Source organism: Pezoporus occidentalis, unplaced genomic scaffold, assembly GCF_034315485.1.
Source record: "Pezoporus occidentalis ecotype Australia unplaced genomic scaffold, CSIRO_AGI_Poc_V1 ctg117, whole genome shotgun sequence".
NCBI classification, from domain to species: Eukaryota; Metazoa; Chordata; class Aves; order Psittaciformes; family Psittacidae; genus Pezoporus; species Pezoporus occidentalis.
This window is the reverse complement of record NW_026912961.1, coordinates 664,412-808,590: the sequence shown is the minus strand read 5'-3', so window position 1 is coordinate 808,590 and position 144,179 is coordinate 664,412. Positions and strand designations below refer to the sequence as shown.

The 144,179-nt window shown below is 40.6% G+C and overlaps 1 protein-coding gene across 3 annotated transcripts; it reads left to right on the top strand.

Moving 5' to 3' along the window:
* The first annotated feature begins 38,753 nt into the window (after positions 1–38,753).
* On the top strand, positions 38,754–130,507 carry DAPK1 (death associated protein kinase 1). Of its 3 annotated transcripts, none has more exons than XM_062640161.1 (26): positions 38,754–38,771; positions 39,117–39,270; positions 84,202–84,423; positions 93,758–93,896; positions 95,787–95,916; positions 96,194–96,242; positions 96,387–96,413; positions 96,866–97,018; positions 97,168–97,213; positions 98,725–98,814; positions 100,059–100,151; positions 102,274–102,393; positions 103,294–103,392; positions 104,182–104,280; positions 105,421–105,519; positions 106,049–106,246; positions 107,235–107,432; positions 110,739–110,837; positions 115,350–115,427; positions 118,250–118,472; positions 120,967–121,155; positions 122,919–123,116; positions 125,370–125,508; positions 126,808–126,928; positions 128,232–128,420; positions 129,067–130,507. In XM_062640161.1, exons 2-26 carry the CDS (start codon positions 39,209–39,211, stop codon positions 130,297–130,299), a joined length of 4,293 nt encoding a protein of 1,430 aa, XP_062496145.1. In that variant the 5' UTR covers positions 38,754–38,771; positions 39,117–39,208; the 3' UTR covers positions 130,300–130,507. The 3 variants fall into 3 exon arrangements, with proteins under 3 accessions (XP_062496145.1, XP_062496152.1, XP_062496136.1); XM_062640168.1 differs by lacking the exon at positions 38,754–38,771 and adding an exon at positions 98,885–98,977 and having other exon boundaries at positions 38,962–39,270; XM_062640152.1 differs by lacking the exon at positions 38,754–38,771 and having other exon boundaries at positions 38,963–39,270.
* The last annotated feature ends 13,672 nt before the right edge of the window (positions 130,508–144,179 follow it).

The following is a 144,179-nucleotide window of genomic DNA, read 5'->3' as shown; positions in this document are numbered from 1 at the left end:
ATGCTGAAACTCAGTTCTTTTCCTCTTCTACAGACACTTTGAAGCTCAACACCTATGACTGATCGTACTTGTATAGATGGAGACAGGGGAACAGCTATGAACCGAGGGTCTAGTTCAAACAAAAGTCGTAATTCCCTCCAACACAGAAGGAACAGACATTAATAGGTGGTTCACTACACCCACATGGCTCTGTTCCCTAGGAAGCACACTTACTCTTTCCCTCTTCTTGGACCAAACTGTTTCCTTCTGTCTGCTGGCTTCTTCCCCTTGATTTTTTTGCTGCCACAGCTTGCCAAATATTTCTCTAATGCCTGTTTGCAACAAGAAAATCTTTCTGCCTGTTGCCTTAGATGGTGGTCCTATTGTTTTAGCTCTGTCCCTGTCATTGTGTAAAGTCCTGTAATTGTTCTTTTTGCTGAACTGGAAATACGAATGCTTAACATCTGCTGAAACCACATCTGTGATTATGAGCTGACATCACTCATTCTTAACACTGGCCAGAATCACAGTATATTTTGGGTTGGAAGGGACCATCAAAGGTCATCTAGTCCAATCCCCCATAATGAGCAGGGACATCCCCACCTATATCAGGTTACAAGAGGATGCTTTTACTTCAGACATGAAGAGAAAATGTTCGTGGGTAACTGAGTGTGAGCCTAGTCAGCTAGCACGAGTTCTGACTTGTCTGAGGACCAAGACAGGGCAAAACAGGGATCAGAAACCCTACCTGAGACTAGGCTTCTCCCGCTGTTGGTACAACTAGAACATGGTCTCAAAGAAAAATGTTAGCTAATAAAGTGTACTGGGCTATATTAAAAGTATAATAAATAGTATATTATTTTATTCTGATGAATACTTGATCAAAAAGATAATGTAAAATACTATATTTTGCACTTGAGTGCTTGTCTTCAGCTCAAGCAGTTCAGCACAGGTGATTACCACCAAAACCAGTGAATCTGATTGTGTTCCTTCTGCAGAATTCCCATGAAGTAAACCCTATGCGACTTAATTAGCACCCAGTAAAATGTCATATCTCCTCTACCCTGATTTGCATAAATTCTAGCTAAACAACTGTAAGATAATTACTGAATACAAATGAGCTAATAAGGGTGCTGCTTGGGAGCAGATGTCAGTGAAGATAAACACACATCTCTGCTGATATGTTTCTGGTAATGTCATGATATATTTGCTCCCTCATTCTGGTTTGCTGTGGTCAAATCACTGGACTTTTCAGTATTTTACCTTTACCTCAGATGTGTTAGCAGAGATCTGCTTTTGCATATTGAATACCAGTTGTGCCCTATGGTACATATCATGCTTTGGTAGACATTAGCTGCAGGGCCTCCATACTGAATAATGCTTCAGAAACTAAGATAATCTCATTCTGAATCACTGCTATAATCACTGACACTGCATGATAGGAGGGTGTACAGGTCTCCTCTTCCCTCTCCTGTGATGTGCCAATTCACAGCTGTAGGTCCTGACACTTGAGTGGGTGCCTCTAGCTAATGTGCAAGGATACTCCATTCACAAAAGTCCCCCAGCTGGTGGTAATTGAAGCTGCGTCTTGGATCTCATCATTGGTTGTGTTTTAGCTGAAAATCTGACATGGAGTTTTTTCCTCCATCTCCTTTTTCTATGTTTATGAATAGTCTGTTCATAGTATCAAAGTGTGGCAACATCTTCATCTTTTTCTTCTCTTTCCCCTCCGCGTCATGGAAGCTGATTCAAGGTAATTGCTTCCAAGTAACACAATGAGTGAGAGAATGTCTAATGTGACCATCATTAAAAGGAACATGCTTTTCCTTATTCCAAGAGGGAAACACAGAGCTATCTGTTAGCCTTGGGGAATTTAAACCATTTAAAATAAGGGTCAGTTTGGTGACTATGGAAACAGTAATTATTCTACCCTCTCATAAAAGGGTATATACCAGACTGTCGAGTTGGCTTGGTGACTGCATGCTAAGACTTACCATACTTCACTAATGAAAGCAGAACGGAATTGTAAGCCATATGTGGGGGGATGTACTTTAGAAGAGTATTTTCAAAGGACAGGTTATCTAATAAGTCAAGGGCAGCAATATTTTTGGTGCTATTTAATAGTACTGCTCATATAATAATCAGAACATGAATTCAGGAGTGACCACTCTTGCTTAAATGGTAAGGGAAGATGAGCATCTGATGTCCATGGGTTATCTGGATGTTTGGCACAGAAAGGGCTCTTGTTAATCATTGCAGATTATTGGATGTCCCTCATAAAAAGCTGTGCTTTCATGTGAGCATGGAAATATGGTGTAACATATTGATGCCTTATATTAAATCAAAAGCAATTAAGATTTTGTTCTTTTTCAGGTTAAAATAGAAACTGTGAATCTGTTAATTGCTTTTAATACTGGGGAAAAGATTTTCCATTTTTATGTAAAACCACGGAAGATTTCCAAAACATTTCAAGGGTGTGACAGTTCTGTTTCAGAACTCATTTTAATTTTCAAAACATAAAAACAACTTGTGAAGAGCTGGAAATACAAAAATGGTCTTTGCTACTCAATGCTAGTACTCCTATGGACAAGAAAAGATGGTCTGCAGCATGCAAAACTTAACCCTGAGACATCAACACAGAAATTGCAAAGGCCACGAGAGAGCTTTCTAGTCTGTGGTAATTCTTTTTTCCACATGTGGTATTAACTCTTTCAGACAGGTGAGTAGAATCCAAGGCCTCTCTCCCTTCTAAATTTTGATTTTAGCAAATGTAGCCTCACTTTAGGCCCTACGAAGTCAATCCACAATTAAATATCTAAACAATAGGCTTAACTTTCCAAGGCGTGGGTCATTCATACCTCCTTTTTCATGCCAGTGAAAGACACTCATCTCTTAAATAAGAGTCCAAAATATGTGGGAAGTTCAGCAGCTCTGTGGTACCCCGGAGAGTTGCGATCCAGCTAGGCTGCGCGCTGGATGAAGTCTGTCCCAGTCCTTGAGCAATGCTTGTTTAGACATCCTTCTTTGTTCTGGAAGAGTACAGATACTATGTGCTAGTGATGCTTCATTTGCTGTGAAGATAGTTGAGGTGGGTCTGTTCGAATAACCATTTTCATGTCTGTAGGAAAACAGGTTTTTGTTCTTCCCCTGCACTCTCTTTGTCAGGAATAAAAAGGCCAGTGGGTGGCAGAGCAGCACACCGCACGGCTGAGGCAGAAGGTCCCACGTGAAACGTGATTCTTAAATGGATGTGTGTGCTTGGGATTCAGATAAAATCGTACTTTGCACTAAGCATCCAGTATGTTTCATCGATATGCTGAACTTGCTGCCCTATTTTGAAGTAAACTAACATTTTTTAAATGAAACTAATGGTTTTAAAATAATTCCTTCCTTGTCTTACCTGCTTAATAAGACAAAAAGATAGGCATAATAGTAGGTTGCCTGAGAATCTAAGGTGGAAAAATACTGTAAGATACAGTTTAGGCTGCATCTTCTGAGGAGTTGTTGTATATAACGTAATGTGAAGCCCTTCACCAGGAGACTATGTAAGCAACAAGCCTTTGGTTTGTGTGCTGAGCAGAGGGGATTGAAGGTTTTCACAGATGTTTTCTGCCACTGGAGCATTAGATATTAAATTAAGCACTAATTTCCTTGAAAAATTCAGTTTTTGTGTTAAGCACTGAAAATACTAGGTTTTAGACACTCTCATCCATATACCTGCAGGAGGGTTATTTTTAGTGTAAATCCATATTTTTCATTGGTACAAAAAAAAATCCCTGCTCTAGTTTTGAACCTTAAAATATAAGAAATTCTTTCATATTTTTACCACAGGCAGCTGACTTTGCACCTCCAAGTTTCTCTGGAAAATATTAGCTTGATTCATAGTCTCTGTCTTTTTTTTTCATTCTCTTAAAGACTTTTAAGGTGTTCTTCCTTAAGGTGTTATTCTTTATCCTAAAATATGTGGTACCTGGTGAGGTGCTTTAGTAGCAGAGAGGAAATAGTTGAAAAGAAACACTGAACTGGATGTATGTAACAGTCTACAATGCTTTTTAATGGAGTGAGAAAAACCACCTTGCATTTCCACAAATGAAAAAATATCAATTAACTGAGAAGTCTTTTCTCTTTTGGAGGGAAATATTTTGGAGGGAAATCAGGAAGGAACAGAGCTACATTTCTGTTGGGTGAAGTTCTGACATTGACATGTACTCTTCAAAAATGCCTTCACAAGATGTTTCTGTGCAAAAATGCCCATGAAAAACAGCATTGTTACCTTACACTAGCCCTGTAGACAATTGCAGTATACAGACTGCAGCCCTCAAAGCAAGACTGCTCAGATGCAAGTGGAAAATGCTACAGAAATTCCATTTGTCAAAGTAAGCCATCAGTGAAAACATGGTTTAGTAAAACAATTTCAGTAATGCTAGGTGACTTTTACCTAAGGTTCATTTCTCAAGGTTGTTTCAGAAGGTATTAAATAAGGTTACTTGTTTTTTCTCTTCCAGTGTTGGAACATGTACATTTCCACTAATCTCTGCATTGAGAAGTCCACTTAAATTGTGCCATGCAAGTATCTATGCTATATACTTAGGTAAAACAGTAACAGGAAATTACAGTTTCACTGAAGTTCTGAAGAATTATCATGAAATCTGGAAACTGATTTTCCCTGGTTTTGATACAAACAAAACCATATATCAGAGAGGAATCAGCAAAATCATAAGAAAAAAAAAAAAGCTTATAAAACCCCTAGAGATAATAAGAGAAATGTGTATCTATAACATTACATATATTAATTACCTGAAAGCAAACTGGATCATATGAATTTGCCAGCTGCCTACAGTTAGAAATGCAATGACTCAACTCAGTGATCGCTCTGAAAGCAGAATCACGATGGGAGATCCTGTACAGAGTAATACATATTAATGCCAAAAAAAGGGGACAGTTTAGAAAACATGCTCTGATGTTCTTGTCTGGGCAGAAGTCTCATTATCATTCTGACTAACAAATCAAGTGTACTAAGGCATAGCTGATTCATTCCCATTTTAGAGATCCTTGCAGCAAAGTTGGTATTTTTAAACGAAAAATTCCGAAGTTTGTGTAGTTACAGCTGAACACAGCTAACTAGTCCAGTAACCTGGATCTTACTTGCTGAAATTGCCATGCTTTTCACTCTAAAGAAGTTTCAGTTAACAAACCAAGACTTTGACCTTTGATGTTTCACTTACATTAAAGATTCCTGTAAGGAGGATTCCTGTAAGCCCTGTAAGGAGGGAGACACAATTTATTGGTTAAAAACCTACATGGTCTGATCTGCAGTTCTGTTAAAGATTTTATGCCACCCACTTTCACAGTGTAACAGCACCATTAGCATACCTTACAATTAGGCACAGAAAGAAAGACTGTAACATGAAGCCAAAGAAAACAACAATGCTATCTAAAATACACATTTAATGAGGATCACAAGCCCTTTGAAGATGCTGACACAATAGAAACATGCCACTCCAGTAATCTCATAGCTTAAAAATTATTTGCATGTCATCAACCACCACTGCCAATGGCAAAGATGTGTTTCCATAACATTTCAGTTGTCCTTTTTTATGTTTTTATTGCCCATTGGCCATTTAAGGAGTCTTCGATGTAATATTGAACAAAAATAAACTTTGGCCCATATAATAAATAGCACGCTGCACTTTGTAAATATTGCACAAATATTCTTTGATTTAACACATACAGCAGACCTCAGAGTAAAGTAACTACTTGTATCATTTGCTCTTCAAGAACATGTAGAATCTGAGCAAGACATTTTAATTCTTAGGTGAGCACTTTAGTCTCCAGTTTGTAGATTTGTAGTTGTATATTCAATTTGTCCTCATCTGCAAGACAAATTCCCTGATTGAAGATAGGAGATTATTAAGCAACTGATGAAAGGAAGGCTTAAAAGCATGAATAGCAGCCTTTGTTATGTCACTCTGACCAACATACTAGAAGCTCCTGGTAATATAAATTTCAGTAGCATACCATAGCACCTGGCGTATTCCATTATATTTACAAGAGCCATCATTTTCCACAGTGAAGCAGGCAGGTGAAAATTTGTTTCAGAAAATAAGTTGACATTTTTCAATGCCTTTGGGGTCTGCTTCAGAATCCAACTGCAAGGATTATGCTAAATAGGCCCAGTAAAACCCTGAGAAATAGAACCCAAGATCAAACTCAGTGTTGATACAGAAGATTATGGCAACCCTGTATCAGTGATTCAATAAACTATGTATGTAGTTAAAACAAGACATTCCCTTATTTTGGTCCGTTGCTGATCTGTTTTCCCACTTGACTGGGACTGGTCTAACAGAACCTCATGAATGTATTCCTTTTTTACTAGCTTCTTCCCAGCTTTCTCTTTTTAGCCTAAGTTCTTCTGATATTTGAGTCTTTCACCATAAGATATGCCACATGCCTGGAAAGGAATTGTTACATAACAGCCCTTGTCGGGCCCTTTCTAGTGATGCCTATGTGAGCATAATTCCTAGTAGGCCTTGCATGGCTGCAGGGCAGAATGCGTTGAGGTCCTTTGTTGCCCTGGGGAACAGGCCCTATTGATGGTTTGCTGCATTTGTCAGCATCCATGGAACAGGAAAGAGGATGTGAGCCTGCAAGTTCTAGGATGATTGTGGACAAGGCAACAAATATTTTTATCATCTGCAACTTTCAAGAAATTAGCTGGTATTTGTGTGAGGTACAGGGAACCCTGTAAATTAAAAAAGGAAATGTCCTGGCAATGAAGACAGCATGTATGATGGATCCAGCTTCAGAAGTACAGAATACAGAACACAGGAAATACAGGAAATTGAGAAAAAGGAGAATGCATGATACTGGAGTCACAGTTTAGAGCAAGGCACAAGAGTGTAAGGGTATGGGGTCTGAGACCAAAAATCTAGTTTGGGAAGATGCAGCATATGTAGCTAGAGCTGATAGTGTTTGGTTTGGGTTTTTTTTGTTCCCACAAATAACTGTGCAAGTTACATGACTTAGCACGAAGGCTTGCTTGTCAGCAGTGAAGTAGCCCTTGTAAGGCTTTTGTTCCCATGAAATTTTGTCTAACCTTATCTCACTGTTGTGGCCAGTGACCCAGATCAGGAGGAGAGATGATAAGTGCAGCAGCATGAAGGCCTGTAAAATCACAGCTCTTTCATGAGAAAGTAATCTACAAAATGCAAAAATAGAACAGTAAAGTATAAGTAGAAAGTAAAGCAGTCCTTTAATCGATCTGGGTATGACTTCATGCTCAAGGCTACATGTTCAGCAGAAAAAACAATTTGTACCACGTAAAGCAGGAACACTTGCAATGAAAGCAAATTATATGTATGGCTTTCATCTCTCTGCAACATCAGACCTTTCTTGTGCTTATATCACTTTACTCTTCTGAATTACTTTCTGTCCAGCAGGTTTTTTTCCAGAGCAGATCTGTGATGATGATATTTTGTATTGACGTGTACAAAGAATTTAGTTTTTGAGATATTATATCTTGAAGGCAAAGCATACACAGTGCTGTTTTCTTCCACTTGCCTGCATTTTTTAGCAATGAATAAAATGCTGGGGGAGTGCAGTATAAGACTGGTAGGTCTTTAAAGAAAAAATCCCTAACCCAGTGAACACCTTAGTCCTTGCATCTGTCTATACTTAAATAATTGCTACTTGTGGTTGCAATTACACGTAGGAAAAAAGTCCTGTAGAATATTATGCAGAAAGATCCAGGTAACTACTGGAGCCTGTGACTCCATAAATAGGGTTCTTTTAAGCTGTCATGCCAAACCTCCTAGCTAAGAGGCAGGCAAATGTGTGCCTGAGCCAAGTGGTCACTTTAAAAGCAGAAAAGTTAAAACTGGGCCAGAATACAAAGTTAAATGGTGATAAGGCACAGCCATAGTTACTGTTGCCATGGTTTCTGCTCAACTGTCACTGCAAGTGCTCAGAAGGCTTTCACACCTCCAGGCATGCTGTGTCAGGATGGTCAGGAAATGCTACAACTCTTGGGACACTGCCAGCAGGAAGCCTCTGACACCTTGGTTTCTGCTTTTTGCCTCCCATCTTGTGAAATGACACATTTCCATAAGGCCTGCTGCTGTTGTTGATACCATTAGGGCAGAAAAACCACCATCCTTGGAAGTGCCATGTGATGTTTGACAATGTGGTTTGCCTTCTGTCATTGTTTTGTGTGCATCTTCTGTACTTTACAAAGTAGAGCTAAATGATTCCTACAGCAGTCTGCAGTAGCTTGTGACAGTGTACAACAGCCTCTGACGGAAGGATGGGATTAAAAATCAAGAGCAGACTTCAGGTAGTCTTCAGGATAAAAAGAAACACCAGTGTTTAATTAAATGTAAAAGTTTAAACCCTGCTTTGTGAGTTAGGTGACTGGGGACAGAGCTGAGTAAGGGTTACCTGTTCGAGCAGAGACCCACACAGGAACATCCACCCAACTCAAGCACTTGTAACAGGCTTCAGAAGCACATTGGAAAAGCTGACATGCATGTCCACATTTCCAGCAAGGCATGTGGGAAGCCAGGGGTCCAGCCTCATTTGTAGGCATTCCACACTAATCTCCCTGCACTGCCCTTCCCGTGGCTGAGGGAGGTGGAAACAGGTTGTGGCTCCTCTGTGGGACACCCCTTCTCTCTGATATGTGCATGAACTTTTTTTCTGGGACAAGTTCTAGGCCTGTCGATTCGTAATTTTGGCTTTCTGGCCTTCCAGAGGAAAGGCTGGAAGGTCTGAGGTGTTGCAAAGTTGTTCAGTTCCTTTGAGTTTTTAAGAAAAGGTTATTCTGATCTGCTGGGTTTTTTCCTGGAGTAAGCAGCTTCTGGCAATATTAGTAAAATGAATACATTTCCCTTCCCACATTTTACCAAGGTCTGACTTCAGAATACAACCTTGCTATAGGCAGATGCCTTCCAGAATGCAAGCTGCTAGCAAACACAAATTACAGCAATGGGAATCAGATGAGATTTTAGAGACAGGGTTCCCAAACTTTGATTCATGTGGGACTGCTTCCTGGATACTATGCAGAGTGGGCACCACATAGAGAATTAATTTGTAATACAGCACCTTTTATTTAATGGTATACTTCAGTAAAAATGTTCATTAGCAAGCCACATGTAAATGTGTCTTTGGATGCAAGTGAAATGCTGAGAAGTTTATGAGGAGAATTCAGGTGTGTAGGCAGATGTAGTTTACCCAGTCAGAACCTGTCCTGGCTTCAGCTGCAACAGTTTAGGGAGAACCCTATTGCTACTGCATCTCTAGAAATAGATGGGAAGGAGCTGCAGGTTCTCTTTCATTGCTACTTCTAAATCATGGAAGGAACAGTGGATCCTCTTCTCCTGTGATATTAGGATCCAAGAATGAGTAAATTCACTGCAAGGCAACTTGTTTTTTTAAAAATCACAACATGCCTACTCCAATTTTCCAGTCCTTTTTTGCTCAGTATAAGCAAACAGGATGGTAGCTGTAGAAGCAGGACATGGGACAGTGCTAAATACAGCAAGAATCTTGGAAGAGAAGGACAGCAATGGGAGGAGCACTGGTCCTGTCCTGTGCAATAATACACTACATTTGTCAGCATACATTGCTGGACCACTGGTGTTTGCATAGCTGCTGATATACTCCTCTTCTTGAACAAACCTGGCTCTTGGTCTTTCATGAAAGTAAAAAAAAAATGCCTCTGTCTGCGTTAATTATGTATCTTAAAATAAGCTGATCCCTTTGATTAGAGTACAGGATATTGTTTCCAGGAAGATAAAAATAAAATGTCTGGCCTATTTTAAAACTGAAGATTTATGATGACAAGTGAATACAAACAGCTCTAAGAGATCCCTAATGCACTATTGCTTTTTTTTAAAACACAACTCTGTAGGAAATTTACCATTTTAACAAAGAGAGACTGGTTTGCCTGACATCAGCTGAACTATCTATATTTACAGATCAAAGAATACCTCTTTTAGTGTTAAAAAGACACTTAATTTTTCATGCAAAGTTACCTCAACAGAAAAAGAAAATATTTTTGTACTTTTTTGCTCTCAAGCTGTGCTGAAAAATCTCTGTGGACAATATTTGAACCTAGGTAAAGTGCCACTGATATTCTAAAAAAAAATAGATATAAAAAGTATGCCTAAATGCTAGCTCAGATACAGTACTGTTCTGTTTCTAGTGTGACAATTAGAATGCCAGGATTAAAGCATTTACTTAATTTTGTAGGATTAGTGAGTATCAATGTAGAGTGTAAAACATACGAAACAGAAACAGCATTTGGCTGTGTAATTCCTTCTTACTCAAATATCCTTCTGAAAAAAGGGCTAATCAGTAACTCAGAAAATAATATCTATTGTTTATATGTAAATTAACTCAGCCTCAGACTCTTAGTTTTAGAAGCAGGTTTGACACAATTAATTGAATATTCACACTCCAAAGCAAGGACTTGTGGAGAGTTGAAGGAATGCATGTTAATGAACACTAATGGAATTCAAAGAACTTTCTCTGATAGAAACTGACAATCCTAGCATCTGTAATAGCAGGGTTATACACAGAGACAGAATTGCATGGCTGGTACTTTACAATAACCACCAAACTCAAGGTAACCTCCTTCTGGAGGAGAGGCCTGAAAGTGAAGAAAAGTGAGATGGTACTGGGTGTCTTTCTAGTAACCGTGATTTCAAAGAGAAGATTTAAGGTTGATGGTTGCACAGACTCTCTGCACTCCAAAAGAGAACATGTAGAAGGTTTATGGTCTACATTATTTTCTTCCCTCTAAGAAAGAGACAGTGCCCACAAGACTGATAGGGACCAAAGGACCAAAGGGCTCATTCTGTTCCTCATACTGGAAGTAGGCAGCTTATTTGGAGCAGACAGAAGGAGGCAGAGTGATTACAAAATACAGCAGGTCTAGATGGAAATAGCTCTTCCTTGGTTGAAAGAATACTTTAAAGCATGGGATGAGGAGTATTGCAGACCCCTGGGTTTTTGCATCTTTTTCACCTTTTAATGCATGGAGGTAACAGCACTGTTTTTGTAAAAGCAAATCTTCCGTCTCCAATGAGTTCTGATTCAGGCAAAATCTCAGAATCTTACGAAAAGAATTTCTGAATTCAAACAGTATAAAATAAATCTGTACTTATATGAGAATTTTCCAGTTTTTCATTAGGCTTATAAATGAAATGTTCTATTTACCAAATGTAGCAATTATAGGGCAATAATCAACCACTTAGTACAGAACAATCTGCCTGTGTCTTTACATTTCCTTTCTATTCATTGCTCTGACTTCTGTTCAGGAAAAAAGTGTAAAGCCTTTCTTATTTCAGGTGCCTATTTTCTTCAAATTAAATATTTATGTAATGAAATGCATAGATATACAGTATTTGAAAATTTGGTAAATAACATTTGTAAATAACTTGTGAATAACACTTGTAAATAACTTGTGAATAGCAATTGTAAATAGCACTCAGTATTTTTAGGAAGGTCCCAGGTAAGCACATTAATAACCGATAATAACTTGTCTAGGTTATTATATTAGTCTACTAAATAGTCATTCTGTCCTGACAGTAAGCAAACTATTACATGCATTTATTTTCAATATGCAAGAGTAATACTGAAATCATACCTGAATTGAATCCTGATTCACTGTGCTCTGTCATATTCGCCAGCCTTTGCTTTAGATTTTGGAAATGAATATTCAGCATGAAATAATCACACAAAAGTTGGCCACTTTATAATAGTCCAAGCACTGTTTTATAATCTTCACATCAATGGTACTATAGGAAATGGTTTGAACTTATATGTACTTTTTGTGTTATTTCTTGTACTTTGAGAAGAGCCAAACACCATTAACATGTACCCCTTCATAATCCTCCACAGCAAGCCAGAGATGAAAATAACATCAAATCACAGAATCATAGAATGGTTAGGGTTGGAAAAGACCTTAAGATCATCTAGTTCCAACCCCCCTGCCAGGGGCAGGGACACCTCACACTAAACCATGCCACCCAAGGCTTCGTCCAACCTGGTCTTGAACACTGCCAGGGATGGAGCATTCACAACTTCTTTGGGAAACCCATTCCAGTGCCTCACCAAACACTCTGCGTCTCCAAGACTGAACCTGAGGTTCATCTTGGACTTGTTCTGGCAATTTGTCCATGTACTTTGCTTTGTAGCTATTCTTTTTACGCTTGTTAAGTCTGCAGTGGGATCCACAGTTACCTGGCACTGCAGGGATCATTTGCTAAGAAAGCTTACACTTTCTGAGACCTGCTGAGCTAGTCAGCCTTCAACTGTAAGCAGCAAGGAGAAGCAAGACAGGCCAACCCAATATGGGTGATAAGCAAACTTCTACTTTATTTGTGGTGCACTTCACTTATATCCACGTGGTGTTTAGCCACGCCTACTAGTCAGAACAGTATTGGTTAGTTCTACGCAGCTTACTTCACATTCTCCTCCCACATCCGGTATCCGGTTACCTGTGAGGCCTACACCTTGCTTTGCTCGCACAAGGCCTCTAAGGACCCATGGCCTTGCTCTTGGAGCCATTCTGCAACAATTCCCCCCTTTTTCTTTTGTGCGGGCAAAACATTGTGGGTCGTTCTGTTCACTTGTTTTCACCATGAAACTATAAGCAAGTCTAACAACTACAGTGATTAAAATAGCAATGATACGTAAGCGCAGTCCTTCAAATAGCAGTGTTTTAAGCCAACCTGTAATGCCCCATGAGGACAACCATTTAGTTATCCCTAGGTCACTGCTCACTTGCAGTTGCTGGGTAAGCTGAGCCAGGGTTTTCAGCTGTGCGTGTATCAAATTAGAATGACCAGAAAGATTCCTACAACACATTCCATCAAACTCTTTACATCCATGTCCCTGCGCCAACAACAAAAGGTTCTGCAGTGTTGCATGTCTTACAGAGTCAACATCAAACAACAAATCAGAAATTGCCTTCGATGTAGCATTTGTCTGCTTAGCAAGCCAGCAGCCTAGCTTGTTTAACTGAGCCAAGGCCCCGGCCAAAGCACTTACAGTGATTTGGCATATTATGATTGGATACATGTCTTGAAGACCCTTAGTGACTAACATATAATTGGTTAAACACAGGTGTGAGAACTCAACCTTGAAAGCTTGCCAACAGTCCACAGTTCTCATTAACTTGGTGAATTCCAGCTTCTTATCTTGCTTGCTTAAGCTTCTTCGGGCCTCTCATGGCCTTGATGTATCTTTCAGGACTATTCAAAGTTTATGTACCAATTATGCATTCTCCCGTGAGAACACTGTCTCCACATCTCCCCCGTTTTGTTTTATCCAGTAAGAAGTCGCTACTACAGCAAGGGACACACACATTTACATTAGCAGAGTAACTATTACAGGGTGCGGCAGCATGTTGAAGATGCTGGTGGCAGCGAGGGACTAGCCAAAGAAATTTCTTACCAGTGGAATTCTCCCACCCTCTTAATTTGTTCCATTACCTGCTTTATAACACTACCATTGTATTAAAATCCTTCTAGCTTTTGCTTTAGCATTTTCTAGCAGCTACTGCAAATTGCCATACTCTAACATCTCTTTTACAAGTGACAAATCTATACAATACAAGGTGCAGTTTCTTATTAGCAACTAGCTAGTAAATACAGGTGGTTCTATACACAAAATCACAACCTCTAATAATAGCTACTTTACAAGCACACATATTCAGGATGTTACTTTTCAGTTGCCCCCAAATGATGTTTTGCAGTTATGTGTTCTTTCTCTTCCTCTATCTCATTCTGCTTGGGGTATTCACGGTCAGCTCCTGTAGCTGAGGCATCAGGTTTTTCCATTCGTCTGTCCAGCTCATGGCAAGGCTTGACAAACTTTGCAGGCAGTCGCTATGGACCTGTATGCAGGAGGACACAAATATACCCCCTCCTCCAGGTTATCAGTTCTTGAGAAGTAGACAGGTTAAACAGGTTAAATGCAGCATCATTACTCTCTCTCTCCCCCCCCCCACTTTTTTTTTTTTTTTTAATCCCTGCAAAAGCCAGCCTGCTGGGCAGCAGCTATAGGGGCCTGCCTGCTTCAGCAGCAACCATAAATACCCGCCGGCAACCGCACCTTTACATTAACCCTTTCATGCCCGAAATGTTAAACAGCTACCCGTTGAAAGCTTTTACATGAACCCAACAACAAGAAAAATACACAGAACACCATCTGCCCTCAGCACACACACACACACACACACACACTTATGGGATCCCACAAGCACACGCCGCACAACTACAATATTTGAAGCACAAAATCCAGACAATCATTACTCCCACTACAGTTCCACATACAGAATGTGGCACAAGGACCCCGTGGAGACTAATAGCAAACCAGCTCCGAGAAGCATCACTGCAGTGCGAGGTGGCAGGCTCAACCTTAGCGGGCGTCCCCGCAGAGGCTCTGCCTCCCCCACATCGTATGAGGCTTGGGCTTTTATACTGACCAAAATGCACACTCATTTCGGCACAGGTGGCCAGCCTGTGCTGGAAGAAGTGCCCAGCAGTATCTACAAAGGTCTCCAAGGGTTGATAGAAACCTGGACATACTTATATTTACCAACTTCTAGTACATGAGTATCACAGAGAAACTGTATGGGCTCCCCCTGTCAATTGCAAGAAAAAATCATAACATATACGGCTTGAGCATAAAGGGATTTTAACCCATACGTGGTCACTGCTTGTCAGGCCTCCTTTACTATTTTGAGATCAAGAGCTTCCCACTCTTTAGCCCCCTGCTGTGTAGTAAACACAGGATATGCAGAGATGCCCATTGCAGAAAGTTCCCCAGTAATGATCGCATCTTTGGTTAACCATTGTTACAGCTGAGCGTCTCCAGGGCCAGTGAGTCTGAGCAGAGACATCTGACCCGGAGACAAAGAGTCAGAGTCTGGAAGCAGAGAATATAAATCTGGCTCAGATTCAGGGGATTCGGGGGCTGATCCTGGGCCGAACACAGGGTCTCCGTTGCTCGCAGCTATGTCTTTCTTGTCAGATGTTTCTCGTTCGGTATGTAGCCATCTGCAGACCTGGCTCCTCCGTAACTGAGTTAAAAATTTCCACTCTAGGGCATAGTGGGTTGGAGAGGCTCGCAGTTCCTTTAAATCTCCTGCTAGCACATAATCTCTATTTTCTACTGCATGCTTCAAAATGGCACCCCAATCGATCCGGCGCCGAGGCACCACCCTCTTCCTTTCAGCTTCCTCGACATTCATCATGTGTATACCTTCTAATATACTTTCTCTGTCCTTTTCAAAGTCCCTACTTTCGGAACTGGGGTGGTGGGGGAGCAGGGGGTTACACCTCCTCCGCGGCACCTTCTGATGAAGAAGGAGGGGGAGAAAAGGAGGGGGGGGGAGGGGAAACCCTGTGCTCCCGCGAGTTGGGGGAAACGAGTTGTAATCTTCCCCCGGCTTCAACTGACCGGGGACGTCTGTTCCTAGTTTCTCCATTGCTACCGCGGCAGTTTTCTTTTACGCCTTGTATCTTTTTATACAGTTTATTACTTCTCTCCGTGGTTTACCGAGTTTCTTTGCCATTTTATCATCATTAAGCATTGAGTCAAATAGTTCATCACCAAACTTTCGCCACTCACTCTCCTCAAAAAACTGTATTAGGATCTACAAAAAATCCCTTAGCCTCCCCTACAGCCACTAGACCTGCTAGCTGCTTTAGAGTCTCAGGCTCAATTCCCCGCTTTTATAAAAAGCACTGTAATAAGTCCAGGGCTACCTCTCGGTCCATTTTCATGGCCGGCCTTTTCCGGATCGTCTTCTGGATCGTCCTGTAACCTTGGTCTCCGGATCGTCCTCCTGACGCAGCAGTGTCTGGTTCGCCCCAGCGGTGGACTCCTTTCGGTTAGTCCAAGCACCTGGGTCCGTCACGTCACCACAGCAGCATTGCCCACGCTTCCCGGCCGCTGCCACCGGCGCCGCTCACTCACTGTTCCAGGTCCCTGATACTCAGGGCCCTGTATTCCGGGTCCCCGTTAACCGGGGCCCTGTAATCCGGGTCCCTGCTAACCGGGGCCCTGTAATCCGGGTCCCTGCTAACCAGGGCCCTGTAATCCGGGTCCCCGTTAATTGGGGCCCTGTATTCCGGGTCCCCGTTAATTGGGGCCCTGTATTCCGGGTCCCCGGTAGCCGGGGCCCTGTAGTCCACATCCCTGTTCGGGCGCCATTTGTAAGCAGCGAGGAGAAGCAAGATATGCCAACCCAATATGGGTGATAAGCAAACTTCTACTTTATTTGTGGCGCACTTCGCTTATATCCGCGTGGTGTTTAGCCATGCCTACTAGTCAGAACAGTATTGGTTAGTTCTACACAGCTTCCTTCACATTCTCCTTCCACACCCGGTATCCGGCCTACACCTTGCTTTGCTCACACAAAGCCTCTAAGGATCCATGGCCTTGCTCTTGGAGCCATTCTGCAACATTCAACAGTTGCCAGATTTGAACTTGTGGAAGATGATTTTCTCTCTTGTCATTGACAGGACCTTTGAGGAATTTTAGTTACAGTTCTGTGCTTTGCTTCTTCGGCACTTGTGGGGCAACAAATGCTTTCCACTACACAACCAACTAGATGTCAGGCTTGGTGTTTGAGTCAGTCACTCCCATCCCTTCCCTGCAGGGAGGGTCAGGAGTGCCTGTTTGCAAGCATCAAGGAAACATGCAGGCCAAACTTTTAACAGGAGGCCTCAGTGACCTAGCAGTGTAGCTCTGCTGGCCAAGCTTAACCTTAGATGATCAAATGTACAATGACTTGCAAAGAGCAAGCTTTGTTCCACCTTCATTTGTGCCCTGAGCTACCAAACAAGAACTCATGCAGAGTTCTTTCAGAAACAGGGAACAGTTTTTCATAAAAGGCGTGCCTCAATATGTCAGATCTTAGAAAACAGTAAGTGAGCAGTTTACTTCTGCCTGCCTACGTAAAAGACCTGCACTTGGTGCTATGCTTTACATTCTTTCAGACCTATACAAGCACAGTGGGGTTTTTTCTCTTATCAAAGGAAGCACAAATTCAATACCAGGTTTTAAGCTGTGGGCTTTAAGCCATGACAATTTTTGAAACATACTGTGAACTGTAATAACAAAAAAGATAATGCCTTTTCCCCCTGCAAACCTGAGTTCAAATCTTTCCCTAGGCTACAAGCAAACACGAACATGGGCATCTGATCCTGTTTTTCCTCCTCTGCATACGTCACAGAGCTGTTGCAAACCAGAATGACTTGCAACTTCTATTAAGGGGACTAAATGCCAAAAAAGAAGGATAGTTTGTGAAGAGCAGGATGCAGCTGAGTGAAATGCCCTGGGGAAGGGAAAGTAAGTGGCCAAGGAGGGTGGAGTAGGAGGGATGTAGAAAGTAATTGTTTTTTCTGTCCCTTCCATAGTAAATGTTTAGTCCTTTCACCGGTGAATAACCAATTTCATATAGGTTGTATTTTTTTAATCCTTCAGTCAACATCTGAATGTGCTGGCAGTAAATACTGCAAACTGTTTTGGATTACAAAATTAGTTTCCTTTCAAATTATGCCTGGTAGCATTTAACTACTGCAGACATAAAGTCATGTGACCTCTCTGCATCTGGACACCAAAACAAACCTGTTAGTAATTTGCCTGACAGCATCAGTGCTTTGCCTTGATTCCTTATGTCCTTGGCAAACTGTAGGACTGGGAATCATGTCTGGCCATCCAGAAGCTCTGTATCCATCAAACTGGATGTATGCTGCTTCATAAGCAACTGTAGCCTTTTTAAAAAGGTCAGGGGAAAAAAGCTGCTGAATTCTGCATGCTACAATTTCTTTGACTCTTAGTTTCATGTTCTTGGAAGTTCTAAACTGGAGAAAATACATGTAACTGTTAGGCCTAATACTGAAACCTTTTCAGATTACCATCTCCCAGCTGATTTCAGTTATGCACTTGAAATATGTTGGAATCATAGAATCATAGGATAGTTAAGGTTGGAAAGGACCTTAAGATCATCTAGTTCCAAACCCCCTCCCATGGGCAGGGACACCTCACACTAAACCATCTCACCTAAGGCTTTGTCCAACCTGGTCTTGAACACTGCCAGGGATGGAGCATTCACAACCACCCTGGGCAATCAATTCCAGTGCCTCACCACCCTAACAAGAAAGAATTTCATCCTTATATCCTATCTAAACTTCCCCTGTTTAAGTTTTAACACATCATCCCTTGTCCTATCACTACAGTCCCTCATGAAGAGTCCCTCCCCAGCACCCTGATAGGCCCCCTTCAGATACTGGAAGGCTGCTATGAGATCTCCACGCAGCCTTCTCTTCTCCAGGCTGAACAGCCCCAACTTTCTCAGCCTGTCTTCATACGGGAGGTGCTCCAGTCCTCTGATCATCCTCGTGGCCCTCCTCTGGACTTGTTCCAACAGTTCCATGTCCTTTTTATGTTGAGGACACCAGCACTGTACACAATATTCCAAGTGAGGTCTCAGGAGATCAGAGTAGAGGGGCAGGATCACCTCCCTCAACCTGCTGGTCATGCTCCTTTTGATACAGCCCAGAATCTGGTTGGCTTTCTGGGCTGCAAGCGCACACTGCCGGGAACGTGGAACCCGGAAGAGCTAAATAGTTCTGATGCCATGCTCATTTTCGTTGGGAATCTCTCCTTCACTTGCTATTAGGCCTTCAGATTGTATTGCTGCCTTGCTGCATTTAACCTGGAAAAAATCATAAATAACTCTGACATAGAGCAAAGAAGCATCTAGAAATACTCAGATATATGTGGGGGTTTGGACAAACCTCTAAATAAACTTCATAGATACCACTGTCACTACAGTGTGGACAGCCAGTTGTGTTCTGGTTCCCTGTCTAATTTTCCATTACACTTCTCTGTAGGGAGAGGTGTAGGCACACCTGAGTCACAGATGATTTCCCCAAGAGGAAGCAAAACCATTGTTCCATACAGAGTTATCTATGCTTACACAATCGTACAACTTAATTATTTACCACAACGGCATTTCTAGTGATTAGCTTACTTACATGGATTCCCCTTCTCCAGCAGGATGGTGTTACACTGTGTATTGCAAGGTCTTCTGCCAGGGACATAGGACTTCTTGAGCTTGGATAGCGAGAGGCTAATAAATGCTCCACAGTTTCTTAGGGCTTCAGCTTCCTTTCCAGCTTCTCAGAAACAAATAGATATGTCTTGAAGCATCTCCATGGAAAACTATTCTGTTGCTCTTTCCCACTTCTCTGCTTCTTGCAGTACATAGTTTTCTTCTCAAGCTCTTTTCAGCACAGAAGGGTACAGTGCCATCCCCTGTGATTCTGTGAAGTTCAGATCTATCACAAGACAACAGAGTGTGGGAAGTTTGCTGTAAATAGAAAAGTACTGAGTTCTCTCCTGGTGAATAAGTGCAGTCGTAAAGTATTTGTCCCAAAACAACCACTAAGATTAGCTTTCACAGGAGGAAAGAACAGGGTGACTCACCATTGAAAGGCAAAGGTACTAATCAAAGGCAACTTTAGCAGTCCTGAAATGCAGCTTCCTCAGTGAGTGATGTGCTCTCCTGCTGGGAGAGAAGTATAGAGCCTAACATAATCTATGTCATTTGGAAGTGAACTGCATCTCCCAGTCCGAACTGTACGGAAAGAGGAAATACAATGCAAAAAGTGTAGTTTTGCTGAAGAGGGAAGGAAGAAGGTGTTGTGTGTTAGACCTAAGCTGTTTAACTAAGCTACCTGCAGTGGGTGTTCTGCCTGGCTTCTGAGTACCCTGAATCAAATGGTGAAAATCCTAACTACCAGGAGAAATGCTCGGTTCCAACAGCTCTGTGACCAGGCATCAGGGGTTTTTTAGCAGGCAACCTTCTCCTACAGGCTAAAAGAATTCCAGGTCTGGAGACGTGCAACAACCATAGTCTTACCCTCTTAAAGAAGGACCTTTCGAGCTCCATCCTTTCTGCTCTCTCACCCTACCTAAAAAATGAAAGCAGATACCTGTTTTGGTGAGGCAGGGCTTGTCAGCTCTTTTCACAATTGTTGAAGCAAGATTACTTCTGTTACGCCAGCCACTGTGTACTGTTAGCTACACTCTCTAGCAACACTTTCACAACAATCAAGAAGGGCAAATGTCTGAATTAGAAAGAACTGGTGCTCTTTTCCTTACAAAAGGTCTCTTGGGGCCTATATAAGAGACTCTGCTGAGGAACATGATGTCTAAAGGAGCCCAGAGTTTAATTCCAGCAACTACTCTTGTTACCATGTTCTTTTATCCAGTGTGTGTAGGAAGGTGCTCTCTCTTTTATGGTCTGCAAACTAGGACCATGTTGTGGAAACATCAGAAGTAATCTCTCAATCATGTTAGCTGTTGATCTTTTCTTGTGTTGGAGGCACCATCTTCATTTTTACATGAAGGATCACAGGAAAGCATGAAGCTGTATGTTGTGATTAATCTGTCAATTCTGAACTGAGATTGCTCTTTGTATCCTTTACAGCTATATTTGACACGTTTGTGAAGTTTTGAAGCCAACCTTATGAAGTTTAACCATGACAAGTGCACGGTGCTACACCTGGGTTGGAGCAATCCCCGGCACAGCTACAGGTTGGGCAGAGAAGAGATTCAGAGCAGCCCTGCAGAGAAGGTCTTGGGGGTGTTGGTCAATGAGAAAATGAACATGAGCCAGCTTGAGTGTGCGCTTGCAACCCAGAAAGCCAACCGTATCCTGGGCTGCATCAAAAGGAGCGTGACCAGCAGGTCAAGGGAGGTGATCCTGCCCCTCTACGCTGCTCTCATGAGATCTAACTTGGAGTACTGTGTGCAATTCTGGTGTCCTCAACATAAAAAGGACATGGAACTGTTGGAACAAATCCAGAGGAGGGCCACGAGGATGATCAGAGGACTGGAGCACCTCCTGTATGAAGACATGCTGAGAAAGTTGGGGCTATTCAGCCTGGAGAAGAGAAGGCCTATCAGGGTGCTGGGGAGGGACTCTTCATTAGGGATTGTAGTGACAGGACAAGGGATAGCAGGTTAAAACTTAACCAGGAGAAGTTTAGATGATTGGATATAAGGAAGAAGTTCTTTACTGTGAGGGTGGTGAGGCACTGGAATTGATTGCCCAGGGAGGTTGTGAATGCTCCATCCCTGGCAGTGTTCAAGGCCAGGTTGGACAGAGCCTTGGGTGACATGGTTTAGTGTGAGGTGTCCCTGCCCATGGGAGGGGGTTTGGAACTAGATGATCTTAAGGTCCTTTCCAACCTTAACTATTCTATGATTCTGTGATTCTATACTTGAGTCAAGAGATTCCCCAAAGCTCTTTTGCAGTCAAAATATATGGAAATCTGCCTTATTTGATGGATTTAGTTTTGTTACTGGCTTCCTGGATACTATCTACTTTGTTCATGAGGCAACATTTTTTCCATGGTCCCAGCTTGTTGAACATCACCATTATAAGCACCTGTTTGTCTGATTTACATGTATCTGTCAGTGGTGTTTCTCCTATGTTTCCCTTTGTATTCATAAAGAGCCACCTGCTACAGTGTGCCGTCAATTTGTGGTCAAGGACAGCAGCTCCATCTGAGGCAAATAGGTTTTCAAGAGCTGTAAACAGATTATGCTTATACAGTGACTGATGTCACTGTGTAGAAAAAATGAATGTCAGGGAGAAAAAAGGTCATGTATCTGGTACTGGCAAGCACTGCAAGGTCACTCAAATGAGCCCTGTTAACAGAGGAAATCAGAGATCATCACTGTCTTCTGGAAATAAAGACTGGAATAGCAGAATTAAAATAGGAAAGGGCACAACATGCTTTGTATTAGGATTTTCACAGCAAATCCAGACAGACGACCTTGTGTTCTTTCTGATTTTTAGGATCACTGAAAAGAGGAAGAGGATTGCTGTCCAGGGCTCTTGAGTTCCTTGATCCAAGATTTGATAGAAGGAAGTTTGCAACTGATGTCTAAGGCCAGAGGAAGGAAGCACAGTGTGGTACGGGGCTGCAGCTCTGCCCCTGGTCTATGGGATCAGGCAGTTTTCTAAGCCTCAGCTGCCTTGACAGAGCCCAGGTGCTGGGAAGTGGCTGAAGCAAAAGAGCCTTTACCAACCAAAAAGTAGGAGGGTGTGGGAAACCAAGCAAGGTGAAGAGAAATGAAGGGGATCAGCAAATGGAATGAAAGGGAGATAAGCACAAATACAGTATAGAAATAAAAGAACAAAGTTCAAAATAAATGAGAGTTTCACAGCATTAGGTTCCTGTAGATAGTGCACCTGTAATTTCAGAGTGAAGAAATCCCAGTGGAGTCAGGAAAGGCATACATTCCTCTCTGGAAGACTTCTGCCACCTCTACGATTTCTTCAAGATGCCCCTTGTTGGGAATCAAGAAAGGTAGTTCTGACTGTAAGGAACAGCGTACCTGCCACAGCTATATGCAGTATTTAACAAATATAACAGATGCCACAGATATAACAGGCACCCCCATGTAGGTGCATGAGCAAAGTGTTTATTTTATCAGTTTTCACACTGGGGTGAGGGTGAAAGAATTGCTAAAAAAACAGAGCTGTGACCACACCAGAGTGCTCGGCAGTAAAGTATGTTAATATTGCCCTGCAAGCAAAACACTCGGTTCAGGCACAATCACTGCATTACTCACATCTTTGGCCTCTCTGTTAACACCACAAATAAATGTGTGAAGTGTGGAGGTGGCATGTATGCTACGTAACACGGGGATTAATGTTTACCTTCCCATAGGCCAACCAGCTGGAAATCCTGGAAATGAGGTTAATGAATGCATATATGGAGGCACCACATATCTCTGCAAAACAATTCATAAGTGAATCTTTCTTGTATACTGGCAAGAACATTTACATTTCTTTTGGGGTTCTGTAGTGTGAGCTGAATTACTTTTTTTCACCTAGAATGATATTTTATGTGATAGAACAAGAGGTAATGGCCTTCTGAAAGAGGGTAGATTTAGATTAGAAAGAAGGAAGAAATTCTTACCTGTGAGAGTGCTGACCCATTGGAACAGGTTGACCAGAGAAGCTGTGGCTACTCCATCCCTGGCAATGTTCAAGGCCAGGTTGGACAGGGTCTTGAGCAACCTTTTCTGGTGAAAGGTGTCCCTGCCTATGGCAGTAGGGGTGGAACGGGATGATTGATAATGTGCCTTCCAACCCAAACTGTTCTTATGTCCCTTCCAACCCAAACCGTTCTATGATCTTCATCTTTACAGTTAATTTCTGAACTCCTGTCATTTAGCTCTACTGTCTGCAGTATCATATTTAGGTTATTGTCAAAGGGCTGGATTTTGAATCAAAATTACACGTCCAAGTTCCCAGCAACCACAAAATACTCTTAATCTGGAGGAGGATGAACAAGAATCTCTGAGTTTTTTTGGTATCTACAGCACCTTTTGTCTGGTAAGGTTATGAGCTTTTAAGTTAGCTTTGTCTTCCTTTACCATAGTATCTATTCCTTTACCATTATCTATATGATAATCAGCAACTTACACTTAAAAAGGCTCTACTGACTTATGGAATTTCATAAGATATTTAATGTAACACCCAAGAGAGTCACTCAGCTCCTATCTTTTATTTTACAAAACTCAGTATGTTTTTATTGCCCTAGAAAGAACTTCAGGAGTTTAATGGATGTTCTTTGTTTTCAGGCCAATACCATCTAAGTGCAGTGGCTTTAAGAAATGGTTATTTCCCATTTTGAACAAATGCATGAACTAATTCCTGTGACAGCAGAGAAAATAAAATTGGTAGAAATAATATGGCTAGCCTGTCTTGTTCTGCTTGGTCATAGTGATGATTCACTCTTTCTCTCTTCTTTCTTGTCCTGGGTTCAGCAGTAGCAGTCATGTTTCTCCTTCGTGGTAGCTGGTGCAGTGCTGTGTTTTGACTTCCAGCCTGGGAACAATGTTGGTGAAACCGATGTTTTCGGTTGTTGCTAAGTGATATTTACCCTGACCAAGGACTTTGTGAGGCTCATGCTCTGCCAGAGAGGAGGGGAAGCCGGGAGGAAGCAGAGACGGGGCGCCTGACCCGGGCTAGCCAAAGAGGTATTCCATACCACAGCACGTTATGCCGGGGGTGGGGGATAACTGGGAGTTACCCGGAAGGACGCGGGCTTCCAGGTGGGACTCGTTTCTTGGCCGGTGGTATTGTATTCTCTTCCCTTGTTATTTTCCCTTATCATTGTTGTCGTTGGTAGTAGCGGTGGTGATTTGTGTTGTACATTGGTTGCTGGACTGTTCTTGTCTCAACCCGTGGGAGTTGCACCCTTTCGATCCTCCTCCCAGTTCCTCCGGGAGCAGGGAAGGAGAGAGCCCCCAGCAGGGGGGGGAGGTCGATTGGTCTCAGCCCAGCACCACTCACTGGGAGTGAGTGAACAAGCTGTCTGGCTAGGGTTTAAACCACAACATTTTCCTCTCTGTTCAATACTTGGCACTATGGTAGATTATCTTTTCACAGCGAAACTGTTAACAAAAGCATTTCCTCTTTCACAGGAGCTTCAGGGCCAAATGGAAACAATAGCTTGACCAAAATTTTAAGGCCAAGCACTTACACTGCAGTTATCCTTCTACACAGTATTGCTTTCTGTGTTCCTACACAAGAGCAAATTGCAGCACCACCTTCTCTGTGTTTACCTGCCAAAGCAGATGGCAAATAAGCACCACATCAATCTCACTCCTTTGCTCACTTGGTTGGTGGACCTGGTTTGGAGCCAAACCCCTGTTTCCTGATCCTACTGCAACTGGCAGGAAGGGAGGAAGTGGAGCCTAGTGAGAATTGTGTGCACCTGAAGTTCCTTTCTCCAACTTGAGAACACAGCAGTAAGCATAAGCAAAACAAATCACTTGCTGTCAGGGTCTGAAGGAATTTACTTTCTCCTGAGGCAGCACCTTCTCAGTAGTGCAGGCAGCATGACCTGGTGAGCACAAAGAGGAAGGCCAGCCACACAGCACTGCTCTGTGTGAGCACAGTAACTCCTAAAATTGTTTTTCTTAGAAAAACATATTTGGGAAGGATTGTTTTAAGTGACATTTCCTTATTTTCTGTGCTATTGCAAAACAAAGCCTTTTTGTTATTAAAACTGCATAATTGTCAGCAAACTTAGTGGGTGCTAATGCCTGTACAGGCACCTAGAACAAAGTGGTTCCTAACACGGAGTACTCAGTACAAAAGGAGACAATCCTTCCCCTGTGACACACGCTGGAGATAGTGGCACCACTTCTGCAGTCCTTCTCTTCACTGAGGTGAAAAGTGAAAGGGCAGGCCCCATGCTGAGAGTGTTGTTTGCAGGGTTTTTTTATGAACAAGTCACAGAGAAACAAAGATTGTGATTCATGGAGGTTGCTATGATACCTGAATCACATAGACTCAGTGTCATTCACAGGAGTGCAATCCCTGAATGTACAGTAGAATTTCCTTCTGCAGCCAGCAGGCAGACACAACTGGAGCACTTACACCACTGTATGTATTAAAACTCACCAGGCTAATAATATGTTCTTTTGCTGACCCCTAAACAGCACTCAACACTGCAGTAATGTAGCTACACTATATAGGGTGGATTATATTGTTAATTTGGAGCTAAAAATAAGAATGAGCATCCCATTTCTCTTCTCCTTTCTACCAGGGTAAAGATGCAATGAATCCCCCTCCATTTGAAATGGTGAGGGGCAAGTGCAGCAGTGGTGGGCAAGTGCACCACCATAACAGCATTCAGGTTTTGGGTTGCCTTGTCATCCAAGAGGAATGACAGCTATGTAAGGCAAATTAAATTATAACTTTTTGTTGTATACAAGAAGTGGATGGTGCTTCCTAACCCTTCCTAACCTTGCTGCTGGTCTACTTCCAGTTCCAACAGCTCGAAAAACATTTATGAGAAATTCCTATGACGTTTAATAGGTAATTACAAGCTTTCTGTAAAATACTTAGAACAGCCTTGTGAGTGCTGCAGCACTCTCATGGGGATGTAACTCTCTATTCAAACCTATTAGCTGCTAAATTTCTATGTAATCTTACTGATTTCTTCCCTGTTTAATTCAATACGGCTTTTCCATAGGAAAAAAAAAACCTTTACTGCAGCCTACACAGATACAAGGCAAAGTAAATCTGTATTGTTTAACAGGCGGTAAATTGCTACTTTTCTGTTCTGTTATATATAAGGTGGGAAGTCTCTGCTGCATAAATTCCAAGCATTTGATGTGCAACAAAAATCAGTTCATACTAAACACAGCTTGCTTCAAAAATGTATCATTGTAAGTTCGGTTTAACTAACAGCAAACTAAAAGTACCTCAGTATTCACAGAGGTCTCTCCAATAAACATCAGCCTTAGAACACAGATGATAGATTCATGCCTGCCACAGAATTATTGCTTAGGGTAAAGTAATAGCACAGGTGAATTCTGCTTCCACTGCTTAGTATTAAAAAAAAACACCAAAACCAACTAACCAACCAAAAAAAAATAGAAAAACAAACAAAAAAAAACAAAACAAAAAAAAAAAACCAAAACCCCTAAAACAACCAAACAAAAAGTGAAGTTACTTTCCAAACAGGAAAAGTATGTTCATTTTAAGCTCCATTAGCAACACAAAAGAATAGAAGCTGACACCCTGCTGCCAATGGTGGCAGTGCCAGGGCTCCAGTTTACTTCAGAGGGGACAAGGCTTCTGCCAGAAGGCTGCCAGCAGGAAAATTCATAGTGCTTGTGTGAGAACAAGAAAAGCAAATAAAGCAGATGTCAGGCCAAAACGGTGCATGGGATTGCCCCTGTTCTTTATGCAGCAAGAGTTCCAAGACCAATTTCTGCTTCTTTGGTGTCATGAATATCTAATTGTCACTCTCCATCCAGATAAAAGTGCTGCAGTTTCTGTGAGCAGTAATTATGTGGTGAAAGCTTTCTCTGCTGGACAGAGTCCTTTGATTGCAAATTCATAATTTATAGGCAAGACACTTGAGGAGAGAAGCAAAAATTGGTCTCAGAAAATTTCTCAGCACCACTGCTCCTTACAGACAGTTCTGTCACATCTAAATATGCCCTAAGAAGACTTCCCTCTTTCCCCCATCTTCTTAACTCAGGACACCCAACATAAGTGAAGGTTTGTTTGCAGCCTCATCTCTGTTTTTTTTTTTTTCCTTCTGTCAGAATGGTTCTCTTTTGTTTCTTTCTTTTTTTAATTTTGAGTTTGGATTCTGTTTTGTGAAAACGAGTCATACAGAGAGAAATTGCTTTGTTTTATTCAATGCCTCTTGCTGTAAGCATGCTGCCTTTCTTCAGTAAATTTGACTATTGAAGTTACTGATGTTCCCAGAGGTTTTTACGCATGGAGCTCAGGGTTTCTCACAACAAGAGTTCTCTTTGGCAAGTTCCATGTCAGAAACAAGGTGTGAAAAAGTTCATTTTAATATCTTATGAAAAGCATGGAGATATGAAAAACATGTGATTAATATAATGAAAAAAAATATAATTATACCTGGTGTAGAGATAAAATAGTGTGTAATTGAAATGAACATCATGTCTGAGCAGAGAAACTGCAAATGTGATTACCATAATGCAAGTGTTAGGAAATGGGGTGGGATTAAGCCTAAAAGAACAAAATGAAGATGTCTTGAGGGGAAACAGGAGCAGATCTTGGGTACAGGCTAATCCTTGGCTCATCTAGCTAGCAATTTACAGTTCTAATTTAAACCCTGAAGAGGAAAAGAAACTCAGATCTGGTCAATATTCCTTGTACCAGCAGCTTGTCTCCAGTAGACTTAAACTGGTGATCCCAGGGGTCTGGAAGGCAATACAGGCACTGAGCCACACAGTATTCATCTGGCTCCTGGATTTCTTTTTTGGCCTTCTGACAAAAAGCCTTACTTCTCCTGTAGAGGGGCAATTAGCACTGCTCCTTCATTTAATGCTACTGCAGAGCTTAAACCTTTCTCACACAGTAAATGCAGAAGATTGCCTCCCCGAGCACCTATTCACCAGCCCAAGCCATTGCAGTTCCCAGAGTGAAACGCTGCTGGCAGAGTGTCTTGCAATGGCCATCAAAACCCACTTCAGTGGCTTTAAATAAAAGTAATTGTTTTCCTTAATTCTTTGTCTATATGGAATAGAAAATGTTGAGGACCAAATCCTGATTTCAGTTACATCTTGTTAAATCTGGAGGAGTAGTTTAATAGCTGTAAATGGAATGTAAACTCTAAGTGGCCTGTAGACTGAACATCAAGAACACCACAAGGGTTTTTGCTGTGACTTCCCTGCAACAGTCAATAACGCTAACACAACAATACTTTATTTAATTTAGGGGAAATGTCTATGAACCACAGACATTTACTCTTCTTTGCTTACAAATATATCAGTAATAATACAAATGAATGAATACAAAAAAAGAGGAGAAAAGGTTTGCTAATTTTTTTTTCTGCATTTGTGATACTTTTGTATTGAACCCTATTTTTCAGGGAAAAAAAAAAAAATCTGTTCTTTGTTGCCATAGCAATAGATTCCCAGGGTGAAATTATATCATACTGCCTTTCTTCTAGGTTTCTGCAATGTGCAATCACCACCCACTCTCCTTCATTACCATCAATAATCAGCAAACCATCCCCACCCCCAGCCTCTATTCATCTGCATGTTTTGGGGTGGAGGACATAATAGTTATTGTTTTGACAGGGGTAGAGAAGCTGAGGAAGCACGGGATGTGCTGTCTGAAATGTCTGCAGTCTGGTCCCCTCTGATGATGCCTGTGAGTGCCTGTCCATCCACAGTCCTGTACCTCTTCTGCACACCCACTGACTGCCAGTGTCAGCTCCACAACACTGCGTTATGATCAACTGGGAGGGGTGGGAGCAAGCACCTACACTAGCCTAGTATTGCCAAAGCAAAACCCTGATTTCCTGAGGTAAAATGCTATGGCATTAACGCAGTGTGCCACCTCGCTTCTGCACCACAACAACTTCAAAATTAGCACCTCCATAGCAGATCAACAGGCTGAGCACAGCTGGCAGAACATGTACCACGATCTGAAGGCTACAATAAAAAAAGCCCAAAACAAAACAAAATCCTGTCCTCCACGTAATGAAGCAATATACAATTACCACTCTCCTATTGAGTGTCTGAGTACTCTGTATGAGTATTTCTCCAAGGTGGATTCACACATGGTTTTTTAACACTAAATCCCCCAAATCAAAGGAAGAGTTTCAGTTAAACATTTAATTAATAGTAATTATGGACCCTTTTTTGAGTTATCCTAGTTCCATTAGTTTAGAGGACTGAGACAATTTATTATATCAATTTACACCATCTGAAGAACTAGCCCTGAATAACTTTTTGTCATTTAATATTACTGAATATCTTTCACTTTATTTGAAATAGAGACTAGGATTCCCTAGTGTTTCTTCATGTTCTCACTACTTAGCAGAAAAACAACACAATGCAGATTTACAATGCATTGAAGGGACATGAGCTTCTTCCCTCCTTCTCCTCCAGTCCCAATCCTTTCCCATTAGCACTGGTTTCACTCCAAAATCAGAGGTCCTGGTCATATGGCTGAGCCACCAACCTGCATACCTCCCTCACCTAGATTCAGGGCTGCCTCTCCCCCTGAGTAACATTCACCAGGTTTTCAATAATAATTTCTAGGTTTTAATCTGAAACTCTTAGTAAGTCTTTATTGTTCTTTCACACATCCTGACTACATTTTTATCCCACTGGACAGCTTGCAATTTTATTTTATTTTTTCTCCTAAATACCGGTATTCTTTTGCAGAATAAAAAATGCTTTTCTGAATAAAAATACGTTTCTACTTGGCTAATGAGAATGTACTGTAAAAGTGCTTTGCATTTAAGTATAATGCATTAGGTCTTTGCAAGAGCATAGCTGAAAGTCAAAAGAAAAAAAGAGCTGCATGAGAACTTTTTCTCCTTGCCTGTCAGTTTAATTCGCTGTTAAATATGGTTTCAGGTACAAGACATTGTTAATGCATGCCTTTGTTAATTCAGTCACAAGAAGGTTTGAGTGCTTACTTCCCATTTAGTAATTCTTTCTGGATACAATAATATGTTTTTAAGCAATATGCATGTAAGTGATGTACCATTTTTGTAATGTGATTGTGAATGAATCATGATGCTACTTTTATGCCAATAATACCAAAGTAACATTCTGTACTTTAATGATGGACAAACCCATGCCAGTCCCTTCCTCTTGATGTCAGGAGAGGAGTCTGGATGTGAAAAGCAGCCCATTTATTTAAGCACATAATTAAGAATGTCACCTTTCGATCTACAGAGTGCTGCGTTCTCGGATGCTCACCAAGCAGAGTGATTACAAACTCTCCAGCCTGTACCTAGGCAAACAGTGGTTTATTCCACCAGAATCAGACTTCACAATGCTATGTCTATCATCTAGACCTCTGGATCTGCTTTGCCAAGTCGCGGTTACAGATTTCTGCAAGAATTCTCTTTCCTAATGGGAAACTGTGACAGTGACTAATAAAAAATACATTGTTCCTGGCAATGACAGCAATACTTGTCACACCTGTTCTATTTGTAACTGATAAGCCTCTAGGGTATTTGGAGAAGGAAGATCTTTGACTCAGGATTTAAAATCCTACTGGGACAGTTGAGTGTGTACATATACATATGCTTTCACTCTGAAAATTGCACAGAAAGAAAATTATCACGAAATCATATAAAAAATCATCCATCCATCCTGGTAGCTGAACTCATTAAGCAACTTGTTTAGCTTTATCTGTGATACAATAATAAATCAGTTAAGGAGATACAATACTCAATTAATTAAAGGCATGCTGGGAGGGATTATTTCAGTTGAGGAAGATGGATTCTGCCCCCTTTTAATACACTCCACCTCATTGAGATGGGAGGTGCTTAATGGTGGCCCTCCACATCACAGCTGCTATTGTAGCCATCCCTAGCAAGGTGGAACATACGTAGTTTGCATTATTTGAACTAACGATGCAAAGAGGACAAATAAAGGGATTAGGAGGGCCGTGAAACCAAAATTCTGCAGGCGGTGGCTGGGCATAACAACCATTACTGTTTACACCTTGTGAACTTTGTGATAAACCTCAGAAACTGGCATTTTAATAGCACAGATTTTCCCTATACCACAGGCAACTTCAACTGACTGGATTACAGCACTTGAACAGCACACAGTATCTCTTAATCAGCCAGCCAAGATTAAATGTCACTTACACTAAAGAAGCCTCTTGTACTTTTTTCCATATTCCTACCTAGCTCTCTGCACAGCACACACACAAAAGCACTTTGCAGTGTGTCATACATAGTACCTGAGAAAATTAATCACATGCAGAGGAAACTCAGTGCAAACTTCAAATTTCTCTCCTCAGAAATTACAGCACAAATGATTCATTGCCTGCTGAACACGTAGGGAAGATAGGCAGAGGGAATGTATGGGCATGAAACATGCCAAACATGATTACTCTGTCTCCCAAACATCTAGATGACAACTCCATGGAGACATATTTGTTGTATATTCATGCTTAGGGATGTTTTGCTTTCAGAAATGCCCAAATACACTGAGCAAATGCTGCAAAACAGTCAAACAGACTTTTTTTTTGTATGTTAATGATTTCACACATAGGCATTTCACCAACAGCTGGAGAGTGCTTACTCTCTTCACACTCCCCTGTAGCTAGTCAGGGTGCCAGGCAGCTGGTAAATTCATCATACCCCATGATGTTTAAACTGCTGCCCCTGGTTCCCCAGGACTATGAGGAACCTGTATCATGTACTAAACCAACAAAAGAAATCTCCCACATTTTTACCTTTAAATATCGCTTGCTGTATCTGTCCTGGTTTAGCAGTAGTCAATTCTTGTGTTCTAAGCTATTCTACAACAAAAATATGTTTTAGGCACATTTTGCCAGTGCTAAGATAGTTTTGGATCAGCACAGTGTACTGATTTGAGATTCCCTTGGTAAATGCTCTTTAAGAACAAAAGATGCAATAATGCTAGCTGTAATAACAAGGTATTTAATGTGGACTCCACAGCAGTGTATCTGTCATGCCAGACCTACTGACACAGAAAAAAATCTGAGGCAGCAGTCAGAAACATTAATGACTTTACATCCAGATTTTCACAGTGCATCCTCAAAGGAAACACCATCACGTAGGTGTCTTGGCTCCTGGGAGCTGCCAGAGGCTGTCTTTGGGACTAACTGAAATAAGGAGTTAAGTGTTAGGATAGCACTTTTTTTTTCAGTCATCATCACTCACTTCAAGTGCAAGATTGTGCAAGTCAGACTAGTCCTACAGATGTTCTGTGTCCCCGGTTTAGTCATATTTAGCTAAAAAGAAAAAAAGGAAAGAATGCCAGCAATTAAGTACACATCCATGGCATTGGGGTTAAATCCTGTATCCAGCCTGCACTTCCAATGGCTTCTCTGTAAAATGATTACATTAAATACTACTTAGCATTTATTTCTAAGGATAAGGCTATGACCTCTGTATTACCATACTATGCCAAAGGAATTTGAACCCACAAATGGCTTTCCCAGGCAGTGAACCAAGGCCAAGTGTCAGCAAACAGATTTCCCTTCTAACAGATGACATCTGCAGGAAAGTGGTCTAAGAGGTCTTGCTGATTACAGCACCAAAAGCCACCATCACAAGCACTATCTCACCAACCTCCTCTGCCCTCCACATGGCTTTCCCTGAAGCTGGTTCTCATTCCTGGCAAGTGCAGTGAGTGTCTGTTCAGCACTGACGAGCATAATTGCTTAACAACACTCTCTGCTACAGAGGTGTAGCAAAGGATAATTAAAGCAATTGATGTTTACAAAGCATTTGGGGAGCACTGAATAAAAGTTGTTATATAAATTTAATAATCCTTATTAACATTTTTTATTTTATAGATATATTTTGATTTTCTACTGTTTGTCTTGTGACTGGGATTTTAGATCCTCCCTTAGAAAAAGAAGAAATAGGCATAAAGACAGGACAGCAAGTGCTACCTCATCCTGCCATCCATTATCTCTAGAAGCTTACTGAACAGAGTAAATGTGGTTTCATGGTATCATATACTACTGATAAGTCTGCTGAAGTTTTGCATTTCAAAGCTGAGAGATGGGAATTCTAGTGCATATTGTGCAAGAAGCTGATGCAAAGACCATTGTTTTATGATAGTATACGTTATAAATTATTATTATAAAACATGCATATCACAATATTGAGATGTCAGTCAAGTTCAAGGTTTATAGCACAATATACTGAACAATATAGCCTTCAATTTCCTTGTAAAATTCTTAAAGTACTTTGAGAATTACCAAGGACTTCCAGCAAAGTGCTTTTTTGATTTCTTGTTTCAAATGTAGGTTTGGAGTATTCCTTGGTCTGACTAAAGAAAATTTACCAAACATACTGCTACATATCTGGTGCATTTTGGTTTTGTAGGGAATCAAACTGAGCTCAGAATTAAAAAGCCAAAAGACCAAAGGACTTTCTCGCGCTGCTTTAAAATATGTATTTTGTCTCACAGAATGTTGTGTATATAGAATCATACAATCATAGAATAGTTTGGGTTGGACCTTAAGATCATCAAGTTCCAACCCCCTGCCATGGCCAGGGACACCTCACACTAAACCATGTCAACCAAAGCTCTCTCCAGCCTGGGCTTGAACACCGCCAGGGATGGAGCATTCACAACTTCCTTGGGCAACCCATTCCAGTGCCTCACCACCCTCACAGTAAAGAACTTCCTCCTTATATCCAATCTAAACTTCCTGCAACATAAGGATATATTATACTATTACAAGCAGCATTTTAACTAAATGTTGTAATCTTACATTTACCTTTCTGAAACTACATGTTAACAAAATCTTTGTCAAAATGTTTTGACTTGGAGTAAACCTTTTTCACAAAGAAATAGTCCTGCAAAGAATTTAATCGTTTGAAGCTTGTTTTCTATTAAATAAATATACAATACACAGAGACCAAATCTACATGGGAGAACAGTTACAGAAAATCAAAGTTTAACATAGGTAATTCCTATGTAGTTCTGATTGTTTGTTTAAGTCCTCAGGAAGTTCAGATTATCTGCTGTTCATTAGTCCAAGTCAGGCATTCAATTAATTGTCTTGCCAAGTAAAGTCTTCACTGGGGGATGTACATGATATGGGCTGTGATGAATAAACACATAAATCAGCAGATCCTAGATTTTCTAATTTTTCTTTGAGGAACTGACATAAATCCCTAAAGAATACAAGAGGCACTAATCTTGCTGTGCTTGGTGCTTTCAGAAGTGATGCTGATAATTTTTTATGAACTTGACTACTATGTGTCTTCTAAAACACAGCAATTTAATGAATTTTTAACAAAATGCCGTTTTGTTTATTGACTGAAATGCTAAGGAATTATTTTTTCCAGCAAAATTTATTCTGCACCACTGTTGAGTCTAGTTACAGTGCTAAAAGTCACTGTGAAGTTACAGATTCTACCTTGCCAGCCATTTCAGGAGTCTGTGAAAGGAACTGATGGATTTCAGCCTACTTTCTGAGGCATGGGAGCCCTAACACAAACGTCACTGGCACATCTGGAGCTCCTTTTATAAGAAAAATGCTTTGGGTTTACCAAATCTCAGTGGCTCTGTGACACTAACAGTCACCCATTCTGGTGCATCCCTGGTGTGTCTGATAAACACAGAAGAACAGCTTTCAGTGGCAGCAACTAGATTGCCTTGTGAAAAATTAAAATAGGTATGAAAAATCTATGGATCTGCACAATATAACCCAGGAAGCTGCTCTTACAGTCATGTCAAACATAAATGCCAATCTCTTAAAAAGAAAACTATACACAGAAGAAGTAATAGCCAGACTAAGCAATTTATGTCCTTTGTCATAATTAGTATCTTACATGGTTAGAAGAACCATCTTACCTGGATGACAGAAAAAAAATCAGTCAGTGATCTTGAAAAGATTTATCCTGAAATAGTACACTTAATATGCCTCCTTGTCTGTTAACTGTATGTAGAAATGGCTGTGTTGATTCAGTAGTAAAGTGGCTGAATAGGGCTATAAATCACTTGACTCGAAGAAATAATGTAGCTTTCCTTTCACTTACCGCTTGGCGATACAGATGCTTTCTGCAAAATCTGAATTCTTTGTAGTATTTTTTAAGAAACAGAACACTTGTTTTTCTACATAGCAAAATATATGTGAACCACTTGATGTAATAAGCTAGCAGGAACAAATCACTCCTTAAAAAAAAACAACAAATTTGTCGCTATTAATCTTGCTCTTGAACCTCTTTCACACTCAAATAGTCTTACTGACACCAGTATCGCTCCTAATTTACAACAGTGTAAGTAAGGAGTTAAACTCACTTTATTATTCCTGTTACATTACAATAAACAAAAAATACACATTGGCTTGAAATCACAGAACCATGAAATCATAGAGATGTTGCTGCTGAGTTTATTACGGTTGGATTTCATCCAATGTGCTATTAAACCTGTAAGCATAAATCACAATTGCAATGCCTGAATTACATTTGACAGCAATTTAAAATTATTTTTCCCATTTATTACACGTGCAATCTAGTATCACTCATGGAAGTTGAGCATTTTGAAAGCACAGCAGTGGGGCTGGGTTTTCACCTAGATTCAGTGTTCCCAGACTGCAAGATGAGTGCCACTCGGAACAGGCAAGCCCTTTCAAAGTCGGCTGCATGAAACACAACCTGCTGAGCATTTCTCTGAAGAAACAGGATTCCTGCTTCAGCTGGAAAACTTCTTTTTTGGTACCTGTGTATACTGAGGCATGGATGTGCTGCCATAGCTGTCTTCACTGGAGCGGAGAATGACTGCTCTTCATGCAAGTGACATGGTGACAAGTGCTGTTGCTACTGTCCCAAGAGTATTCAAACACAACTCCCAGGCCCACTGAGGGCCTGAACAACAAAATTCAGGCATCCCAGACCTCGACAGATAGGCAACAAGAGCAAGATTTCCCCCTTCAAGTAAGGTAGTTAATGAAGTAGACAGGAAAACCAGAACATTTTAGGTAATTCATTCTTCTGTTGATCCTGTGCATCTCAGTAATTATCTCAGTTATGGCCTGTTGATTCCAGTGTGTGCCTGCTCTCACTTGAATCAATACTGAAATTTCAGTTGCTTCAGTTAAAGCAGGCTGGGTCATAAGGAGTTCTACTGAATTGTGTCTTTGAGTAGCGCTTACAATGCAAAATACATACAAACTACAATGGATGTTGCTCTTACACAAGTTCAACACCATCATAGAAAACAAAACAAAGATAAGAGGGATCAAGTGGACCCTCAGCAAGTTTGCCAATAACACCAAGCTGTGTGGTGCAGTTGATAGGCTGGAGGGAAGGGATGCCATTCCGAGGGACCTGGACAAGCTCAAGAGATGGACCTGGACCTTATGAAGTTCAACAAGACCAAGTGCAAGGTCCTCACCTGGGTCAGGACAATCCCAGGCACAGCTACAGGTTGGGCAGAGAACGGACTGAGAGCAGCCCTGAGGAGAAGGGCTTGGGGGTATGTTTGATGAGAAACTCAAGTGTGAGCCAGCAGTGTGTGCCCACAGCCCAGAAAGCCAACTGTGCCCTGGGCTGCATCAAAAGGAGCTTGGCCAGCAGGTCGAAGGTGGTGATCCTGCCCCTCTACTCTGCCCTCACGAGACTCCATCTGCAGTACTGTGTTCAAATCTGGGCCCCCAACACAGAGAGATGTGGAGCTGTTGGAGTGAGGCCAGAGAAGAGCAGGAAAGACTGATCAGAGGGCTGGAGTACCTCTCCTATGAAGACAGCCTAGAGAGTTGGGCTTGTTCAGCCTGGAGAACAGAAGGCTCCAAGAACGCCTTAGAGCAGCCTTCCAGTCCAGTTCCTAAAGGAGGATGTTTTATAAGGGCATGTAGTGACAGGACAAAAGGGAATGGCTTTAAACTGAAAGAGGGTAGGTACAAGGAAGAAGTTCTTCCCTGTGAGGGTGGTGAGGCACTGGCACAGGTTACCCAGAGAAGCTGTGGGTGCCCCATCCCTGGCAGTGTTCAAGGCCAGGTTGGATGGGGCTTTGAGCAACCTGGTCTGGTGGAAGGTGTCCCTGCCTGTGGCAGAGCGGTTGGAACTAGATGAGCTTTCAGGTCCCTTCCAAGTCAAACCATTCTATGATTCTATGATCAAGCGAGGTTAGGGTGCCTCAGACTTCATGGGCTGGCTCCAGTGATTGTCCTCATTTCCAGCAAAGGAAGAATCTGTAAAACAAAATCCAACTTTTGAACCTGTAGCCAGTGTCTGTTAAAAACTTTGAGTTGTGTTGAAAATCCAACAATCTAAAGTGTGTGAGTCATGAGTGTGAAAACCTGTTAAGAGATAAACACATAGAAGATGATCTGAAGACAAGGCACAGCATCATGCCTGGCTGTAAACCACATTGTGAGGGGGCATAGTTCTGAACGCAGGGCCATTGATAGTGCTGCCATCCTTGAAGATGGCTTTATGTAACTTCACATCCAGCAATCCATTCAAATGCCCTCTTTCCATTTTACAGATGACTTCAGTGGAGGAGCAAAAATTTCTGATGCTTGCCCCAGGTCATGCCATGACTCAGAAAATGTCAGGGCTTCTGTTCTTATTGCCCTGTACCTGAAGAAATAGGCTCTCTTGACTCAAGTGTAATATTGTATGACTGCACTGAACTTCTTTTCACCTTTGATGAGCAATTTTTTCTGAGAGATCTCAAGAGTTCAGATGGAAGTTGAAAGCTGTTGAGTTACCTGACATCATGCACTCACTCGAGGCTGCACAACAGGGATGAGAGGAAAGAGCACCTCGGAAAACAACAGCTTGGCATGGTACCAATACACCACAGAAAACAACACGCGCTGGGAAAGCTGAACCTGAGGCAGCAGCAGCAGCACATGGGAAGACAGGAGACGTTAACAAATGCCAAATGCAAGGCGCAACACTCCGCAGAGACAACTGAATACACTTTGTATTAGAAAAAGCTCGCTGTCGTTTCCTGCTGGTAAGAGACTATCTGTACACGGTACTCCTTGCTTCCTTTGTGAGGAGCCGAGGCGCGCTACCGGTGCCCGGGGCTGCCCTGCTAAACTCTGCTCCCGCCGCTGCTGGAGGGCCTGGAGAGCCCTGCCGCAGGGGATGCAGTGCCACGGCACCGCCCCGCTCTGCCCTACGGGGACCGCGGCTGTGGCAGACCAGCGTGCAGGCGGTGGTCGCCGGAAGGCAGCGGCCGCCCGACCCCGGCTGACCCCGGCCCCGCTTCACCCTGCCCGGGGCGGAGGCGCGGCCTCCCAGCGGGGTGGAGGAGTCGGGAGTGAGGCGCGGGGCTGCGGCGGGCGCTGCTGGTGGGAGCACACACAATGGCCGCGCCGGGAGCCACCGTAGAGCCGTGCCGTGCCGCGCCGCGCCGGCTGGAGGCAGGGCCCGCGCTCGGTCTGGACCCGGTGCCACGGGCTCACGCGGGGGGGGAAGGCGCTGTATCGCGTCGGGCGGGGCGGGGCTCACCTGGCCATGCCGCCCGGGCGGCAGAGGGGGACAGGCCTCCGCGAGGGCCGGGGGGGCTGGTGCGGTGGAAGGCCTCCCATTGGCGCGCCGGCCGGGAGCGCTGGCACCGCCTCACGGGGCGCGGAGGGGCTGGGAAGCCGCGGCGGCAGCGGGTGAGGGGCGAGCGGGTTAGCGGGCGGCGGAGAAGGCGGGCGGCCGGCGGTGGGGAGGGGATTCCCCCCGCCTCACCCTCCTGCCCTTGCCCTGGGCTGGGTACAGTTAGGTACGGGGACGCCCGTGGGTTCCTGCCGCAGGTCCGGCGGCACATCCCAGTTGACCAGGCAACAGAGCCACTGAGGAATGCAGCCGGGCGCCGGTGGCTGGGCGGCGGTCCGGCTGCTGGAGGAGGGGCGGGGCTCCGGGCGCCGCTTTCTTCTCCCGCCGCCGGGGCAGGGGCAGGAGCCGGGGTAGGGGAGGTGTCCTCGGGCCCGCGGGTGCCGCTTCCTCCGGAGCGGGGCGGAGCGGGCGGGGGGCGGTGGCGGCGGCGGCCCCGGCGCCGGGAGGGACACCGCCCCGCCGCGGGCAGGGGAGTTCACCCAGAGCCGTGCTCTTCCGCAGGGCGCGTAGCTGAGCGCGGGGCGGCTCCGGCGGCTCCGGGGCGCTGGTGATGAGGGCGCGGAGCAGAGCGGGCTGAAGGCGAGGCGGCGATCATGACGGTGTTCAGGCAGGAGAACCTGGAGGAGCACTACGAGACGGGCGAGGACCTCGGCAGGTGGGTGCGGGCCGGTGCCGGCTTCGAGCAGGGGGAGCCGCTGCCGCTGAGCGCGGAGGGGCCAAGGCAGGCGCTGCTCAAGCCGCCTGAAAAGCCCCCGCGCCTCCTTTCAGTCCTGACGGGAGATGCCCCTTCTGAGAAAGGGGAGTGGGCTTTTAAGCTACAGCGCGTTTGCGCTTATAGTGGAGGTCTGATGTGGGTTTGGAGCCGGGCAGTTCTTCGGTGGTACCGTCTCTGCTTGGTGTCCGTCGGGGTGCTGTGCGGGGTCAGCTGCGAAACGTACGGCTGGCTGCTGCTAGCCCGGCGCGTAGCTGAAAACGTGGCGGGTTTGTAGCCCGGGAGTTGGTGGTGTGTGTGTAGTGAGGGGCTCCGTATCTATTGGTTTCGCTTTAATAAGACGATTAAAGAAGTGAGATAAATTGCTTTTCATCCGTGCGGTGGAGATCACTTTCTGGGTATCCCTGTTAAGCTGGAAGTCGGATGAGGGGATGTGAGCAGAGCGCTGCAGATAAAGCGTTGCCTGCCTGAGCTATGATGCTTGGGTGCTGTGTAGTGATCTCCTCTGAGTCCATGCTGTTAGTGATGCCTTGTTTTCTCAGTGCCTTCCGTGTTTAATTCAGTTTAACACTGAATTATGTTATGTGCAAGTCTCCTTTTCATCTTCCTTTCCCCTTCTTTCAGAGGGAATTCAGTGGTATTTTAGCGCATCAGTATGGCGGAATCCTTTTGTAGCGTTCATCTCGGCAATTTCAAAGCTGAGGATCAGTGTTTCATTACCACAGGGCAGTGGACATGACAACATGCAGATGATCATGTGTGTGCTTGTGTGTACCTTTCCAGTGAAGGGACAAGTTATAACAAATGTTGTAAACGAGATACTGGCATGGGCAGGAACTTAGAAATACAACATTGTTTCTTAAAAAAAAAACAGCCCTACCAAATAAACAAAAAACTCCTGCATTACTGGAAACTTCATTGGACTGTATTTAAAATAACCTTCACCCTACTTATGTACAAGTTTGTTGCTGTGACTTGTACAGGTACATGATAAATACATACTTTCATGTTGTGTTCTGGGTTGGCTTTTTGTACGTCTAGAATGACAGTCCATGTTAATACGTTAGTAGGACAGTGAAGTCATATTAACTTATTGGATGTCATGTTAGAAAGACATGTTATGCCATGCCACAGTTTAAGTTGTGAGGCCTAAATATTTTGTTAGGACACAAAAAATTGTTCGATTTAATTTCCGTTCTTCTTGGCAAGAATGCATGAAGTGTTCTGAAATTTAGTTTTAGGTGTCTGGACTCTTAAAAATAAAACTATGCTTGTGCTTACACAAATACAGGGTTTACTTTACAGAAGAAAATAAAGACACATCTAGAGATTGCCCTGTTTTCTTAAGGTTCTTCAGGGAGAAGATGATGTCGGTATTCTAGTTTAGAAGGTGTTAAGGTTTGTGTAACCTCTCTCATATTTATTTTAAAGTGTCAGTGCAGTGTTAGGTCCCCAGTACACATTTATAAAAGAGAGTAATTGCCTTAGGCCACTCACATAAGACATGCTTAAATACATGGGTATTTTTCCAGACACCCTTTGGAAGTCATGTTGGCTCCAGAACACAGCAGTGAAGACCAAGCATGTCATTTTTACAGAATGGGGAAGTGCAAGCACTGAGTAATATTATAAAGAAAAAAAAAAGTGTTTTTCAAGTTGGCAGAATACTAGGAGGAGTGTAGTAAAGAAATGGTATATTAATGTGGTCTGTTATAAACATGTTATTATGGTACTGAGGTTGTTCTTGTTCATCTCAGTGCTATATGAGGTTGGCATGCAGTTTAAACTTATAATATTTTAAGAATATTAAAGAACTTTAAACTCTTTTGTCTCTTCCTTGAAAAAAGTGAAGAAAACCGAGAACCTCATCAATTTTATATACTTTCGTGAGAAAAATGCCAGTGGGTGGTAAAACATCACAAAGTGTTTGACAGGGATTTTGTGTTAAAAGTGAAGTGTAGTTATTTAAAAGGGCCAAAGCTTTCACTCCAGAATCATTTATAAAAAAAAAAAAAAAAAAGAGATTATTTCACTGTGAGATGTTGCCATAAAACTGTAAGAGTAAGCAAATCTTAGGATAGTTGTATGGTTTACTTTAGTGGTGTTTTTAACTTCTTTTAAAGCTTAAATTTCTGTGGTTGGAGTACTGCCTTCTAAATCCCATGAGTTTCTAGTCCTCCTTTACCCCTTATGTAGGTTTCTCACCATTACTTTGCATACAAATGTAGTTGCAGTTGTCAACACTGAGGCTCAAAACTCAGAAAGCTGTGGATATTAAAAACACCTTTTACTTTAAAATTTCTTCTGTTCATCTGAGAGCCCACATCATGATTTAATACTTGAGCTAAGCAATGATGAAAGGTTCTATTTTGCAAAATCAGCCTTCCCCACCCCTTCTTAGGAAGAATTCCTTTATTTCCTCTTGCTTTGCTGCAGTCATGCAACAAACAAGGTGAATAAATGAACAGGTAAGTTTCTCTTGTCAGAGGTGTGTTTGAATGAATGGATCGTGAAATTCTAGGCCAACCTGCCTTCTGAGAAAGCTCAGCGAAGACGCATATACTCAGAAATTTTAATAATCTTCACTGTTTTCCCTTGTAAATTATTTAGCAATCTTTAGTACTTTGTAATACTTCTGACAGAAGTGAGAATAAAAAAATCATTTTAATAAGAGTGATCTAAAAAAGGTGTGTTGGTGAAAGCAAATGGGTTGTGTAAATGAAGTTTTTGATTGAAATGGGTAATGGAGGTTTGAATACTGCATAAGAACTAGAGTTGTTGGAAACAGGGAGAAGGGATAATGTGCCTGGGCTGAAAATGCACTTTCTAGTTTTCTGGCATTTCACAGTGCTTTTACAGAAAAGGGTAATAAATGGTTCCCATCCTTTTACCAAAATGTTTAAGTTTTATTCCATTCTTTTGGTTTGTTTTGATTTGTGCCTGGGGAGAATAAAGGAAAATAAAGGCACTTGAGATTGTAAATCCTGACAGGATCACCCTTACTTGTCTTGCCTGTACATGATTTCTTCTAACACATTTGTAAATGTTCAGGTTTGTTTGTCTTAAGCTTTTGTACCAGGGGAGTTTTGTGTGAGACTTGTGGATCAAATACTGTCTTTAGAGTAGAATGTATACAAAGACACTGCTCTTGGTCAGTGTTATGTTGCATTGTGTACACTTTTTTTGTCTTATAAATCTGGAGTGGTACCTGTTACTTGGCATTGTTCAGATGCAGGCTACCTCCGGATGTGTTGAGTAATTATCCAACCATGAAATGTCAAGTGGTGGTGGAGATTATCGTGAAAAGGCAAGAAATATACTCAAGCTGTTCATTTTAATTCTCCTGCAGTTGCAGGTGATGCGACCGTGCATCTCAAACATGCTGCTGCAGTGCTTTTACTCCATTCCACCCAAAAGACAGGAATTCAAGTTTATCAGTATTTAAAACCTGCACCACAAGTGCAGACTCACTCACAGGGAGCATGAGCATGAAGAGCTTAAATAGATCAAATAAATCAAAATACTAATTTTTTTTTTTTTTTTTTGTAATCCTCCTATGACTGGCCGTACTTGGGAGTTGCTACACACTGAGAGAAATGCAGCATTGCTTAAATAATTGTAGGGAGACATACCCAAACAAAGCTATGTTATCGATGACATACTGTGTCTTATTTATGTGAATTGAAGGGATTTAGACCTTGATCTTACAAGCAGCTCCCTCCTCCTTTAGCCCCACTACCCTGTTCAGGGTTTTTTTTTCTTTAAACTTCCACATGCTTCCTAAAAGAGTTGCAGATTATTGAAATACAGCTTTGGAATTGAAGAATGGTATTTGCATTGCACTGTGGTTTGCAATTTTTAGATTCTTGTTAATGCAAAACGTTGGGGGAGTTATCATACCCTTAAACTTCAAGCTTGTTTGGACCTGCTGGACTCACCAGGGAAACACCTACAACTTGTTGAATAAAAGCTGTGATGAATTTCAGCAGTTTTGGAAACTAGTCTGTTTCTGCTTGTAGCTCACTAAGCAGCCATGCTCACAGTAAAAAGCAGTAAGCTAACCCTGCTATCTAAGGTATCTAATCACCTTATCAGTTGTGAGAGAAAAATGCAAAGGATAACATGCTGAAGATGCTGATAAGAGAGACCAGGGAGCTATGCAAATGTGTATTTACAATCTGAAAATTGTTCTTTTACCTTCTTTTGAGTGTTGAGTGAAAAGAGAGGGTTTGTTTTTTGGTTTTTTTTTTTGTGGTTTGGTTTTCTTTTTTTTTCTCCCCCTAGATGCAGGAAACTGATTTCTGTAGTAAACAGGAACTATGTAGGCAGAATATATATATATATATATATATATATATATATATATGCATGCATGTATGTGGTTTTGGTTATTCACATATCAGTTTTCAAAAACACTGCTTTTTAGAACAGCAAAAAGGTATAAACATGAAAACAAAAATACTTGGATGGCAACTAGAATTTGTACTTCAGAGTGCTTTTCAGGCTTGACATTCTAAACTAATCTTGGTAAACTAGCCAACGTACTAAAATTGTGTGAGTATTGTCAAGCTCCATTGTCATATGTATAGGATGTGAAATTCCTTTGAGGTCATACTTCCTTTCAAAATGGTCACATTTGAAATCCATGCCAACCATCTTTAATAATGTTAGAATATAACATTTTTTCCTTGGAATTACCAGGTCAGGAAGTCATCTGGGGGGGAGGGGTGGGGTGAGGAAAGCACTGTGAAAGATGATCTGGTAAGGCTAAAAGTACTGCATGTAGGTAAGAAATTTTTAATTGTGATACACTGAAATTTCCAAGTTCTGTTTTTTTGTTTTTTTGTTTTTTTATTTTCTTGCTGTAATCTCATCTCCACTGCTCTATTAAGAGGCATGTGTTAACCTTCCCTCTTATACGGCGATGAAATGTCTAAGTACTGAATATGAATATGCAGAAGATGCAGGCCTCTGCAGTACTGTTTCCTATGTTATTTGTACATACACAGCAATAAATACTGCAAGCGTGGAAGGCGCTGCTTCTATAGCTATGTGTGTGTAAATTCTGGTAGAACACAATAATTAATTATAGTAAACTGAGTGGGTCTTATGAGTTTTTCAAAGGCCTTGCGAACAGCCCTGAAAGCATTAGCCACCAAGCCACTGTTTGAGCAGGAAGCCTGGTTGGTGTCTTTGCGTGCCTTTTTTTGGTTTTGAGTTGAAAATTTCAACATTTGGATTACAGTGAAGAACTCTTTCTGTGCTGTTTGTGAACCTTGTGAATGTTGTATTAGCCTTATTATGTCTCAGAGGAGAAGTTGGTTATTCTCTGCTTGTCTGCAAGTCTTGGCCCTGGTGGTTGCGTGGGTACTGAAAAAGAAGGTCTCTTAACTGGGAAGCGTGGTGGGAGGAACTGTTCTTCTATGTCTCAAGTCACTTTACCTCCCAGCCGTGCCTCAAAATGCCTCCTTTTCACAAATGCATAATAACCTGCAAGCTGCTGATTGCACAGGCTGCAAGAGGCTGTCACCATGCAGTGCCACTGATGGCAATTACTGCCACATAAAATGTGCTGAGAGGTTTGCTTCATGAAAAATCCAAGAGGTGCAGATGCTTTTTGGGTGTAACTGCTTGGTCTTGCTTAGTTTATTTCTCAGTCTGGGGGAGAATAATGCCTGCTTTGTATGCCTTTTAAAATGAAGTGTAATTAAAACTAGAGTTTGCTGATTATTCTGTGCCTTCAGTTTAAATGCACAAATCTTTGTAAATCTAGACTCATCAGGAAGTGGGTAAAAATGCTCATGTTTGATTACTCTTCTAACCAGATTTAGTGAGGCACAGTCAGTACTGGAGCTTCTTTGATAGGGATCTGCTGAAGCTTCCATTCTGTCTTTCTGTGCTTTGCTTTTTTGTCCTTCTGTGTTTTGGGGAGTGAAGGGGTTCGGTGTTTCTTTTTTCCTCCCCATTGTCTCCCTTTCCAGATGTTCCAGTATGTCATTTCCTCTGCTGGAGCTGTATGTACCAAACAGAAACTGACCCCTTTAGCTTAGGAAAAGGGAGGCTGAGGCCATCCTTTCATGAGAGCTGTGTGCCAAGCTCAGCCTGTGCTGTTATTGGCTGAAAGCAGTATTACTTTCCTCTGGTGTGTATTTTTGTGGGTTTCCTTTTTGTTTTGTTTGTTTTGATTTATGCAGTTGTGCCGTTAAAGGGGTGGGGGGAAGAAGCACCTTATATCTAATTTATGGCAGCAGTGAACACTGGGATCAGCTGAAAGCACTGTGAAGTCTCAGCCTGCATGGAATTGTGATTGCCTCCATAAATCTACCTCAAATTAAATAGGTAGCAGGGCCGAAGATATTCACTTTACCACAAAGGTGAAGAACATAAACCTGCAATAAGGAAGTTAAGCTAGAAATTAGAAGAATGATGAATGGTGCAGTGGTTCTAGAGTAGCCTTGACAAATGATTGTTGCAGTTGACAGAGATATTCAAAAGAGTATCAGTTTTTGTAGGAAATTGTATGTTTCCTGTGAGACCCACAGCTGTGCTTAATGGCTTAATGCCCTTCTGTTTTTCACTGGCTTGGTTAGCAAACCTGTGCAACTTGTTAGTAAGATTATACATTCCAAGGAAAAGGTGCCAGTCAAAGCAGTGGATCAGTAGTTTCTATTTCCTGGGTGGTAGTAACTTGCGTAGTTCTGTCTCAAATAGCTGTTGTCTCTCAAACTGTGTTTTGACAGCACTGGAGGAAGATAGGTGACATAAAGGAGGATCATCCACAAACCTAAAAACTGTTCATTGACTTACCATGCAGTATAGTAGATATACTATATATAACTTAACCATCACTAGTTCATGACAGATCTATGTGGAAGCTGAGAGAAGCCTGAACAAAGCCCAAAGATCTTCAAGCAAGCCTAAACTATTTTGTTGTTTGTCTTTGTTATGCAATGAATTTTGGACTAAATTCACACATAAATGGTGTGAAATCTAGGGGAACTGGATTCTCCGAAGGCCTGTGCCAAGGAGTCCGATACAGGTAATGCTGTTGAACTCTTGAGATGTCATTACCTAGAGGGTGCTACAGAGAGAGTGGAGCCTGCGTGTTTTGGTAAGTTTGGTGATGTTCCTGTTGGCTTTGGTGCACTTATGGAACAGGCTAATAGAAGAGATGAATTGTAGGCCACGTATCTCCCCATATCCTCATGCAATACCTTGCTACATCCTCCTTTGCATGCTACCCAGAGCTCTTGTACCTCCATTTCAAACAGATTGCTGCTTTTCTGTTCTAAAATGAAGAAGAAACGTGAAGGCACTGAAGCTGTGGGAAGAAGCCTCTTGAGAGAGCAGACTTAAGACTTTGGTACATTTAGCTTTGCACCACAAAGCTTGCAGTGGTGTGTTTTTTAAATACACTGGAAGAACAAAAATGCTTGAGGAAACAAAGAAAATTTAGAAACCAGGTTTACATTTAGAGTGTTCACAGATGAATCTGCAAGCTGGAAAGTGAGAGGCTGCTTGCTTCCAAGAGAGTGAACTTGTGGGACTTTGAAATGAAGACAGTGTGACCAGGGAAGCTAAATTGTGTCAAGATTGAGCTTGTAAAATTAAAGGAGAGGATTGCATGATGGTGTCCTGGGGAAGGAAGAAGCTTGATAAGGATACAGTCATTGTGGATATATTAGGTCAGTTTTACCCCTCTCTTTCAAGGTTTCCAGACACACTGTAGTCCTTGAGGATGTTATTCTTTTGTATTAAAGGTGTTATATTTTTAGTGTGTTGCAGTTTGGTGGGCTTTTCTGATTGTGGTACACATTAATGTTGGGGAGAATGTCTTGTATTATGTTCTTTTACCCAAATCCAAAATAGTTCACATGGTTTAGTTAGGATTGTTGTAAAACACTACATTGAGTAATCCACATGATGGTCTGCAATCTTATTTTTTTGGGTTTTACATTTTATTTCCTTCCCCTTCTTCCCTCCTGATTACACAAGCAAATGTCACAGACAGTTTTGGCTTCAAGAGGCATACTGTTGAGGAGGAAGCATCATTGCAGGGCTGCCCAGACCATGTGCATGCATTGACCACCATCAGCAAGGACCTCACAGTGGAGTGATATATCACTCTTTGTAAGAGTAAAGTCCCCAGTACCACCTGCCTGCAGGTGCAAGTAGCTTTGTTATGAAGATTAGATGAACTTACCTGTACTTACCTAAAAGAGAAACATCTCTTACTTACTGGGTGGTCAGAAACATAGGGGATATATGCAAAACTTGGGCGACTTCACAGTTAAGTGTAAATCATAACTGTGTGTGCAACCTGGTTGAAAGATACAGTTCAACTGAATTTTCTGCTGACCTGTACAGAGGAGTGAGCCTTTGGAAAGGAAAAAAAGAATGGCTTCATGCAGTACCATTCTGTTCGTGCGCTTCTTGCTTAAATAGAACGCTAAATTAGCCTGTGACTGGACTTGTGTACTGGAAATATTTGATTTCCGATATATCTTTATTTGTGAGCAATTCATACTGTGTTTCTAAGCTTTCACAAGTTACTTGAGGAGCCCTACTTTCAGTCTAGTACATAGATTGGCTTCTGGGCTTTGGTCCATTTCCTGTTTTCTCTCAAGTATGAGTAAGTCATTGTAAGAGTTGAACTGCTGGATGGGTGTGCCTGTAGAAATGTTCACTTTGAGAACCTATTCATGTGCCACAGGAACTGGTAGCAAAGGGACGTTTTCCCCAGGTCACACAGTCTGTTGAGGCTGTGGTGTTTCGGAGTTGTTACTCTTATGGGACAGAGAAAGTATGTTCATTTTCTGGAGTATTTGGTGGCTTATAACTCTTGTGATTATAGGGAAGCAGTGTGGGGACTCTCATCTCTTCTTTGTTTTCTAAAATTTTGAGTCTCATTGACTATTGCAAGGTTGAACTTCATTGCTGAGATGGTCCTTACTAATCCTGTATCTCTAAATGAAACTGAGAAAACAAATGCTTAAAATTTATAATTGTCTGTACTGTGTGTGGTGTGTGTTACTTGCTATTGTGCTTTGCCTAGTTATGTAGATATAACTAGGTGGAGTTAATTTTTATCTTAATTGATAATATTGTATTCTGTTCTGGCATGGTTTACAACTAAATCATTTTGCCAAGTTTAATGGAGATAGGGATCTTAAGTTTTTTTCTCTTTATCCACAAAGGAAAATAAAATTAGTGGGTATTATACGTGGGTCTGACAGCTTTGTGGCCAAAAACTCAACACTTTCAATAGCTTTATCAACAAAACTGGCAGTTTGTTATTTCCTAAGAAAACAAAGTTCACAGGAGTCTTAGATGGTAATAAATTTTATTTTTCTTCTGATACCTTATTTCTTGACTTTTGATTCCCTTATTGGGGCACTTGGCCCCTGTTACCTTTAATGAAGGGGATGCAGACGTAATCCTAGAGGTAGATATTTCATCTTGTCTCCGTGTGCTTTCTTCATCTTTTGAGGTGGGTTCTTTTGTGTGTGTGGTTTTTGTTTTGTTTGGTTTGTTTTCTTGTTTGAGAGAGGTGGGCTGTAGGGAGGGACTGTGGGTTTTTTTGGGGGGGTGTGATTTTTCTTTCTGTGTGTTGTCATTTTGGTGGGTTTTCTCTTTTTTTCTTTTTTTTTTTTCCTTTGTTTTGTTTGGGTTTTTTGTTGTTATCATTGTTGTGGTTTTACCCACCCCCTAAGCTTACACAGACTTCAGATATTTTGGTATGGGACCTAGGACTTTTTAGGTGTATTATCTGTCTGGCAGTATTTTCTTATCTTCATGAGCAGGGCCATCTGCGCAGAATTGCTGTTGATTCCCTGGGAAAGGAGAACACATCACGGGATGGCTTAGTTCCTTATGTCTCATCTTTTCCCATTGCTTTTTACTTGAAAGGGCCTTCTGATAGCATTTACTTCACATTCCTGCCTAAAAGAAGGATTGCTTTCCCTGCTTTTGTTGCTAGTTACAACATTAACTAGAGAACAAACCATTCCAGATTGTATCTTATAAAGCTGTCCCACTTCTGCTGTCCCTTTTGTTCCTTTAAAAAGAAACCTTTACATTACTGTCCCTCCTGAGAGTGTGTTGGTGCCTGCCCTACCTGCCTGCCAGCCTGCCTGAGTGTTTTTACAAGGTGGCTAAACCAGCCTAGTGTGGGGGGTCAGTGAATGGGAACGATCCTGTTCCTCACTTGCTGAGTTATGTTCTCCTGCTTCTTCTGTGCTGGTGCTGGCACCATCCTGAGCACAGTCTGGAAGCAGGAGAGAATTACAGATTGCTCTCCCTGAACTGGGTCACGGTGGGCACCACGGGAGTGTCAGTGCCAGCCACAGGCATAGCATGGCAGGAAAGCGTGCCAGAGGGATGGGGCAGCCTCTGTTTGTGATGGATGCTGGCTCAGTCTAATAACGCACACCATAAAGCTTGTGCCTCATGTGCTCTGTGTCAGTGTGTCACAGGTGTGGCTGGCTGAGACTGTGTGGAACAGCTGCTCTGAACCGCGAAGCAAAACTTGACTGTGTCAACCATGGGCAGCCATTGGTGACTGCATAGTCTGAGTATGTTTTCCTTCGCCAGCAGCCTGAGGGTGGCCGGGCAAGCCCTCCTTTGCACTGAGGTCAGAGGGGGCAACTTGGAGTATTGTTCTAAATTCCTGTGTTCTATGTTCTAAATTCCTAAGTGCCTGAGCTTGTCTGTGAGAAGGAGCAGTTGTGAATAAAGGCTGAAGAGCTAGGGAAGCAGGCAATTATTTGGCTCTAAATAGCAGCTCATAAAACCATAACGTACATGGACAGTTACTAAGGCACTTGGTATGAGGTTTGTGTATATGACACAAATATGCTTCATTTGTAATTCCATGTCTTCTTAAAAAGCTGCCTTCAGTCAAGGAAAAGGAGTATTTTCATCACTGGCTTAAATTTTTTGGCCTAAATGTTGTGTCTGTAGATTCTATTGCTTGTTGGTTTTCTTAAGGATTTAGCTAAAATCAAATTAATAATTGGAGGAGAAAACACAGAAATTTTCCCATGCAAAAAATTACTCTGCTGTCTTCTGTAGAGTGTAAGCTTGAGGTTGTATGTTTCTCATTGTGCTCTGGTACTGAAAGGTTAGTAAGAGACCTGTGGGTTTTACAGTGGTTCTTCGTATTTGATGGGAAGTAATGAAACACGGTGAAATGCGTTCCACACTTTTTAACTCCATTAATTTCTTGGAAAAGTCGAGTCATAACCTGTTTGGGACTTTGCAGTCTGTCCTACCTTCTGCTTTCAGATTTTACCCTTTTTTTAGCAAGTGTTTGGTGAGTGATCTGTACCCTATCACCATATTAAATGATTTTTCAAATATACTGAAAAAGCAACATCTTCTTACATCAGCATCATTTAATGTATCTAACAGGTGCAGCTGTGCTGACAGTGTCATGCATTTGTGTATTTTTATTTGTGGCCATTCAAAGTAGATAGCTTCAGAGTCCAGATCTGCAAAGAAATGCTGCCTAGAGGCACATTGTTATTGCTCATTAAGATCATAGGTCATGTGCTATAAAACAAGGAGGTTCTGAAAAGGTGAAATAAAGGGAAACTGCTCATTGTGATGAAAGAGTGGATGGCATAACTGAGATCTGGTAAGCGTTATCACTAGATTCTTCCTCCTCAAGCTGAAGGACAAACACGCACTGAAGGCATGCTTCAGAACTCATTGGTACAGAAGAGAAGCAGGAAATTCAAAAGCATTCTATTTATCAAATAGCAGCATCAACAGTCTTTAGCATCACCAGAATGAAGTTTGTTCTGCATGTGTATTTTAATATTCAGCCCAGGCTCCTGGTTTAAGAATTTCTGAGCAAGTCATGACTGAGCTTCTGTGCTCAGTTCTGAGTCAGATGTACATCATGTACTTCTTTTAACATATACATATAGCAAAACTAACCTCTTATTTAATATTAATAGCTAAGACAGTTTACAAAGTTCATGGAAAGTCCAAATGAGGTGGAAATTGAAGTACTAAAGAACAGTAGAAGCATTTAGAATCCATCTCTGGCTTTAAGTACTGGTACAGGATATTATGGCCTTTATTTATATTGATACATACTTAGTCATTGATCCTTCAGGTACCTGTGCATATGAACTCTTTTTTTTAATCCATAAATAGCAGTAAGGATAGGACTTTGCTTGAAAATCTATGCATTTTTCTGCATTATCTCACCTTTCTAGCTGTCCTGGGTTCAGCAGTAGCAGTCATGTTTCTCCTTCGTGGTAGCTGGTGCAGTGCTGTGTTTTGACTTCCAGCCTGGGAACAGTGCTGGTGATACCGATGTTTTTGGTTGTTGCTAAGTGATGTTTACCCTGACCAAGGACTTTGTGAGGCTCATGCTCTGCCAGGGAGGAGGGGAAGCCGGGAGGAAGCAGAGATGGGGCGCCTGACCCAGGCTAGCTGTCGTGGTTTAAACCCAGTCAGGTAACTTGTTCACTCACTCCCCCCCTTCTTGCCCTCCCCCTACTCCCGGAGGGACGGAGAGGAGAATCAAAAAGAATGCAACTCCCACGGGTTGAGATAAGAACAGTTTAGTAACTAAGGTATAACACAAATCACTGCTGCTACCACCAATGATAATAATGATAAAGGAAATAACAAGGGAAGAGAATACATCATCTCACCACCAGCCGACTGATAACTCGCCCCCCCCAGCCCGACCAAGCTCCGACCGATACCTCCTCCAACCTTGCAGTCTCCCAGCCCTTCCAGCTAACTCCCAGTTACATCCTGGGCATGACGTGCTGTGGTATGGAATACCTCTTTGGTCAGTTTGGGTCAGGTGTCCTGTCTCTACTTCCTCCTGGCTTCCCCTCCTCCCTGGCAGAGCATGAGGCTCACAAAGTCCTTGGCCAAACCTAAACATCACTATCAGCTCTGTTCCCAAGCTGAAAGTCAAAACACTGCACTGCACCAGCTACCAAGAAGGGGAAAAATGACTGCTACTGCTGAACCCAGGACACTAGCCAAGGAGGTATTCCATACCACAGCACGTCATGCCTGGGGTGGGGGGTAACTGGGAGTTACCCGGAAGGACACGGGCTTCCGGGTGGGACTCGTTTCTTGGCCGGTGGTATTGTATTCTCTTCCCTTGTTATTTTCTCTTATCATTGTTGTCATTGGTAGTGATTTGTGTTGTACATTAGTTACTAAACTGTTCTTATCTCAACCCATGGGAGTTGCATTCTTTTTGACTCTCCTCTCCGTCCCTCCAGAAGTAGGGGGAGGGCAAGAAGCGGGAGGAAGTGAGTAAACGAGTTGTCTGATTTGGTTTAAACCAGGACACTAGCTTTTTCCTTTTCATCATAGTTGTAATTATTATTTGAACTGTTAGGGGTTGGGCTAGATGACCTTTGAAGGTCTCTTCCAACTCAAACTATGCTGTGATTCTATGAACTGCTTACAAGTGCAAGTACTCTGCTTTTCATATGATAAGATAATTTCTGAAAAGACTTTAGCGGATGTACATATATTCAGACCAAATGGGTTTCAGCAAGCTCCAGCCCAAGCACCGTTAATAGGAAATGGCTGACGTCCAGCAGCCTTGGGAGTTTTACAGGCATACATATTCCCTTAGCTTATACATAATATATAACTACATCTCAGTACAGACTTCACGCTGGTATTTTAAACAACCATGTCTATGAGTAGACTTCTGTCTAAAACATTTTCTTGAGTACTTGCTTGGGCAAATAAGATCATACCTAGTTCTTCACATTCTGTAGACTGGTAATCACTTAAAGTGCTTGTGTTAAGGGACTTGAGACAAGGGACCTTCTCACATTTTTTGGTTTTTGCCTCTCCAGGTTTTACAAGAACGATATGTGCATGTTTTAGACTCACTTCACTTTCATACTGGTTGTGTACATCTTGTATTTGTCACATGGTATAACTGCTATACATTTAATGGAGTGTTTTGGTTTTACTTTCCCTGACTGCATTTTGACAAAGGGCCAGCTCCAAAGTCTTCTAGAACAGATCATAGAATCATGGAATAGTTAGGGTTGGAAAGGACCTTAAGATCATCTAGTTCCTACTCCCCTGCCATGGACAGGGACACCTCACACTAAACTATCTCACCCAAGGCTTCGTCCAGCCTGGCCTTGAACACCACCAGGGATGGAGCATTCACAACCTCCCTGGGCAACCCATTCCAGTGCCTCACCACCCTAACAGGAAAGAATTTTCTCCTTATATCCAATCTAAACTTCCCCTGTTTAAGTACTACTTTGTCTGTTTTACAGTTTTGGCAATGTACATGTCAAAGATCAGTGACTTGGAAGTGTTCATTGAGAGAGAACCACACAATACCAAGATTCAGTCAGTGTGACTGTACTTGCATTCTGTGAACTGTAGAGTACAAGTGAGAGAGACAGTAAGAATGTGAAAGCGTAGTTTAGCACTGCTATGTCAGTCATCTATATGTCATCTCCAAGTAACAGAGGAGCTGACAAGGAGAGGTGCCATGCTTGACCTTGTGTTCACCAACAGGGAGGGGCTGGTTGGAAATGTGACACTCCAGGACAGCCTTGGGTGCAGCGATCATGAGATGGTCGAATTTGAGATCCTCAGGACAGTGAGAAGTGTGCAGCAAGCTCACTGCCCTGGACTACAAGAGAGCAGACTTTGGCCTCTTCAGGAACCTGCTTAGGAAGGTTCCATGGGATATAGCACTAGAGGGCAGGGGGGCCCAAGACTGTTGGTTGATATTCAAGGATCACCTGCTACAAGCTCAGGAGTGTTGCATCCCGACTAGAAGGAAATGGGACAGGAAGCCCAGGAGGCCTCCATGGATGGATAAGGAATTGCTGAGGAAACTTTGAAGGAAAAAAGAGGCTTATAAAAGGTGGAAGCAAGGACAGGTGGCCTGGGAAGAATACAGGGATGTTGTCAGGGAAGGTAGGGACCAGGTTAGGAAAGCTAAGGCCCACTCTAGAATTAAACTTGGCTAGGGATGTGAAAGGTAACAGGAAGAGATTCTATAGGTACGATGCAAATAAGACAGACTAGTGACAACTTGGGCCCCCTCAGGAAGCTCTCAGGAGAACTGGCTACCCTGGATTTGGAGAAGGCTGAGGTTCTGAATGACTTCTTTGCCTCAGTCTTCACTGGCAAAGGCTCTGACCACACCACCCAAGTCTTGGAAGGCAGACGCAGGGACTGTGAGAATGAAGACCTTGGGCTCACTGTAGGAGAGGATCTGGTTTGAGACCATCTTAAGAACCTGAACGTGCACAAGTCCATGAGACCTGATGAAGTCCATCCATGGGTCCTGAAGGAGCTGGCAAATGAGCCACTGTCCATCATATTTGAAAAATCATGGCAATCAGGTGAAGTTCCCGATGACTGGAAAAAGGGAAATAAAACCCCCATTTTCAAGAAGGGGAAAATGGATGACTCAGGGAATTACAGACCAGTCAGTCTTACCTCTGTGCCTGACAAAATCTTGGAGCAGATTCTCCTGGAAGGCATGCTAAGGCACATGAAAAACAACAAGGTGCTTGGTGTCAGCCAGCATGGCTTCACTAAGGGGGAATCCTGCCTGATCAATGTGATGGCCTTCTATCGTGGGGCTACAGAACTGATGGACAGGGGTAGAGCAGTTGATGTCATCTACCTGGACTTGTGCAAAGCGTTCGACACTGTCCCCCATGACATCCTTGTCTCTAAATTGGAGAGACATCAATTTGATAGGTGGATCACGCAGTGGATAAAGAAGTGGCTGGATGGCCTCATGCAAAGAGTTGTGGTCAATGGCTCAGTGTCCAGCTGGAGACGAGTAACGAGTGGTGTCCCTCAGGGATTGGTGTTGGGACCAGTCTTGTTCAACATCTTTGTCGCTGACATGGACAGTGGGATTGAGTGCGCCCTCAGCAAGGTTGCCGATGACACCAAGCTGTGTGGTTCGATTGATACCCTGGAGGGAAGGAATGCCATCCAGAGGGACCTTGACACACTTGTGAGGTGGGCTGATGCCAACCTTATGAAGTTTAACCATGACAAGTGCAAAGTCCTGCACTTGGGTCAGAGCAATCCCAGGCACAGCTACAGGTTGGGCAGAGAAGAGATTCAGAGCAGCCCTGCAGAGAAGGACTTGGGGGTGTTGATGAGAAAATGGCAGTGTGCTCTCACAGCCCAGAAAGCCAAGTGTATCCTGGGCCGCATCAAAAGGAGCGTGACCAGCAGGTCAAAGGAGGTGATCCTGCCCCTCTACTCTGCTCTCCTGAGACCTCACTTGGAGCATTATGTGCAGTTCTGGTGTCCTCAACATAAAAAGGACATGGAACTGTTGGAACAAGTCCAGAGAAGGGACATGAGGATGATCAGAGGACTGGAGCACCTCCTGTATGAAGACAGGCTGAGGAAGTTGGGGCTGTTCAGCCTGGAGAAGAGAAGGCTGCATGGAGACCTCATAGCAGCCTTCCAGTATCTGAAGGGGGCCTATCAGGGTGCTGGGGATGGACTCTTCGTTAGGGACTGTAGTGATAGGACAAGGGATGACGTGTTAAAACTTAAACAGGGGAAGTTTAGATTGGATATAAGGAAGAAGTTCTTTACTGTAAGGGTGATGAGGCTTTGGAATGGGTTGCTGGAGGAAGTTGTGAATGCTCCATCCCTGGCGGTGTTCAAGGCCAGGTTGGATAGAGCCCTGGGTGGCATGGTTTAGTGTGAGGTGTCCCTGCCCATGGCGGGGGGGGGTGGAATTAAATGATCTTAAGGTCCTTTCCAACCCTAATTGTTCCATTATTCTACTAGGAAGCTATGAGCTCTTGGAGATTAGCAGTATGACTTAGTCTCATTTAAAGTAATAGTAAGAAAGGGATTGAACATATGTCAAAGAATGCTTAAAAACTAGCTTTAAAATTTCCAAACTGTATGTATAATACTTGTGTACTTTGGCCATCTTAAGTTGAACTCTATTAGATGAAATTTAAAAGTGAAAACTAATTGTATGGTAAAATAAATTCTCAAGAAGGAACCACTGATACTCAACTTACTCAAACCGTAAAGGGTTAATATTTATGGACTAGGCTAAGCCTGGCAGATAATGAATTGAGCTGTCTTTTATACATCCTGTGCTCAGCAATTTAGATAACAGGAAATATTTAACTAGGAGTAGAATATTTGCCTGTGTAAGCAAGATAGAACAAAGAATCTTGGCCCTGTTGAGCAAACACAGGTAAACACTGATAAAAGAGGAACGACATGGAATATTGTTCCTAGTTTATGTCTGCATGAGCAAGGTACAACAAATATGACCAAATAAGGAAGCTCTACTTGGGGTGAAATAAAGAAAAATACCTAGAAAAATAACAATGGGGGTCGTCAAAAACCGCCCTCCGACTCTAATAAAAAGACTGCCAGACTGGCAGATATTCATGAGTTCCAAGGAATTATTTAAATATGCATGACTTTCACAGGAAATGTGATGAATATGCATGTATTGCTGTCATTTAATACTTGCTTTTGAGAACACCAAGCAGGCGTGTTTGGTGGAGGGATCCCCCATGTCTCCAGCACTGCTATAAGGAATGCCTGTTTTCTAAGATTTCAATACAAGTCTTGGCGAGTTATATTTGATGAGTTTTATGGTATCATTTTGGTGACCCAGATGGGACCCTGCTTCTAGACCTCGATGGATTCTGGGATCATGGAACCTCCAGGCGGCACTGAGGATTTTCTTGGGGAGAGCCCTGATCCCTGGACCTGAGAGCTCGAAGTAAGAACCCTGATAAGTACAAAAGGCCTTCTTTTAGGCAACCCCATCCGCTTAATACTGCACAGTTGTTGGGTATTTTGGGTTTTGTGTAAGCTCCTGGGTTAGAGTCCTACTTGATTTGGTAATCTGGGGTTAGAGTCCCCAAAAGAAGGGAGATTCAAGTCCTCCTCGTATTGTGTAGGTTTTGAGTTCCCAAGGTATTATTACATGTTCTTGTTTTGGTAAGTTGTTTTGTTAATTTTGGCTATTTGAATTATTTGTTGAAGTTGGTATGGGTAACAAAAGTTTGAATTCAGGTGGTAAAGAGGTCACAATTAGGATGTATTTTAACTCATTGGAGACAAATTGTTGGTCCCCCAGGAGGGGTTGTGACTCTGGAAAATTTAATCGAATATTGTAATCAATCTATATAAATTAGGTGATGGAGAGAAATAACCTTTTAGTGGAACACTGGATTACAATACTTTGTTACAGTTAATGCTGTTTTTTAAATGAGAGGGAAAGTGGGATGAGACAATGTATGCAGACACTTTACTAAATCACCCAGAGTGGCAAAAGAAGTGTGGAATTCATTAGCTTCCTCAGATTCCTTAGTGTTGGCATTAGAGAACGATAAAGACAAGAGTAAAAATCTCAAAATGTCGTGTTCAGCTGTGATTCCAACTATTTGGGACAGAGAAGTTCCAGGGAAATCTAAGCAAGCAGAACCAGTAAAAATAGACCTTAACCCAGGTAAGATTTCAGCACAAGCTTTAGAGAGTTTTATTTGATGACTTCTGTGGTATTGCCATGAAAAATTCTTTATCTCTTGAGCAGGAAGAAGTGTTACGGCTCCTAAAGATAGCAAGTCACAGTATTTGGGTATTACGCTTTTGTGTACAAAGGAATAGCCAGCAACTGGATTTCTCTCTCTCCCCTGCTTCCCCTCTCCATTATGTTGTAATTGCTGTTCCTGCCTAGGCAATAACTGGATCAGAGGAGGGAAAAAAGAACAAAACAAACCAGTGTCTGGCCATTGCTCAGCCTCTTGTATAAAGTTTCAGTGATGTTGATAACTTGCATTTCTTGTCTCTGTCTACTGGCACAGTGACAAGCACGCATGTCTGGTGTTACCCAGACTGTACAAGTGAATGCTGGACAGAAAATATGAAACTGAATACAGAGCTGAATTGTTTATATATATACAGGAAGCAGGGAAGGTTTTGTCTGTGCCTGTCTGATGTTTGCCTCTCACCCACCTATTCCAACTGTTCAAAGCACTATAAAAAGCATGAAAGAGAATTTAGTCTTTGTTTAGCTACTTTCAGACTTAGTTTAGTGAACTTCTTACAGCAATCTGTAAAGTTGTTAGTGTGTCTTTGTTTTGTATCTGCAGTAATTTATGGGTTTCCAGGAGGACGGAATCATCAAACCTTTAGTAATGCTTCTAGCTTTTTCAGTGTGCCTTCTCTTCTGAACATCTGCTGCCAACATAGACCTAGAGTACTTTATTCATTCAAATTTACATTCCAAAACCCAAATGTGAATAGAAAAAAAAAATAAATCTGACATCAGAATTCCTGCTCCTGCAAGAAAATTTTATTTTTTTTTAAGAAAAAAATAAACCAGCAACAAAAAAACAAAATGAAAACCCAAACCAAAAAAAACCCCAACAAAACGGAATTACAGAACTCTGTAAAAGCATATAATACCTTTCTGTTCTGGTGAACAGCAACAAAAATCTGCTTTTTTACCTGACTATTAAGCCACATCAATCCGTTGACAAAAGTGTAATTGAGAATGAACAAGACAGTACTGGTGAGCACACTCATGTAAAGGAGTTCCTTTTTGTTTCTGTGTACAGCTTGTAACTTGGAACAACACTTTTCCTATTTGTACACAGATGCCAGTTCTTCAGTGCCAAGAATGTTCCTTTCACACACTATAAAGTTCTAGCAACAGAGCAACTTCTCCTTCTGGCAAGCACTTTGCATGTGCTTGAGAGTTAAAATAAATCTTTCTATTCCTTTTCTGCCTTATCTCCTCCCCCACATGCTTTTATTCCTTGACCTTCAGCTGCGCTAAACTAATTTTCAGGAGCACAGTTTGACCTAATTGCTTAGCAGAGTATGATGATGGAGAAATCCCATATATTGTCTGCTAACGCTGTGGTCATAACTTCTTTAAAGTCTTGTGCTCCTTGGAAAGAAGACCACACTGATGGGAGGGAGGGCTGTGTTCTGGCACAGTCTCTGGAGGATTTAGCAGCTGCAAGATCTCTTTTTTTTTCGTTGAAACACCATTGTCAGTGGCACCTTTTGTTTCTGAAAAATCGCTGTCCTCGTGCTGCGTGGCAGTGAAAGAAACAGAAACTCTGTCTGACTGAATGGTGAATCAATACTTTCCCTAGATGAAAAATACTCTAGTGGGAGATGTTCCTGCCTATGGCAGGGGGTTGGAACTAGATGATCTTTAAGGTGCCTTCCAACCCAAACCATTCTGTGTGTTTCTTAGAAGGCTTATGTGTGGCCATAGTGTAAATTTGAAATGAGCTGATGATTTGGAAACAAATAATAGGAGACCAGAAGACAAAGTAAAGTAGGATGTGCAAATGCTAGCTCATTGTTCTGAAAATCTTCAAAGCAGAGCAGCCACCAAACATGGTGGAAAGAGAGAGAGCATGACAGGCTTTTGTCAGCATGCTCACATCCAGGGAGCCTGTAGTGTGTTCCTTACCTGCACCTCACTGCAAACCTTCATCTTTCTTTTCAATACTGGTGGTACTTCCTTTCTAGCTCATCAGGGCTATCTCTTAAAAAACCCTGAAGCTGTAGGTTGCCACAGACCGAATCCTCCATCTGTGGAAGCCTGTGTTTCCTGCTGTCACTCGTTGCAGTGATGAATGTGGGGCTACACTGTGAAAGCTCTCTTAACACGCTTCTGGTTTAAGCTGTGCATAATGGTAACGTAAATGAGAGTCAAATGAAGAAATGTTTTCTCTGGCTCCTTTGTGAAGCAGATGGAAATTATTTTTGAGTTCTTTGTATGTGTCTATCTGTACTAAAACAAGTCCCAAATTCAGTGAGGATGGGGGAGTTTTTCTAGCTTATGGAGTAGTGTAGTGACAGGAAAATCCACTTGTAAATAAAATCGTCAGCGTCAAATGTGAAGTTTTTCAGGATTATTGAAGTTAATGGTGTGCAAAGTATGGTGCAAGTTAAAATACCAGTGATTCCTAGCTGCTCTTGGATTCATTAGTTAAATAAATGTGAGCTATTAAGTTTTGTCTTTTTCTGCAAGACTGATTGTGTCTCTGTAGGACACTTCCCCTTCACTGTGCAACTGCTGCTGAATTCAAAGCTCATCCATTGTAGCACTTTGTATTGCTGTCATCCTGGCTGTGTTTTGAGGAGAAGAAGCAGGCTGAGGTGGGAGAGCTGTTCTGACTGTTACTTGCAGCTGAAAATAAGAATACAAGTGACTAGTTTTCCCTTGTCTTTCAGCAGTAGTTATCCCATTTTTCTGTATTTTAACTTCTCTTTTAAAAAATGTAAAGGTGATTGCCCTTTCAAATCTCACATGCCGTGTGTTGTCAAGGGGGTCTTTTCAAATTAGCATTTTTCTTTTTATGCAGTTCTGTTGGTTTGTAGTTTATACTGTAGAGATTGAAGACCCAAGGTCCTTGAGCATGACTTTAAGCCCCCCTGTTATAGGTCTCTTGGAAGTAACGAGGAGGTAAACGCACTTGAGTATATTTGTAAAGGAGCTTGCTTGCTCTTTTCTTAGAAACAAGGGTGAAGGGGAAGAGGAAAAAGGCTTTATGTGCTTGTTTGTGGGGACATAAAGGATGTATGGTATTTGGGTTTCTGTGCTTGTTTTTCCTTCCATTTTTGCCCCATAAAATTGTATTATAGTTGGATATTTTGAGAGGTCCTGTGTTTAGTCAGCTGCATAATATCTCTTAATGATAAAGTTCTGTTTCCTCACCCAATTCTCTTGCTCATTTTGGGAAAGTATGAATTTTTAAAAGCCTTTGAATCTGTCTCATTTGAACATAGCTTTTTTATATCTACTAAATACTGTTATCTTTAATAGTGTTTATGTGCTGGTGGTTTTTCGTATGTTCTCAAGAATTACTAACTCTCCTGACATAAAGAGATATCTTACAGAAACAGTTTCTCAGCTACAGTTAGACTCAAAAGACTGGAAAAAGCAAGGTAATGTGATACTTCTTGAACTGATAATTTAATCCATCCATCCTTTATGGAAGGGAATGATGGATATGGTTAATATCACCCTGTTGGCGGTTATAAAATGTACATGCTTGTGTTTGGATGGCAGATACCTGCATGGAGGTAGTAGGTAATGGACATTTATTAGATGCACCATGTAGCCTTTTGCTGGAGAGCAGGTTTACCCTAGTTCTACAATAGACACATGTAAAGCATGTGTCCTTGTGCAGAGTGGAACAGGGCACTGACTCTTAACAAAAGTGAAGCAGACCTCCAAGTGTTGGGTACTGACTGGAGTCCTGCTGCTTACCTTACCTTTTCAGTAGCTTCCCCATGTCTCAAGGTTGCACCAGGAGAGGCTGGTTAATCTTTGTAAAGCTCAAATCAGGTTGTTAAGTATGTTTGACAGCTTCTTTATATGTGTAGCTTTGTTTAAATCATTTGTTTTCAACCCTTTCTTCTCTCCCTTCTCATTCTTCCTCTTTGTATCAAGGTTGTTGCCATTTATATGCCATCAGAAACAACACATCACTGCATTCTGGTTTGTCTTGGTGTTATCTTTGTTTACATTTGCTTTTTGTCCTTTGCACTTTGCCAGCTATTTAATCTCAACATGACACTCTCTTCCTGATGCCTGTTGCATTTGTTCCTTTATCTCTGGCTGTCAAAATGCACTACAGGATTCTGAATCACTTAATAAACACTCAGAAACTGGGATTTTTCAGGATGTTTGTAAGTCAAGAAAGTGTGGAAACGTCTCCATTTTTAGTCTAGGGGTATCTCCCTCATCTGTGATGTGCTATTAGCCTGTCTTTGCCCATCATCCTGATTGTATCATTTGCTTCAGAAGGTTTTCTTTTGTGTTAATGAGCTCACCTTGATACGTGGTGAGTTCTCATTGGCTGATTAGGGGGGTAGAGGGATATTACAGTCATAGGTGTTTTAACCAAAAGTGATTGGAATACTGTTACTTCAGCTTAAAAAAGGTGATGTTGGGATCACTAGTATCAGAACACATCTCACAGTGAATTCTTGGCATCCATCTTAATTAACACTGCTAATTACTAATATTTATCTTGCTTATGCATATTTAACTGGTAGAAAGTTTAATTTCTCTGTAGCCATTTATAATTTTTAGTCTGAAAACTGTTTTTTACGTAGGGTGGGAAAATGTTGGGAAAAGAGTTAATGTAAACATCTGAAGGTTTTTTTACCTTCAAGTGCATTTGAGAGGCCTCTAACAGTCAATTTACTGCCTCTTCCTTGCCATTTGCAGTAGTTACTTTGCCTTGAAGCTCTTTTTTTAGGTATTTAGGTGTCATGGGTTTAGCTGTAACAGTTATTTTTCTCCTTCTTTGTGGCTGTTAGGGTGTTGTGTTTCAGATTTCGCCTAAGAACAGCTGATAACACTGATGTTGTCAGTTGTTGCTAGGTAACGTTTACCCTAATCAAGGACTTTTCAATCTCTCATGCTCTGCCAGGAAGGAGGGGAGGCCAGGAGGAAGCAGAGACAGGACACCTGATGCAAACTTAGCCAAAGGGGTATTCCATACCACAGCATGTCACACCCAGTATATAAACTGGGGGGAGTCACCTGGAGGGCCCAGATCAGTGCTCAGGTCCGGCTGGGTATTGGTCAGCAGGTGGTGAGCAATTGTATTGTGCATCACTTGTGCTTGGTGGGGTTTCTTCCTTTCTCTTTTTAGTTTAACATTCTCTCCCCTTGTTATTTCCCTTATCATTATTATCATTATTGGTGGTAACAGTAGTGGTTTGTGTTATACCTCAGTTACTGGACTGTTCTTACCTCAACCCGTGGGAGTTACAGTCTTTCAGTTCTCCTCCCCATCCTGGTGGGAGCTAGAGGGAAGAAGGGATGGAGGGAGCAAGCAGCTGCGTGGTTTTGAGTTACCGGCTGTGCTTAAACCATGACATTAGGATATGCAGTCTTTTGCATTTTATGTTAGAGGAGGTTATGCTGAACCTGAATGAACTGTTCAGGAAATAGGACTATAAATGCAGCCTTTTCATCTGCTCATAATGACTGGTGGAATTGATCGCTTTTTCCTTTGGAGACATCAGAGTTAGTTGTGCATACAACCTCACTGTTGTCCATACAGAGTTTCCTGCTGAAATTCTCAGGAGTCCAAAGCATACACCAATACTTTCCTGGGGTAAGAAAACTATGTAGTAAAGGAGTATCTTTATATCACACATTTCTATTGGGTTTTAGATTACAGGGACAACTGTGGGTTTTGACCATATTTCTCACTTGAAGTGGCCTCCACAACCATTACAAGATGGCCTTTTGTTTGTTTGTGTGTTAACTTTGCATGTAATACAGATGGCTTGGTGCTGCTGCTGGAAATATTCAGTTCTGTCCTCTCAACTTTATAATCTGGGGAGGAAATCCTCTACCAGGAAAATTTTCTGACCTTTTGTGCTTTTTTTTTCTGCCTGTATTAATTCAAAACGGCTTATATTTCATTTTTGGTAATCCATCTCTGTAACTGCCTTATATAAAAATCAAATTTGATGTTTCCAGAATAGCATCCCAAACGTAGGGAACTAGCTGTAATTTATTTCAGTTTTGTTTCTTAACCTGACAGTAACTGGTTTTCTGTAGTTGGAAGAAACTGAGCACTGTGGAAAGATAATTGGAGCTTTTGACTACACCCCATGTAAATCCTAGTAAATCTCTCTGTGGTCACATCATATTGCAAGTAACCTCAACTTTGCCTTTGGTGGAGCATCTTAAAGGAACTGGAATTTCAGAAAATTATGCTGAATAACTACTAGATGCTGAGTTGAAAAAAAAACTTCTAATATGCCACCTCCAGGATTTATTTATTTCCTCTAACTTCTCTGGCTGATGTTAACGATTGAGATATGGCTGGCCAAGCAGAAGGCTTGTATGAGAGGTTCTTGTTTTTTACTCCATCAGTTTTAATTCGTGGTAGCAAAACCTCCCACACAGCAACCTTTCTCGTTCAAAAAAGTAGCATAAAGGAGGTATAAAAGAAGTTGAAACAATCTGATAAATTCATTTTCTGATCTGCCTGCTTTCCTAAGGTCTTTCCTGCCTCTTTTACAATACTGTCTTTCCAAGTCTGGTTGCAGGATACAGGGCAATGTTGGCTTATTTCAAGAATTTCAGCTGATTGCCATTTTATCCTAGGACATTCGGTAGCACTTTCTTCCTGACTTGTGTGAACACTGTTTTTTAATTACCTTTTGAAGTGGAAAATTGAGCATTAATGCTAGAAGAAAATCTTGATTTTGTGAGATGAGTTGAGGAAGAAGCATGACAACTAGGCCAGGTAGGTGGGCATGGAGGAGGGTAGGTACCATGTGCACATTTTTGAAACCGATTCACTTCTAGACGGAGAAGGAACATGTTAGAGACCCTTTCTGCAATGCACTATATGTTCCAGAATTGCCACTGTGCTAGCAATCCAGCCCAACAAATGTGTATGAAGTATATGATGTTAATATGAAAATCATTTAAACTGAATTATGGAAAAAATACTTTTCCATACTACGGAAGACTGGGGAAAATTATAAGTTGATAATAAATTACATAGACAAGTCCCCTGTTCTTCTTCATAGCACTGCTTTTAAATTAATTTTATGTGCTGACCTGATTTACTTAACATGTTTATTTAATATGTGGCTTACATAGGCTTTAACTTTGGAGTAGAGCTTTAGAATTGCAAAAAGATGCTGCCTTCCCTGGTTTGATTCTTAGAGCTTCAGTGTTGACCTTTTTTTGTGCTACTGTGGTGGTGTTGACTGAAGGTTATTTCTTCCACTAATTATGTGGCATATGTGGAAAAGAGTTTCAGCATCATGGCATGAAAAATCGTGTGAGGCCAGAAAAAGAATGACTATTTCTTGGTGGCAGTCTGGTTCCACGTGGTTGTAGGTTTTCTGTAACGTCTTTAAAAGAGAGCAGTCTCCCTTGTCCTCACGGTAATTCCAGTACCCCCTGTACTTGTGGTCATGAGAAAGCTGTGTTTGTGCTCAGGTAGTGCTAGCAGTACCGTCTACAGCCTACTCTGCAGAAATCATGTTACCTTTCATGTGGGTGCCGCTTCAAGCCATTCTGTCATATAGTTTCATCTTACTATCACACTCCCATCTCTGATAAACCATGTTCTTTTAGCACCACGGTGAGATGGTAGTGCGGTAGAAGTTACAGCTGCCCGGTAACTTCTTTTTCCTGTGCAACCGCTACTGAGTTGCAGCTTCCAAAAGGACGTGGCTTTTAAAGAACCTTTGTTGGGAGTATTCTGTACTCACTGTGAAGACAGTTTCTGTCTGCATGCCTGACAAAGGCTGCTTGCAGCAATGCCTGTACTTAACCTGTTCACTTGTGAGTGGAAGCCTGAACCCACACACCTATCAGGATTTCAGTTTGTTTACTCAAATGTTCTTTTGAGACAAAGATTGAGATAAATTTTATCTGATGCTGGTGTGGGATTGTGTTATTTCCATGCTGTAAGAAAGCTTTCAAGAAGAGCAATAAATCTCTTAAGTTGTACGTAGTGAGTGCATTGAGGATGACAGTGAATTTAAGCCTGTGAGATGTTATAAAAGAGCTAAGGCTCATGGCTGTGTCTGACTCTTCTCGTGTGATTGTACAGTTTCAGATGAGAAGGTGTTTGGGAATTCCCCATTCTATTTGACAGATTTCCATGTCAAGCCTACAAGTTGAATTTTGATTGCCAACCCTGCTGTAGTTACCATGCACTGTGGCAGCTGAGCTCTGCTCTCTCTCTCTGTCACCACCAACACACTATCACTTCAGCGTTGCTTTTGGCAGCTATACAGTCTTATGGTTGCGTTGGAGTAACACCTGTGCAAACTCATTAATTGCGAGAAAAAATTCACTGGTGTCACTCTTGGAAATGGGAAGGGAGCATTTGTTGATGTAGTGCTTTTCCACTTCTGGCAATCCCATTTTATTCTGCCTTCTCCTCCCCATCCCTCCATCTCCCATCCCCCAACCTGTTTTCCTTCCTGCACATTGCCTTCGTTCAGCCCTGACAAATCTGGGATGCCAAAGCAGCTCTCACATTGAATGTGAGAAGCACCTGGCCTGTGAGGGGAGGGGGACTTTGACACACAACTGTTGCCCTGCAGATGCAAGTTCAGGTGTGAACAGCCAGAATAGTTTAAGGAACATAATGGGGTAGAGGGAGAGCAAGACTCTTACTTGAAATGGAGAGTTTTGCATACTGAGTGACTGAAAAGCAGAAACAGTGGTGTTGAGGGAGGTTAGTGAGACATCAGGGATGGGGGGGACCCATCCTGCAAACACTGGGCTTTGCCCCAGTTCAAGGGCTGACCTCCTAAGGAGGCACCACTGCTGCTTTATCTGGCTTGGCGTGAGACCTTTACAGGAGGTGAAACAAGAAAATGCTGCTTGCCGGGCTCTGCCTCTGTCAGCACAGACTTTCTTACCGAGTACAGTAAGTCCTTCTTAAAATAACTCTTTCCCTGGAATGAAAAAGGACAATTAAAATTGGTTGTTCTTTGACAAACTAGTCTGCAAGGTCAGCTGTGGCAAATGCGCTGCCACACTGATCTCTTGCTCTCTTGTAGTTCCTCATTGATGTTTCCCCATGTAAAGAGATGAGAGAAATCCCCCACCGGAGTGCTTTTTCTTTGTCTGACATTTTAACATGAAAAGGAACAAAATGAAGCATGACACTGGGTGAGAGCACATTGTGCGGGCCTCCCTGAGACAATTTGTGTTGAGCTGAAAAGCTGGTGGCTTGTGGTTGGAAAGGCAGGCTGCTTACCATTTCACTGGCACGCGGGGGGGGGTGCATGCAGAGAGCTGTTGAGAGGCACGTGGTCATCCGACTTAACGGGGTTTATTACAGATCCCTGCTTCTGTGAAAGAAACAATAGCGTTTCCTGCTAAGAGAAACTTTGGTCCAGGTGATGTTTCCAGTAGGTGTGACTCATGCAAATGAATGCTGCTTTCTGACAGAAAAAGCAAAGAAATGCAAAAATGGAGTTTGTGTTCTTGGGGCCAAAATAAAATGCCCCTGTGAGCTGATTTTGTCACTAAAATTGCAGCAACAAGAAGTTATGGCTTTGCTTGTGTTACTGGAGATTGAGTCATTTCTGTCTGTTTTCTTCGTGAATACACCTTTGTCAGGAAGGCAACAGATACAAGAAAATTCCTGCAATTAGTTTAGTTTAATATTTGAAGCCTTTATTTGAAAAGTCTGTATCTAGAAAATCAAAGATCAAAGTAGGCTGTAGCTTGTGAAGTGAAATACCTCAGGATTGTCTGACATTTATTTCTGTGTGCAGAAATACACAGTATCTAGAACAAATCCATCTTCCATAAGGCAGCCTGTCACTTGCAGGCTTTTTTAAAATTTACTTATTTATTAGAATACCATGCAGTAAAGAAAGATCTGACTGAAGCTTTCCAAAGGGAGCTTTGATGCAGAGTTAAATTAATCAAAAGCCCTTTGTATCATTTGGGCATATCAAGAGTACTCCTCCCTAAGCTTCTGAAATCTATTACATAAAGAGTTAATGCTTTTAGGAAGTGAATTTCTTAAGTTGTTTTTGAGGAATTCATGAAAGCAAAAGGGGTACAGTAAAATACCTCTCAAAGGATGGAGGGGGAAGTGATATGCAGAGAAGGTTTATTGGAAATACCGACATGCCACTGGGCAACTGGTTCTGCTTTTTTTCCAGGGCCTTGCTTATCTTCAGCTGGGATGCAGGAAGGTCCTGAGTAGAGGCAGAATGAGGGAACTGAATCTAGGGAGTATACTGCTGGTGCTAGCAATGAGGAAGAAGCACAAATCCCTTACTTGTTCATTTGTATCTCTGGAGCAGAGCATGGCTAAGGGATGGACTCGGATAGTGCTCACTGTAGGGGTACTACCCTCTTGCTTGCCAGCTCTGTCTGGGGAATACTAGCATTCTGCGAGAACACCCTTGTGATAAAGCTGTGTTTACAAAGTCATTTGTGAATTCAAAACTTGTTTCTTTATTTTGGATCTGTATTGAGAAACACTTTATCACTTAAGCAGGTGTCTCCAAGTTATCCCACTTGTTTTATCTCTGGTGTAGACTTGCATATCCATAATGTATAAAGCAAGAAGGTGAAAGGGGAAAGGCCGGGTTGTGTAGGACAATCTCCAGTTCTTCAGTGCAGAAGTCTGCAGAAGTGACCATCGGTTAAGACCATAATTTCTAAATGTCTGCTGTAGTTTGTGCACTCCATTGCTCTCAGTCCTTGTAACAGGCAGATAGGATTTCAGGTTCAGCTTGCAGTGACTGCTGTGTGGATGTCTCTGTGACTTCATCTTTATTCTGATGTCTTAACTCTTCACCTGTGTAGAAGGAACTGCAGTGCTGAAAACCAGAATTGATGTGTGCAAGTCTTTTGTAGACTGAATGAATTACTGTAGAAAGTGAAACTTTTCTGATGCAATGGTAGTGATTGTAAATACCCAACTATTGTTATTTTGAATAACAAAACTCCTGGCATCCTGTTAGTCAAAATCAAACTTAGAAAAAAGCTCTCTGTTTTGGCACAGAAGCTGGATTTTAGGAAACACCTCTTTTTGATAACGCTGATATGGACTTGCAACCAGGTTATTTATTGTTGGGTTTGTTTTCCCTGTATCTTTTTTGTTTATATTTGTTCTTAATGTTGATATTCATTGAACATATTGCTTGTAGCGATGAAGTATCTGCATTGCTACAACATTGTGCAACCTTCTGTAATAGTTTTCATAGCTTTCGTGAAGTTTTATTGAATTATGCCTGTGGACTTCTGACCACTTCACAGTACTGACTGTAAGCAGTCAAGGTGTCGTTAGGTTAAAGCTTACAGAAGTTAGTTACTGGGTACAACATGAACTTGCTGAAGTGCATCCAGAGTAGAGAAGACATTCTGTGCCCCAGTAGATCATGGAGAGACAGCTGCTGCTTCAGATGGGCAGCTGCCTGCACACATGCTGCTTTACACAGTCTGGCTGTGCATAAGCAGGTTGCTTTCTGTAGCAATGCAGAAGATTAACCTTTCATCCCAAGTACAGCTTGGAGTGAAAATGAGGCACCACTTGCCACTTAAGGAACATAGCCCCTAAAATGTCGCATTAATATTTATGAAAGTCTGAATCCCAAATCATTGGATTCAGGTAATTTCTGGATGTTGCAGCGTGCTGCTGTCTCCAGAGATCCTTATGTTCAAACTACCTTACGTGTGGATTGCTACATCTTCCCTAATCTTTCTTTAGGGACAGTAATTTTTATACCTACAGTAAAATACAGATTTAGAGCATTTAAAAAAAAATCCAACAAACAAGGATTTTTAACAATAAGCTGGTTTATATAAAGTATAAAGCTAAATAGGATGACATCTAGAAATCACTTATCCATTTCTCTGCTTCAGAAGAGCAGTTCAACTGCCTGTAAGCATAAAAAACCTTGTATTGTCTATATAGCAGCATAACACTGAAACATGAAGCTTTTAATGCTCTTTTCTTAACTATATGCATATTGCTGGCTTTTTCATAACAAGTCAAAGTAAGTACTTATAGACAGCATGTTAAATATTGTGCAAGGAAAATAAAGTGGGTTTTGAGAGGAAGTGGACACCATTAATAATCTGGAATGCAAATGGATGAATTCCCAAAGGATGGTGGTGGTGCTGCAATTTTCAGACACTTCAAGAGAGCCGATAGATCAATGATATCATGATGGGCTTATTTCTTCTGTTAATTCGATGCAAGCCTTTTAATTTTAGTGACCTACTGTCATTTCTCATTTTCAGGTTCTGAAAGAGTTAGCCAATTATCAATCCAAAGACTTGACATTTTTCCTGCTTCTCAAATTCCATCTGGAAGTCTAACTGTAAACCTCATTCTTGTTCCACAAGGAGCACTTGTGTGAATAAAACACATGCTTAACCTGAGACCATGTTATTATTCAGCAGTCATGTTCCAAATCTGCTGTCTCTCAAGTGCTGCACAACAGCACTTCAGGATCCTACCAAAGGAAGAGAACACTGTGTTTTTAGTGAAGGGAGCAAAGTGGCTGGGTTTGGCTGTGGCTTTCATCCATGAGTTCCATGACTACACTGTGATTGGTATTGTAGCAGGGAATCCTAAAATGAAATACTTGCATGTTAAACAAAACCAATACTGAAGTAACAAAGAGCAGTGATCTTCAGTTCAGCATGTTGAGACATTTTTATGTTTCAACGTAAAAATGCATAGATTGAGTTGCTATGGGCTCTGTTTTCCCTGGAAGGAAGGGGCTTGGAGGGTTATGTGTTATGTTAAAAAGTGATAAGGATTTGGGTAGAAATAGTTAAACAAAACAAATCTTGTCAATCTTCTCCCTCCCCTCCCTCCAGCTATTGAATTCATACTATGCACTGAGACTAGAGAGCATACAAATGCCCCAATCCTTTCTGTGTTTGGAGTTACTTTTAGAAAATATGTAGTTGCTGTAAGTTGGAGCCATTTGCAGTAAGCTAAAGAGAATTTAATTTGCTGTGGTTTGGATAATTATTCCATTTAGTTCAGTTATGGTGAGACTATTGATACCAGTATTTACAATAATCGGGAGTGGGAGAGAAAGGAGATTAAAAACCTAAAGCAAACCAGTGGAAATTTGTGTTTACTTCTTGGAAGAATATTGGTTTAGAATTAGAAAAGAGGTGTGAAACCCATACCTAATAGTATTCCTGGAAGTGAGACATCCTGGCAAACACTGGAACTTCAGATGGTTTATACTGTTAATTGGGCGGTACTTAAAAATGACTGGTTTGGGCCCAAAAGCAAACGGATAGGTAAATGTCTAAGAATTTCTTGCTGAAATACCATTCCCTAATGGGCTGGAGGGGAGAATACAGGCACACGGGGTGTAGATACTTCCTATATTGATGCTGATTATGCAGCAGGATTTGCAGATTAATCCTTTTGCCAATGCTGCAGATTGATGGGTAAGCACATGATGTGCCATCTGCCACTTAGCTCTCAAGTTAAATTTAGATGTTGTGCACATTTTTTTAATTTGTTCCTTAAAACAGTTGTAACAAAAGTGTTATTCAGCTATCTAAATAAGAGTAAGTAACTTTGAAAAGAGTAGATTTCTGGGGTATTTTTAACGTAAGATATATAGAAGCTTTAAATTATCAATGCACAATTTACTGCTATTTCTTTATTTAGACTATAGTAAGGAATTTGGTTTTGAACATGCGGAGACTCCACCCATTTCTTACATCCATACTTGAGACCTTAACAGGTTCTGACTGTTTCTCTCTGATAATAAATAGGCTCTACTGAGTGTTAAAGGTGCTTGGGGAAGTGTGAATGCATGTTTGGGGTGCAGCAGTCTGTTTAATTCAGAAAGGAAGTGTAATTGTGAGGGTTGGTTGTTCTTCCCCACCCAGTCCCCTGTCCCCAGAGTATGTTTCTTTGGGGTGCTCTGCCATTTTATTGCAAAGGTAAGCTAGGCAAGTTGGAAGCAAACCAGCTATTGTATTCAGGACATAGTATATGCAGCAAGAAAGTGATTTGCAGAAGAAAGTGATTTGCAGAAGTCTCTCCTAGGAGAGACTGGGGGTGGGACTGAGTACCTGGCCATCCCATTGGAGTCAGGGAAGAGCCATAAAGAGGAGAGCAGAGCTCAAAAGACTGAGGAGGAATTTGTAATTTTTCAACGTTTCAGACAACCTGGCTTAAATACCTAGATCTAGTGAGGTACAGGAGAGGTTGACTTCAAAGTGCTGAGGTCGGAGGCAAAGGCAGAGATCATAAAAATATGGAATTAGGAGTATTTAGCAAGGAAAATAAATGCAGAAGGCTGGCAGTTCTGACAATAATTAAATGAAGTCTTTCAATTACATTAAAAGAGCATGGTGAATGGAATGAAGAGGGTTGAAGATGGTAAACACCAGAGATAAACAGCCTATGAAACTATGCAGCTTAATCCAAAATTAGTGTTTTAAAAAAGCCAATAGGCAAACAAGGGGTGTTTCATTTGTTCTAAAAAACTTTCACCAAGGAAGGCTAGCAATGCAGCAAACTGAGTGGTGCGCCTTGCACAGTGTCTGATCATGTTGCCACAGTGGGACACCTGATCACAGCAAGCCTCATTTATATCACGTGTTGTAACCAGGAAATCAAGTCATGATTGAGGTAGAAGAAAGGAAAGGAGGGTGTGTAGTAGGAGGTGCCCTGCTCCAAACTCTCTTAAATCTTGGACTTGATGGTTTTGTTGCCCCTGCTATTATTTCTAAACAGGAGGGGGGAATAAACTCATGGAATGGTTGCAGCTGTATGTTGAAAGCAATAGAACATTTTATTCAAAGGTCTTCAATGGAAAGCAGACGCCTTATTACATTTAACAGATGGAAGCTGTTTCCAGCAATTTTCAAGTGCTTCCCAAAATGATTCTATTGTATGGGTGCTGAAAAGAGAAACAGTTTGAAGACTTCTATGTGAATGCTTAAATCTTCTAAAGTATCCCTCAAAATTAAGATTGCACATTCACATAACTGTTTTGTGTGAGGTTTCTCTGTGTCTTGTCTCTGCCTTAATGGTTTCATGTGTGGGGCTATTTGGGTTTTTTTCTCCCTCTTATTTTGCTCCTGAATTGTATAAATCCATCTTTTGGATGTGAAAAAAGAAAATTATAAGGGTTATTTTTAATGCTTTAAGAAATCTGAAGATCACCTGGGAAAACAACTGAAATTCATTTTACAGTTATCTAAATTGAGGGAAATTGAGTCATAGGATTTTTTTTCTTTCCCTTAAAGATGAAAAAGCAATAAAAATTAATTAAAGACTGATGTAGTCTATAGAAACACACAACTTGGGCAGCTTCAGAAATAAAGCTTAAGGACTGTGCATAGGCTTTAGAATGCACCTTTCTTGCAAAGCATTATCTACTGAGCAGGCAACTTTTGAAGGACTTGCTGAAATCTGTTGCACTATTGAGTTGTAGTCTGCCAATTTGAGCTTACAGATGTGTCATGGTTTAAACCCTAGCCAGACAGCTTGTTCACTCACTCCCAGTGAGTGGTGCCGGGCTGAGGCCAATCAAGGTGTGTCCCCCCCCGCCAGGGCTCTTCCCTTCCCTGCTCCAAGAGGAACAGGGAGGAGGATTGAAAGAGTGCAACTCCCACGGGTTGAGACAAGAACAGTCCAGCAACCAATGTACAGCACAAATCACCATCGCTACCACCACCAACAACGATAAGAGAAAATAACAAGGGAAGGGAATACAATACCACCGGCCAAGAAACGAGTCCCACCCGGAAGCCCGTGTCCTTCTGGGTAACTCCCGGTTACCCCCCACTCCGGGCATGACATGCTGTGGTATGGAATACCTCCTTGGCTAGCCTGGGTCAGGCGCCCCATCTCTGCTTCCTCCTGGCTTCCCCTCCTCCCTGGCAGAGCATGAGCCTCACAAAGTCCTTGGTCAGGGTAAACATCACCTAGCAACAACCAAAAACATCGGTATCACCAGCACTGTTCCCAGGCTGGAAGTCAAAACACAGCACTGCACCAGCTACCATGAAGGTGAAACATGACTGCTACTGCTGAACCCAGGACAAAATGTTAACTCTTATTTAAAGTCTTGGGTAAGCTTTGTTGTTCAATATTTTTAAATAATGATGAAATGCACTGTAAGCCTTGACAAGTGTCTTACATGCTTTGTGTGGCAGTTCAGTTTAGATAATAAATAATTGTTGAACTATTCTGTATACAAAAGGCTGACTTGGTTTGTAGAGAGCTTTCCATTCTTCACTATAACTCCTGTATTATTCTTTCTCATTATTTTGAACTAAGACCAGTGGTATCTCTAGAGACAAATTCATGTTCAATGCAGATAAAGTCTTCAGAGGTGGTGTTCGTCATGTGACTTGTTTATATTAAATTTGTTATACATGTTTGTGTTCTAATGTTTGTTTATGATTTAATATGTTCTTGAACAGCATTTACTTTTTCCTATACTTGTAATGAGTGATGTACTGTGACTCAAATACTTAACCTAAACATCCCTTTGAAGTGGTGAAGTAAACCACGGTTCTGTCACATCTAATTAAGTATCAAGAGGTAGACTACATAAGGAAATTACAAATGGTCTCTGTTCCAAACCAACCTGATGCTGTTTGCCTTTTTTAAAGTCTTTTCATGTTGAAGCACACAGTAAAGCACCTCTCACTTTGCTTTTCGTAATTCCTTCCACTCTTTTCCCTGCTCTTGTATGCCAACACTCAGGAATTGTGTAGAGCAGTTAAATTTGCAACGTCATGGAGAGACTAGTGTTACCCAGTGAAAACACACTTAGTGGGCTGAAATCGTGTTCAGTTTAGAGCCCTGTCGTGGAACAAAGCCTTCCTTAAGGGAAAAAATATGAAGGCACTCTCCTGGGGTAAAAGAGAGGACTGCACTCTCATTTGGTTACATAGCAGCCATACTTGGCAACGGCTGTCCATTAGCCTTCAGGCAAAGTGCATCAGCAGGATACATATGTTGCAAGCTCTTTGACTCTTTTAATTTCTTTTTTAAGGTTCCTATGCTACTAATTAAAGCCCTTTTCAAGGACAGTAACTCAGTTACCACTTACAAAGACAGAATATATCAAATATCTACCTGCTAGCTCCACAGCATAGTGTGTATAAAATAAATAAAATATCATGTAGTCATATTTTGGTTTGTATCCTGTTCCTACAGTGCTGTAGTCATGACTGTATAGAGATACTGGCATATTTAGATACACAGAGTGTGGGTCAAAGCATTTACAAAGACAGAATATATCAAATATCTACCTGCTAGCTCCACAGCATAGTGTGTATAAAATAAATAAAATATCATGTAGTCATATTTTGGTTTGTATCCTGTTCCTACAGTGCTGTAGTCATGACTGTATAGAGATACTGGCATATTTAGATACACAGAGTGTGGGTCAAAGCATTTACAAAGACAGAATATATCAAATATCTACCTGCTAGCTCCACAGCATAGTGTGTATAAAATAAATAAAATATCATGTAGTCATATTTTGGTTTGTATCCTGTTCCTACAGTGCTGTAGTCATGACTGTATAGAGATACTGGCGTATTTAGATACACAGAGAGTGGGTCAAAGCATTTACATGTATTGCATGTAAATGGGGGGTGGGAAGAGCTGGATTTTTTTATATATATATATATTTAAACTTACTAGTTGTTACACTTCACAAATAAAGCCTAATCATGAGACTGTATTTTTTCTAAACTTCTTGTTTCTGAATGTGAACAATTTTTCAGTCATCTGCAGTAGAAGTTAACTGTCAAATTGCTGATACATAGGATCCACTTTCTATCATCTTGGTGTGATGGACTGTATTAGTTTTATGAGTGCTTTTCAGCTCAGTAAATGTATGCACACATGTGTGCATGCATACACACTCTAACAGTTTTATCTTGTTTGAAATTAACTGTGCTGGAAAAACTTTATCATAGTTCTATGAATAGAATTAGCCCCTTTCTTTTAGTTGGGGGTGTTGAGAAAGCCATGGGAGGGTGTGTACTGGTGTGCTGTCTCACTTTCAACCTGTGGGTATAATACACTGAAAGTGTGCCAAACCTAGCTCTCTTTCTTTATCCCCTTTTCTCTGAGCCTGCCAGAACCATCTGATTAATCTGCTGGTGCTTAACAATAATTGCTATTCTGGAGAGCTGTGTTCAGTGAGATGGCATCTTGACTGAATACGTATATAGAAAACTGTCTGTGTAGAGAGTCTTGGCAAAGCTGCTCACCCCCTTGATCATTTGTCCTTTTTAAACGTGTGGACCAGAAAGTGAGGTAATAGTATGATAAACTGGTATTGTGAAGACACTTTGTAGCATAGTCTTCCATTCAGCATTGGATACATGTGCATACCTGTACAAAGGCAGTAGTCCATCCCAGTCTTGTGTCCTCTTCTGCCTGCCCCTTTCTCTCATTTTCCAGGTAGGACTTGGAAGCACATAAGAAATAATACATTTTAAACAGCATGTTATCTTCCTTGTGCGTTGTCATAACAGAATGATAAATAATTTTATCTGTGTCCTCTCTTAGGACTACTGGTTCTTCTGGGTTTCTAAGAAAACAACAGAGAGATTGAAAATCACTTTCCTATAAGCTTAGAGAACATCTAGAGAAAAGTTAGCAGCCTGATGAAATTGCAGAAAGCTGCAGAGCAATAGAGAATTCCATTTTCATTGGTGTAATCTGCTGAGGCTATCAGCACAAGAGGATTTCTTCAGGAGATAAATGCATAGTTGAAATGCATAATGGTAGCTTTTAAAATAACTAAACCACAGAAATATAAGGCACAAGCTTTAAAATGCTGGAGAAAAGAACAGCTTGGACAAATGCCCTACGTTTGTGATTGTTTGCTTTCTAGTCTATTCTGCAACATGACCTCAGTTATACAAGGTTATGATAGGTAGTTTAGTATATGGATATGTTTAAAACATTAACTTAGACCACCTGCTTTTTACAGCATTTGAAACCTCAAATTCTGGCTGCTTCATTGTGTGATACCATCTGTTACAGGCAATCTTTCTATTAAATTCATTAATAAGTTTAAGAGTTACACTGTTTGAACTGTATTTGAATAGGTAGTATGACAGAGGTTTCAGTTGATTTATACAGACAAAAAATGGTATCTGATAATGCAGTGTTTTTTCCAACTGGCAGTATTTTACACAGTAATCAGATGATTTTAAAAGTTGGGCTTCTGTTTGTTTGGGTTTGTTTGGGTTTTTCTTAAAATATATAAGGGAAGAAGTCCTTTTTATGCTTTGGATGTTTTGGTAAAATAGTTTTAAATTATTAACTTTCTGTGTGGGTACATCAAATATTTCAAACTATTACAGCATCATATAGATTGAGTCAGTATATTGAATATGGGTACATGAATCAGTATGTGGGATCAGGGTACTTCTGAAACTTGGTAATCTGACACCAGAATACCTCTAAGTCAGAAACTGGTGAAGGGAATTTAAGAGACACAGAGTCCATAAGTGTATAAACATATCTATGTATAACAAGAAACTTGGAAATTAAGAAATACTGGTTGTCAGTACATTTGTTTGTCTTTGCTTTATGTATCTGCCAGATTTTCTTCTTTGCTACCCTTTCCTTGTTGTCCTTGCTCTTTTCAGCTTTGCTGCTGTTCCAGAATATTTTGAAGGAAAATGCATACATTTTACTGAGAAAACAGGTATAAATTACAGCTTGATTTAAACTCCACACATGTTGGAATGTACTGCAAAATTACGTAAGTGTGTTACTCTTCTGCCTTTGTACTTGCACCACTCTACTATTTATAGTTTCATGGTCAAGTTTGATTCAGTTCTTATAGTTGTTTTTCTATATTAGTAGTAGTTGGGAAAGACCTCTCCTAACAATGATCTCTTTAGTGCACTGTCAGATTTCAGCTGGCTTATCCTCCTGTTTACACTCTCATAGGATTTGAGGAGTATTTTCTCTTTAGCTTATATGCTGTATCATATTTAACTCCTCTTTCACCAGTTTAGTACTGCTTTTTTGTTCTGCTGTTGTGCTATGACCAGTGTGCCCTTATAACAAGTGTTTATGTGAAGTTGAAACATGTTTACAGTGATAAATAGGCCTCAGGTGCTTGTGGCTCCTTATCCTACCAAGTAATTAGGTGATCCTTCATGTGACAGAGTGGTCAACTATTTTGAGTGCTGCCACTTAGATTCGCTGTGAACGGGGAAAATGCATTTCTCCGTGGACACAAAGCAGACGGCTCTACTGTTAATTTTGAGATGTGTGTCTGTGTCAGCACTTGAAGTGCTTGTTACTTACATTGAAAATTGTTTTGCCAGAGCTGTTAAAAAAAAAACACACCAAACCCAAAAATATCCCCAGCCTAATTATCTATCCAGGATCCATATATCCTTCGGGTAACAGCTATCCCGCAGTGTTCTCATCATCTTTGTGTTGCTTGTCATGTCTTTTCAAAGCTTTTCAGTGCTTGGAGGACTGGCAGTTGAACACCACCTCTGGTAAGCTCAGGATCAGTGCTAGAAAATTAAACACTGGAGGGCAAGGGGAGGAGCACAAAAATTGTGAGCACCATGCAAGTATTTCCGACTTTCAGAGCCTAAACAAACATGATACAAGATTATCAGTCAGTCCTGCATTCATTCCCTATGTGCCTATACGCTTTGGTTGGCTCAAAATTAAAAATGTGATTTGGGGAAAGGGCATGTTGCTTAAAATGCCCTCTGTGGGGAAAAGATACGCGTGCTGTTAGGGAAACTCTACCTGCCAAGATACCATTTTATAGAGTATGCCAGTTTCTTTATGAAGATTTTTCTTTGCAGACGCGATCGTGGTAGCTAGCACTAGTGCTGCTACTCCATGAGGCATTTTGTCTTTTGAGTGTGGTCCATGTGAAATGCTACCGCTTCCCAGTTGCATCTGCTTGGAGTGCTCTATTAACCTATTAAACACAGCTTACACCACTTTGCTAATGGGGATAATAGCTTATCTTCTCAGTGGGGCAAGGGTAATGCTTTGTGCTAGAGACTCTCAGCTGTGGTATTGTAAACATACATGCAAGAGAGGTTCTCAGGTGTCTCTGTAAGTGCACTGTCTTTTGCAAGACCATAAAGAGGGAGAGAGGACTGAGGGGAAAGAGGTTGCCTGCAATTTGGCATTGCAGCTGAAGTGAAAATGTTTTGCTTGATTTAGAAGATGTAGAGGGATTTAATGTAGCTATAACCCTTCACAGTTTGTGGAAAAGTTTTCCTTTCCTTTGGAAAAGACTCAGGTACTGCTACCTCACTGGAGAGTTTTGTGAGAGAAAGCCTTACTAGCAGAAGCGGCTCAAATGCCCTTGATGACGGGCAGCGGTACCTGGATGGCAGTGGTGAGTGATGGAGCTGATGCTGAGGTGCTGCTGGGGGTGCGGGTCACCTGCTCAGTTGGCCTTCCTTGCTTCACATCTCTGAGGAAAGACAGAGGTGTTTGCAGTCTGCTAGTAATGGTTTCACTGGGGGAAACAAGTAGCTGTATGATAGAGTCAGAGTTTTTTTCACTGGCTAATTAATTGTATTATGTAAGCCTCCTTCTGTTGGATTAGTGTAATATTTAAAAAGGAAAGCAGTGAGACAAATAGTAAAAGCAGTTGGATCTTAATATAGCACATTTTCAGATTTGAGTAGTAAACACCAAGTTTTTAAACTAGGAAAAAGAGATCCTAAGTGTCAGGAACATACCAAGGTATTTTATTACTCTGATGTCAACATAACACGTTTTCCTTATTCTTATCCCCTGCTCCCATTAAACTTTTGCTTTTGAATGTAGTCCTCAGAAGACAGCATGGAGAATTTCCCTATGCTTGCCCTATTGTGACAATAATAGATAAATAGTCCGTGGGGATTACTTGAGTATCTCTTTGTCCAGCTTGGAGTGTTCTTGGAACAAGAGTTTTAGTTCTTAAAGAAGGATCTAGCTGGGAAGAGCTGGTGCAGAAACCTGGGAGTGGGGAGGAATCCAGGTTGTCTGCCACCCCTAGTCACTGTGATCATTCTTCTGGAAAAAAATGAAAGGACTTGGTGAGGTCCTTTTGGAAAAAAGATGGAAAAATGTAATGGGATAAGTACTTGTTCTGAAGCAAGACTGGAAAATCACTGAATGTGGAGATACCATGACAAGTGTGCCAAAAAGAGTGGATTTAGAATAGTAATTAACTGCTGGTTGAGCAAGAATTGCAAGATCACAAAACAAATTACTGTTATTAACAGAAGTATTTGTTCTAACATCAAGCTGTCATCCTGCTGTACTGTTTAACCTGATTCTGCCATGTGGAAAACAACAAAAAAAAATCTCAGATATTTTATTAAGTGTGAATTTGTGATTTATTTCTGTATTATTTTTCAGTATAATTGTCTCCTAAATGGCAATCACCTTCAAAAGCAAGGGAACTTAAAAAACTGAAGGACTTTCTGGCTTTGGACACACTGTATGAATGAATGCTGGATCAGAAACTGTAGGATCTGTGGGAGAATATTGCTGGGTATAAATGTGTTAGATCCTACAGAGTTGACTTACAATAACTTGTCGCTGCAGTTCTGTGAGTTAAAGCCCAATAAATACCTGTTGATTTATACCTCTCCTGCTTTTAAAACAGGAGAGTTGTAAAATAGTTTGTCTTAGGGATCCCAGGCATGAAACAGCCCCTTTTCTTGCGGCTTAAGTGTCATCTGCATGCACAGCGTTTAATAACAAACAACTAATTGTGGGGTTATGTGCTGAATACCACAACAGGCAACAATAAGGAGGTTATTTGGTAAAAGATTGACACTTAGTCTAGATACCTGTTAGTTGATAGCTTTTTTGCTGCCTTGAGCAATGTCAAAGATTTCTGGAGCCTGACGTCCTAGTAAACTGTGAATGGTACCTATCTATACAGTTGTGTGGTTTGAAACAATGTATTGGTCTCCCAATGACACTTTTATATTGAACTGGAATAGATAGGACATCCTTCAAACAGGTAGTTGTATTTGGAGGAAAAAGTGAAAGACTGAAAAAATAAAGCTGCATAGCTCAAAAGAGGAGGAGAGAGATCTGCTTGTCCTACCTGGTCCACTTTGTTTCAGTAGGTCAGCTTCGTGCTCTAATACCATAGTTCACTCATTGTCAAAAATATGATTAAACAGCCTCAGCCATAAACGCATCAGAAGCATGAACTGGCTTTGGGGAATGGTGTAATTGGAATATGGATAGTACTATGGAAAAGTCATCTTTCTTTAGCTTACAGGTCTACAGTGCATATTTAAAAACACCCATGGAATGTTTTTTATTTAGAAAGTAATTAGAAAATGTATTACTCTCTTCAGTGCAGAAAAATTCCACCATGGGCTAAAGATTGGAATTTCTAATACCAGAATTTTCCAGAAGTCAGTGATATATGCTTTGTCAGTGAAACATGCGTAACTTAATCACAGTCAACCTTTATATTTAAATCTTCTTGGATGTCAAAATGCATTGTGTGTCAATGTACTTCAGAATTATTTTGCAGTCCCAGACTCTCCAGAGGTGATGTTAGCAGTAATTTTGGTTTCTAGTCTTTTGGGGTTTGTTGTTTTTTGGGTTTGTTCAGTTTGCTTTGTAGAGTGGTTTTTTTCTTTAAATGAAGAAGTAGGTTTTGCCCTAGACTTAAGAGGTGAGCATTGTTAAGTGGTTAGCCACGTAGCATTCATGCCTATGGATGAATCATAAGGAGAAATATTTTTCTTACTATATCAGGCAGTTCAGGCTTCTAGCCTGAAAGCCAACCAGGTGGCCAAAATGAAAGCAATGGCTTTTTACTTCCTTATGGCTTATGAGCTTGAGTAGCTGTTGAGAGTGTGGTGATGCCTGCTCTGTCTGCTGCCTGACTTCGCAGTTTCTCTGGAACTGGGAACTGTCTGAAAAGCTGATTGCTTTTTAAGTAAAGCTGCATATCTCTGTGGAGATGTGCATGTTCTGCAGGAGACAGTGAATTGCTCCTTTCCCTCGCATAAGCAAGAGCCAGAAGACTGGGTGTGTTCTCTGCAACATTGCAAATACCTCAGTGCACATGGTACAACTCTGGCCTGCTGTCCACAGTGTAAAAATGCTCAGACCCTGGAGATCAAACCCAGAGCCATTGTTGCAGGAACAGTTGGTGTGGATCAAGCGGAGAGGTTTGGTCTAGCCCTCTGCTGCCAGTTTAGGATGACACACATCTTTCAGAGGTTATTTGCCCCATCTGCCAGCCCCATGTCAATGTCTTAGGTGTCCTAGAGCATCTCAGATATCACTAGCTAACCAAGTCTAGGTAAGTGAAGCAGGTCTTCCAACCTCCATGTAATGGGTAAGAGGATATGGAGTGGCTTAAAGCAGTGCTCTGTCTAGTGCAGTTTGTAATAATGTGTTGAGCCCTGTCTGAACCTGGCCCTTGACAACTTTATGCAGAACTGGGGAAGGAGAGAGGCAGTTTAAGGCAAGGATTTTTTTCATGCAGCGTAAAGTCATCTCACAAATTCATAAACTGATTTCAGGAAATAAGGAAGAATTAGGTTTGAATGGTGATCATAACCTTGAAATACAACCAAACTTTGAAACTTAAAAGGCTGTTTGTTTTGCTTCTCTTTATTTCTCTCACTGCCTGTGGGTTTATTTCTCTCACACCCAGTGGCAGCTACCTTAATGGTGGCTTCCTAGAAAAGGATCTCTTTGCCCTGCCTTCTAGAGGTGACAATTATTTTGCCTTGCCCAACTGCGTGTCCCAGTTCAAGTCAATTTGTCACTCGGGGTTCTGTATAGGGTCAGCATAGTAATGGTGACAGTGGCGACACAGCAGCATAAGGTATTCTTAGCTGATCAGCCCTTTAAGTTTAATAATCATGAGTGTGGTTTTCTCTTACGGCATTTTATTATCTTCATTTATTGCATAAAATGGTTGCTGAACACTTACCATCTTCTATTTTCTATATATTGTGCACACCTTAATTGTGTAATTACTTTGCTGGCATATTTGGCACATGTTCATTCTCCAGTAATAAAGTAGTATTGTGCATTTAGTTCCTGCATGAGATGTGGGTGATTCCCGCTTGGCACTTTGTCATTATGTGATGCCCTTTTTGCAGGTGATACATCTTCTAGAGAGATCTGTCAGCTGTAATTAATTAACCACTAATATAAGTCAGCTCCTCTTCATGGTATGGGTAGAATTATACATACCTAGATATAAGCCTACTAGGCTTAGCTTTGATTTAACTGCTGTTCTAAGTCTACTTTAGGGGACAACACTTCTTCAGTTAACAGGGTAGGCTAACTTCAGAAGATTTTCTCATTGGCATAAATTTATAATTTTGCAAATTCTTCATACAGTCAAATAAACCAAAACCAGAATTGCCAGTGAGAGATCAAGAAAACTTAAAAGCAGAACTCAGCAACATTAGAAATCCTGGGGTTGCTTTAACTCAGCATTAGATTCCTGGTGATTTCCAATTAGAACCGGTCTGTAGATCTAGAAGCAACAGGCTTGTATGTCAAACGATAACATATTGGAGTCAGCAACTTGCTGAAGTTTCTTCTGGTATGTAACACAGTCACAGGTTTTTGTTCCTCAGTACTTTGGTATTTTTCTCACTTTCAAACACTTCCTACTTAAGAAGATGATACAATAGCTGTAATTCTTGATATTGCTGTATGTAGTTAGTGCTTTTAAAGCTAAAACCCAAAGCCCTGCAACCCAGTATCATAAAAAAAAACAAAACAATCAAAACATACCCCCCCCCAAAAAAAAACACAAAACAAAACAAAAAAAGAAAAAAAACCCAAAAGAACTCCCACACAAAAAATGAAAGAAAGAAACAAACAAAAGAAAATAAGACACATACTTTAGGACAGAATAAAGCGAATTTTGACAGATCATATAGATTGGAACAAACTAAGCACTGTCTCTCTACCAGAACAACAAAAAATTATCCTTAACATGCATATAGAAGGAGAAATCCAGAAATCATTACTTTTGCCCAGTAATCCCCAATGCACTATTTGTCAAAAATCCAATAATCTACAGAGGTGTTATCTTTTACTTACAGATACACTGAAATGTGTGTGTATGTATGGTTATGTGATGTAAAAGCAGTACCTTAACTTGCCTTTTCTGTCTTTTCTAGTGTTTTTTTCAGTATTATTCTAGACTGCATAAAAAAGCAGTAATGTACTTTAGTCAAATTGGTAATTCAGTTACAGCTCTTTTTCCCACTGTGTTAAATAGAGGATACTTTTAACACTTCCTTGAAGCAAACACTTACCTTCATTCCTCTCCCCACCCCCTGCCCCATTTCTTTTTTAGTGGGCAGTTTGCAGTAGTGAAAAAATGCCGTGAGAAAAGCACTGGCCAGCAGTTTGCAGCAAAATTCATCAAGAAACGAAGAACGAAATCCAGCCGGCGCGGGGTGAGTCGGGAAGATATCGAGCGAGAAGTCTGCATACTAAAAGAGATTCGACATCCTAATGTGATCACCCTGCATGATGTTTATGAGAACAAAACAGACGTCATTCTTATTCTGGAGCTGTAAGTAGCTGTAGAGACCTAGGGACTAGTAACAAAATATTGGTTGGTTGGTTGGTTGGTTGGTTGGTTGGTTTGTTTTAACAAAATAGATGCTTTTTCTGAGAATCTTAGGAATTTAATGATTTAATTACCACCCCAAAAGGTGATCAGTAATAGCCTTAGAATTCTTTAGTTTTAAGTCAGAGTTGTAGCTTCTTGATCTCTACACATATTTTTCACTACGGTGCACCACACAATCTACTACAAAGGTTAAAAAAAAACCACCCCAAACCAGCATATTAGAATTTTATTCTGCTTGTTACTTTAAGCACTGTTGATGTTATGGATCCAGAGGAATGACCTGGGGCTAAGTAAACTGATATAAAGATAAGAGCAGGGGGAAATACAGATTCTAAGTGGACATTAGTTTAGCAAATTTTGCTATGCTTTATGTTGATGTAAAGAAGTAGCATCATAGCTTTTTCTCCTTTTTTTTTTTTTTTAACCTGCTTAACAGAGAACAGAATTTTCCCAGTTCTGTCCTATGTAAATGTAAACTGAACTTTCATGTCGTTTCATATAGCTTTAGTTCCCATTTTGCATCCAAGGTTATTGTTAATAGGTTGAAGTAAATATATTGCCAGAGAACACTTCTGCATTCTTTCAAGTCTGGCTTCCAGTTCCTCAAAGATTGCAAGTTTGGAAGTTAAGCATCACTCACCCATTACAGGTTGGCAGTGCCTGCTGGTGGGACATGCATATCTTTACATAAGGTGCATACCTGACACTGTATAATTAGCATTCCTGCTCTGTGATTTGGTACCAGATTCTTGGGCAGCACTTGTGTCTTTTCCTTGGCTGTTCATGTAATTTTTCTTATGAAGGTTATATCTTCCTGTTTACTAGCTTTGGTAAATGTTATTTTCACTTGCTTTACAAGAATACTTTAGTTTTGTGCTCTTTCAGTAACGTATCTATAGATTTGCAGCCTAGATTTAAAAAGAATACCGGAAAGTTGGATTTTCATCTTTTCTGTGGTATGTACATGCATGATACTACTTTGTTACATTAGGACATACTTTTACACTTCTAGTCCAGTATGTGGTGATTTACTGTAATACTTTTTGTGCTCTGGGTGTTTTTTTTAGTTCCAGAAGTACACATTTGTATTAGTTTGTTAACTTGGGGTAATTTAAACAAGTTTTGGTGTTTTTTTTAACAAAGATTAACTATCATCCTCTATGAAGTAAAATTACCTTATGTTCCTGTCAGAATATCTACTACTGCTGGTTTTCGTTTGGAGCACTTTAAATGTGTCATGAATTCTCAGCAAAATTAGTGTGATCCTTTTTCCTCTCCCCATTGATACTAGCTATCACATTCCTTCTGTCTATAACCTTGTATCCCTGCTTCTGCAGTGCATGCTTTCTGTTCTGTAATCTGTCCAGCTGATATCTGGCCAGTGTCTGGACTTGAAAGCTCTGAAGAGGACACAGTAATCATGGACAGCAGTAGGAGGAATGGGGCTGTTCTGCACCCCAATCCCTTTCTACATGGATAGGAGCTCTTCTGGCAACAAGTTTGCTGTCTGTGTCTGTGTGTACCTCCTGAGGTTCATTAAATGGAAGCAGATCCTGCTTCTGAAAATGCGCGTTAATATTTCTTAACATTGATGGTATGAAGCTCAGCAAACTGTTGGCATTACAATTTAACTGGTTGTTTTGCCTAGTTAACAATCTCCATATAGTTTCTGCTGGAAACGTCTTTTTTTTGCTTTCCAACTGCAATGTGAGACTTTCAGGTTTAAGTGCTATTTGGGATATCACAAAGGTAATGCATTAATTTACTTAGAGGAAGAAATGACACATTTGTGAACCCTTTGTAAACTGAATTTGCTAATTGCTGTAACGTTTTGTGATTCTGAAAATCACTATGATAGTATGTAAAGCTACTGAAAAGACAAAAAAAATTGTCATTTCAGTTACATGCTTAGAGACTTAAATATGTAATCCCTTTCTTCTTATGTTCTAGTATTTGCATTATGCCTAGAGACTTACTCCCCTGACATTCTTTGCTCTTACAGAACAGTTTCAAACAAATGCAAAGCTGAAAGCTCATTAAATAACTTGGTTTGCTCTGCTCAGAACCCATCCTAAGTGGCTGTTTTCCCTTCTGCTCAGAAAATAACATTTTTCCTGGGACTCATGTTCCTTTATGACTTGAGACAGTATACCACATACAGACAGAATTTTGTGTAACTTGATTTTTCTAGAATTTAGAGAGAAACTAAAAATCAACACTCCAGCTATGTATGGGAAATTCATGACAAAACAAAAGCCCAGAGGAAACACTAATGTTAATAAGCAAGGGTAGCAACACGAGCAGAGGTGAGGAAAAGTATCTCTGGTTTCTGTTCTTGGTAGAAGCTGCAGCCCACAGAGATCAAGCCACTGCAGCTGCCCTTTTGCTGGCTGCCAGATGTTGACATCCACAGTCTCAGGGCAAGAGTGACTATTGCGTGTTCAGTATTGATTTTTATCTCCGGGTTCAGCAGGAGGCTTGCAGTATTGTGTGCAGCATCCTAAACATTTTCATGTGTTATTAGTCAGCTGTTTCTCAGACATGATTGTCTCTACAAATTTTCACTTCATTCCCTTGTGGTAAATGTTACATCAGCCAGCAAAGTATTCAATGTGGTGATTTGTATGCAGAAATATGTAGGCAGTTAGTTAATTATTATGGTTGCAAGGTCCTCACAACACTGAATGCAGAACAGAGCTGCGTATCAAAAACTATCCACGTAGATATCTGGTGTTTTTTCTTTCAACTACCTTATCTCACTGACCCTACAAAAAACAAACCAACCAAAAAAAAACCTCACAAAACCAAACAAAAAACTATGAAATATTTAATAGTCAAGTGCATCCTTAAGAGTTTCAGAAATTAGACACTAGCATGAGATAGTCTTGAAGAGCGTTGTATATTTAGAGAGACACTCCTGGTATATTTAGAGAAATCAGGCATATTTTCATATTTCTAGGTCTTCCTTAATGGCAAGTGTCTCCCTGATTTGGAAATAACCTTTGAAATTCCCATTCTATGAATTCTTTCATCAGCTTGCCAGGAATGCTGTGCATATTACATACTAACTAGAAGACACTGTCTCTTCCTCATCTAGCTTAAAACTGTAATAGTTTTTGTGGATTTTTTTCTCCATTCACATAAATAATTAATTAGTCAGAATTTTATGGTACTTTTTTCTATCCAGCTGCAGGAAGTAGTCTCTGTTATTTCTTAGCTATTTCAGTGAGTTCTGCTGAAGCCATCATTTTCTCAGACTTCACAGAGTAGAAAGGACAGATGCTTCTGTTGCACAGTAATGATTATTTTCTTTCCTCAAGCATGTTTTGCATCTACTTGGTTCCCCTTTTGCTGACCTTTGATGCATAATCTGACTCTTCAGTTGTGTTTTTCCTTCCACTTTGTTCTGTTTTCATTTAGACTGCAGACCTACAAAATATACCGTGTGTGGTGCTTTGTAGAGCCTTGGTTATGGTTTCTCAGTTCGACTGCAAAGAATGAATACCCTTATCTTAAACTATATGGTAGTTCCTTAGAATGCTCAAAAGTAATGCAGATGGTATCACCTTTTAAAATAGCTTGATAGCAATAGCTGACTCTTTTCAGTGGGAAGCTGTGGATGGAGTTTTTCTCTGCAAGAAACATACCTTCATTTCTGAATTGGAAATCTTAACTGAAGACAGCTCTTGTAGCATAGTTCTGAATGATGAATAACATGCTAAACTTCAGAAAAGAAAAGAAGAAAGCTTTGAAAGTGTCAGCTCAGAAAGAGGAATGACATTGACTTACAAGTCGTTGTGTATTAAATACTAGGTTTATGCTTTTTAAAAAAGTTCTTATATACTTTCTTTAGAATTTAGTCCTTAGCATCACAGTGTCTGAGAGATTTCAGTCACACTGAAGAGATTATTTCATTACAGCTGGTGTGTCTAATGGAAGCTGGACAAAGGAAAATGATGAGGCATAGCGATGCTGTAACATGTCTTGATATTTCTGGTAGCTAGATAAAGAAAAAGCTAAGCGCAGTGTTTTTCTGTGAGTAGGAAACAGCTAACTGACTTATTCTGCTCTTTCAAAACATGTGGTACACTTTGTACTTCTGATGAGTGGGTTGGTAACTGCACAATTCATAAAGGTTGTGAAAAGCAGTGGAGGTAAGACCACTTAACCTTAAATAAAACAGAAGTAGCAATTTTTCAGTCTAGTCTTCGGCTGATAACTTCTGTTTTAAAGGAATGGAAAGGGTCATACAGCAGCCATTTGACCACAGGATGCTTAGAGAAAGCATTTATTTTGCAGTTGACATGGATTAGAGAAGGTTTCAGATAATTTATCAAACCTGCTTTTAAAAAATGAAATAAAATGGTTGTGGAAATCTTCAATTTTACTAGTTTATGTTGCTTCAGAATGTAGGCAAGGCAAGTTAAGCTTTGTAAGCTTCAACTTACAAGGTTAATTTTCTTCAAGCAAGGGGTTTGCATTTGGGTTAGGGGGTTTGTTTGTGGTTTTTTAACTTTATTAGAAATCCTTAGGTAATCATTAATTACCATTTAGCGTGCTGTTACAATATGAGCAGTGTGATCAACATGGCATATGACTGGGTTGTTACAAGGTGACTGTGCTGAGAAGGTTAATTAGTTCTAAGTTCCCTGTGTAGGTTCCCATAATGACTTCCTCTGAGATCTGGTGATCAGTTCCATTTCATAGTTAAGAAAGTCTGGCAACTTGCAAAAGCACTATCCAGAAACCCTTTTTCCCCGGAGGTGGTATATTTTCATTCCCAGAGGGAAATATGTGGGTTGCAGACCTTCCTTTGAGAATGCTTGTGAAATGCTTTTACCACTGCGGCATTTTATAAAAAAAGAATGCAGTTGACCCAAAGCTTTATTGTATTTGCATCAGTCTAGGGAGAGCTAGCAGTATTGCCTCGAAATGCTGGGGAAGCAACACGTACCGTATCAGCTTTGCTCTTAGTGAAAATGCTTGTACAAAGTATTTATGAAAACGTGCTCTGCTACTCAAAACCAGTGTAAAATGCAGTCATGCTATAACAGTGAAAATAGATTTACTGAGCCCTTATGGCTTTCTGTGTTATATCATGGTCAATAATGTAACATGTCCTTTATGATTAAAATTTTATCATTAAAATTGTCATCTCCAGGAGTCACAAATTCTTGTTTTATTGAGCAAAATAATTGAACACCCTATGATGCCTGCAGAATTGTGACTTGGTTTAAATGTAAGCTACAGACTTTTATGCAGGAATATTAAAGAACTAATGCTTTAAAGGAAAACAGTGTGTGAAGGAGAATATAGGGGCTTTGCAGCTATAAAGGAATTAGCTGTGACTTGGCTGTAATCAAGCTCTTCTGTTAATCTGAAGGGGTATAGGTTGTTCCCTATCAGTTATTTATGAGCACTTTGGCGATCAGAGTTGTTGCAGCACAGATGAACTGCTCAGAAAGCTGTGTGATAATTCCTACCAGCAAACAGAGAAATTGAAGAGAACGTCTGTGCTTCCCGAGTATACGAGGTTCAGACACTCCAAAGTGCTCTACAGGAAGAAACATTACTGCTTGGTTAACCTCTTGCCTCTACTCCCTTGAGGAAGCAATCTATCCAGCCACTGGTTGATGGCAGTCTGCTAGATGCTGGCTGCATGGGCCTCTTTGCAGAGCCCTGAAGGCAGTTTGCATGGCTCTGGAAACACGCATAATGACCTGGTTTCAGACAGATTTCAACAAGGCATTCATGCACCAGCCACACTAAAGCTAACTTAGAAACAAGGCTGAAGGATTGTAATAGAAGTGGAACCAGTGTACTACTTGGGAGAAGGTGACATTCAAAAAGATCAGTTGTAGAAGCTGATGTATGGAGTTGTCTGCCCCTTCTCCTTTAGATTAAGATTGCATTTGTGCATGAGATGGGATGTGCGCATGTGCAGTGGTGGTGGAATGGTGTTTCTGCTTGGTTTCTGGCTCCACCTCTGAAGGTGACCCTGGGATAGTAAAATATGCAGTGTTTGTTTACCGTGGGACTCTGTTATCCTGGCTGAGGTGCAGGGCTAGGCTTGAAAACCCAGCAAGATTTTAGGAGGTTTGTGAAGGCTGCAATAGCTTACGTAGCTAGTGTCTCTATTGGCTTGTTCTAATAAATTTCTTTGACCTGAGACATCTGAAAGTCCAGTCAAGATCATCTAGTGATTTTAGATATATAATCTGGTAATGAAATGTGTGAAAGCAGGCTCTGAATATAGACCTGGGTCACTATAATGCAGTGAATTAATTGTGGAAGTGAAACTTGTAAGCTGTATTAAACCTCTGTGATTTTCTTGAAGTAGTTGCCTTGCAGTGAGGTGAACCTGCATGGGATCTTACCCTAGGCATTAAGGCTAAGATGAGTAATGTGAAGGGAACACTAAAATCCTGTAGACCAGAGGTCCAGCTGCTTCTGGAACAAAGCTGTGAGTGTATTACATCCAGTCCCTCACCCACCCACTCCTTAAGTACAGGGCTACCAAGTCACTTAGGTCACAGGCATCTAAAGAAGCACACAGCACTTACTTAATAAAAATCTGCAACTTTTGCTAACTAGCTTAGAATTTTAAGGGGAAAAAAAAAAACAGTTATTTTTTTTTTTTTTTTAACCAGTTAGGTTCTCTGGACCTCAGTTTTAAGATTGACAAGCACTAGTTATATTACCTGCGAAATACAGGTAACATTCAATTTTGCTCTAGCATAAGGCTTCACGTAAAAGAAATGTCACTAAAACTAACCTGTGGCAATGACAGGATAGTACTCAGCAGTGCTAGAGAAAAGACATATGTGATCTCATGCAATTAACTACTCACAAATGTGACATCTTTGGGGCGCATAAAGGTGCATGTGCATAAAATTTACAATTTCATGCAGTGTAAAGTTTCAGGATGCAAAATTGCACGAAATGGAATGATTGCAGATAAGAACCTGGAGGAGACTCTTTCCATTTTACACAAACACAGTTAACGTTTCTTTGTTAGGTAACTTGAAAATAAGTAAACATTGGGAATTAAATCATTCTTCTGGATCTAAGAGGAAGGTGTGTAATCAGTGCTACTTGTTTACAGATGATTAATAAGTTTCACAGAGATTGCCTATCTTTAATATGCCAGTGGGTGTAAGACTAAACTGTAACAGCCATAAAACATACCAATACCTGTGTGACACAGTCGCAGTCTGTTTTAGACTGCAGGATGGGCAGCACAGTGTTGCAAGTTGCTGTTGCTGAAAATGTGTGCTTTGAGTACTTCTTTTGCATTTCTGATGCTTTAAGCATCATCGTGCACTTTCACTGTTTCACATGAGAAGTAGACCATATAACCATGTGTTTGATAGAGCCTTTGGGACTCTTCCTCAGCCAAGGGTCCAGCTCCGCCAGCTCACCAAACTGCGTAACAGCCCAATGGCAAACCATGCTGAGTGCACGGAGCTGCCGGGGTTTGCTGTGACTGCTTCTGCGTCTGCCCATGTCTGGGGAAGCAACCACAAGTGAATCTGCTCTGTGTGGCATGGCTGTGCTCCAGCTAACAGCCTCCTGGCAAATGCAGCAGACATCCACTTGGAAACAAGTTCCATGGATGTCTAAGTCTCTTAGCCCAGTAACTGAAAATGAAGAGAAATGCCAGCACTGTGTCACCATCCATGTTTCTGTGCATTATCATAAAATGCTGCAGATACAGACCTTTGCCTGAAAACCTTTTCCTGTCTTTTCAGTTGGAAGCAAAGAATGAGAGAATATGCAAGTGTATCCATTTGTAAGATTTTTCTGACCAGCCTCTGTAAAATTATTTAATATTTAGAAATTCTATTTTAATATCTCTTTAAAAAAAAAAAGCAAAAAACCAAAATTACCTCTCTTCCTTCCAGTCTATAATTCATGTATTTAATGGCATTTTGTTTAAGTAATTGCTTTCATGCAGAAAATACTACAACACAAGTAATACCAGAAACAATACTCTCATTATTGTCTAGGCAGCTCAGTGAAAGCTCCAAGAGCTCATTAAAATACACTTTTCATGCAATTTGCATTACAGTAATGCAGATTAAGTCTCTTGAAAAGTTGACACGTAAAGTAGTCAAATGTATTTCCAGAAATTTGCACAGATTGTTTAGCTATTGTTATGTGTTAATCCCATTATTTTTCATAATCAGAAATGTAAATTGTGAACAGATTGTATTGTTTTCCCTACAGAAAGGCAACATAAATTAGGGTGTACTTTCTGATCCCAATACAGTGCAAAATATAGGGGGTAATATGACTATCTTTATGGTCTTTAAGACATTTCTAAGTAATAAAGCTACTTTTATAAACAGGAAAAACAGTTTGCCATAGTAGACAGTCATCTCTGTATGTCCTTAAACTGAGAGGAGATGGGTTGTTTAAGAATAGTTGTAGTTCATGTTTCCTATTCTCTTCAGTATCTGTTTTTTTCTGTTGACAGTTATTGCCTCTCCTGCCAAACTGCTGACAGAGCTGAGAAAAGGGTCATCTTCAGTTTATTCTGCTTCCTCAAACGCAAAAATCTAGATGTGCTTATGTACCTTCCTCACTTCTTACCCCTCTTTCTGCCTGCACAGTTAAAACACTTGCTGGAAATAAACTTGGGGGCAGTAGTGGCTTTGCATTGCAGGAAAAGGGTGGTAATGTTAGAGAACAAATACAACGTACACGCTGAATGTAATACACTATTTCAAAGACTATGTTTTCAAAGAGTTGAATGCCTTGAGGACTTTAGAAACTGAACAGCAGGGCAGCTACCAGTATCTGTTTCACAGTAAACTTTAAATTTTGTATTTTTCAATGGGGGAGAGAAGTGGGTTGGAAATCTGATGTTTTACTGATAGGAACCAATTCATGTTTTATTTTCTAGATGTCCCACTACATTGGTATGTTCTCAGTATACTTCACTTCTAGTTATGTTCTTCTAAATGTGCATACACAGCGTGGGTGGGTTTTACTTAATTTAAATTTAGATACAGCCAACTATATATATTTGGGTTTTTTAAACCTTCTTTTGTTAGCAAATAAGACTCTTTTTATTGTATTCCTTTCACAGGGACGAGGAGTAGTTACTAACTATCTGGGGTATTGAATTAAGTTATTTTGATGTTCTTTTTGGTATTGACAGATTTCAAAGCATCTGTATCCTTTTCAAGGCTAGTTCGAGACTACCTATGCTAAAAGGAATCCATTGGATAAAGGAAGCTCATCAGTAACTCTGCTTCTGTTCTCCAAGTGTTGCAGGTGGAGAGCTCTTCGACTTCTTAGCCGAGAAAGAATCTCTCACAGAGGAGGAAGCCACAGAATTTCTCAAACAGATACTTAATGGTGTTCAGTATCTCCACTCTCTGCAAATTGCCCACTTTGATCTTAAGGTGTGTTGAGCAAATAAAAACTTCGACAACTGTAAGCAGTTTCCATTAAAGTCCTTTGTAACACCAGCCACAAATCCACCGTCATGCAGACCTTGGCAGCAGTTTTGTTTTGCTAGCTTATGTAGACTGGGGGAAAGGTCAGCCATTGAAAAGAAATTACTGAACCATAAATAGTTCCCATCTGGTTTTAATGTAAGATTCTTCACAGAAAATGGCAACTTCCGATGAAATTAAACCATTCTGGGGAAGCAGTCTCAAAATAAAAATGATGATTATGATTTTATGTAATGTGAACGGGATCTGGATGAAATAATCTCAACAGGATGCATTTTTTAACTTTTTTTTTTTTTTTTGCTGTCGTGTGTTATTTATAGGTACTAAATTGAAACAGTACAGAGTTAAATACAAACATTCTTACGGAGCAAACAGAGCAGCTCATTTTGTCTGCTTTTTTTGCTCTTGGGGCTTTTTTATTCATTTTCTGAAAGCCTGTTAAATTGCATCCTTTTGATAATGAAAAGATATCTTTTGTATCTAAACTCAGTTATTGCTTTCTTAATGTTTTAATTCCAGAATGTTTTCTTCTGTAAGATTTTTTTCAGAGGTAGGCAGCTGAACATACCCTGAAGTTGGCTGAAGTTGGCAGCTATATCCATAATAGGAAAAGGAGTCATAATTATTACATTGCAGTGCAGTTCTGAAAGGGGTGCTGCGTTCTGAGCATGAGGTAGAGAAGGAAATGATTTTTAGAATAAGCATACCTTTCCCAGTCTCATCCTCATTGCCTACAGTAATATACTTGGTCTTTATATGACAGTTAACAAGAGAAAAAAATTGTGAATCTAGTAAGACATACATTTGTTACAATATGAAATGTAAATTTTGGCCAAAATTGGCAATGTAATAATACAAAGCACCCTTTCACCAGATACCAAGAACATAGGAATTGTATGCAACAGGACTCAAAGTATGCCGAGCGATAGAAGTACGCAACAGAAATGTAGGAAGGGAAGGAAGAATACTACATTTGCACATATCAGCCCCTCTCATTGGGGAGGAGAGGTAAAAGAAGGGTGATGATGAAAAGCTGAGCTGGATGACTCCAGAAGTCCTGAACAAAGATGGATGTAACTTAAGGAACTTTTCAAAGCATGCCATCTTATGGGCATGTCAGGATATGGAGACTAAGTAGCTGGTTCTGTATCCTAACTAAAGTGATGGACTGTAAAATCAGGCTCCTTTGGTAATCTCAAAATTTTACCTCCTAACTTCATTTATGGTTTTGCAAATCTTTGCTGTAAAATAATCCAAACTCTGTATTCTAAAATAAGATAGAAAAGACATGAGGACCTGTTCTGCTTCGTTTTTTGTCAATATGTTGAACCTTAAAATCTGGGAGCTGGACCACTCAAAAAGTTTATGTTGGAGATCCAAAGGCAATAAGATATACCTCCCTGACTGCTTGTAGTGTGAAAGAAACTTCTTTCAAGGAGTAATGTTAACCAAGCCCAAATGCTAGTTTATGTGACTTTGCTTCTTGCCAAGTTCCCAGGGCTGGTTGAATGGCTGTTGTACAGAAGTTGTGGTCTTCAGGGAAGACAGCGTGTTTCACTTACGGTCAGTCCACAAGAAAACTGCAGCTGTTGTATCTACAAGAGCTAAAAGCTTGCCCCTGTGGAAATCGTAGCACTCTGTCATCAACACAAAATCCTAATTTACTGTAGTTAATTTTTAGCATATGTTACATCATAATAGGAAAAGGTGGGATTTTTCTGTTGAAGACAGAATTTTAGACTGAGAAGTGTTCAGTGCTGAGTAATGCTGATATGTATCGCACATTTTGTACCTATGTATAATCTCTCCTTCTCTTTCCCTTTCTCCTTCTCAAAGCCTGAAAACATAATGTTGTTGGACAGGAATGTACCAAAGCCTCGAATCAAGATTATTGATTTTGGTTTAGCACACAAAATTGACTTTGGAAATGAATTCAAAAATATCTTCGGAACGCCGGAGTTTGTTGGTAAGAAAACTGTTTTTTCTTCAAACTATTCTTTTCAGTCTATGAAACAGAATTTGTGGCACAGCTTGGTTTGGCTGAGATACAGATTATGCACTTTGTGTGTAATTCATGACATTTTGCAATGTAAATAAGCAATTTGTATCATTCAGTTCCAACTTAGACTTGCATTAAGGTGTCTTTATCAACATCTTAGCTTATTATCTCTGACATGTATAGGCTCAGAGTGACATAGATCTGTTCTCTGACTACGTACTGATCTTCCTGCTTTCTCCTTTAGCTCCTGAAATAGTAAATTATGAGCCTCTTGGTCTTGAAGCAGATATGTGGTAAGTTATTGGATCTTATTTGAAGTAAATCTCTCTTGATTATTCTTATGTTCTAACCTTTTTTTTTTTTTTCTCTCTCCTCTCTGTCCCTCCATCTGTTTCTCTACCCCCTCCCTCACCCATTTTTTTTACCTTTCACTCCAGGAGCATCGGTGTAATAACTTATATTCTGTAAGTACCAAAATCTGTGGGTGCTCTTGAAAATGCTTTTTCTTTTTTTTTTTCTTTTTTTTTTCTTTTTTTTTTAATTCTGATTCCATCATCTGGATTTTCAGTGGTGTTCGTAGAAGTCAAACCATTTTGATTGCACATCATGTTTCAAGTTGAACAATCATAAAGTAATAATATATTTACTGAAAGGAAGGCCATTAATTAGCATTAAGATAGCATGGGAAGCTGTCTTCAGATCTGTAGATGATTTTCCACAGTGGCTTTATCTTGGTCAGTATTCCCTGAAATAACAGCAAAGCTTTTTGCCCTGCTACAGCACATCCTCCTGAAAGTCTGTTTGCAGTCTTAGAGCAGCAAATAAAAATGTTCGCTTTTCTACTGTTAGTTGCCCTCAGAAGGTTGGAACAGCAATGTTACAACATGAAATGAGAGGAATACCACTTATCTTGCAGACTAAGTGGTGCATCACCATTCCTTGGAGAAACAAAACAGGAAACATTAGCAAATGTGTCTGCTGTGAATTATGAATTTGAAGAAGAGTTCTTCAGTAATACCAGCGCGCTAGCTAAAGACTTTATACAAAGACTTCTAGTCAAGGATCCAAAGTGAGTTGTTTCTGTTGTGTATACACTGTTGCAGCCTATGTCTCTAGTGTTTCAAATTCACGTTATGTTTTTAGATGTTAGTTTAAGAAACATATAGCTGTATGTATTTTTTACTATCTGAAACAGTCTTGCCTTTTATTCTATTAAAGGAAGAGAATGACTATTCAAGATAGTTTGCTGCATCCTTGGATCAAGGTTAGCATGTCATTCATTCTGTTGTCCTGTTTTTAATCATTCTTCATTTCGTACTTCGCTTTCATTTTTCAAGTTCCTTAACAGGGAAAATTGGCATAACTGTTTGATATAACTTACTGTTTTGTAAAGCTGTCTGTATGAAAGCTAATAGGTGCAGAATGTGGACTTCTTTAATATATCCTCTATGTAAGTCATCAGTAGGGATGTAGCCCACTGTTGAGATGAGTGCTTAGGCAGAGAAGGTAATCTTCAGGGAGCATTGCACTGACAAAGATACATTCTCTGACCCCTGGTCAGTTTCCTGTCATGTTTTCATCTTTTAATCTCCTTCTTTATACTGGGAGGAAAAAAATGAAAAGGGTCATCTCTTCTGTCCTTCCTCTTTAAACTGAAGAAAGCAGTTAATGCAGGGCAGTGGTCTGCTTCTTCCAGTGTTCCATAGTGTGTGATTTGCTTTGAGCTGTTGTGGTGTTGCTAGGTTGAAAGGGAGGAAGTGGGACTCATACTTCTTAATGGGTATAGTAATACCTGCCACTTAATTTTTTTTTCAAATTCCATACCACATTCTGATTGTGAGTAGTAAACCTCTTCAGTGCCATTGATTTCCCAGGTGTTAGGAATTCACAGTGTGTATTTGACCCCATTCACTTCCCAGAGAGCTGGTTAGCAGAATATTTACCCATGCCACAACTGTTCCAATCCAGTTCAGCATTGTAGTGCAGACATTTCTCCTCCTATACACCAAGCTACAGATTTGACTGTGCTTTCCTGAATTTTGGTGGGATAATCTCAAATAGTTGAAACATGCTGAAATGATTTCATATACTGCAAGCTTTGCCCAGTTTTGTCTCTCAGGGACCAAGGCCTCCACTCTGCAACAAGGCATGTTGTTTTGTACCCTTTTATGGTCCTTTATATCTTAACTTTCCAGGCATTTTTCCCCCACCATACTGATCGTATCTTCTCTTTCCTGTTCCCTTCACTACCTTTACCTGCATTTCTCCATAAAAATTACTTCAAGTATGGGAACGTATAGTCTAAATTTGGTATGTTCCACAAGTAGCTGGTGTAATATCCAGCTGATTACACTGAGACTGGAACAATGTTTGGTTGCATTTAGAATCAGCAGGAAGCCTTCCAAGAAGACAGGATTTATTTAGGAGACATCCAGTGCCTCTGTCATAGAGGGAGGAGAAGGATAAAGCTGAATATTCTGTTGAGTGTTGACTTATTTTGTTAAAAATGAAAAAAAAAACAGATTTTACTATTGCATGAAATATTCTTAGGTCTGGATTTTCTTCAGGGCATTTTCTGAGGAAATCCTGTCTGCATGCGCCACTAGGCTGTGGATGTTAAAATGATGTGCTTACGATTACTTTATTATTACAGTATTATTATAATGTAAGTGGAAGTCATCACTGAAGGACAGAGTCTTGCATACAGAAAGGTATTTTAGGAAAGTTCTGGATGTAATTTTGGGATTTACAGTTTTATTTTCCTGTTGCACATAGCCTAAAGACACCCAGCAAGCACTTAGTAGAAAAGCATCTGCAGTGAATATGGAGAAATTCAAAAAGTTTGCAGCACGACGGAAATGGAAAGTAAGTCATTCAATAAATCTTAAGAAAATAGGTGACGTACAAATGCGGTAGTAATACTTACCTGCTCCAGGGAAACATCAGTGCCTTTAGGAGTGAAAAAGGAGGAAGAAGAAACCCATTCCTCTGTCATTTGGAATATGGTGGTATGGGAGAAGACTTCTTTGTTAGTGATCTGCATGCAAATGTGTGTGTATGGATTTTTTGTTTTATGCCTCTAGCTGTATGCTGTCATCTCTCTTGGTAATGTTTTCTAACATTTCTAAGGCATTTCTAAGTGTAGGTACATGTTTTTGTGACAATAATCCCAATAAACAAAGCATTGTTTAAGCAGGCCTCAGAGAATGAAATGCTCCGGTACTTATGCCAACACTTCACAGAGTAGGAGGGAAAAACTAGTCTCTTTTGCAGAGGAGTTTTGGTCTGAGATTGCCAACCTGTTCAGAAGGTTGGCATCGGTTATTTTTCCAGAAGCGAGGCAAGGTATTAGTTGAAAGCATTGATTTGTGCAAGGAGCAGTTCATTGAGACAGGTCCTTCGTCCTCCAGCATACACATAGGGGAGTTCACACTGAGGCTAAACGAGGGCATGAATGTTGTATGTGAAATCTGTTTTATCATGAGGAGAGATGAGACGTGAGACAAGAGAGGTCACTGTTATTAGAAAAGGAGTTTCATTCATTGTCACAGAGGCCAGGAAATAGGATGATTTTGCTAAGCTATGGTCTGAAGGCACAAAATGTTCAGGCAGGCAGTACAATGTTTTTTTCTGCAGTTCAGTGGCTGTGATAGGTGAACATCTATGGTGTTTATAAAATTCAAGTACTAGTCTGCTGCCTTAAAATGAAATAGTGGGTCTAGGAATATCTTAAACTGATTTGACACCTGGCATTTAAAGGAATGCTGTCAGCTAATTCACACTCAGTTTAGGTTTTCTGTGTGTAAATGCTTTAAAGTAGTTACATTTAAATGTTTTCAATGTAAGTCAGAGGATGTAATACAAATCAGGTTTGCTTTATTTTGAACAACATGATGAAACAGTAGTGATCCTAAAATAATATATAGCTTTGCTTAGTGTATATGTATACCCTGTTTGCATTATAAATGGCAAAAGAATTTGAAGATTCAGATGCAATATAAAAAGGAGATGAGGGTGTTGAATTCAAGCTCCACTTTGTTTTGCTAATATGACAGTATTCCCTTTTAATTTTTTTTTAATATAGCTTTTTTCTTTCTGTTTTTGAAAAGCAATCAGTGCGCTTAATATCCTTGTGCCAAAGATTATCGAGATCTTTCTTGTCCAGAAGTAACATGAGTGTCGCTAGAAGTGATGATACTCTGGTAAGTGTATACTTACATGCTTAGAATGCTTTATTACATCTGAAACTTAACGTTTTCTGAAATTATTTTAACAGAAATATTGGGTTGTTAAAAATACGGCGATTAATCAATCTCTTATGTAGGATGAAATAGATAATAAGGCTGCAGAGATCAGTTACTGATAGTCTGATTTTCTGCACGTCACAAACCTTGAAGTTGAATTTATTAATTACCGTGGTGAGTTTGATAGCTAGAGCCAGAAATTCATCTAACTTTGTTTTTATTCAAGAGGATTTTTTGTGCTGTAACAATTATAATGTGAAAAAGTTGCATCTGAATTTTTTTACGGCACTGTGTAGAGTAAAATAATATGGCATTTTTTAACAGAATACTCAAAATCATTGAAACTCTTAGATTCAGTGAAATGCTAGACAGCAGTATCACAAGCTGTTATTTATTTAAGGGGGTGTCATGGTTTAAACCCAGTCAGGTAGCTTGTTCACTCACTCCCAGTGAGTGGTGCCGAGCTGACAACAATCGAGGTCCGTGTCCGTCTCCCCCCCCCGCCTCCCCGCACCGGGGCTCTCCCCTTCCCCGCTCCCGGAGGAACGGGGAGGAGGATCGAGAGAGTGCAACTCCTACGGGTTGAGACAAAAACAGTCCAGCAACAAATCACCACCGCTACTATCAGCTACAACAATGATAAGGGAAAATAACAAGGGAAGAGAATACGATACCACCGGCCAAGAAAACGAGTTCCACCCGGAAGCCCCTGTCCTTCCGAGTAACTCCCAGTTACCCCTCACCCTGGGCATGACGTGCTGTGGTATGGAATACCTCCCCGGCTAGCCCGGGTCAGGCGCCCCGTCTCTGCTTCCTCACAGCCTCCCCTCCTCCCTGGCAGAGCATGAGCCTCACAAAGTCCTTGGCCAAACCAAAATATCCTTGTTATCAGCTCTGTTCCCGAGCTGAAAGTCAAAACACTGCACTGCACCAGTTAACACAAAGGAAAAACATGACTGCTACTGCGGAACCCAGGACAGTTGGCCAATAATCAGTTTGTAATATTGCATTTACTAGATTTAAGTAGTCAGAAGCAATTGCTGTATGCTTTGTAATTACAAATGCTTGTAAATGCAAAAACATTCTTCTTTAGCTTACTCTCCAGGTTTTAATACACGTGTCACAAATTCCCTGTGATCAGCAACTTACGTATGTTAATATGTTTAGAGCTGGGTAACCTCATCTTTCAATGCATTAATAGGATCAAATGTCAAATATTTTGCAGAGCCCTTTTTATCCATATTATCTTCCCTGTGCAGCTCTCCACTCATTTCTACTTTTCTTCCTCTTATCTTTCTACTTCCATGCTCTTTGTTCTCTCCATCTTGCCCTCCTTTCTCTGCCTCCCCCACCTCAGCTATCATTATGACTTTTAACACTGGATCAGCATTTCAACCTATGTTGCAGCAGAAAGGATTGTAGCCTAATGTTAGTGTTCTAAAAAAATCTGAAACCTCAGGAGACAGGAGGTAGGAGTAATACAAATACTGGACTCAGTGATTTTCAGTTCTCTGACATTTTACTGCATGGAAAAAAAAACAACCAAGCGACAAAATTACAGCTGCAGAGGGATCTAGGCTCATTACTTACATTCTAGACTTTTAACTGGTCCATTTGAATAAATGAAAGCTTTATCCAAAGCACTTCTCCTATGTCATAGTCATGGATGGTGCAAGACTTGATATTCCAGTTTGTATTTGTGTACTTCTTGGTATTTTTAATGTTCACATATATGCATGGAATTAGTTTCATTTGATGCAAGTACTGCATCTACTGGAAGTCCTAGGAGGAAAAGGAAAGTACAACTAATAAAAGAAACCTGTTTGGAATCTTGATGAGTAATGGGTACATATGTGAAGAAAGGGGAAACTTAACAGTAATGGAAAAAGTGAGGGGGGTTTTGATGTGGGTTTTCTTTTCATATAACTTGTGGACATGTTAGCCGTATGCTTCACAAAGGGTTACAGCTTGCAGCTGAAGACTTTGAAAATGTTACTTTTTTTTTTACATGTCTTGGCAGCTGTTGAGATTGGGATTTTTTTCCTTTAACAATTTTTCTTCTTTCTTATTTAATTACAAGGATGAGGAAGATTCTTTTGTAATGAAAGCTATTATTCATGCCATCAATGATGACAATTTTCCTGGATTACAGCACCTTCTGGGATCTCTGACAAATTACGATGTCAATCAACCCAACAAGGTAGTGTGGGTCTGCTTGAGGTGCGTGGGGGACTAGCTATCACCCTGTTGAATAGAGCAGCATGGTTGTAAGATAGAAATACAACTCCCAAAAAGAAGAGACCAGTGGATGGGAAATGATTCTGACTTTCTTTAGGAGAAATTTTAATGTGTTCTGTGTTCAGACTTCTCAAACTACCTGAAAATGGAACCTAAAATATTTGGGTTTTTTTTGTTTGGTTTGGTTGTTGTTGTTGTTTGGGGTTTTTTCCCCCCTAGGCCTTTAAGAAAGTGTTAATGGAATGGTGTTGTCAAGAGCAGCGGTATATCAGATGTTAGCCTTTGTGGTTGTTTCTTGTGGCAGATGAACATGGCGGAATATGTAGGAATAACCAGACTGTCAAATCTGTATTTTGAGAAATATTCATGAAGAGCACTGTAAAGTGAAAGCATCTGTTATTTTACTTTTTTTTACCTTTAAAAAAATCAGTGGGTTTGTGTTTTAGTGGTGCAGTCCCATTTAACTTTCCTATATGTTGCTGGTGTCTTGCGTCTTGGCAAATACCTTAGGTAATCCAGCTTTAAATGTAGATATGTAGATATAAAGGAGTTGCAGAGGGGATCATACTTACCTGACTGGCCTAATGAGAGCCTAACATTAATATTCCAGATTTGAAAAACATATCTTTAATGTGTGATGTATCATGTAGTAGATGTGAATTCATCCCAAAAATTTGGAAGATTGCCATGCAATAAATTTCTTTGGTCAAGGGGACAAATTATTTCTATACAGTGTTCCCTGAAGACATAATTTGAAACTAGAAACCCAGAGATGCCATTCAGTACTTGCTTTTTATTCCGCTTTCTTTTCTTAAGCCTTCAAAAATTGAATAGATTGTTCTCATTTGTATTTCATTGTTAGCATGGAACACCTCCGCTACTGATTGCTGCTGGCTGTGGAAACATTCAGATGCTTCAGTTGCTTTTAAAGCATGGATCCCGTATTGATGTTCAAGATAAGGTCAGGGTTTTTCTTTGTCACCATTCTATGTAAGTTATTTGGTACAGTTAGGAGAAGACAAGCAGTTCTGACCAAGTTGTATTGGAAACTAAAAAATGCTGGCTGTAGAGCCCATTTACTGTCTTCTACAGCAAAAAGATAAATGCAAATCTTTAATAATGTCATTTGTTTCTAGTGCATATCCTCTGATTTTGATCACTTTATTAGCGGAAATAATTTGATACTAATCTTAAAATACAGTTCATGCTTGCAAAATTGTCTCAATTAGTTCAAATTAGTGATTGCCCTGAAACACAGTGGTGAGCTTTATTTATCATGGAATGATGAATACACATGTTAGTGATGAATGATATTGCAACTAGAACTGGTACGTGACAGAAGGTATACTTTGCAGCAAGCTTTTTTCCAAAATGTAGTGTAACAGTCTGGGATTCATTTAAAACAAACTTGAAGCACTGTCTGCTTCTCTATCTGTAGATGGCAAAGTCAGAAACAGAAAGGTTTTTATGACTGTTTCCAAAAAACTTCCCTTAAAAAGAGGAAGAGGATTATCCTTGCTGTTAGTGATCCCGTTAGTCGTCCTTTGCATAGAGGGGGTTTTGTTGTCATCATTGGTATGTGGGGTTGTTGATTCAATTAGAATTTTTTTTAAAGTAAATATGTTCATGTAAACTTTAATATCTGTTCGTTATATCTGTGTACATCAAAGTGCATGTATACCTCATCTGATAATCTAGAATTAGGATTCTAAAAAGATCAAAAAGATCTGTAATTGAATATTTATGACAGGCTGGATCCAATGCAATCTATTGGGCTTCTCGACATGGTCATGTAGAAACACTGAAATTTCTTGATGATAATAAATGTCCTTTGGATGTTAAGGATAAGGTAAGCAAAGAATTCTTTTTCATGCAGAGAGCTTTTTTTCTTATAACTTTATCTTAACAAGGAGAAAGGTCTTTCGGAATGATTTTCATCTGTGCCGTAATTCCAACCATATGACCGGGTTTTTTAGTGTGGTTTTATAAGCTGACATACAGGGCTGTGATAACACAGCTTTAAAGTAGCTGGATGTACTGATTGTTTTCCTGACAAATGTTAACCAAGCATGCATTTTAAGTGTGGTGACTACATGGTGGGTAGGTGGGGAAGTACAAACTTAACTTAATTTTCACTTGAAAACTAGATTTCTCATTGAAACATAGGGCAAAATCGTGATTCTGGTTTTTATTCCTCTTGATTGAAAATCACTTTTGTCTGACAGGTAAATTTGACTGTTATTAAGTTGAATATAATGAAGCCTAACAATTTATAGCTGATGAGCACTTACCTTGTCTCCAGCAGTGTTACTTTAGCAACATTTGCCCTAGAAACTAGTTGCTGTTAAAATCTTATGCCGTTGTGGTGTTTTTATACTGACTAAAGCTGCAGTACATAGGCACTTGTGAAATACAGTTTCCTTAGAGAACTAGTGCAAGGCATATTAGCAAAATTAGTGTTTGACTCCTAATAGGGCTACTAGGAAAGAGGTTATCCTCTTAATAAAAATGCCATTTATTTTTCGTACAACTTCAATAAAAGGTTGCAAATAATTACATGTAATGACCCAAATATGCTAGGACATACCAAGGTGTTAGGCAAGCTCCTTACATTTGTATATATAAGGCAGAGGAGGGGCATATGGGAATAGAATGAATAGAAGTAGGAGGTCTGTTTCAGCACCAGTTGCCCATGCAGTTACCTCTTCATATTGCTCAGAAATCCTGTTGTGGCTGTGACCTGGAACAAGTAAAGTAGGAAAATAAGTTCTGAAAAAGTCAGGCCTTTGAGGAAATAACCTGTCAAGTCTGTCACATACAACTACAGCTTGTAAGGGGAAGATCTGTGCTGACTGAAGCTGTGCCACTGGGTTACAGGGAGGGAGGAGTACCCCATGCAGTGTACATGCCTTGTATTCAGGCTGTACACAGCAGTGTATGTCTAGGGTGACACATGAAATTACAGTGGCATGTTCTTCTGTAATTGCAGTCTGGGGAGACCGCTCTCCATGTCGCAGCTCGGTATGGGCATGTGGATGTGGTTCAGTTTCTCTGTAGCATTGGATCCAATCCAAACTTTCAAGACAAGGTAAGTCATGGAGACTGTTTTTCTTCTACAAATAAGGCCAACCAACTACTGTTACAAAACACAGGCTCTCTCAGAAAGCTTAAAGAGGGCAAAAGTCAACATCACAAAGGTATGGGTGGTGGTTTGTGCTCTGTGAGTTCAGGGGTTTGCATCTCCTTGGTGAGTGTTCTGTTTTAAACATTGGATTAGTCTCTCAGCACACAGGATTTAGAAGTTTCTTATGAAAGAGAATGTTTTCAAGTGAGAGAACCAAGACAGTTAGCTCAAGAGCATGGAACCATCTAAACTAAGACTAGATATGCAAGGTATTGTCAGTAGATAGTTTTATGGTGAGAAGTATGGTGAAAATCTATTACATTGCTATAATCACTTGGTATATCAGAAGGCGTTACCTTGCTTTGAGAATGTCAGCATTAGAAACTACAATACCTTTTTCTTTTGTGCCATCTTTCTAAGTTAAGCTGGGGAATTGTTCCTCCTGGCATTTGGTTCAACTCTGCTTTGTTGTTTTTATTTTTTATGTTAATAGGAGGAAGAAACCCCACTGCATTGTGCTGCTTGGCACGGCTACTACTCTGTTGCCAGAGCACTCTGTGAAGCAGGTTGCAATGTGAACATTAAAAACAAAGAAGGGGAGACTCCGCTTCTGACAGCATCTGCTAGAGGTTACCATGATATAGTGGAATGCTTGGCAGAACATGAGGCTGATCTTCATGCAACAGACAAGGTTAATTTGAGTTTCTTTTGGTCAGGAATTACATCCAGACATCAAAGGTGTCACAGAGCCATCTTTTTGAATTGCTTCATTTGAATGCTTCATTGTTTCCATTATGTGGATTTTCTGAGTAATTCACACAGACACTCTGGGGGTGACTGCAGCAGTCTTTAAAGTTGGCTGCTGTTTATTTTTCCATGGTTGGGATTTTGCTGATTCATCATCACCTTATCAATTACCACCTTATCAATTACCACCTTATGAGTTACACTGTACAAAAGGCAGGAACTTTGGGTTCTGTAACTGGCAACAAACTGTTAAGAGAAAAAATGATGGATTTACTGTTTGCCTTTGATTCCCAGTGGTTGGATAAATCACAGCTATTTTCAATAAGTTAAATTCTAACTACTTAAAAATGTAACTCTGTTTAATTCAGAATCAGGTTTTGTCTTTCATGGTGTAATCCCAAGAAAGAAATTTAACATTTCATTGCTAGCACTTTTGGTATGTTTGTCCTCTTATTGCTGTTTAGTTACTAAAGCAAGTTCAGAAAAATGCTTTTGCTTCTAAAATGTGCTTCTAGTCACACTGTCTCTTTTAGTTATTCTGCAGAGAGAAAGCCCTGACCACTAAGTAGATTGCATGACTTTTGCATCACTAATTTCTGTAAGCAAACGCTAGAGTGGTTTACAATATTCAACTGGTTGTTACAGTTGGCCACTCTCTCGCCTCCTAGGGAAGCTCTTAGTAAAGAATGTGTATTTGCATTTCATCCATTCCACTGCAAAGCCTGGTGGCTTAATAGAAATTTGCTTTTATGCCATACTGATTTGTTCTGACAGATACTGTGCATCTCACTGCCTCCACGCTCGAAATAAAAGCCGTTGTGATTCTTGAGGCAAGGAGATACACCCAGTTACGTGAAAGTATGGTGACTCTGCAAAATGCTTTGATTTTTAACATTATTAAATCTCACTTACACGTTGTCTTGTTATTTCAGGATGGTCATATAGCCTTACACCTTGCTGTGAGAAGATGTCAAATAGAAGTAGTTAAAACTCTCATCAGTCAAGGATGTTTTGTAGATTTCCAAGACAGACATGGCAACACTCCCCTGCATGTGGCCTGCAAAGATGGGAATGTTCCTATTGTGATGGCACTCTGTGAAGCAAGTTGTAATTTGGATGTCACTAATAAGGTAAATGGAATATGGATGCTGAACTCCTTTGTTTAATAGCTCACCTGTTGCATTAGATGACCTTTCCAGTGCTCTGATACAAAAAATATTTTATCTCTTGAAGTGGCCAAATGCAAAGCATTAAACAAGTCGCTTTGCACATTTGCCTAAGTTTGTTTCAGTTGAGTAGATGATTAAAGATACATGAAAAGCTCACCCAGTTGAAATATCACAGTGTACTTTGCCACTCAGCTCTAATGTTGAAGTATATGCCAACCTTCTTCCCTATCTGGATTGCTTTGCTTTGTGCAAATTACATCTAGGCACTGGAGAACAGATAATATGCATTGCTGCTGGCCTTGATTTGATGTGATTTAAAACCAGTAATTTGTATACAGAATCGAATGTACAGTTTTATGAAAAATATGTTTTGAATTCTTCCAAATTACATGAAAAGATCTGTACTGACACCTACCAAAGGATTTAACTCAACTGCACATTCTATTCCCAGTTATAAAAGTAAGTGTCATATTGGCTGGTTTATGTTTTTCTGCATTGAGTTTATTACAATAAACCGTAATAAAACATTTATCTTAAAATAGTTTAAATTTATTTATTAAACAGATTGTCACTGCCAGGGTACAGGAACCTCAGAAGTAAAATGTTAAATGTAAAATCATTTTCAAAAGTTGAAGTTGACAGTCTAAATAAGGTGCTTTTGGGGAATTTTCTTGCTGCTCATTGTTTCAAAAACACATGACAATTGTAGACACCCTTGGTAAATGTTGTAATGCTAAAAATGTTGATTCCAATGCATATCACTCGGTTACTGCCAGGTAAAAATGTGAACTGTCCATAATTTTTGTAAGCACTTGCCAAAAGAATATATAATAGCTGTCCCTAAACTTTGAGATAGTAGTATCTTTTTTGCTGCTTCTGTTGTGCTAGTGCTGCAGTCACTGTATGAGATAATTGACTGTGATGCTTTACAGGTTTCTGTAAAGCATCATGCCACATTCTGGCATCCTCACCAGAGATTTTCAAGAGAAGTAAGCAGTTTCAGGAAATTTTCCTTTGGTTAGTTTGAATAGGTTAAGGTCAGCCATTGGACTCCGCTGATGGGGCTTAGGCCACAATACTTAGTTTTGAATATCTTTCTCTGCCCTTTTTAAACTTTATATATGCTATAAAGCTTAAAAGTTACTCATAGGAATATTCACATTGCTTTCTGCAATTTGTTTGATTCAGGTGTTGTAGATTCTTTGTGTTTCTGGAAAAGTACATGTGCTGGTAATTACATTTTGCCAGTTAACACTTCCATTTATTACCCAAGCACTGACCTTCTCCGTATTCATCAGCTAAATGACTTTTGCTTGAGGGCTATCCAGTGCAATCGCTTTTGGTTTTAATAATTAAAATCATCAGCTGCCGAGTGAAAGAAACTTAAAATAATGAGCTCCACAGTCCTGCCTCTAAGCTTAAACCTGACTGACTAAGCCATTAAATCAAGATCCACAGCTGAGAACACACTTTGGGGAATGTGAGTTAAGCACAAGGCTGGATTAGCACCTCTTTTCCTAATGGAGAATGGCATCAATGGCCTGGCTGCAAGCATGGTCTGGAAAAAATAAATCAGTCTTTGAGTTCAGTGGGGGTAGGATCATGTTTATAGCTTGTGTTCTGTTACTCTTTTAACAGTTGTGTATACAAGAGTGATTTTTAGAGTGTTCTTTATTTGAAAGGGTGAGTTTGGGTCTTATCAAATAGAGAATATTTATTTCTGCTGGTCCTCTTCAGCAGTGAGCCCTGTAATGGGAGTGCATTAATATAATTAATGACTGTTTATCCTTAGTCCCACATGTACATAATACCAATTGAGGACATCATTTCTTTTTTCCATAGACTATGTGCAGTAAAACATCGTACACATTTACATATTACAGAATCATTTAGGTTTGAAATTGCCTTTAAGATCATCATAAACATAAAACTGCCAAGTCTACCACTAAGCCGTGTCCCTAAGACCTACACATCTTTTACATATCTCCGGAGTCGGTGATTCAACCACTTCCCTGGGCAGCCTGTTCCAATGATTGACAACCCTGTCAGTGAAGAATTATTTCCTAATATCCAGTCTAAATCTCCGCTGGCACAGCCTGAAGCCATTACCTCTTGTCCTATCACTTTGGAAAAGAGACCAGAAACTTCCTGGCTCCATCCTCCTTTCACGTAGTTGTAGAGAGCGATAAGGTCCCTCTCTGAGCTTTCTCTATTTTATGTACTTCCAGACTAAACAACCCCAGTTCGCTCAGCCGTTCCTAACAGGACTTGTGCTCCAGACCCTGTACTAGCTTCATTGCCCTTCTCTGGACCCTCTCCAGCACCTCAATGTCTTTCTTGTAGTGAAGGGCCCAGAACTGAGCACAGGATTCAAGGTGCAGCCTCACCAGTGCCAAGTACAGGGAGATTATTACTTCCCTAGTCTTGCTGGCCACGCTAGTTCTGATACAATCCCAGATGCTATTTGCCTTGAGGTATAGAGTTTTGAGGAGCTGGGCATCTCAGTTTCCAGTTGTCAAAAAGTTAGCTTTGATTTGAAACATCCTTTTGTGAAGCTATTTTGTGAGTTTGTTTCTGAATGTAGGGTTGAAACAGGGAGACCAGTAATGAAAGCATGAAAATATATGAAGTAGTATAAGAGGAGTTACACGCAGAGAATATATGGTAGTGATATTTACAACAGTAGCTTCGAACACTGAAGACCAGAAGTGGATGTCGTGAGCACTTGTTGGCAGTGAAGAGAATCACAAAGAAAAGCAAAAATTTGGGAAGCAATACTTACAGCACTTTTCAGCTGTCACTGAAAGCACAAATTCCTTCAGCCTGACTTCTTGCATTCATTCCTCTTATTCCTTTCAGTGGAAGGGGAAGACTGCAGATACGTAGTCTTCAATAACTTGGATTGAAATAAAATCCAGAGTTTTAAAGGTTAAGGACTTAGTGTTGCTTAACTGGTTCATATTTAATTAAGCAAAATGCAATTAGATTTCTGGAAATTAAAACCACATTCTCAAATACAGGCAAAAAAAATCAAGGATTCCTTTAGAGTTGTGGGGCATTCAGCTATAAAATTGTTTCTCATTTTGTAGCAGTCGCTCTAGCCTTTCTTTTTAATTAAACTTTAAGTAGTTGTACTTAAGCTGTAACCAAAAGTACTTTTTCTTACAGTTTTTACTGTGTATCAGGATGTATAATTGTAAAATAAATTTGATTATTAGTCATAAAATTTAAGTTCTTTGACTAATGTCACTTTATTCACCTTTTTAGTATGGAAGAACACCTTTACATCTGGCAGCAAACAATGGCATTCTTGATGTTGTCCGTTTCCTGTGTCTAACTGGGGCCAATGTAGAAGCTTTAACTTCTGTAAGTATTGAGAGATACTTTTATGCTTACTGCTTTTCTTATGTATGATAGTAGGAAACAAATTAATTTAGAGAGGGGTGAATTTTGAAATTGATCAAGGTACACTATAGCTACCACTTCATTTATACCTAAGAATTTCTTGACTTAATAATTACTTACAGCACTGTGTTTTCTGTAAGCACACAGAAATGTGTGCTTAATGGCAGGGCTGCTGTTATGAAGGTGTACATCATTTCACATCACGTACAGTTGCCGTACAAATGTACTGTATATATATTAAATATTTTTCTTGCTTTCAGGAGATTAAAAAGTTTTGTTTTCATGGTGGGAGATGTGTGGGTTCATGGATGAGTGAACTAGCATGCAATTGTCCTTGCAAAGCAAATCATTTGTGTCAGAGCAGTCAGCACCACTGCTGCCAATTAGCAATACTGAAGGTATTTTTCATTCTCACTAATATGAGAAACGTCCTCCTAGCTGACACATCCACAGCAGGGATGAAGTGTCCTTCATCATACACCTTCATATGCATGTGATACATTTTAGGCATCATACACACCACTACCTGTGTTTTGAACAAACTAAACATATTTTATTTTCAAATGCATTAGATACGTTTGCATAGCTACTTGCCCTAACCAGTGCATTCTGCTCAGAAAGAACTATTGTTCTGTATATTGAAATCATGTTGTGATTAGATTTTAGTAGAGTCCATGTTTTTCAAAATTTTCTAATAAATTACTCCTGAGATGGCTGAAATGGAGGGGGGAAAAAGGAGAAAAAAATCTGTTTTATTTGCAAACAAAAAGGTGACAGGCGAATTCTTGAGCTGTGTTGCTTTGTGTCATGATGACAGCCGTTTTGGTATAGTTACCTGTATGCACCCTGTCCTTCCAAGATAAAAGTACTTTTTACCTTTAGATAGTTTGAAAGGCTTAACAAAATGAATCGTGCTGATACTAAATGTGGCAGAAGCAGATTGAATACATAACTGTCCATTATTCTAGCATTGTTGTAGCAAAGAGAAAGGAAAAGGAGGAGAGGGAGAGAGGAAGTGAGTGTTGTGATTTTAATAGAATTTCAGTTTTGTGTTAGTTTTCCAGGTAGATGTTAAACTGTTCTGAAAAGTCTTAGTAACAGCTTTTTCTGAGTCAGCGCGGTAGAATTAATGACCCTTTTCTTCTCTCAGCATGCTGTTTCTGAGGAGTTAACATTTCCAGCACTGTTAAGTAACTGGGCTGCAGTAAGCCCATTTAAGGACTAGTTTATTTGAATTAGATTGCATGAATGCTGTTAAGTAACCTTAAAAAGCCGTAAGTTCCTGAAGTAGACAATCATTTCCAATGTTTGAATGTCACCAGAAAATTTGTGTTGTGCTCACACCCTACCTGGCACCATGTTCTTGGCTTCTCCTCACAGAAGTTTCTAAAATTGTACCAAGTTTAAGATTGTCAAATTACTTAAAACCTTTGAATGGTGATGCTTGCACATGGCCAGTTAAACCCAGGACCAGCTCTTGCAGGCATAGCTGTCTGATTTGCAACAACAGACAGTCAGCAATTGCAGTGAAATGCAAAGGTATGAAATACGGTTTTATTGACCCTGTACCCAAGCCCTTTTCAGATGCCAGTTTTGCTTACACATTGCTGTTGCAGTGTATATATACCCTGTACTTGTCAAGAAAACTTTAATAGGAAAATAACTTACTGAAACACGTTTCATATTTTACTTGGGTATGTATTTTTCTAATTCTTGTTGTGTTCTGCAGTTCATCCTGCTGTGGACACCCAGAGAATGTGCACAGCCTCATCTTGTTTACAGTTTTGGACAAAAAGGGAACTTTCTTCTGTTAATTTCTTTGTCATAGAAGCAAATGCTTTTTCTACATGTTATCTTACTCAACTGAGCTTCCAGATCTGAGCCTGTACTTAAAACAGACATGTGAACTGAACTGCTAGCCTCTGCCAATGTAAACATCTCAAAGTGCTTTTTTGGCCTGAATTTGACCTAGAGTTCTTTCTGCTGTACTTGTTGCCAGCGCTCTGTGGTATCCTTCACTTACACGAGTGGCCTTTCTGCATGTCTTGTTTACTCTGTGGTCAAATGACCATGACTTCAAAACTCGTGCTTGTCAGGCATCGCCCTTGTTAAGGCATTTCGCTGTAAGCAGATGTGAGCTACAAGCCAAGAGTAAACAACACAGCAAGGACAGTGACCTCCACAACAAGGGCTGGCTCCCGCAGTATCCAAGCAAGACAGGCAGAGCAGGTGCAGTGATGGCAACCAGCTTCAGACAGGAATTGGGCTAAGTGACCATGGTCAGCCAAGGGTCTAGTGATACCGGGCAACTCCATAGAGAAGAAACAGGTTCAAGGTCAAACCCAGAAGTTAGGAGGTGGGTCAGTGGGATACATGGCCACACAGACATATAGTTGTGGTGTTGCTCAGGTGAAGACCAAGGGCAAAAGCTTCAGCGTAAGAGCAACGCCCGAGCAAAAAGTAGTGCAAAGCTCCTGGTAGGGCTGCTTTTGAGGTGTTCTTCCTTCACAGCACCAAGATTAGACAGCTATATCAAGCAGCTGGTCTTGAGCTCAAAAACCTATTAAAAAGTGGGGAGGGATCTCTGGGTCATAACAGTGCCACCCCACTTTTACTGGTAGGCTTGCTCTGTTCACACATCTGCTTAGACTGTTAGCAGTTTGAACCATTCTTGTTGCCATTTTTCCAATGAACAACTGCCACCCACACTCCTTTTCAAATACTCACCAGATTATTTCCTTTGTGTTTGTGCCCATATAGTTGTGACTGAGTTAAACAGATGATGTACAGCTGAGTAGCCAAAGTCAGGCTTAAAGCCAAAGCAAACCCCGATGGAGCACTGAGACACAGCAAACAAGGGTGTGAAGTTATCTTAGCCTTGCCAATACAGTTGTTATGTACCATCAAGAGGTGTGGGACCTACTTTGATTCAAAGAAATAATGCCAATGCAGGAATCTGTCACTGCATGCATGCTTGGTGCTGGAGTTTGACAGCCATTTCCAACCGTATGCTGCAGCAGGAAGAGTGCAGGGCTGGGCTCTAACAGTCCTGCTTTGGATTTAAGAGGAGGCCAATGGTTTGGGGATCCAGATAAAATTCACACTTCCGTCTGGGGGAGGCTACATCCCGTTACCATGGGGATCAAGATTTCCCCTTTACTTTAAAGTTTTGGATTCCACTGTATGTGCCCAAGACTGGAAACTTTGGAAGCATTAGAAATATTGAAGAAGCTCTGATGGCAGGCTAGCTGCCCAGCCACTAGACTGCTCTTCCTCTCTTGCAGCAGACACTTGGAATTAACTAGGATTTGGAGAGTAGGGTGAGCACAAATAAAGAATTTTTTTTCCTTTGATACATCTTTAAGGAAAATAAATTTTTAGAAATACATTCAGATGTTTCTTCACTAAAGGTGCAATTACATGTCAGCTGTGGAAGGAATTGAAGGGTAAGGCATTGGTTCAAATTTAGCCAGTTCATGCCATCAACTACAATTTTGTCTGTTTCCTGCTAATGTTCTGTTCTTATTCTGCCTGAATTATCTCTGGAGTACATGATAACTTTTACGGAAACCTGAAAATTGCTTCTGTATGTGGACACTCAATTGTCAAAGGTGTTTATTTCCTATGATACAGTAATTGTAATAATACTGTAATAATTACAATAACCTCAGGAACTACTTAAGACAACGCAGGTTTCACATGAAAAACTAGGAAAATCAAAGGTAGAAACACAAATAAAGAGACCTTAGTTTTCCAGTATTACTTCTTAATGACTGAATGTTTTTATCTGAGAGTGAAAGAAGCAAAGTGCTTGTGAGTTAGCTGTTACCAAATTTTAAATGATACAGTAGCATAAATGTAGTTGTATAAGTAGTGAGCAACTTTCCTTTCAGCCAATTTAATATTAAGCTGCTGACCTCTGAAACATGGGTAATTAAATGGCAAGACCTGAAGAATGCTGAAGGTAGCTTTGCTTTTTTAAGATTTGCTGATGCAATTTAAACAACATCCCTTACAAAGTTCTTGCTTTCTGGAATCCTCCAGTGACTGTTATGCCACTGTCATTCATTTAAACTTCTATGTCTATTCACTGTGTAGAAGTTGCTATCTTCTTCTAATTGATGGGAAGAGAAACTCAGATGGGGAGTACTGGCATCACTCGCAGGTTATAAATTCAAAATATCTTATTGCAGTGGTATGCAGAGGCCAATTTGTGAAAGAAATGCCATTGCTCTTCATTGTACCATATCTTTTTTGGACAACTGAAAAAAAGATGGGGATTCCGGTAGGGTGTGATCAATATTGGTTGTTGTGTGGGTTTTGTTGTGGTTTTTTTTTCCTTCTGCCTATTGCAGTTGCATCTGACAGCAATTCTGTTGCTGCCTTGAGTAGCTGAGCTAAGTTGCATGTGGGGTTTTTTATTGTCAGAAAAAAAAGGAAGGAACTGCTGCTAATATATTTGTGTTTTGACAGGATGGGAAAACAGCAGAAGATCTTGCCAGAGCAGAGCAGCATGAACATGTAGCCAGTCTGCTTGCAAGACTTAAAAAGGTTGGGAATGCATGAATTTTAACTGTGGTTTTCCTGTTTTTAAGATACCAAGAAAAGTTTGACCGTGGAAAATCATGCGATAAGATTCTCATCAAAGCCACTCTGAAGAAGCAGTTGCAAAATCCCTACTGGAATGGTGTCTCTTTCTTTCGGGGAGGAGGATTTTTTTGTTTGTTTGGGTTTTGTGATTTTGTTTTTAATTTAATTCAAAATTATGCCCTCAGTTAAAGCTAGTATGTACATACTAACAAAAATGGCTACACTAACCTGCACCACTAATCTATCATATCCTGTCTCTGACATTGCCTGCAAAACAGCTAAGGTGTTAGAAAAAATTGGAAAATAAACTACTGAGAATTAGCACATCCCACAAGAGGACTTATTTAACCTACCCATCACCATTTTAGTTAGATCAGGGTTATGAAGTATGAGGGGGTTGTGCCTCTTCTGGAAACTAATACCATATGGAAGAGTTGCGTAAGTTTTCAATGTCTTCTTTTAATTCTGGAATTTTAGAATGACAACTAGAACAGAAAGCTCGTCTTCCCAGGAAGCGAGGCTTGTAAGGCAGTAGGTCTGACACATCTGATAGTGCATTGATTATTTTGGACAGGCAGCATCATACAGAATGTGAAGGTTCAGGGACCACTTTCCTGGACATTACAGACAAAAGCCAGACCAGTTAAAAGAACCCTGTTTTAAATATGATGATGGGCCTGGGGAAAACTGAAATAAATGAACATTGCAGAGTAGCAATAGAAGATTGTGCATGCCAGGCATTGCCAAGGTGGAAGTAGAGTCTTATCCTTTAGTCCTGCCAGTAAAACTATACTTGCTACAATTGTAAAGTATATCAGTGAAGATGGAAGAAAGTGCCGAAGTTCAGGCTTCCTTTGCAGTGATAGCTTTTGTAAATGTTTGTGGTAACAGGATCTGGTTTTTGCACAGTTGTATCCCCACACCGAACCCTTGCTGGTGTCTGCAGGCAGATAAATAAAATTGTGGTTTAGTCAAGATCTAGATATGAAATTAATACAAGTTGGCCTGGAACAAAAGGGAGGTCAGATAAATCATCTTCTGAAAGAGATGTTAGTAGTTGTTAACTTTCTTCTTGATAGCAGAGTACATTTAATTATCGAAGCCCTGCATATATATATATATATATATATATATATATATGTGAAACATGTCTTATATACTTCATCAGCACAGTCATTGCAACAGAGTCAATCTAGTCAATCGAAATGAATGAATTACATCAAACCACTAACAATACTCTAGTATTATTCAAAATGATCAATATAATCTAGTACAGAGCGTGCCTGACACTTGTTATCTTTTCAGTGCTTGTGAAGGGGTTAGTTTCTAATAGCACATGTGAAGAACCTACTGTCTTTAGTGTTACCTAGCGGTTTTTAGAGAGGATTCAGTATTAGCCATAAGGGGTTCAGTATTTGCATTGTGACTACTTAATAAATGTCTGTTGGTGAGGAAGGAACTAAATTAAATGCACTACTATTTCTGTCAAATTTCTCAGCTTAATTGCTGCATGCTTATAATTTTGGGGAGCTGTAGGTGCTCATCTAATGACTCATCCTACGTGTTAAACTCAGTACAAACGCAGAACAACAGAGCCTCTGTCTCAGCTCCAAATAGGGGAATGAAGGAAGGGAAGATGAAGCTACTTCCTTTGCCTTTTCACTTTTCTGCTATCTCCAAATTTTCTTAAAGCCCGTCTTTCTGTGGCGAGAGACACGTGATAGTTTGCTGTCCTGCACTGCACCCCCTTGCTAAATTGAGTTTCCAGGCTCATTTTGTGTGGGAAAGATTATCCATTTCTGATTACCTCTTGCTGAGGAAAAAGAAAGGACAGATTTGATTTGTTCGTTCCTATCTTTGGCAGGAGCAGGAGTGTCCTTCAGATACTAAAAGAAAAGATACAGATGAGTAATGGGGAAGCTGAAAGCTCTTCTGTAGATGTGATTGGGTTTGAAGAAGGCCTATGTAGGAGGATGAGATTGCAGCTATGAAAGAGACAATGAGTGCAAACAGAGGGCAAACTGTGAAAGGTTAATTGAGTAGGGAGGCTTGGGAGTAGGGAGGGAGATGAGTATAGAGGATGTACACTTCCAGTAGAGGGCTAGAAAAATGGAAAATTAATAGTCTGCGAGAGGTCTTTTCATGTAAAGAAGAGTAAGTGTGGGGAAACGAGAGGTAAGAGTGGTCTGGGAAAAGGCATACTTATCTTGCAAAGAGCTGGAGTGAAAGTAAACAGAGAACTGGATGGGGGAGAGGGAGAGGGAAGAGGAGAGTTCTCCCAAATATGAGAAGTGCAGAAGAAGTCGATGTAAAGAGGAGGGGAAACACACATCAAGTTTCAGACTGCTCAGGTAGTAGATGTCCCTGCAAAATTCTGCAATGCTGTGTGTATATGTGTATTATATAAGATTGTGGATATCAGTTATGCTGTTGAGAGTGACAGGTAAGGAGAACGGGTACTGAAAGAGGCTAGGTTATCTTCCTTTGCCCTCTCTGTCAGAGGTCAGAATGATCCTATTCACAGATGTTAAGCTTGAACTCATGTGTGATTTTCATGAAGACTCACGGTGGCGCTTTGAAAGCAAGCTGTCAGCTGTACCTTGTCTACCTATTCCTGCCCTTCTGCCAGTAACTGATCACTTGCATGGTGAAGCAGATAAAGGAACTGCTCCAGATGAACACCAGCCTGGCAAGAAGGTGTCACCTAAACCCTGTGGTTTGAACTTACTGAGAGGCACAAGTTCCCTGCCACATTCTGATTTCTTCTTTATGTTGACTTTTAGGATGCTCACCGGGGAATTTTTATCCAGCAACTGCGACACACACAGAATCCACAGCCCCGGATCAAACTGAAGTTGTTTGGACACTCAGGTGCTGGAAAAACAACCCTCGTGGAGTCTCTCAAATGTGGCCTGATACGAAGCTTTTTCCGAAGACGAAGGCCTAGGCTCTCGTCCACAAACTCGACCAGATTTCCCCCATCTCCTTTGTCATCCAAACCCTCAGGTATGGCTTTGAAGCTGTAATGTTTGAATAAGAAGACATTTCCTCTTGGTCTGTGTAGCTCCCAAGGAAGAGCTGTTGGCTGCACTGCAAAAGACAGGACACACAAATTGTTTAAGAAACCAAAGCAAAAACTGGGGAGGGTTTTGACTTCCCTGTACACAGGCTTGTACCTACAGTAAGAGCAAAGGGGAGCAGGCAGTGTGGAGGATGCAGGAGCAGTTAAGGTTTTGTTTACTTACATGAACTTAAGAGAGTGGAGGACAGGACTTGTGAACACTGGCATTTATTTTTCACAAAATGCCCTAGGCTGTGATGCCAGTGTCCTGACCACATGTCACCGTCATGATTTTGGGGATTAGGTTTTGTCAGTCTTTTCTTTTTGAGTAGCTCCAATAAACTCTGCGCAGAATTGAAACAGTTGCTGCATCTTTTTGTGATCTTCAGTAATAACAGAGCATTCAGACTGCCTCTGATGCCTTGGAGTGCTGTTCTGTAAGGTACAGGAGCGCATTAGCCCAGTTAGAGATGTCTAAAATTCTCTCCAAACAAGGTAGAAATAGAGGTTTTCTAAACTGAAATAAATGTGTGCTAATAATTGGGAAAACTTTGCCCACGTGTGAAGCTGGAAGAGCTGCAGAACGTGGAGGAGCTAGCTAGGTTTATACTTCAGCATGTGCCTGACTTTGGAGGAATCTACAGCTGTGGTGAAAGTACTCTGGAGAGAGTAGCAAACTATTTGTCCAGGTGCCTTTTCTAGTCCTGAGAGACTGCACAATATACAAGCTAAGCAAGCACGTGGAGAAACAAATTTGAATTGATATTTAGAAACAGTCTTAACTAAGTAAGTTTTAGATGGGGTCGAGGGTTGCCTTTTTCTTTAAAAACTTTTGGATAATACTTGCAGGTTTAGGTTTTATTCATCATTTTTAAGTAACGTTAGGACAGTGCTAGTAGTAGATTTTGTCTCTGCTTTCTCTCTAGTCACCTGGGGAAGCTAAAAAGTACTCAGAGTGGCTTAAGACAAGATGGCTGGCACAGAGATTGTTATTGCATTTGCAGTTTACTTAACATAAGAGGCTCACATCTGTGATGACAGAAAAAAGAACTGATTAAAGGAATCAACAGAAGTTCTTGATTTATTTATCTTAATTTACTGTGTCATACGAGAGGAGATAAGCCACTCAAAGAATATCAGTCCCTGGAAGTTTCTATCAGTACCTGGAGGCAGTTCAGGAAGGTTTTGACTTAAGACAGATTTTTTTCAATGTTGGTTGGTATCAGAAGCAGAGGATAGGTGTTATGTACTCACACCATCATAAAATCTAGACCACACTACTAGTCATATTGGCAAATCATTATAGAAATAACGGTGAATTCAAAGTGTGCACTTGAAAACAGCTTACCTAAATATAAACCAAAAAGTTGTGTAGTGCTATGCACACTTGAAACTTGTGCAATTCTATGCAAACAAAGCTACTGTGGCATTATTTTCCTGTTTGGTTTTTGCTTGTTTCAGCATCTGTTCCTTTGAATGAAATTCCTTATATAACATATAAATAACGTTATGGGTTGAGTGACATAATCAGATAAACATTAAAACCAGCACAATTTGATCTATACTTGATCATGTTTAGTGGTGGTCTTGGCAGTCCTGGGATAATGGTTCGACTTGATGACCTTTAAAGGTATTTTCCAACCTAGTTGATTCTGTGGTTCCATGTGCTTAGGTTTGTTTATATTCTGCAAAAATAAATGTGTGGCCTCACCACGTATTTATTTACAAGAGCCTAAAGATACCAATAATACAGTAGATCAAACATTAAAATACAGTTTTACAGCTGACAGGTGCTTTCTATGTTAAAACCCAGTATTAAATGCAATGTCTAGTAAAGGAGAGGAAACTACTTTCTCCACTAGATGGTGCCAGTCAATTACAAAGCCCTTTCATTTCTCTTAACGGAATCAGAATTAGGCAAGAACTGAACAAATTGCTTACTAGTAAAATAATTTTGGTTAAGGGCCTGCTTTTCTCCCCCATCTCCCCAGAAAGGTGTTGTTACATAGTGACATTTTTATCCTTACTTACGGGAATCAACAATATGAATAGGTAGTGATATTCCAATAAAAATAGACCATACTGGGAAATTGCAGCACTTAGCTAAAAAAAAACAGCTTATCTTTGCAACATAGAAGAATTTTAACTATTGAAACTTTTCACTCACAAATCTTCAGGTTTTGAGTTTTTCTTCTGTGCTTCCTCCCCAGCAGTATACATGCTAAAGGGCAATAAGTGCTATATGGGATCATTCTAATGTTGTCCTTTTCAGTCAAAGAAGGATGTAGTTTGGTATTCTCACAGCTTGGTAGTCATCTGCTTTCTTTGAAGAGCAGTTTGTTTGTTTAATCAGCTTTTATGCTTGCATACTTAATTTTGAATTGATCTGATTGTGATTTTCACATGTTTTGTAATCTCATTTTCCTTTCCCTGACCTAGTTTCAGTAAGTATTACAAATCTTTATCCTGGTTGTGAGAATGTGAGTGTGAGAAGCCGTAGTATGATGTTTGAGCCGGGCCTAACCAAAGGAGTATTAGAAGCTTTCGTTTCACCTGCTCATCACTCTCACTTACCTGCTGATGACCAGTCCACCAAGGCCATTGATATTCAGAATGCCTATTTGCATGGTAAGCAAAGCCGTGGGATCGTGTGCCTTAATGATGTGGGACAGTTAATGCCATGTTGCTTGTTTTTTAAAATAAAACTGAGAAGAAAAAAAAATCTGACGATACTGTAGAGACTGTGGTTGAAAACTCAACAGTGGTGGGATTTGGTTTGTTTAAGCAGAAGGTAAATCTGCATAAAGTTCTATACCTGTAATATACATACTAATCACTTGTGTCAGGTGCTTATAGTGTCACACAGAAATGTTTTTAAGGTAAGTGGGGCAGGAGGAAGGGAGGAAGGAAAGACTTAGTATAATAAGAGTGGGTTAGCAAACAAGGCTCCTTCACCAAAACTGTATGTCATTTGTGCCATATCCTTATTGGATTTAATCTGGTCCTATAGACCCAAGTGTCCTCGATATGATAGTTCCCAGCTGTATGAATGACCTACCATTCTTACCCCGTAACAGGGCTAGAGCATGTTTGGTGAGCCCTGGAGCCCACCAAACATGGTGAGTGGAGCTTCTGATTCCATTGTTCTTTTAAAAGGAAAAGATACACATGTTAGCAGTAAGAGGTCAGTCAGAGAAGTTGTCATAACTACATATATGGCTTTGACTGTGAAGACCATACAAAGTGCTCATATACACCACCAGCCATACTAATTATTATATAGGGGTAAGATCTCTCCCAGTAGGATCTCTTCTTCATAGTGAAAATGTTCTGAATGCCTTAACAGCTGCAATTTTGATTCTGATTTAGGATTAATCAAGATTTTTGTCTTGGAGGGTGAAAACTATTTATGAATGCAGTATATACACACTAACACACGAAGTGACAAAATGTTCATCCTAGATGCTGAAAAATTTGCCATGCAGCTAAAGCTTGTTCTTTGTCCAGGCTAATTTCCTCTGTCTTTGAAATCGAGTCAAGTTCTGTAGTGAAACAATTGTGCAACAGACTGTCAGAAAGGGTTTCTTTTCTTTCTCTGTGCTGTCTTGATATAAAATGAATACACATGGGTGAACTCTGAATAGCTGTACTCTTAACAGCAGGTTTGAGGTTTCTAGCTTCTAGAAGTTTAAGGTTCATCTTAATCAGCATTTTATTTAAATAGAGGTAGTACAAGTGCAGCAGACTTACCCCTAATCAGATGGTGTATCTGGGAAGTACTATATACTGCAACACACTAATACTTTTCTCACCTGAAGCTAAAGGATGGCAACAAGAAGCATGGATCTGTTGGGATTCTTAACATGGTGATTCTTAAATCCTGAGTTAATAATGAGATGTGAATATTACTGCAATTCTGTAAAGCAGAAGGCTTCTTTTTGTCCCTCAGCTCGTTTTAATAGCAGCAGTGACATGTTAAGAAGAACTAATTTAAATGCCTAGATTTTGGGGGTGAGCAGGAAAAGAAGCGAAGCTGTAACTCTTGTTTTGCAAGTGAATTACAAGGCAAAGGCAAATTTAATGTGTGAGGGTGCATACGGTTAACGCACAGGTGTTTCCATGTGGCATCCAGCTGACTGTCTGAGAGAAATGAATGTGAGAGAGGAACAGATTGTGAGCACCGAACTTCTCAGCCTCTGAAACTGACTGAAACCTCTTCCCCTTGTTCATGATGATTGCATCTGCAGTTGTCATTCTCATATGGGTTTCATAGGGTTTATCTTTGTGAAAGTTTAAATCAGATTAACTCTTTTGTTTGTCTTTCCATGGCTGAAAGATGCTTTGTGCTTACTGATAAAGTGTGATCTTTTCATCTGTTTGTCTGTTTTCAGGAGTTGGTGATTTCAGCATCTGGGAGTTTTCTGGGAATCCTGTGTACTTCTGCTGTTATGATTATTTTGCTGCAAATGATGCCACAGCAATTCACATAGTGCTTTTTAGTCTCGAGGAGCCTTACGAAATCCAGTTAAACCAAGTGACCTTTTGGCTCAGTTTACTGAAATCGTTAGTCCCAGTTGAGGAGCCAATAGGTATGCTCTTCTGCCTGTTAATTAAATAATACGGAACTGTAGAATAAAGCTTCTTGTCTTTCTCTGCAACTTTGTACATCATCTGTGTTGAGCACTGTTATGTCATCCCCATGTATTCAAACAAACTTCACACAAGATTTCTTAGAGAAAGGGAATTATCTGTGGAACAAGCCTGAAGAGTTGTACACACCACTTAATCCAACTAGAAGTGATCATGAAGTGTGGTGCAGCCTCCTGCGGCACTGGGATTTACATCTGTAAATGGCACATGAAGTTTTATGTTAAATAAGCTGTGTGGAAAAGTGTTTCAGAGGGTTGGAACAATTTAAAACCAGTTTTAGATGTATTGCTTAAATTCCACTTAAATCTAGCCCAAATTAACAGCATTTCCAGCATAAGTTAGTCTTGTCAGTGAGAACAGGACAGAAAATAGTGACGTGGCATTATCTCTCAATAAATGCAACTTTAACATGTTTAACTAGAGTTGTCTTGGGACTTCAAATATGTTAACCTTTTGGTGTATCAGGGTGTACAGAAATTGCTATTTCTTGTAAATTTGACTTTGTATATTCTCAGACTTTGCACAGGTTTTGAGTAAGTTTATTTGTTTTATATATAAGCTTTCTAACAGTTACTTGGCAGGCAAACAGATTTATTTTTTTAATCCTTAAAAGGTCTGTAAGTCTGGGTATGTATACACCATATAAATTTTTTGTGCTTTTAGCTGAGCATTGATCTGCAGATTGTTGCAGCTTCAGGGATGAACCAAGGTCTGGCATGTGTCTTGGTTCTATGAATCAAAATATTATTCCAGCCAGTGGATCTAACTCAGCACTCACAAGCACGTATAATGCTGCTAGGGACTCAACAGACAAGCATATTAAGTATTTATGTAGTGCAAAGAGTATTTCTCTCTTTTTTGTGTTCTGCTCAATTCTGTGTGCATTGTCTCAGACAAATAATGATAAGGATGAGCCCAGGAAGACCTTCAGTTTTCAGTTCAGGCATGTGCATTTTGCATTTTAGATCAAGTTACAGTAGTCACAGAGGTTAACAATATGAGCATTTGGATCTACCCAACATGAAATTACTTCTGGAAGTAAAAGCTCAGAAATATGCAAAAAAAAATCAAAGCTGAAAAAAGCAGTGAGTTTGCAATTGTGGAAAGCTATTAACAGCTCCTCAGTCTATAGTGAGGAAGCAGTTCTTGGTTTGACTGTGTTAGAATTTAATTGTCTCTTCCTGCTGAGCTGATTATCAGCATTATTTAAATACTTTGCTTAAATCAGTGTTTATAATGGTGGGCTCAGTTTGGGTACCCATGCGTTTTTGTACAAGTTCTTTGTAAGTAATCTGTAGTAACTGATGTTAGCAGAAAACTTATACTTTTGGAATTACTTCATTCAGCTGCCAAAAAAATATATACTAGTACAAAATACTTAACCGTGGAAGTACTATGCAAAGATTTGGGAAAACGTGACTGTTCATGAATTAATCAAGATTCTGTAGCCCTTGGCTGATGAAAACTGATTAGTGATGTAAGCATATTCTCCCATTGAATGTTTTTTCAGATTAAAACAGCAGAATTGGATGTACTGTCATTTTTTAAAAAATAGTTTAACAATGTCTCCTCTTTTCTGCAAGATAGTTTGAGAAAAGATTGAAAACTCTTGTGTTCCATCCTGTCACCTCATTCATGTCATTTGTTTCTTTCTTTCTTTCTTATTCTTTTTCATGGTTTCTGACAGGCTTTCCTACTTAACTCTCACCTAAGTGAGAGGTCATTGTTTGTGTAAGTACTGCAAAATAGCATTCATGCTAATGTATGAATGTTGTAGACCTTCTGTGTTCTACTTACAGTCCTCTAATGTGTACCTGTAGTATTAAGCATCATCCAAAGATTGAGAGAAACCCTTTGAAGAAGCTGTTATTTTTACTTCTTTTCCTCACACTGTCAAAGTGTTAATAGATGTCATTAGTGTTATTAATGTTTTTGTTAAAACAATAAAGTCATGTAGTGTCAATGTATCTGATGATATTCAAGCAGTCTACCTAGATAATCTTATAGGCAAATAAAAACCACAAAGCATCAGTGGTGTACCCACATTGTGGTTGTGCTTAGAGCTGGTAAATCCACTGCAAAAATGAATGGTATGAAGAATGTAAAATGTATTGCTACTTTCCTGGCTTAGTAAGGCAGCCATCTCCATAGGCATGTCTAATAGTGAGGGAGTGCTCTTGTTTCTCTTCCAGCATTCGGTGGAAAGCTGAAAAGTCCGCTGCGTGTTGTTCTGGTTGCCACACATGCTGACATAGTGAATCTTCCTCGGCCTGCTGGGGGAGAGTTTTGGTATGACAAAGATATGTCATTGTTGAAAGAAGTAAGGAACAGGTGAGTGGGGAGTGTGTTATACACAGCACTTAAACATGCCAAGTGGAAAGAAAAAAAATAATAAATGGATAGGAATATGTAAAATATTTTTATGTGGCTTAAGCTTTATGATTTGATGTTTTGAGTATGTTCAGGAAGTTTATACTGTGCAAATATTTAGTCACTTACCATTAATACAGTGAGCAAGCTGCCTGAAGTGACCTAAAACGAGCTAAGTGATGCAAAAATCAGTTGAGGCTTAGGAAGTCTCACCCTGTAAACACTGGGATTCATCCGAAGATTCATATCAGACATCTGCCTAACACTTGGTACTCAGGTTTTGCACCAGTCTCAGAAAAGTGGGCAGTTCTCAGCTACAGACTCTGGGTGCAAAAGAGGAAGCTTTACAGGAAAGCCACCTTTTGCTCTGAATCGATTTAGGATGGGCAGGAAAAAACTTAAACCTGGAGGTACTCCCTGCACAGTTTGTGAAAAGCTGGGTATTGTGGAGTCACACAGGTGACAAGGTTATCCAAGAGTTACCTAGAAGTTAGGGAAACTTCTAGCCTTCTTCAGCAAATGTTTGGAGAGCATGCTGGTTGGAGATGGAAAAGGGAAATTTGTCATCGACATACTGTTGTATAAACTGACAATAATTTATGTTCACAGTGAGCACGTAAGCGGGTAACACATGATATGAGCAACCATCCATACCTGCAGGCATAGATACTTGTCTGGACTGTGCAAGAAATAGATGTGGGAATCCCAGTGCAATAGTGGCAGGGCAGTGTCTTAATCAGTTGAAATAAACCAACAGAAATACCTGCATAATCGTTGATGTTGGAATACTTTTAAATGCAGATAAGTCCAGAGCTAAGAAAACAAATATGTGCTGTTGAAAAAACAAAAGGAACTGGAGAAGAGAGCTGGTGTCAGTAGCAATGACAACTGAACTATTCAAAGTGAGAAAAAAGAAAACAGCAAATACAGAGACCTTAAAAATAATTAATTTCCACTACCCCTCCTTTAGTAAAATGTTTGAGTTTGTAATTTCAAGTCTTGTGATGCAGTTGTTACTTTCTAATAAATGTTCAGCCTCCATTTTTTGGAAATACAATTTTCTCTCAATATCTCTGTTTATTTTCAAGAAAATTGGCAGTTGTACTCTCTGTGCTTATAAAATAACTTAGCATAATCAGTACTTAAATGTTTTCATTTTAGGAGACAAATAACTGTAATTCAAGACTGAAGTACAATTGAATTAAGAAATAAAACTGGATTTGGGACTACGTAAATAATTGCTTGCTTTTCCTCTTTTAGATTTGGAAATGATCTTCAAATTTCAGAAAAGTTATATGTGTTGGATGCTGGAGCATCTGGGTCTAAAGATATGAAGCTTCTCCGAAATCACTTGCAAGAAATAAGAAGCCAGATAATTTCTGTAAGTAGTTTCTAATGGTCTGTGTTGGACCAGCCAAAATGCAAGAATCCTCTGCAATAATTTACTGTAAATGTAGTACTTACATTATGTAACTTCAGTGAGTGCTGTTCAAATTTTTTAGCAGCTTGCATGACAAACATGGTGATAAAGAAACTCCTGACAGCAAAGATTCAGTCAGCATTTTCGAAATTATAGGTGTTTTATTAGGTCATCAAAATGATCTCTTTTAAAAGGAAACAATTCAAGATTTTCAGTTCAAAGGTATAGTTTCATGGTTTTAATTGACAGTGACATTGATTCTGTTAGAAAGATAATTCCCAATATAGATGTGTGAACTGACTATTAATTAACTTTTTACTTTTTTACTGAAAAATGTGTGCTTGGAGGTGTATAGATGTGGCTAAGTATATGTAAATGAGACTGTAGGTAAAATAGCCATGACTTGATGTTATTACTAGGAATCCACAGAATTTCTGGTGATATCACAGGAATCCATAACAACAGTGACCAAGTCAAGTCGATATGCAGCCTGTGCTGTATGGTTTTAAATTTCTTCATACCATACTTGTGTGACACACTAAGACTTTCTGTAGGCACTTCTGATAGGCTGGGATTTTTTTTAAATGAATGAAAAGTGAATGTATTAGTTCATTCTGTAGGAAGTGTTTGGGTTCATACCAAATTCAGTCTATTTTACATTCCCAGTGGTCTCTTGATTTAATAAGCTTTTCTTCTCTGCCAAAACTTTATCATAGCCACGCTCGATAGCTTGAAATCTGGAGGGCTTTGCTGCAGAAGATGTGCATGCTGTGGCTTGAGAGTGCAAGGCAACAGTGAGGTCCAAGCGAATCAATAAATAAAAGTAACATCTTCTTATCTGGTACCCTGCTGTCTCCCCTGTTGAAGTACATTGGCCCCGTACAGATAATGTTGACAATTTCTGAAATAAAGATTATCTTCTAGACCATGAAGTTGGTCATTTGACATTTGACAAGGCAGGACTATATAAACCAAGCTTTGTTTCACATGTCAGGATTCTCTTTGTAATCATGTTTAAAAAATCTTGTTTTAATTTAATCGAAAAACACTTTATTAAGAAAATGTAGATCTTATGGCAAGCAAATGGGAGAGTAAGGGTCCATCACAGGAGGAAGTCTTTAGACATGAATATACGCCATGAATATATTAGACTTTGTAACCTCCATTAAAAATAAACCCAAAACCAACAAAAAAAACCCACAACAACAGTACTGTCATTCTCTGCACAGTAGAATTACAAACATGTTTTCTGTGCTTTCATAAGAGTTGCCCACCTATGACTCATCTGTGTGAAAAAATAATCTCCACACTGCCTTCATGGAGAAAAATGAATGGACCCAACCAGCTGATGTCGTTGCAGCAGTTTGTATACGATGTAGAGGAACACCTTAATCCCCTAGCAAGTGAAGATGACCTACGGCATATTGCACAGCAGTTGCACAGCACAGGAGAGGTAAGTGTTTTTATCTAAATTGCAACTCTTTATTAGCAAGGTGCTGCTCTGGTAGAATATTGATTAATGAGATTGAAGCAGATGTCTATAGTTTGGAAGTTTGTAGCTGTAGTGTGTCTTGTAGCTTGTAGGTTTTTTTCCTCCTCCCTTTTTAAGACATCATAAAACGTAGACTGGTTAATAATGCTTTTTTGTTATCATTATTGTCCTGTGGCTCCTATTTCATTCAACAGCATTTCCTTGAAACAGGAAGAATTGCAGTTTATTCTGTAGTTGTAAGAAAGTAAAATACCCAGAAAGTGTAAGTATGATTTCATCTTTAATGAAGCAGTGCCTAATGTGTTAACTGCATATGAGAAATTTGTATGTCCATTAGAAATTGAATCAACGCATAACACCTTTGCATAAACAGCTTGCAGGGCATGGCTAGGCTGTACAGCTGTTGGATTCTAAAGGCGTCATTACTAGTGAAAATCAAGAACAAGACCTGCTCTTTGTTCTGAATACTTGTAAGAAAATAAAATGCACTGTTTTTCTCTTGTCAGCAGTGTTAACAAAATGATTGGTCAGCAAGTTAGGGAGGAAAGAACATGGGGTATCATGTACTTCACAAGACATAAATAATAACTTTTATATTTATGAACAGATTAACATTATGCAGAGTGAAACTGTCCAAGATGTTGTGCTTCTGGATCCTCGCTGGCTCTGTTCAAATGTCCTTGGAAAAATCCTGTCAGTGGAGAACCCAAAAGCTCTCCATCACTATAGAGGTCGGTACACTCTAGAGGATATCCAGCGTCTGGTGACAGATAGTGATGTGGAAGAACTGATACAGATTTTGGATGCAATGGATATTTGTGCAAGGGACCTTAGCAGTGGAGCAATGGTGGATATTCCTGCTCTCATAAAGACTGACAATCTCCACAGGTCTTGGACAGATGAGGAGGATGAGGTGCTGATTTATGGTGGTGTTAGAATCGTTCCTGTGGAACATCTTACCCCATTTCCTTGTGGAATTTTTCATAAAGTTCAGGTGAATCTCTGCAGGTGGGTTCATCAGCAAAGCACAGAGGGAGATGCAGATATACGTCTATGGGTAAATGGATCAAAGATTATGAATCGTGGAGCTGAGCTTTTAGTGCTGCTGGTCAACCATGGTCAGGGTATAGAGGTTCAAGTTAGAGGACTGGAAACAGAGAAGATCAAGTGCTGTTTACTTCTGGATTCTGTATGCAGCACCATTGATAATTTAATGGCCACAACTTTACCAGGCCTTCTGACTGGGAAATACTACCTTAGTCCTCAGCAGCTGAGGGAACATCATGAACCAGTAATGGTCTACCAGCCTAGAGACTTTTTCCGTGCACAGAGTCAAAAAGAGACATCACTAACTAACACTATGGGGGGATATAAAGAGAGCTTTAGCAGTATACTGTGTTTTGGGTGTCTTGATGTGTACTCCCAGGGAAGCCTAGGAATGGATATTCATGTTTCTGATCTAAATCTACTTACCAGGAGAAAACTAAGTCGACTTTTGGATCCACCTGATCCTATGGGGAAAGATTGGTGCCTTCTGGCCATGAACCTAGGCCTCCCTGATCTTGTTGCAAAGTACAATACAAATAATGGAACACAAAATGACTTTATCTCGAGCCCAGTCCATGCTCTCCTGCAGGAGTGGAGTAATGCTCCCGAGAGCACTGTAGGTATCCTAATGTCTAAGCTGAGGGAATTAGGTCGCAGAGATGCAGCAGATTTTTTACTGAAGGCATCTTCTGTATTCAAAATAAATTTAGATGCTAATGGTCCAGAAGCTTATGCTTCTAGTTGCAACAGTGGCACTTCTTATAACTCAATTAGCTCTGTAGTGTCACGGTAAAAGCAGGTGTTTTGCATGGACATACTTTCAAACTGCAGAAAGGATAAGAGATACAGTACAAAAGGTTCTGTGCATTTTAGTTTATGAGCTCTTACATCAAAGGATCATTATCCTTCTCTAGCACCACCTTTTGTGCATAAACTTTCTACTTCTAACTGTGAATTGTTGCTCTTTATCTATTAAAAAGGCTGGTGTACTTCTGGTGTTTCAGAGTTATTCTTTATACATAATGTGCTGCTTAATACTGCCATCTTAACTGGAAAGTTTTTATAAAATACTTTGAGTCTCCCCATAACACGCAAGGGGAGAGGAATAGCACATATTACCTGAAATGTATATGTCTTATACACACCCTTTTTTTAAAAAAATTTCCATCACATCCTCTGCTTAACATTTTCTTATATTTGTAAGGAGAGAAAAGAAATCCACCATTTGTGGTCAATCTGACTGAATTTCAAACCATCTTATTGTTTTTAGCTGATAAAGTGAGTGCCTTTTGCAGAAGGGAGGGTGCAGTTGATTTGAATGACCCTGCTGGAGTTACAAGAACATGCTACCTCTGTTTCACTTAAATCGTCTGCATGCTTATCATTGCGAGTGGTGCTTGCCTTTTGATTTTTTTCTGCACTTCTAAGACATTGGTGATAACTCACACAGAGCATTCTTGTACCAGTACTATGGGTATAGACATGTGATACCTAATCAACTTCAATTACAGTGGGATCATAATGTGAAAATCTCTTAAACTTGCCAATTACCATGCTTCATTATTTCCGTGCACCTCAGGTAAAAGTTAGCTTTTCATTATAGAATTCGAAAAACACAAGTGTTGGTTACTGCGGAAAAATATTGTAGAACTGTCAGTCGTTTGTGTATAACAAAGGTTTTCTACTATTAGATCCTGCATTACTTTACTTCCTGTACTTGAAAACTTCGATGGGGATAAAAACAAAAAGGAAGCAAGGTTTCTTGCAGTGATAACTTTAAAATTGATAGGAGGGAATATGAACCATTTTCTGTTTTGAAAAGCATGTAATTTAATGGTGCGATGTGTGTTTGTTTATATATATTGTATGTACATACATTAATACTATTTTTTCCTTAATCTTACAATGTAGTAAAATTTTAAAGGATTTTTCTACAAATAAACTGTTGCTTGTTGCATCCGTGACGTTCATATTCTGTATTTGAAAGGGACTGAAACTTGTCTTTTCCTTAGTGTCTCAATCCTGGAGAGGCAGTGGCTTCTGAAGTTCTGGGAACCCTCTGTTTCATTTCAGGGGAATTTCTTAGAATTCAGGAGGAATATTTATTCATTTTTTACTGCAGAGGTGGTCCCTCTGCAGCAGAGGGATTTGCATTCTGGTTGACAAATGGTAAGCCAAAGCTCTGTGCTACATAGCTTCTCCTTTGTGTTTTTCTGCAATGGAAACCAAAACAGCAGACATGAGTCTGTCATCAGGAAGCTTCGAGTATGCTGTGCTGCAAAGGGGATTAACATTGCATTAGAGCCTGTGCTGCAGTATTAGTCCTTTACATTAAGGATCCCCTCATCATGGGGGTTGGACCTGTATAATCTTAAGGTCCTTTCCAACCCTAACCGTTCTACGATTCTATGACATGAGTGCTATGGCTGCTCATTTAAACCCTCAGCATCACTTACTGATAGCTGCACAGTCTCAGTACAGCACTCTATGCAGGCCGCTCTCCACAATACCTCCTCCCTGTGTATGCTGCAAAGGAGTTAAATAGTCATCTCTTAAATTGATAGTTGTCATTTTCCACTGCCTTTCTTTCCATATTTTCTCTTGTTTCATTAAATTCTTCCCCCGGCATCACTGGGCTCCTTTGTTAGACATTTCTTGAAGTGTTAGTCCTCAATGAGCAATGGTTCATATTCCAGAGAGTTGTAGTCTATGGGGCGGAGTCTAGTTGGAGGCCTGTAACTAGTGGAGTGCCTCAAGGGTCAGTACTGGGACCGGTATTATTTAATATATTCATCAATGATTTAGATGAGGGAATTGAGTGTACTATCAGCAAGTTTGCTGATGACACTAAGCTGGGAGGAGTGGCTGACACGCCAGAAGGCTGTGCTGCCATCCAGCGAGACCTGGACAGGCTGGAGAGTTGGGCAGGGAATAACGGGATGAAATATAACAAGGGAAAGTGTAGAGTCCTGCATCTGGGCAGGAACAACCCCAGGTTCCAGTATAGGTTGGGGAACGACCTGCTAGAGAGCAGTGTAGGGGAGAGGGACCTGGGGGTCCTAGTGGACGACAGGATGACCATGAGCCAACACTGTGCCCTTGTGGCTAAGAAGGCCAATGGCATCCTGGGGTGTATTAGAAGGGGGGTGGTTAGTAGGTCGAGAGAGGTCCTCCTTCCCCTCTACTCTGCCCTGGTGAGACCCCATCTGGAATATTGTGTCCAGTTCTGGGCCCCTCAGTTCAAGAAGGACAGGGAGCTGCTGGAGAGAGTCCAGCGCAGGGCAACCAAGATGATTAAGGGAGTGGAGCATCTCCCTTATGAGGAAAGACTGAGGGAGCTGGGTCTTTATAGTTTAGAGAAGAGGAGACTGAGGGGTGACCTTATAAGTGTCTATAAATATATAAAGGGGGAGTGTCATGAGGATGGAGCCAGGCTCTACTCAGTGGCAAACAATGATAGGACAAGGGGTAATGGGTGCAAACTGGAACACAAGAGGTTCCACTTAAACTTGAGAAGGAACTTCTTCTCAGTGAGGGTGACGGAACACTGGAACAGGCTGCCCAGGGAGGTTGTGGAGTCTCCTTCCCTGGAGACATTCAAAGCCCGCCTGGACACATTCCTGTGTAACGTTATCTAGGTGTTCCTGCTCTGGCAGGGGGATTGGACTAGATGATCTTTTGAGGTCCCTTCCAATCTCCAGCATACTGTGATACTGTGATACTGTAATGTGGTTAATGCCAGTACTAACCTGAGGTGCCTGTGCTCTGATATTCTGCCTCCAATGAACCGAGTTCAGTGTCTCCCACCAGTGCCCAAAGTTGCTCAGTGAGGAGCTCAGCTTTCCACAGGCTGTATTTGCTTAGGTCATATCATGGTCACCTCCATGCCTCAACTTCCCTCTCTGAACACATTCAGCACTTTTTTTGGATTCTGGTATGTGGAGGGGTCTTTCTCATCTCATAAGACTTTATGGTTTTCTTGCTGATTTCCTTAGGCCTGTTTTCAAAAATCAGATTTGGAGTTACCTTCACTGAGTCCATGTGACTGCGGTAGAGCAGGACTTGCCATCAGAAGCCTTTTCAGAGCAGAGACTACTCCGAGATGCCTTTCCAAAGCAGGGTTGTCAGCAGTGTCTGTTAGTTTGGGATTTAATTCACCACTGTACTGCTTGTGGTGGAGTGGCAAGATTTTGAGATACCAGGTAGCTCCTACCCTGCCTGCCTCCTGTGTTGCTTTATGCATGGTTGACTGACCAACATTGATGCAATAGTCTTTTGCCCTTTTTCAGCATGTTCCTGACATGCAGAAAACAACACCATGTTCCTGACAACTCTCTGCTTCCATTTACTGTAAAATACAGCCCTTATTTTACAGCCTGTAAAATAAGAGTATAAATGACTTAGCAGATGCTATGATGTTTCCTTGAACAGCAGTGACAGCCTATTGCATCATTTACAGTTTTCATGGTAATAGGCTCAGGAAAGTGAATCACAGACATAGGATAGCTTGCATTGCTTTCCTACAAGTCATGTGCCACTGACCAAAAAAAAAATTGTTGTCCTAAATAACAAAAAAAAAAAAAGGTTAGCAGAGTGATAAAAGTGGGCATCCCTTCAGCTGCTTCACTTTTATTGATTGCCTGTTTTGCTTTGTGAATGCCACTAGGAGCAGAGCTTCATTCCGCAGTTTTTAGAACTGTGTTTAAAATGCACTGAGCCTGCTTTACTCACCTCAGAAATTGAGGGAATGCAGGTCTTTGCAAGATCAAAGCACTTTAGCCATAAATGTACAGTACGTATAGTTTGTTCAAGGAACGTGCTGAGTTCAGTTCCTGATAGTGAAATAAGTGAGGCTGGATATTCTTAAGAGACTCTCTACTTTCCACTTCTTTCTGGCCTCAGCACAGAGCTTCTGAAACAGAATTTTGAAGATAAAACAGATAAAGCCAAACATTTCGTTTTTGTCTTCAAAATCCATAATGCAGACAAACTCTCAAGCTTGCAACACAGTTACTCAAGGCCAGATGCATTACAGATGGTCTTCCTGTTTAGACATGTGTGTTACTGGCATCTGGATTCAAAACATTCTGAAGAAGGCGGTGATGGGGAAGAAGCAAACATTTTGGTGCAAAATATTTTTCCAAGTTGAGTCTTTTCTCTCTGCCATGCAGCAGGGTAGGGAAGTGCTTCATATTGCTGTTTGTATTAGGGTTTACTGGGTTTTACTGTCTGTGGGAGTTCTGCTGCTGACCAGACTGATAAATTTGAAAAGCCACAAGAGGTAAGTGGCTACATGCAAATAATTTTAGGGTGGGACAAGAAGGGCATCCAGAGGTGACCTTGGCTGGAAGTGGGATATATATGATTCTTCTTGCCTGAAGATGGTGTAAACTGGAGACAGCCGCAGGTTTTAGGATCCTTGTGATTCAAATGATTGACTAAGAGTTGTGGACTACAGGGATTTAGCGACTCCCAAATGTTAAAAGGTTGACAGAGCCAGGAGGCTTAGAAAGGAGCCAGAACACAGTTTCCTAAATGGTGAGGTCTCTAGAGAGAGTAACAGTGAATCTGTTAATGCTGGCTGTGCAGGAGGAAATTCCAGGACCTGAACATGTGCTGGCTGCATTCCCCACTCCAAGGAGTTCCCTTTCAGTTCATTGCATCCTTTTAAAACATGTGCCTCCATTTGATTCACACTGCTACTTCAGCTTGCCAATGAAAGCGAGGAGTAACGCCTAACTTGTAACTTAGTAAAGTAAGTAAATGATGCTTTCTGTTGGCTGAAACCTCTCTCTAGGCCAGAGGAGATGAAACAGTGCGGTATCTTCTTTGAAGGTGGCCCGAAAGCACTATGTACAATATTAAAATTTATTTCTATTTGACTTTGTTTTTTAAATCACAAAAAATACTAAACATTACCAGAGATTCGCTCCCATGTTTTTTTCAGTCTTTGTCTGATTTGGAAGGCAAGGTAGTAGGTAGAAAAGAGGAAGATGCGTGAGACACAAAAGGGTTATGGCCAAGCCACTCAGACTTTGCTTGTAGAAGTGTTTGTGTTTTCTATATACAGCTCATCTGACTGTATATAGAAGAGGACTGCTGGTATTCCTCTGTGTGGCTACACCATTTATCATAACAAGCTTTACAGGAACAGTGGAGCCAACAGCTAATGCTGCCACAGAGCCAGAGGAGGATCATGGTGGATGCTGGCAGCCTGGGCCTATACTTCCTCCTCCTGCTGTGAAACATCATAGTACCTGCTGCAATAATTAAGGCATTTCTAGCTTCTGTGTGTCCAGGTTCAGCAATATGCTCTCTCTCGTACCTGCACAGGATCCAAAGAGTGCAGTCCGGTGAGGCATCTTCACTGCTGACTTGGGCACTGTTGCAGCTGAGCGTAAGTGATCTGGAGAAGCTTTAGGCCGTCTGTGTTGAAGTATAATCATGATGCTTCTGCTGCATCTTGGCATCTAAGGCTGGGTTGGGGGGGGTTACCTGCCAAAGGTGGTGGAATTCATATGAGTAAGTACAAGCTGGGTGAGACACATGAGGTGCACAGGGTGGGGAGGATAAAGTTCTGCTTTTCAAAATGTTGTCAAGGAAACATGGGAGAGAAGGGAGAACTCTTGCATTATTGGAGTTAGACTGCTGATGCTGTTAAAGCATGTGTGTACGACTTTCTGAGTCGCTGTGCTTCATTTTCGAGCTGCTTTTTGTATTGCAAAATCCACTATTTTAGCCTGCCCACAAAAAAAAAAAAATGTGTATTTGATTGTTATAGTGTATTCTATTTCCCTTGGAAGTGAATCAGTCTCACTTGAATTTCCCCTGTGCGGGAATACTTACAAGCCAAAATGTATGTAGTAGAGTCAGTCAGCTGCACAGAGGGAACACAGAGAGGAAGGGTCATCTGCTTGGAATATTACCATGGAAATCAGAGGGTATAGGTCTTGAATTTTGTGCTGAAGGTAGTATGTGAGTGCACATGAAAGCCGGTGCCAAACCCCCATAAGTTTCCTAAACCTATGGTATGTACCATTCCTAAGGTACATATTTGCAGAAGAAGCAGGAGATTATTTTGGAGGCATTTCTACCCATTAAAGGCTTTGACAGCTAAGATTACATTCTCTGATACATTTATACATAAGGAGCAAAACCACCATCCCCTACGCCAAGAACATTTTGAATCAAAATTTTCTACAGGCCCCTGGGGATTGTGTTGGCAGCTTGAGAATATTGTAGCAATTAGTCTGGAAATTGTGGAAGGAGCTGAGTCACCATAACCAAATTAGCATCAGATAGGATGGGCTGAATTTCCTCAGTTGCTCAAGGAAATACAGCTTGCAGCTGTTAGACCTGGCAGTCAAGTGCCAGTAAAGAGTGTCAAGGGAAGCTTTTGAGGAAGTGACCTGCAGTATCAGTCTGTTAATTGACGTTCAGAAATAAGCTGCATGAATGTATAAACTGATGGATTAACACAGCTTCCATGTATGCTTCAGGAACTGAATCAAAGCCTAGAGCTCCAAAGTGCTACTGGGAAGAGGATTTCCAGACCTCTTTATCCCAGGTAATGCTACCTGGCTGAGAAGCACTTCGCAAAGCAGTTGCTGCTGCCTTCTCAGGAAAATATGAAAAGGAACTTAATCTACTGGTGTCGGCTTGGGTGTAGAGAGCAGGTGTAAAGAATGAACACAAAGCCATCAAATGACCTCCCCGGTTGCCATTCACTCTCCAAGGCCCAATCTCTTCTATAATTAACAAAACAGTGAGAATATAATTTGGCGGAAGGTCAAGGAGTGTTATGGGAAGACTCACTTTCCCCGCTGTGACTTAACACCATGCAGTTAACCCATTTCTTACTATAATGGCTAGGAAAGCCCTGTAGGAACTCCCATAGTCACCAAAGAAAAGCGTGTCAGGGAGAAATTCTGGCTTCTTCAGTAAGGATATTCAGTTATTTAAACATTGCAGTCTTCCATGCTAGTGCAGTAGTGTCACAACTCCCCTACCAGACCTGCCTTTCTGCTTTGAGTTACTCACTGCAGGAAGGAGTGTTATGTCACTTGTGCAAAATGCCATCTGCAGCACCAGGTGAGTCAGGCATTGCACGCAGTAACACCACAGGTCAAAGTAAATGGACGTGGTGGCTGCTGTCGCTGCCCAGATAAATGTGACGGTCCCAGGGCCTCTCTCTACTGTCAGACCAACCACATTCCTGACCCCAGGACATGCAGTATGGGTGTGGTACCTCTGACTTTCCCATGCTTTAGCTGCAAATACAAAATACCACATCCATTGATGAGAACAGACGGGCAACTGTCTTATGTTTTTCTTTATGGTGTGATTGACATGAAGCATCTTTCACATTCCACCAGTGAGCTCAGGAACAGGGTTTGGAAGCACAAAGGCATCTTGCTAAACTCAGATTTGATACTCATGTATTTGTATAAAGCTCAGTACTACTGCATTAAGAAGTATGGGGAACATTCCTGCCTCATTCAGCATTCATTGGACTCCACTTTTTCATTCTGAGAAGTGAAGCCAATCTCTACGTAAGTGCTGGAAACCTCTTGTTTTCAGCATGTGTTTATAGTCTCCATCTTTGGGCCATGTTGGTTTTAGGATTTTTGGGATTTCAATGAAACATAACCTTTGACAGCAATTTTCTACTCATATGAGTTATTAATAGAGACTGCCACTGTTACTTTAACTGGTAAGTGAAATAATATGCAAATTGTTTCTGTCATTAGAAGAATTAGTTTCAAAACTAATCCACTAAAACTAAAATCCACTATCAATCTAGAGCCACAATTCCATGTTATGCTTTTACATACTAACTACCACAGCAGTCATGACTTCTCTATGCCTCTGCATGACAGGAATGAAGACTACTCTCCCTAACAGGTATTTAGTAGATCTGTGCATACACAGTAAGCATGAAACCTGTGGTACTTTCTACAGGTGGTCAGACTTATAAGGACCGCTTATGCCCCTGGGACCTTATTCTTAATACCAGCCAGGCCCAGAGCCACACTTTGCATAAGCTGAAGCCAATTTCCATTTGTAGCTTGGAGGAAGTGACCTGCAGACCTGGCCTCACTCCTACTCAGGACTATCTGGGTTACGTTTCTCTGCCTACCCTTTTACTCGTGTTATCTGCCCAGAACTCCACAGGTTTATCCAGCCTGAGGTGAGTCTCAAGAAGTGGACCAACAGTGCTAAAGATTTTTTTGAGAAGCTCTAAGATCAGGTGCAGGTAAGGTCATTTCAGTTGCAATAAAAAGCTGCTTTTATGCTCTTTCTGCAGCTTCCAGTTAAAAAAAAAAAAAATCTGCCAAGTCATTTGTCTTTTTCAAATCTAAATTTGATTTGAAATGCAATGAAGTCTGGAAAGCCTTTAGTATATTGATTTGGGCTATATTCTGAAACATGACTATTAAGAAATCAGGTTGGAATTGCTCATTGGAGACATCATAGAATCATAGAATGGTTAGGGTTGGAAAGGACCTTAAGATCCAACCCCCCTGCCATGGGCAGGGACACCTCACGCTAAATCACATCACCCAAGGCCTCGTCCAGCCTGGTCTTGAACACTGCCAGGGATGGAGCATTCACAACCAAGAATGCTTTCTTTTGCTCCAAGCAGGAGTCCAACTTCTCTCTCCTCTGCTTGGCAGAAGTGTGTTTCTGCTTGGTTTCCTGTGTTTTCCCAACAGAAGACTCTGTACCATGGACCGGAGAGCACTTCCCAACACTTACAAATCCCAGATGTGCTGTGTCACTTCTGCAATTCAGACAAGGCCTCCATTAGCAGAAGCTACCCAGAACAGTGGCTTCTTGACGTGCTCTGTTGCCATCAGGCAGGGTGTGGTGCTAGGTTATTAAACTGCCCCTGCCACCTAGTTCTCATCTGACACACGCTTAATTGTGAGGATGTCCTTCCTCTTGTTAGTGTTTGAATCAGTCCAACTGTTGATGAGAGACATTGTCCAAATCGTGCTACTGTAAAAATTTACAGCCATGACCATAGTATTATGGTAGAGCCAAGTTAAGACTCCCAGATGTCGTCTCCTCACATTTCCCAGCATTAGCCAGGAATGGCACAATCATATTCCTGATGAGCAGAGATGCAGTAGTTGATGTGGCCAAGGGACTTCTACTGGACTGCCCTAAGAAGAGATGAGGACTACAGTGCAAGCCATAAGTGAGAAAGTTTATTCAAGTGTCCTCTGTCATATCTGGCCATTTCTATAAATTATATGAAAAGGGGCTGATGATGAAAGTAGAATGGAAATGTGAAAAATAAGGAAATGTGTGAAATCAGTGGCTCCTTGACCTTGCCAAATGGTTGAGTATGTTATGTACTAGTGTCTGTTGATCAAAGCTGCAGTGTTCAGATGTCAAGAACTGAAACTAGAGACTAGGGTCAAAAAAAGTTTCATGCTCTTGTATGAGGAACAAATTTCACAAGCTATCTCCCTTTGCTGTATCACAAATAACTACAGTCCTGACTTTTAGCTCATTGGGGCACCAAATTTCAGGGACAGTTTCAAATCTGGGAAGCCAGATGTGCTCCTCCTAATCTCTGCTGCCCGAAGCCTATCTGTAATCCTGCTCCAAGGAGCCAATTAAAGAAAATGTTTTGGGGAGCAGGAATGAAACAAGCAAGTTGAAATAGCCAAATTAGAGAACATTGAAATAGCCAGACTAGAGAACATACTGATGGCATTAACCTTTAAAAATATCTGAACTGCTTTCTGTAGGGAGCACAGACAATTTTAACTGCTGGCAGGAAGCAGTGATGACAAATCCCCTGCATTACTCCCTGTGCTGCAGACAGTGTCCTGAAAGGGGTAGGCCCTGGTTCACTTGCAGTCCTGGTAAACAAGGCAACTGGGAAATAGATTAACAGCTCTTTCTAAAGCCGGACCATGTTCTAGTATGGGTTCCTGGAGAGTTCTGTACATACAGTTCTTGCAGAACCCATTTACATCGATTACAAGAGGGAGTCTAATTCTGCTCGCTTAGTGAGTGCTGTATTCATCTTTAAGCTCTCTTGGAAAAGCAGCATGGTAGAGCTTAGTGGGAAACAGTAAACAAAACTTAGCATGCAGCAGCTAATGTAACTACCTTTGGAGCAAAGAGGAGCAGGTGCTCTTCTGGCCAGTAGCCACAGTTCGAAGCCTTACCGCATACGTTTCAGTGAGGAGACTGCTGGCAACTGATCAGCGGATTTGTCCAAGGCTGACATCTCTTATCTGCAGGGCAGCTGGCTTGCATGTGAGTTTATAACTACGCTCAGGACAGCTGATGGGGGTTAGAAACCTTGTTGCAGTAACATCTGTGGTTTTGACATTTTGCTTTTTCTTCTATCTTTAATCCAGAGCATTTTCACAACAATGTCAGGAGATAGACAGTTTGTATAAGAGTAGGTGAATTTGATGCTGGCTGGTCTAAATTCCTGCTCAGTTTGTCATAGAAGAGACTTTAATCAAGTTCTGCCATATCTCAGGTCTTGAAACCATAAGACTTGCGTTGGATTTGCCCAAGTACCTGAGGCTAAACTAAGGTGTGTCGCTCTGAAGGGGGAAGTCCTGTCCTCTCCACCCTTGCTTTGCCATCTTTTGGCCTCTTACCTGGCATGCCCAGCCAGTTTGGCTCACTGATACACCAGGAAGCTATCACTTTGGTTTGAAGGCTTTGTCTGCAGTCCAATGAGCTTGCTGCCACAGCTTAGAGCAGGAATGAGAAGTCAACAGGACAGGGAAGGGCCAGAATGCCTTTTTCTCAGCAGTAATGCTGGTTTAAATCAGCCTAAGCTGCTTGGTAAACCACACCCAGAAATAGTTTAAAACCCTATAAAGGTTTGACTTCAGTATTTGTTTTAGCTAACAAATCATTTCTACAAGCTCTGGTAAAACTGTTGTCCAGATGTCAGTGCTTCTTGGCAGAAAAGACATTTTAAAGAGATCACAGTAAACTAAAACAGTCCTCTACCCACTTCTAGGGAACTAGCAACTATTCCAGAAACACTGGCAAGTGTGAGATGGTAAAGCCTGTACCCTGCGGGATGGTTAACCAGAAAAGCCAGCCCTAAGCACCAATTACATCTGCTCCACTGTGGAGGAGAGGGCAGCATGGCAAATACCCCCTGTGGGATTCAGCTCTCCTGACTCACGGCCATCCCTGAAGTACTAGGAATAGTCTTTTGTTTTGCTCCCATTAGCAAATGAAGAGTGACATCCACAGCCCTTTCCTTCTCTCAAGCTCTGTCTGGGTACAGCTAATTCTGGTCCATCTCGTGATGAAGGAAATGTTACTACTGAAGCAAGGATAAGGGAGTTTGCTTCTCCTGCCTGTGCCACAGGATTCCTGTGGCATTGCTGAAGTTGCAGAGTCCATCCTTGACTCATCCCTCTGCAGTGCACAGGCAGATAATAGTACTACCCTGCCTGCGAGGGCTGGACTGAGGCTCAGCACAGTGAGTGTTTCTAAAACTGGTTGTAGTCTCAGTGCCACAGACCTCTACACCTTCACACTGCTTTGGCTAGACTTCTTAGAGATTACAGGGCATGTTGTGGTCCTACAGCATTGTCACAGAGATGCAGATGTGGGCTTTACATGCAGGAACAAAACAAAACATTAGCTGGAGATGTTGATCAGAAGACACAGAACATGAAGAAGAAATACAGTACTACTTACGATTAAACATTTCTGAGTAAAGCTCATCTGTGTGCCATTTCACCCCTTTAATCTTTTTTATTATGCTCAAGCAGGTATTTTTAGTCTATTGGCATTTGGATTTGTTACTTTCAGTCAGAAAAGAAGGGGGAAAACCCCTGATTTTACAGCAGCTGCTGTAAATGCTTCTTAAACCAACATAATGAGCAAATGGAATTAAAAATCAAAGTACTGTTACAAAGCAAGGTTCACTCTTCCGTTGCTTGTGCACCAAATATTACTGGTGGTTTCAAGACCTCAGTCTAGATCACTGCCTGGGAAAGCATTAAAAAAACAAACCAACAAACCTTACTGATTCTGTAAGTGAATCAGAAAGCACTTTCCCAAGTATTTTAATAAACCCTGATGCATGTAAAGGATGCTCTGTGATCCCCATTAATTTAGGAGGGCTTTGGGAATCTGTATTTGAATTTTTTCCTCTTCTTCACCTATAAAGCAAATGTAAATAAGTAGGAAGGACTGGGCTGTGCTGTGGGGAAAAACTGTTAAGTTTAGGACAAGCAAGGGATCTGTCATCACTTCAGGGGTGGGTAACATTGGCTTTCACACACCCACTTCCAAAGTGCAGAGGTATGACTTTTGCCTTTTCAGCAGTAAAGAAAATATACCAGCTAGGATCTGAAATACCTTTGCATTGACTTAGAAGACAAAAAGTAGTTTTCCCTGTCTGAAATGGAAAGGAAAAGAAGCAAAAATTACTTCAAGTGAAAAATTAAAGACAGGTGAGAAGGGCAAAATGTCAGCAAGCAAGTTTCTCACAGAAAACAGTTCTTCCAGGCTTTTGGTTAAGCATTTGCCTATTTGAACAAACTGCTTTTTTCTTTCTTTTCTTTTTTAGAGGTTTTTGGTTTGTTGGGGTTTTTTTGTCCCTAAGTGTTTAAGGGTGTTTTGTTCAAACTGTTCAAAGCTAGCCCTCGAGTAGTTGAGTAAAGATAAAAACGAACAACAGAACGTGTGTAGTGCTAAGCAGAGGAGTCACCCAATCAGCCTGTGTGAAGATTCTTCACAGTACTTTGAAGTATTTTAAGCACTGGTAGGAAAAAACACTGAATACTCTTGCAGTCTGAACTAAGAAGCCTGTATTTTGAAGATTTTGTTGGAAGCAAAGATATTCTTGGAGGAAATAATCTATGGGCACTTCCTTTCCTGATCTTATTTTCCCCTTGTAAGATTTTCACTAAGTATTTATCAATAGTCTTAGTGCAGGAGTGGGACTGCAGTCCCACGTTCTGAAGCCTCTGTGCTGTGTTTCTGTAAAGAAACAGGAACCTACCATTTTGATTCCCCCAGAAGAGATGTTTTTCCAGTGTCATCACATGCAGCTTCCAAAGGTGCCCACTGGAATTTGATGAGTTTCTAAAAGTAGATACCCAAACTGCCTTCTGACAGCATCAACAACCAGACGTACAAAGTGGTGACCATCTCTGACCTCTTCCTGGCTATATCAGTTTGCTTATCAGCAGCTCTGAGAGAACAACATGCATGTCTCTCAGTAAGGACTGCCGTAAGGGGGCTACCAGTAGATGTCTGGAGCTGGCAGACAGAGACGCAGATGCTGTAACTGGCAATCCAGCATAGACACAGATAAGAAAGTTCAGATTTGTCAACATGGAGGAACAGGGGGTGGGAGGGTGGTATGGGGCTTTCTGAGGGCATCCTCAAAAAACTCTAATGTGGTATGATACATGCCAGCTCAGAGATCCTTGTAATTCCAATTACCGCATAGAAGAGAGATTGCAAGGGAATACAGAGAGATGCAACTGTGCAAACCCCTGTTTGTCATGTCAGTTATAAGCAAGCTGCACCTTGTGGTGGAAAGATGCTCCAGCCACTTCTCAAACAAGTTGTACTCTAAGTTAGTGCAGTCCAAGATCCAAGACTAGCTTCAGTGCTTGCTTTCTCACTCTCAAATGTTAGAACATTATTTGCTGC

Bases quoted from the DNA above. Each gene is read 5' to 3' on its own strand.
- DAPK1 (XM_062640168.1), top strand. From the start codon at position 39,209: ATGACGGTGTTCAGGCAGGAGAACCTGGAGGAGCACTACGAGACGGGC. The intron at 93,897-95,786 runs GTGTGTTGAGCA...TCCTTCTCAAAG, and splicing joins TTGCCCACTTTGATCTTAAG to CCTGAAAACATAATGTTGTT. The intron at 97,019-97,167 runs GTGAGTTGTTTC...ATTCTATTAAAG, and splicing joins CTTCTAGTCAAGGATCCAAA to GAAGAGAATGACTATTCAAG.